At 43.3% G+C, this 144,179-nt stretch overlaps 2 protein-coding genes across 6 annotated transcripts; both read right to left on the reverse strand.

The window, feature by feature from the left end:
* Window positions 1-20,781: 20,781 nt before the first annotated feature.
* On the reverse strand, window positions 20,782-59,187 carry IL10RB (interleukin 10 receptor subunit beta). Of its 3 annotated transcripts, none has more exons than XM_077819214.1 (7): window positions 58,821-59,187; window positions 53,219-53,342; window positions 51,686-51,843; window positions 47,701-47,867; window positions 45,365-45,515; window positions 43,535-43,692; window positions 20,782-20,864 (listed from the first exon to the last, which is right to left on the reverse strand). In XM_077819214.1, the coding sequence occupies exons 1-7, from the start codon at window positions 58,867-58,869 to the stop codon at window positions 20,856-20,858; spliced, it is 816 nt and encodes a 271-aa protein (XP_077675340.1). In that variant the 5' UTR covers window positions 58,870-59,187; the 3' UTR covers window positions 20,782-20,855. The 3 variants fall into 3 exon arrangements, with proteins under 3 accessions (XP_077675340.1, XP_077675334.1, XP_077675325.1); XM_077819208.1 differs by lacking the exon at window positions 20,782-20,864 and adding an exon at window positions 32,734-34,391 and having other exon boundaries at window positions 51,686-51,840; XM_077819199.1 differs by lacking the exon at window positions 20,782-20,864 and adding an exon at window positions 32,734-34,391.
* A 10,920-nt stretch (window positions 59,188-70,107) lies between these two features.
* On the reverse strand, window positions 70,108-107,879 carry IFNAR2 (interferon alpha and beta receptor subunit 2). Of its 3 annotated transcripts, none has more exons than XM_077819242.1 (9): window positions 107,736-107,879; window positions 96,207-96,298; window positions 87,943-87,984; window positions 87,481-87,610; window positions 85,443-85,615; window positions 82,351-82,511; window positions 79,678-79,843; window positions 79,220-79,341; window positions 70,108-73,682 (listed from the first exon to the last, which is right to left on the reverse strand). In XM_077819242.1, the coding sequence occupies exons 2-9, from the start codon at window positions 96,244-96,246 to the stop codon at window positions 73,026-73,028; spliced, it is 1,491 nt and encodes a 496-aa protein (XP_077675368.1). In that variant the 5' UTR covers window positions 96,247-96,298; window positions 107,736-107,879; the 3' UTR covers window positions 70,108-73,025. The 3 variants fall into 3 exon arrangements, with proteins under 3 accessions (XP_077675368.1, XP_077675351.1, XP_077675360.1); XM_077819225.1 differs by having other exon boundaries at window positions 85,443-85,618; XM_077819234.1 differs by lacking the exon at window positions 107,736-107,879 and adding an exon at window positions 100,009-100,056 and having other exon boundaries at window positions 85,443-85,618.
* Window positions 107,880-144,179: the final 36,300 nt, after the last annotated feature.

A 144,179-nucleotide genomic window follows, 5' to 3' on the forward strand; every position in this document is an offset into this window, starting at 1 on the left:
AGAGACTCTCAGGTTTTTCTGCAGTTTCATAATTGAGCTCTGAGCAGTCATACTGCTCCCTTACATACAGTGCAACTCCCCCACCTTTTCTGCCCTGCCTGTCCTTCCTGAACAGTTTATATCCATCCATGACAGTACTCCAGTCATGTGAGTTATCCCACCAAGTCTCTGTTATTCCAATCACATCATAATTCCTTGACTGTGCCAGGACTTCCAGTTCTTCTTGCTTGTTTCCCAGGCTTCTTGCATTTGTGTATAGGCACTTGAGATAACTCGCTGATTGTCCCTCTTTCTCAGTATGAGGCAGGAGCCCTCCTCTCTCATGTGCTCCTGCTCGTGCTTCCTCCCGGTATCCCACTTCCCCACTTACCTCAGGGCTTTGGTCTCCTTCCCCCGGTGAACCTAGTTTAAAGCCCTACTCACTAGGTTAGCCAGCCTGCTTGCGAAGATGCTCTTCCCTCTCTCCGTTAGGTGGAGCCCATCTCTGCCTAGTACTCCTCCTTCTTGGAACACCATCCCATGGTCAAAGAATCCAAAGCCTTCTCTCTGACACCACCTGCGTAGCCATTCATTGACTTCCACGATTCGATGGTCTCTACCCAGGCCTTTTCCTTCCACACGGAGGATGGATGAGAAGACCACTTGCGCCTCAAACTCCTTTATCCTTCTTCCCAGAGCCACGTAGTCTGCAGTGATCTGCTCAAGGTCATTCTTGGCAGTATCATTGGTGCCCACGTGGAGAAGCAGGAAGGGGTAGCGATCAGAGGGCTTGATGAGTCTCGGCAGTCTCTCCGTCACATCGTGAATCCTAGCTCCTGGCAAGCCGCAGATTTCTCGGTTTTCCCGGTTGGGGCGGCAGATAGATGACTCAATCCTCCTGAGTAGAGAGTCCCCGACCACCGCCACCCGCCTCCATAAATTCTGCTGACATAAGCTATTATGTAGACATAGCTTCAGTCAATGACAAAAAAGCCTGTTGACAGGATAGCTTGTTTAAAATTGTTATTTGTAAGACTTTGTAGTTGTTTGAAAGTTTGTTCTATTTACCTCTTACTTCTGTTTAACTTTCTTCCCACGTCTAAAGAAAACTCTAAACCAAGGTTTGAAAGAGATGAAACTCCAGTTTATATATAACAAAAGTCAGTCTCAATTCAGAGGGAATCATCAAGAAGTTTCTACCAAAATCAGACCTATACAGTCCAAATTCACTTTCTTTGGGACCCAACAACCAGTTAAAAAAAATCAATTTAGCCCAATGACTATTACTGGTATGTCTACACTACAAAATTAGGTTGATATTATAGAAGTCGATTTTTAGAAACCAATATTATACAGTCGATTGCGTATGTCCACACTAAGCGCATTAAGTCGGCGGAGTGTGTCCTCACTACTGTGGTTAGCATCGACTTACGGAGCGGTGAACGGTGAGTAGCTATCCCACAGTTCCCGCAGTCTCCACTGCCCATTGGAATTCTGGGTTAAGCGCCCACTGCCTGATGGGGCAAAAACATTGTTGCGGGTGGTTTTGGGTACATGTCATCAGTCAGTTGCCCCTCCCTCCGTGAAAGCAATGGCAGACAATCGTTTCGCGCCTTTTTTCCACGCAGAGACCATACCATGGCAAGCGTGCAGCCCGCTCAGCTCAGCCGCTGTTGTGTCCTGGGTGCTGCTGGCAGCACATGGTGCAGTAGGCCTGCTAACCATCGTCATTCACTGCTTCTGCTGCAACTCTGCTCTTCTGTAGCTCAGGGGATCTGTTCTGGTCCTCCTGGGTGCTGCTAACCATTGTCCTCCACCGCTTCTGCTTCAACTCTGCTCTCCTGCTCTCATGAATCCACCTCGCAGGTCCTCTTGTCTTTTTCTATAAATATCTATTCTTGTGGCATCTGTCTTTAGCCACTGCTTCCGCTGCAACTCTGCTCTCCTGCAACTCTGCTCTCCTGCAGAAGCCATACCACTGCAAGCATAGAGCCCGCTCAGATCACCAGGACACTTATGAGCATTGTAAACACCTCTTGCATTATCCTTCAGTATGTGCAGAACCAGAACCTGCAAAAGCAGGCGACGGCAGCGCAGTGACGAGAGTGATATGGACATGGACACAGACTTCTCTCAAAGTACGGGCCCCGGCAATTTGGCCATCCTGGTGGCAACGTGGCAGGCTCATGCCGTGGAACACGGATTCTAGGCCCAGGAAACAAGCACAGACTGGTGGGACTGCATATTGTTGCAGGACTGGGATGATTCCCAGTGGCTGTGAAACTTTTGCATGCATAAGGGCACTTTCATGGAACTTTGTGACTTGCTTTCCCCTGTCCTGAGGTGAAAGAATACCAAGATGAGAGCAGCCCTCATGATTTACAAGCGAGTGGCGATAGCCCTCTGGAAGCTTGCAACGCCAAACAGCTACCAGTCAGTTGGGAATCAATTTGGAGTGGGCAAATTTACTGTGGGGCTGCTGTGATCCAAGTAGCCAACACAATCATTGAGCTGCTGCTATCAAGGGTAGTGACTCTGGGAAATGTGCAGGTCATAGTGCATGGCTTTGCTGCAATGGGATTCCCTAACTTTGGTGGGGCGATAGACGGAACCCATATCCCTATCCTGGCACCGGAGCACTAAGGCAGCGAGTACGTAAACTGCGGGGGGTACTTTTCAATGGTGCTGCAAGCACTGGTGGATCGCAAGGGACGTTTCACCGACATCAATGTGGGATGGCCAGGAAAGGTACATGACGCTCGCATCTTCAGGAACGCTGGTCTGTTTCAACAGCTGCAGGAAGGGACTTACTTCCCAGACCAGAAAATAACTGTTGTGGATGTTGAAATGCCTGTAGTTATCCTTGGGAACCCAGCCTACCCCTTAATGCCATGGCTTATGAAGCCATACACAGGCACCCTGGACAGTAGTCAGGAGCTGTTCAACTATAGGCTGAGCAAGTGCAGAATGGCAGTAGAATGTGCATTTGGATGTTTGAAAGCGCACTGGCGCAGTTTACTGTCTCGGTTAGACCTAAGCAAAACCAATATTCCCATTGTTATTGCTGCTTCATGTGTGCTCCACAATATCTGTGAGAGTAAGGGGGAGATATTTATGGTGGGATGGGAGGTTGAGGCAAATCGCCTGACCGCTGATTACGCGCAGCCAGACACCGGGGCAGTTAGAAGAGTACAGGAGGGCGCGGTGCGCATCAGAGAAGCTTTGAAAACCGGTTTCATGACTGGCCAGGCTACGATATGACAGTTCTGTTTGTTTCTGCTTGATGAAAACCCGCCCCCTTGGTTCACTCTACTTCACTGTAAGCCAACCGCCCTCCCCCCTTCGATCACCACTTACAGAGGCAATAAAGTCATTGTTGTTTCAAAATCATGCATTCTTTAATTCGTCACACAAATAGGGGGATAACTGCCAAGGTAGCCCGGGAGGGTTGGTGGAGGAGGGAAGCACCGTGTGGGGTGGTGGAGGAGGGGAGGAGGGAAGGAAAAGGCCACACTGCACTTCAAAACTTATTGAATACCAGCCTTCTGTTGCTTGGGCAGTCCTCGGGGTGGAGTGGTTGGGTGCCCGGAGCCCCACCTCCCTGCGTTCTTGGGCGTCTGGGTGAGGAGGCTATGGAATTTGGAGAGGAGGGCGGGCGGTTACACAGGGGCTGCAACGGTGGTCTGTGCTCCTGCTGCCTTTCCTGCAGCTCCACCAGATGCTGGAGCATATCAGTTTGATCCCCCAGTAGCCTCAGGATTGCATCCTGCCTCCTCTCATCATGCTGCCACCACCTCTCCTCTTGCTCCCGCAACCTCTGATGTTGCTCGTCCCTCCTGTCCTCGCATTCATTTTCTGCGTTCCTGGACTCTGCCATTGTTTCCCTCCACACATTATGCTGAGCTCTTTCAGTGCGGGAGGACTGCATGAGCTCAGAAAACATTTCATTGCATTTTTTTCGCCTTCTTGTCTGCGCTAGCCTCTGGAACGGAGTTGATGGGGGAGCTATCATAAATATAAAGGGAAGGGTAAACACCTTTAAATCCCTCCTGGCCAGAGGAAAAACCGTTTCACCTGTAAAGGGTTAAGAAGCTAAAATAACGTCGCCGGCACCTGACCAAAATGATCAATGAGGAGACAAGATACTTTCAAAGGTGGAGGGGGTGGGGAAACAAAGGGCTCTCTCTGTCTGTATGATGCTTTTGCTGGGACCAGAACAGGAATGCAGGTCAGAACTATAAAAAGTCAGTAAGCAATCTAGTTAGATATGCATTAGATTCTGTTTTGTTTAAATGGCTGATAAAATAAGTTGTGCTGAATGGAATGTATATTCCTGTTTTTGTGTCTTTTTGTAACTTAAGGTTTTGCCTAGAGGGATTCTCCATGTTTTGAATCTGATTACCCTGTAAAGTATTTACCATCCTGATTTTACAGAGGTGATTCTTTTACTTTTTCTTTAATTAAAATTCTTCTTTTAAGAACCTGATTGCTTTTCATTGTTCTTAAGATCCAAGGGTTTGGGTCTGTGTTCACCTATGCAAATTGGTGAGGATTTTTATCAAGCCTTCCCCAGGAAAGGGGATGTAGGGCTTGGGGGGATTTTGGGGGGGGGACGGGACATTTCCAAGTGGGCACTTCCCCTGTTATTATTGTTAGACGCTTTGGTGGTGGCAGCGTTTAACCTAAGCTGGTAAGAATAAGCTTAGGGGGTCTTTCATGCAGGTCCCCACATCTGTACCCTAGAGTTCAGAGTGGGGAAGGAACCTTGACAGGAGCATTGAAACATTTGCAGCTGCAGGAGGAAAAAAAGGGAGAGTAGTATTTAAAAAGACACATTTTATAGAACAATGGGTAGACTCTTTCACGGTGAACCGAGCTGTTAACATTACATAGCACATGTGCTCTTGGAACAAGGTCGCATTTTGCCTCTTATATTGAGGGCCTGCCAGTTTGGTGTGAGACATCACACATGCAGGGCTGGGCAACAGAATTCGGCTTGCAGGCAGCCATGGTAAGCCACAGTCTTTCGGCTTCTTCAACCTTCATAATATGTGGGAATGGTCCTTTCCCATACCAAGCACCCGTTGGGTTGGCCATTTAAAAGGAGGGGCTGCGGTGTTCAGGTTAACGTGCAGCACAAACCCAACTAAACCCCTGTGGCTCCCAACTCTCTGGGATGATTGCTTCACCCCTCCTTCCACCACATGACTAGTATCAGGGAAGACCCCTGCCAGCCAAATGCAAAAACAGCTCAGCGTGAACAGGCCCCCTCCCCACCACGTGGCTAAAAGGGGGGATGATTTCTTTTCAGCCACAGGAAAACAGCCCAGCAGGAACAGCCACCTCTGAATGTCCCCTTAATAATGTCCCTGGAGGATTTCTGCTCCAGACATGTTAACAGATTTTTCCAGTAGCTGTACTGGCCACGAATGCATCCCAAGTCTTCAGGGAAAATTAATCATTAAACATGCTTGCTTTTAAACCATGTATTATATTTACAAAGGTACACTCACCAGAGGTGCCTTCTCCGGCTTCATGGTCCGGGAACCCACCTTGGGAGGGTTGGGAGGGTATTGGCTCCAGGGTAATAAACAGTTCCTGGCTGTCAGGGAGAACCGTTTCTCTGCTTGCCTGTTGTGCACTATCCTCCTCCTCTTCATCATCATCATCATCTTCCTCATCCCCAAAATCCTCATCCCTGTTGCATGAGACTCTCCCCTTGCAGGTGTCCACCGACAGGGGTGGGGTAGTGGTAGGGGTGTACAGGGAGACTTTGGCAAACCAGTAAAGTGCCTGAAACCACTCGCTTATTGCTAAAAGCAGCCAAATCAGTAGGCTGTAAATTAGCCAAGTCAGCAGGCTTAGCTTAACCAAGACAGGAGGGGAAGGGGGTTTTTGGGTGCCACAGAAAGGGCAGCTTGACCTTGCGTTCTTCCTGATAAGAATTGTGTTGAAGTTGCTGATACATGCATCCTAGAAGAGCAGGATGTGCCCCAGGAATGTCTCTTGGGGCCTCAAGGCTGCAAACTCTGGAAAAACCCACACCTGGTTAATCGATAATCAGAAGGAACCTCTCGCTTGACCATTGAAACTGCTTACTTAACAAGTTTGCTTTAAGGGACATGTCATTCTATTACTAATGGATAAATAAGGGGAAAAAGTTTGAGGTAGCGGAACTCTTCAGGACTGGACTCTCTCTCTCTGGATGCATCTTGTGTTTCCCAGTGGCAGACGGGCTGCCACTGTGCCACTCGAGAGCCACACTCAGCTTTGGTAATTATAAAGGGTTGAGTGTGTTTTACTAACCTCTTGCGGATGTGTGTATAAGTGCTTGAGACTAAGTAAAGTTTAGCTTTAAGTGAAAGCACTCTTGTGTTGTCCTGTTTGTGCCAGCCATCTAACGTCGGACGTCTGTGTCTCCCCTGATTTATTTCCTGACTCCACCTTGCACAGAGTAAAAATTACCAAGAGTTTTGGGTTGAAAGAACCCCGGGTAACAGGGGCAACCCTTAGAATTGCATGCAGCTCATCATAAAAGCTGCATGTCTAGGGCTCTGACCCAGAGTGGCTGTTTGCCTCTTTGGTTTTTTCAAATATTTTGGCATTTTGTCATTTAGAACGGAGTTTTGATAGCACGGATTCGTCTCCCCATACAGCGATCAGACCCAGGACCTCCCGTTCGGTCCTTGCTGGAGCTCTTTTGTGATTCTGGGTCTGCATGGTCACCTGAGCCGATGAGCTCGCCACCCTGGCCAAACAAGAAATGAAATTCAAAAGTTCCCAGTGCTTTTCCTGTGTACCTGGCTAGTGCATCTGAGTTGAAAGTGCTGTCCATAGCGGTCACAATGGAGTACTCTGGGATAGTGCATTCAAATTGTGTCCACACTACCCCAAATTCGCCCCGGTGATGTCGATTTCAGTGCTAAGCCCCTCGTTGGGGAGGAGTACAGAAATCGATTTTAAGAGTCCTTTAAGTTGACAAAAATGTCTTCGTTGTGTGGACGGGTGCAGGGTTAAATCGATCTAATGCTGCTAAATTCGACCTAAACTCGTAGTGTAGACCTGGGCTAAGTCACTCTTTAGGCTATGTGGAGAAATGAAACAGTTTCTAGTAAGAGTCAAGGTTTGACCCTAAGCCCCTTTTTGTTCACATTGGTGATTCATGCACTTAAACATCCACAGAGTGGTATTCTAGAACATGCTTTCTGCAGGTGATTTAGTGCTGGGAGGAGGGCAGGGAGACAGCAAAGAAAAAGTGAAAGAAGATTGAAAGAGATGGAGACACATACTTGAAAAAAATGGCATGAAAACCAGGCAAAATAAAACAGAGTATATGGTCTCTAGAGTCAGTAAATTGCAGGAAGATAACAAAATATAAGTCTGGGGGATGAGCCACTACCAAAGATACAGAAGTTCAAGTACCTAGGTTTGATAATTTGAGAGAATGGTGAACTCGATGAACCTTTTAGCAGAACAGGAAAGGCATGGACTAAATGGAGATAAGTGGGTGGAGTAATCTGCATTAGGAGAATGTCTTATCAAATTGAAAAGTAAGATCTTCAAGACATTAATTAGGCCTGCACTTTTGTATGGCTCTGAATGCTGGGCACTGAGGAAAAGATCTTGAATATAGTGGAAATGAAAATGTTAAGACGGGTGCTTGGCATTATAAGGATGGACCATGTTTGGAATGAACAAATTAGGGGGAATGTGAAGGTGGTACAAATCATAGAAAAGCTGAGGGGATCCAAGCTTCGGTGGTTGTGGCATGTAAAAAGAATATCGGAAGAATATATAGAAAACGGGGTGTTAAATTTAGGCCTGGTCTACTTTACAAAGTTAGGTTGACATAAGTCCCCTTGAGTTGACCTATTTGTGCATGTGTCTATTCTCAAATGCCTCCAGCTGACATAGGTGCCCTGTTATGGCAACACAGTAAAACCACCACCTCAGTGTGGAGCCATGGTCAACCTACTGGGGCAGGTAGACACTGCGTGACCTGTGCTGACCCTAACAGTCCTCCTGCAGCTGTCCCACAATGCTTGACAGCGACTGCTCTGGGCACAACTATGAACTCCACTGCCCAGGGGTCATGGCGACTGGAAGCCACACCCCTGGCTAAAGTCCTGCCCCCTCCCCCCCATGCATTTTTGAAATGCCTTTTCCTGATTTCCCACCTTGGGGAACACACCTAGCAGCACTCCTTTGGTGTGTGCAACTTCCAACTGACCATGCTGGCTCCATGCACTAGGTGTGATACAGTCTGGAATAGACAGGAGGTATTAGATCTCCTTCACTTGTGAGGAGAAGAGGCTGCGGAAGCACAGCTATGGACCAGCCACAGAAATGTGGACACCTATGAACAGATTGCATGGGGGATTCAGGCAAAGGAGTGTGACAGAGATCTGCAGCAGTGCGATGTGAAAGTGAAGGAATTGCACCAGGCACACCGCAAGACCCAGGAACACAACAATCGATCTGGTGCTGAGGCGCAGACCTGCTGCTTTTGCAAGTTGCATGCCATACTTGGCAGAGACCCCACCAGCACTCTGCAGACAATTGTGGACTGGATACCTCAAAGAAGCCCAAGACAGAGACCCCTGCTGTACCACAAGCGGTACCCCAAGCCAGGACCTGTTCAAGACTACACTACAGTCTAGCCAGTCCTGTCAGCCAAGCATGGATGAGCCCTGTCAAGGGGAAGGGACCCTGGGTATGTGTGTACATGTGTTTTTCATTCCAATGATTAAATTTAAAGATGTTGCCTGGCCCGTCCCCAAGCTACCAAGACATAGGTATTGACTTTTCATTGTTTTATTCATATGAGGAGTGGTAGTGGTACAACAAACAGAGGTAGAGATTGCATCTGCTTTTCATTCCCCTGTTGGATTAGGCGGCGGGTAAGGAGGTGAAGGGGAGCATGAGGAGCACTTTGTTTATGCTCATGGGGATGGTTCTTGTATCCTTCTGAGAAATTTGTATAAAACTTTCACGGAAATACTGTGCAATCCTCTCCCAAAGGTTTCTAGGATTGGCTGTCTTTTCTTCCTTCGCAGTAGGACACTTTCCCACACCACTACGGGATGAATTTGGCTGGCACGATTGCAGTAAACAGGCTGGCAGCATTTGGGCATGAGCAGTTTTAGGATGCCAGTAGCAGCTATGCTCTCTTTGGCTTTGTTACCCTCAGGAATGAGATATCAGCTAAAATCACAACCAGTGGGGGAAAATAGTGCCAATATTCAGTGCATTGCCGAATATTCATACCCATAGTTTAGGGACTGAAATTTTTTTATTTTGTGCGGTTGAAATGTCAATAAATATGTCTTATTAAAAGTTTTTATGGGAGTAAGGGAAGGGAGTTTTGAAACATATCTTTCCCTTTCTGTTGTGACTGTAAATCCAGTGATTCATCTGTCTGTTTTTATCAGCAACTGTTGCTATTGAGGCCTAGAGGGGAGCACCCTCCACATCCACAGAATGCCTGACACTGATGCGGAGAAAGAAGAGGACATGTTCAGTGAGATCCTGCAAGCCAGTGCTGCATTGGACTGTGAACAATGGTCCTGGAGGGCAAATATGACTGACAGCATGCAGAAAGACAGGTGAAGGGCCCAGACATTCCACCAAGAAAAGGAGAGGGAGATGCACAAGAACATAATGGGTCTTCTTGGGAAGCAAACATAGATGCTGCAGATCCCCGTTGACCCACAGGACCACCCTTTTCAGTTCTCGCTAATAACTCCCCAATATAACGTGTAGTATCACAAGATACATCCTTACCCCCACAATTTCACTCTAGGGGACAGCAAAGAAAACCACAGCTTCACAAACATTGACCTTTGAGAACCACGGTTGTTGCCTATGTGTCACAACAGACTACATTTGTGGACTGAAATGGACAGAAATGTTTGCAGTCATTCCAATTTTAACATCCCATTCCATTCATTTATGTTAAAAGTTTGTTGTTTTTTGCACAGGTTTTGCCACTCAATAAATTTGTTTTTGGAGAATAATATTATCTTTATTCATTCACAGCATATTATTGCAGAATGCTTAGTGGTATTAAAAGCACACAATGTCAAGAAGCAGGGTCTGCAGCACAGCCCATCTCTAGGCAATGCAACATGCACAGCTGACCTGTAATAGGCTGCCAGTTTGGCTACACCACCTCATTGGTTGGAAGCGGCAGCAGACCCGCTCTTAAGCACAGCTGCAGCAGCAGTTCAGTGGCTGCTCAAAATATTTGCCCACAGCTGTGAGAATTTCTGCGCCTGCTTGTTCCTATGCTTGCTGCCCATCTTGTTCCTGTCTTGCTCCTGCATTGGCCCCAGTCCTGCTCCTGCCTTGCCTCTCTTCAGGTAACCTGGTTCTGACTCTTGGCTCCAATTTCTGACCTCTGACATTGGCTCTGACTCTTGGCTCTAGTATCTGGTCTCTGACTCTGGGCACCAACTCCTGGCTCTGACCTGTGGCTTTGGCATCTGGCCTTTGACTCTGGCTCTCACCCTAGGCTCCAACTTTTGCTCTGACCATTAGGCATGATTCCTGCTCTAACCACTTGGTGTGGCCATCCACCTCCCTGTCTCTGACATACAGTACTTGTAAATGTACAGGGGACACCACATGACTCATGTCCAGGAATGCATATACAGTCATATTTATAAATGTACAGTAAGCACTACACAATTCCTACCTGCACCCAAGCTCCAGGCCCAGAGAACAGTCCAGCACAGAGCACTCTGTGGCTAAGCGTTAGGGTGCTCTTTCAAAGCCTCTGTCAACTGCACAGCTCCATGTTGTAATAGCCCTTGTGTCTGGCTGTTCAAAGTCAGCAGCCACCTCTGCCCTCTACCCTGGCAGCAGCTTTCCCCCCTTTACCTTACAGATATTATTAAGGACACAACAGGCAGCTATAACCATTGGGATGTTTTTCTCACTGAGATCCAATCCTGTGAGTAAACACCATCAGTATTCCTTTAGTCTACCAATTGCAGATTCAGCAGTCATTCTGCACCTGCTGAGCTGGTAGTTGAATCTTTCCTTGGTGCTGTCGATGTGGCCAGTGTATGGGTTCATGAGGCAGGGGACCACGACATAGGATGGGTGCTGTAGAATGACTATTCGCATTTCCATATCACCAGTGGTAATCTGCTAGTTGGGAAAGAATGTCCCTGCTTGTAGCTTTCTGAACAGTTCTGTGTTCTCAAAGATGCAAGAGTCACGCACCTTTCCTGACCAGCCCACACTGATATTGGTGAAGAACCCTCGGTAATCCACCAGCTCTTGCATAACCAGAGAAAAGTAGCCGTTTCCGTTGATGTACTCTCTGACAAGGGGGACTGGTGCCCAAATAGGGATATGTATGTGAGACCCAAGAACCTCTTAATGCCAACTGGCAAGAGAGTGCAAGGGGTTACAGGGATCTCGTGAGTCTGGCATGCATATTCTACTTCACCAAAAAGTGTCATGTAAGGTTTCAGATAAAAGCCAGTGACAGATTGGTTACCAATATAATTGCAATATGCATGCATTGACGTTGTGTGAGGAATTATGTATATATCCTTACAATTATGTTCTTAAGGGTCTGTGTCTAGGGACTAGTCATGAGAAAAGGTGAAAAATAGGTTTTCTGTCAGATACAAATGTTTATCTAGCTGTAAGCTTATTTTGCTTACATCTAAAGTATGGTGTAGTTCACAATGGTCTCCTCTCACCAGTTTGAATATTAATGAAAGAGTGCAAAAACTTCAAAAGGAGAAAAATAACAGGAAGAAACAAACAGCAGGCTGGGGACCCTATCTTGGGGTGCAAATCAAAGTCTTGCTCTACTATACTTGGGGGACAAATAATACACCTTGTCATCCTTCACCTAGGAAGTAAATGGGCAGAGAGTTTACTTAATGAAAGAGGAGTCAAAAGCAGGCATAGCTGAAAATGCTGAAGAGAACCTTAGATGAGATGAATGTCTTTGGACAAGAGAGTAACTAGGTAGTTAAGTTTAGTCTCTAGAAAGCGTGCTATGATTTTGTTTTATACATAACCATTTGTTTTTGATATTCTTACTCATTACCACTTGAATCTCTGTTCTTTAATAACAAACTTATCCTTGTTTTCCCTATAATTGTACCCAACTACTGGGGAGGGAAGCAAAGTGGTGATCTTGAGTTGAATCTTACAAGCTGGTGTGTACTGTTCCTTCGGGAACAGCAGGCCTGGTAATGTTGTGAGTGTTCCGTGAATAAGGGGCTGGACACTGCTGGGAACGCTCTGAGGATTCAGGGTTTGGTGTGTGGCTATCACTACCTATTCAGAGAGAGCAAGGCCTGGAAGGCACTGCTTGTGCTGCCAGAGGCTGGTGGTTTCAGGGAGCTGATGCACAGCAGGCACAGACAGGACTTCCTCAGGCTAAAGGCCGGTAGGTGGTGGTCAGATACCCGTGGAGAGAGTCACAGCTTGTTGTCTATTGCCTCACCACAAATCCATCCACTATGTCTTGCACATTGCTGAGAGTCACAGACCTGCATAGCAGGAGATGATTAATGGCCCTGCACGCTTGCAAACCCACAGGAAGTGCTGCAGTTATGCATCCTGTATCAGCAACGTCATGAGAACAGTGCAGAGCTCAGTGTGCTCCATGCTTCTCTAAGAGATGACAGACACCGAAAGGTGCTGAATGGGTTTGTGGGATTTAAAAATAAAAAAAATAATAAAACACACAAATTATGGGACAGTGATGGCATTATGGGATGGAGAAAATTGCATGCTGGGAACTTGACTCCTAGCTCCCAGAGATCCCTGTGCAAGTCATTTCCATCTCACAATACATTGTGAAAAGTCCCTGAAAAACATCATGCCAGATGGCAGTGCGTGTATCTCTGGGTACCTACCTCCGGTGCTCTGCAGACACATGCATTCTTGTTGAGTACCTGCAGAGTTAATGCAAGCAGTGGTACACAGACTTTGGTGGATGTATGCCAATGTAACTGGCATCAACCAAAGATTGTAGTGTAGAGACGGCTTTAGAAGCGGAGGGTAAGAGAAGGGTTCGAAGACCCAAAACTAGAAGGATGGATGTCAGATACCAAAGAATTTTATTAGCTGTAGAGCTTGAGGAGCTGCTGAAATGGAGAAGGAGGAGTCAAAGAGCTGATCCCATATAGATGGGATTAAGGCTAGAAGAAGAATACATCTGTCTTTATAACTTGCTTCATTCTTAGGTCTAGTCTTGAACAAACTCCAGTTGCAACCACTTCTAATTGGCGAGGCTCTTTTGGAGCTCTCCAGCCAGAGTATTCCATACCATAAATGTACAGTAACCATTATTATTAGTAATACATTTTTCTATTGTGGTAGCAGCCAAAGGCCCCAGTCAGGATGGGAGCTTTGTTATGCTGGGTGTTGTATAAACACAGAAAAGAGACAATTCTTGCCCTGAAAGCCTTGCAATTTCATGACACTAAGGGTTTATCTACATGTAAAAGATGTGCCACTTCAACTATACCAGTATAGTGGGTGCAATTATACCTGTATAAAAGGTTTATACCAATTTATCTTATTCTTATACGGGAAGGAGAATAACTATACCAGCATAAGGTACCTTGATCCATCTGCATGTACACTAGGGCTTTTACTGATACAACAATTTTGGTAAAAATTTGCAGTCCTAACTAAAATGTTATACCAGTAAAACTTTTAAGGGTAGTCCAGGCAAAACAGATGAAGAACAGGTGAATGGAGATATTGCAGCATACAAGCAAATGGAATTGGCACACTTTTGTTAGTTACAGAGTTTTAAATTAATTAATTTTATTGGCCATACAAGTACAGAGGAAGGGAGTAGGAAGGGTAGAAAGGGGAAGAGAAATAGTCACATCTTAGCTCTGTCTACCCATGGTCAGGAAGCCAGGGATTGTAGATACAATGGCAGAAGTGAGACTTGAGGGATTTGAGGGAAGATAAGGTAGTGGGTGATTGGATTTTATCAGGGCATCCTCCCCACGTGCAATGGGCAGCGTGGGAGAAAGCACAGAAGTTTTTAAGGGAAAAGCTAACCAATAGGTGGTAAAGGCTGGGAATTCTGGTGGAGTGGAGGTCGAGGTTGGGGGGTGGGGGTTAGTGTCATGATACAGGCTGTATACTGGATACAGGCCTAATTTGGGGCTGCTTTCCAGTCTCTTCATGCTACTTGGGTGGCCTAAAGGGGACAAAATCCTGGCAGATTCCTCTGGCAGCAAAGGGCTAGCACCGTGCCCTTCTGCTTCCCTTTCTTGCACCCCTGGTGTAGGAGCTTGTCAAGAGCAGGAAGATGTGTGGCCAGAACACCTTGCACTTTGGCTAATCTGGGATGCTTGATAGCGCCATACAAAATTATTGACAGCTGCTGTAAATTAAAAAACCAGTAGGGGCCAATCTAGCTCCTAGCTACCTCTAGAATTCTAGAGGCATTAGTTTGATACCCTCTTTTCCTTAGATTGTGGCACACCAGAGACATGGCTCAGAATCAGAACCACAGTGCTTGATAGTTCCGTGCGTCTGTCATAAATATAAAGGGAAGGGTGACCACCTTTCTGTGTACAGTGCTATAAAATCCTTCCTGGCCAGAGGCAACATCCTGTTTCCTGTAAAGGGTTAAGAAGCTCAGCTAACCTGACTGGCACCTGACCCAAAGGACCAATAAGGGAACAAGATACTTTCAAATCTTGGGGGGGCGGCGGTGGGGGGCAGGCTTTTGTTTATGCTCTTTGTTTACGTGGTTGTTCTCTCTTGGGACTGAGAGAGGCCAGACAGAAATCCATCTTCTCCAACCCATCCTAATCCAAGTCTCCAATATTGCAATCAGTATAGGTAAGCCAGGCAAGGCGGATTAGTTTATCTTTTGTTTTATGTGAATTTTCCTTGTGTTAAGAGGGAGGTTTATTCCTGTTTTCTGTAACTTTAAGGTTTTGCCCAGAGGGGGATCCTCTGTGTTTTGAACCTGAATACCCTGTAAAGTATTTTCCATCCTGATTTTACAGAGATGATTTTTACCTTCCTTTTATTTTCTTTTTTTTTAAATAAAATCCTTCTTTTAAGAACCTGACTGATTCTTCCATTGTTCCAAGATCCAGGGGTTTGGGTCTTTGATGATTTTGTAACAAATTGGTTAGGATATTATTCTCAAGCCTCCCCAGGAAAGGGGGTGTGTAGGGCTTCGGGGAATATTTTGTGGGAAGACGTCTCCCAGTGGTCTCTTTCCTGGTTCTTTGTTTAAAACGCTTGGTGGTGGCAGCATACTATTTAAGGACAAGGCAAAGTTTGTACCTTGGGGAAGTTTTTAACCTAAGCTGGTAAGAATAAGCTTAGGGGTTTTTTTCATGCAGGTCCCCACATCTGTACCCTAGAGTTCAGAGTGGGGAAGGAACCTTGACCGCATCTCATGGATTATGTGCGCATCATGGTGTCATAGATTAGCTAATTTCCAGTCCTATGCAGTAAGCATGCCTCCTGAGAGAGGTGGCTTTTGGTACAAAAGAAAAAATAAAGATTCTGAGATTGCATTAGGTACCTTAGATATCTTACCAACTCAGGGCATGTCTACACTTACCTCTGGAGCGATCGATCTAGTGGGGGTCGATTTATTGCATCTAGTGAAGACGCAATAAATCAACAGCCGAGTGCTCTCCCGTCGACTCTGGTACTCCACCGGAGTGAGAAGTGTATGCGAAGTTGGTGGGGGAGCATCAGCAATTGACCTACTGCAGTGAAGACACCACGGTAAATAGCTCTAAGTACATCAGCTTCAGCTACTCTATTTTCGTAGCCAAAGTTGCGTAACTTAGACCGACTTTGCTCGTCCTCCCTCGCAGTGTAGACCAGGCCCCACACTCTGGCCTGGTCTACACTACGAGTTTAGGTTGAATTTAGCAGCATTATCTCGATTTAACCCTGCAACCATCCACACGATGAAGCCCTTTTTTTCAACTTAAAGGGCTCTTAAAATCGATTTCTATACTCCTCCCTGATGAGAGGATTAGCGCTGAAATCGGCCTTGCCGGGTTGAATTTGGGGTACTGTGGATGCAATTCTACGGTATTAGCCTCCGGGAACTATCCCAGAGTGCTCAGTTGTAACCGCTCTGGACAGTGCTCTCAACTCAGATGCACTGGCCAGGTATATAGGAAAAGGCCCATGAACTTTTGAATCTCATTTCCTGTTTGGTCAGCATGGCGAGCTCATCTGCACAGGTCACCATGCAGAGCTCATCAGCAGAGGTGACCATGATGGAGTCCCAGAATCGCCAAAGAGCTCCAGCATGGACCGAATGGGAGGTACGGGATCTGATCGCTGTACGGGGAGACAAAGCCGTGCTGGTAGACACTTTACCACGCCAGGCCAGTAGCACAAAGTTGGGAATCATTTCAGAACAAAGCATTGCAGCGTATGGTCCCGGTGTTTGCTGGCATTCAAACGACATCTGTTCTTTATCTCTCTGTGTTAACCTCAGGAGAGTGATATCATTCATGGTCACCTGGTTGAAATAGGGTGGTTTTAGTTAGCGAACATTCAGAGATGTCCGTTCCTGCTGGGCTGTTTGCCTGTGGCTGAAGAGAAATCTTCCCCACTGTTAGCCATGCGGTTGCGGGAGGGGTGAAGCCATCATCCCAGAGAATTGGGGTGTGTGTGTGTGGGGGGGGGGTGGGGGGGTTAGTTGGGTTTCTGCTGCACGTGAACCCGGAAACAGCAGCCCCTCCTTTTAAATTGCCAACCCATTTTTAATGGCCAACCCAACGGCTACTTTGTATGGGAAATGAGGGCGCTGCTATTTGAAGCTATTCCCAGATGTTATGAAGGTTAAAGAAGCCAAAAGACTGTGGCTTACCATGGCTGCCTGCAAGCCCTGCGTGAGTGATCTCTCACACCAAACCTGCATACCCTCAATAAGAGGCAAAATGCGACCTTGTAATGAAAGCACATGTACTATGTAATGTTAACAGCAAGGTTTGCTGTGAAAGAGTGTACCCATCGTTCTGTAAAATGTGTCTTTTTAACTACCACTCTCCCTTTTTTTTTCCTCCACCAGCTGCATGTTTCTCCTTCCCAGACGCTAGCAAAGATTAGAAGGCGAAAAAAACACACTCGTGATGAAATGTTCTCTGACCTCATGCTGTCCTCCCACACTGACAGCACAGCAAAATACGTGGAGGCAGACAATCTCAGAGTGCAGGAAAACACAATATGACTGCGAGGAGAGGTGGCAGGCTGAAGATGGTAGGTGGCATCAGCCTGCTGAAAGAAGGCAGGAGTCAATGCTCAGGCTGCCAGAGGATCAAACTCATATGCTCCAGCATATGGTTGAGCTGCAGGAAAGGCAGCAGGAGCACAGACCACCGCTACAGCCCCTGTGAAACCAACGGCCCTCCTCCCCAAGTTCCATAACCTCTTCCCCCAGACGCCCAAGAACGCAGTGGGGAGGCCTCCGGCCACCCAGCCGCTCCACCCCAGAGGATTGCCCTAGCAACAGAAGGCTGGCATTCAATAAGTTTTAAAGTGCTGTGTGGCCTTGTCCTTCCCTCCTCCACCACCCCACCTGGTGCTTCCCTCCTCCACCACCCCTCCCCGGCTACCTTGGCAGTTATCCCCCTATTTGTGTGATGAATGAATAAAGAATGCATGAATGTGAAGCAACAATGACTTTATTGCCTCTGCAAGCGGTGATCGAAGGGGGGAGGGGAGGGTGGTTAGCTTACAGGGAAGTAGAGTGAACCAAGGAGGGGAGGGGGTTTCAGCAAGGAGAAACAAACAGAAGTGTCACACCATAGCCTGGCCAGTCATGAAACTTGTTTTCAAAGCTTCTCTGATGCGCAGCGCTCCCTCCTGTGCTCTTCTAACTGCCCTGGTGTCTGGCTGCGCGTAACCAGCAGCCAGGCGATTTGCCTCAACCTCCCACCCCACCATAAACGTCTCCTCCTTACTTTCACAGATATTGTGGAGCGCACAGCAAGCAGTAATAACAATGAGGTCGGCTAAAAGAGCACCCTGGAGTACGGCAACAATGGCTACCAGTCGTACTGCACTGCCTGCTGCCAAAGGCAATGAGCTGCTGCTGTGTAACAATGCAGTACCGCGTCTGCCAGCACCCAGGAGACATACGGTGACGGTGAGCTGAGCGGGCTCCATGCTTGCCGTGGTATGGCGTCTGCACAGGTAACCCAGGAAAAAAGGTGCAAAACGATTGTCCGCTGTTGCTTTCACGGAGGGAGAGAAGGAAGGGGGGGCCTGACAATATGTACCCAGAACCACCTGCGACAATGTTATTGCCCCATCAGGCATTGGGATTTCTACCCAGAATTCAAATGGGTGGCGGAGAACTGTGGGATAGCTACCCACAGTGCAACGCTCCAGAAGTCGATGGCTGCCTCGGTACTGTGGATGCACTCCGCTGACTAAATGCCGACTAAATGCACTTAGAGCATTTGTGTGGGGACACACACAATCGACTGTATAAAAATGCTTTCTATAAAACCGACTTCTATAAATTTGACCTAATTTTTTGGTATAGACATAGCCTCTGTTTGTTTCAAAAGAGAGTTAACAGTCTTTTTTTCTTAACTCTCATGTTTTATCCCAGATGAAACTCAAATTTCTGCCAACAAATTCCCTGAAGTATGGCCCTTTATAAACCCTAGTCTACAGAACACTGAAGCTGATAAATTGTTGGTAAACAATCGTGAAGACAACACATGGGAGAGAACTTGGGTAGGGAGCCAGAGTCTATGCTTGCATAATACCAAATTTCAATAACTGAAAAAAAATATTTTAAAAGTCAGCTATTTCTCAAGAGAAAAACAAAACAAAATGCAAAGAAAAAAATAGAGCTTTGTGATTAAACTACAAAACAAGAACATAACACGTCTGGGGTTTATTGCCAGCTTTCCCACAACTTCCTCTGTAACCTTGGGTAATTCAGCTAATCTTTCTGTACAGAGAGACCAAGTGGGTGAGATAATATCTTTTATTGGACCAACATTTATTGGTGAGAAACACAAGCTTAAGCTGGTCCAATAAAGGATAGTACCTTACCCACCTTGTCTCTCCAATATCTTGAGACTGAGACAGCTCCAATAACAACATTTCTATACATTAGTTTTTCTTTATGTAAAATAGAAATAAGATTTAACTATTGCATAAGGGGGTTAAAAGGCTCAATATGTTAATGTTGATAAAGTGCCTTGTAATCCTTCAAAAATGATGCTATACGAGTATAAAATATTATCATTAAAGGTAACTGTGGCTTCACTCAGACCAGTAAGGGGTTGTGTTGCTGCCCGCCCTGTAACCCTGGGTGCTTCTGTGCTGTGCGGCTTTGGCCCAGAGCCCTGACAGCAGCATGCAGCTCACAGCACAATCGCCTCACCCTGGCTTCCACCAGTCTGGTTACACCTTGCAGAATGACACCATCAGCCCCTCTTACTGGACCCTCACAGAACTTATTACATTTACTGCCTCCAAGGGGACAGAGTATACACACCAGCCTGATAGATTGGCTTAAGGCCCATACTTCAGTTTAATACACAGCTTTGAGAAGATTTTGTAATAAAATAAAAATAAATTGATGAACAAGGAACATAGGTTTCAGTGATTACACGTAGGAGTGAAAGAGAGAGGAAAGGTTACAGATAAAACAAACATGCTTTCTAATGGCTAAAACTTGATTCTAGCAAGTTACAATCTTTCCCTGAGTAGTTTCCTTGCTTACCTCAAGTTATCCCCCTCCAGACTAGCAGACCCAAATTTCATAGGCTCAAAGCGTCCTGTATCCAATCATCCCTTCAATGATGGATGACAAAAATGGCTTTTTGCCTCTGTTTATATCATCCCAAAGTTCATTAACCCTGTTTCAAGAGGCAGGAAGGCTTCCTGAGGGGTGCAATCTCCATCGCCTGTTAAGATGGCGAAGGGGTCATCTTCCCTCATTTGCTTGCCTGATGGCTTTGTTTACCTTGCATGCAAATATGCTTTTTATTGTCTTAGCTCACACCTTGCTTAATTTACATTGGACACACAGTCAAGTCTGTGAAACAGCGTTTGTCTAGGACAGGTGAGGCTTAGGCACCGTCTGCCAAACACATTTTAAGAACAAATTTCTAGCACAGATCTGTTTTTTAATACACCACCCATACATACATCACACAGTAATATTAATTACCAGCCTGTTACCGATTTGCACATGACACCTTACACATCTACCTTCTGGATAGAGCTTATGACAACAGTAGTTGGTGCAATGAGTGTGTCAGGCATGATCTGAGTTATGGTTTGGTGGCCCCTCTGCCAGTTGGTATTGAGGGGCTCCCTGGGTCACAGCAACCAACAACAGATTGTAGCAACAAAATAGCATAGTCATAGATCTCTGCAGATAGCCTTTCAGCATTAAGTGCCCATAATAAAATTTCCCAGTGCCCTACGCAGCTGCATACTTTGTGTACGGGCAAGGATGCCCCTGGTGCTAAGTAACCTTCTTTCAGGCTCAGTGAAAGGAGTAATTAAGCCCTTCTGTGTAGTGAGATAGCTGGAAACTATAGAAACCATTGCCCAAGGCAAAGGGCTACACGGCAAGGCCTGATCTGAAGCTAAACCATGTGGTTTCAGGGATTCCCTTACTGCAAACTCAGGGACTAGGGTATCGGTTGAAGCTGTGTGTGTGTGTGTTTGGGGAAAAAGCATGCAGACAGAAGGAGAAGCAGTTGTTCCACTGGAACTCTGCCTGTGGTTTGTTGAACCTGATAGGTTTCTGTGAAACATTTCAGGTTCAGTGATTTGGCATTTTCCATCCTCTGTTTCACTGGTAAATTCACAGCCAACTCTCCTCCCACTTCCTCATAGGTGCTCCATCCTCAGGGACCCTTCAGGGGAGACAAAATTGAAGAAGAATCTTAAACTTGGCAACTGAATTCTCTGCCGCAGACTGAGACCCCCTGAGAAGTGATCTCTTCTTTTCCATGAAGAGATCCTGAAGACAAATACTGCAGGAGACTTTCTTTCCTCCAGCACAAAGTTTGTGTGGGAGTAAATAAACCAGTGATATCTTCTTTATTTGAGATGAGCCGTCAGTCTGTTAGGCAGTTTTGAATCTAGCAGACATATGTGGGTTATGTAGCTGTGGGGAGGTGGCACACCTCAGCAAACCTTGGTGAGTTTCAGTTCTGTCATGAAATGTGAAATCAGTTGAGTTCTGCCTACTTACAGGGAATTTGCTATGAAGTTTTCACACAGGTCTTTGCCCTACAGCTATTGGAGATTTTCCTTTAACTAAACTAGCAAGAGCCTGGCTTTTTGTAGGAGAAATTCCTGCATTGCAATTTTGCTGATTACTGTGATAATCTGTTCAGGCACACTTTGCAGAACTGCTGTTTAGTTCTCTTGGTACCTCACTGACACCATGCTCTTGCATGGCAACATCTGCGAGTAACACTTTCTAACATCTCTGGTTGGCTAGGAGACTCTGTCCCCTCCTGGCAGATAGTGACCTTGCCTGAGTTATCCATTCCTTTGTCATCTCTCATCATTGCTATAGTACAGATGAGAGATGACAAAGGAATATAAGTCTACTGTGAGCACATCAAATGTGTCCTTCGCTCTCTAGTCTCACTTCCCTTAGAATACTGAGTCTAGTTCAAGGTTTTGGTCCTTATCTTCAAGGCGCTCAATCGCCTGGGCCCAGCATATCTAATAGATCTTGTAAAGCTCCGAGATGAAGAGCATTTTTTACAGCTCTGCTTCTTGGGTACAATAGAACTTTCTACTGTAAGAGTAAATCTCACCTGTGTAGGAAACAGGGCTTTCTCAGGGGCCTGTCCGAAACCATGCAATGAACTCCCACAAGAACTAAGAACCATCATAAACTTTCCACTCCAAGGGCAAAGTGTTCTTTTTCCACCTTGCATTCTCTAATATAAACACATACATATCAAGGAATTCCAAACAAATAAAATAAATATCCAACCAAAGAAAACACTCCACTTTACACACAATTCTCTTCCTGGGGAGACAATGAAAGGGAAAAAAACAAATCACACATGCTCTGATGTTAGTCATGTTACATAATTCACTAGTGGAAGGTACTCATATACCATGGTGATGAGGGTGGTATAAGACCCTATGTGCAATAGTACAGAATAGAAATCATTATCTTAAAGTCCTTGCAACCTTGGAAGCATTATAGGTAAGGATTTCCATTCCACACTGCAAGAGTGGATGTGGGATTATTACTGAGGCCACTATAGTGTGACCTAGGCTGGGTGATAGAGAGATATGCCTTGCTACAGATTAGGTATCTAGTAACAAGTTGCTTTGGAGGATGTATTATTACAGGACAGTTTCTCATCTCAAGCTGAACTTGTTGGTTGTAGGCTTTATTTTTGTCTGGCCTCAGAATCTTGCATTCAAACGCATGCAATCAAGATTGTAACATGAATTATTTCTCAATGTGCCTACTCAGGGCAGCTCAAAGATGCTGTATTAACAACATTCATATTCCAATAAATTGAACAATATTTCCTCTCTGGAGCAATACCAAAGAGGAAGAGGAAGTTTACAAGAAAAAGTTACATTCTTTTTTTTAAAGATAAGTGCTGTTATTTGACCTGTAGCACTGGAGCAACTAACTGAATGTAGAAAACACATGTGCTCCTGCATGCCCAGTTCTTGTTCCTATTGTTAAGAGCAAAACTTCTGTGAACTTCAATGAGAGCAGGAGCAGGATCACCCTTATGTGAAGAAGAAAAATAAAAAATGCATCTCTGTTGAATTTATTTCAATATGGCTGACAAATGTATGGGAAACAAATTTGTTTGTTTCTCAGATCAACTATTTTGAGCAAAATAAGAGAGATAAAAATAGTGGCTCATCCTGTTTATAAGGTTTTGTATTGTTACATTATCTTATGCTCCTTCTCTGCATTTGTCTTTTGATGTCCCACTGCACCAGTTCCGGGGGAAATGGCTATTTCTGATCTATTCCTAGTACATGCAGTTTTGAAAGCTGGATAATCGTTAGGGCCAACATTTCCAGTGAGGGTACAGTGGGTGTGCCCACAAAAATACCTGCATCTCCACCAAGACTGGAAAAACCCTGCATTTGCACATGAAGGCCCCATTTCTACATTTGGTAGTGTGTGGGTAGACTGCTGTGCTCAGAGAGGGCGCAAGTGATTTCACAAATGGGCACTTCTATCCTTGCACAGGAAGTGGCATGGCATTGAGTCAAGTTGTAGTTCAGACATAAATCTAATCAACTAGGAGTTCTTAACTTACTGGGTTTGATCCTTAAGACATGTCAGGTATTCTTAGCGTTTGGAGGATGTGCCCTTTCTCTGCAAGGAGCACTTCAGAAGTCATTGTGCTGGTTCACTTTGGAAGAGCCCTGAGAGCTGTCACAAAGGATCCTGGAATACCACTGAGTAATGGTTTGAAGGCGGGGGGGGGGATGGTCATGAGTGGTGAAAGGCTGAAAACACCTGTCAAAAGCACCTTGAAAAGAAATCAGGCCTAGGTCCTCTGAGATATTTGGACAGCTAACTCCAATGAAGTCAATGGGAGTTAGGTGCCTAAATACCATTGAGGAGCTGGGCATTGCTGCATCATGGCTGGTGCTGGCTTCTGAAAGGAACTTTGCTCCCAGTGTCGCAGAAGGCAGCTACAAAATGGGGGCTTGTTTCTTCTTTCACTTAGAACTATTATTTTCTACACACTGTACTACGTTTCGACGGGACACTGTCAGTGTTAGAAGCCTGTATTGCCGACAAACACCTATGTCACTAAAACCTTACAGCATAGCTAAACAAAAAGATCTTTTAAAAATCCAATTTACTTTTCACACTTTATGCTGTTTCATATTTTGCATTATCTCCACTTGGACAATGAAAATCACTGAAGTCAGTTTCCCCTTCAGATTCTAAATCCTGCAATGTTTGCGTTACAGACACTGCAGCCAGAGTGCTTATTTGTTTTACAATCAGTTTCCATTGATATTAAAATATACCAATAATGCAAATGTTTATATTTGGGTTTGCATTTAATCAGAATCTGATCCAGAGGTTGTCACTTCTCCAAAGCCATAGAGTCAGATGCCCAACTCCGAGCTCTGTTCTCTAGCCAAGGGGCGGCCAACCTGAGCCTGAGAAGGATCCAAAATTTACCAGTATACAATGCCAAAGAGCCACAGTAACACATCAGCAGCCCCCCATCAGCGAACCCTCGCCCCCGCTCCCAGTGCTTCCCGCCCTCCGGCAGCCCCACCAATCAGCACCTCCCCCTCTCTCTCCGCACCTCCCCATCAGCTGTTTTGTGGCGTGCAAGAGGCTCGGAGGGGGTGGGGGAGGAGTGAGGGCATAGAAGGCTCAGGGGAGGGGGCGGGCAGGGGTGGAGTGGGGGCACATTGGAAAGTTGGCACCTGTAGCTCCAGACCCAGAGTCGGTGCCTATACAAGGAGCTGCATATTAACTTCTGAAGAGCAGCATGTGTCTCCAGAGCCACAGGTTGGCCACCCCGCCCTAGCCTCTAGAACATACTGTCTTTAAAAGTTATGAAATATATGTCTGTGAAAGATGAAGGGTACATAGTGTCAATTTGTGTTGCATTTTCTTCCATAGGATATGTCTATACTGTACTCGAAGGTGTGATTGAAGCCTGGGTAGGCATAGCCACACTAGCTTTAATCTAGTTCGCATGCTGAAAATACCAATGTAGATGTAGCAAAGCAGGCTTCAGCACAGGTTAGGAATGTGAGTGTGTATCCAGGGGAACCAGGTGGGCTTGGACAGCCTGCGCTGATGCCATGGTCTTCATTACTGTTTTTATCCATATTAGCTAGATTAAAGCTAGTATGGGTATGCCTTCCCAAGCTGCAATCACACCTCTGATTGCAGTGTAGCCGTACCCATAAACAACAGCAAATAGCAAGCCAATACGATACAGCTTTAACTGCAAACAACCATAGGAATTGAGGATGCACAGAATATTAGAGTAGCTTGACTATCATACAGGGGCAGTTGGATGATTGAGACGATTTTTCCATCTTTAATGAGAGTCAGGTTTACAGTACTGTATTCTCACTGCAGGTGCAGAGACACCCATATCTTTTTAAAGATCCTGAGGCTTTTCTGGTCAATTGCAATGAAAACTTGCCACAGAGAACAATTATTACAAAACCAGTGGTATCCCTTCCCCTTTCACTAGATGGCCATACATATGTGTTGCAGGGTTGTACCACAGGTGGTATGGCACATCTTTAGTCTTCACTTTACCTGCCTTTCATTTGCTGTGTGAACTGTGTTTATCAGTCTGCAGAAGTGAGAGGGGAGAACTGAGCAAGCTCAGTGCAGCAGAAGCCAGGTCTATGCTTTTAGTATCCATTTCAGCATTAGGGATGATGGAGGCAGTGGGAGGGCCTCATATTTCCTGCACCAGCATTGCACTGTGACACTTTGCCATTGACTTCAGTGGGGCCAGGATATCACCCATTGTTTCTAAATTGTCTTTTTGATATTACTATTAGTAATTATTTGTTTTACCGTAATACCTAGATGCCCAAGTCAAGGACTAGAACCCCATTGTGATAGGAGCTGTACAAACATGGAGAAAAGCCGGTCCCTGCCCCAAAAATCATACAATCTAAGTATGGCACAGCATTTTCATTTCATACAGACATTCCTCTGCCTTAATCTCTTCTGAGTAAACCAAATAATTTTAAAATGTCCTCTTTTCAACAACAAAATAAGAGGTCATTTTATTAGGAAGTGTAACTAAGAAACTTCCAGTGTAGTCTGTGGGTTATCAGCTGAGCTGGCAGGATACTTACAGTAGTTTTTAATGGGAAATTTGCTAAATTTCAACTTCCTTCTGTCTGCTAAAGAGCAGAAGTAAGGAAGTAAGTCTTGACTTGCATATGCATTTCATATCATTCAGTTGACATAAGCCATGACTAACGGCAAATTAAATTTTTGCAAGTAGGCATGATTTTGTACAAGTTGCATAAGGAAAGCATGAGGAATCTAACAGCTCAGATTCAGTTCTCAATACATGACATTTCTTGTCTCCAGTCTAATGAAATACCTTCAGCTTTGGGGATATTCTTTTATAAGGCGGGGCTTTAGCCTTACAGCTGCTCAATGCTAATGATACTTGGGCTACTAAATCTCTAGGCATAAAATTGAGACTTTTTAATTTATTTTCAGTGACCACAAAAGAGCTTTGTCATTTAGCTCTCCACATTTACTGTGAAGTATTATCTCAGACTTAAATGAGAGCTACATAAGGGGCTCCGAGATGCAAGTTCCTGTTGTTTTTTTAGTCCAAGGCTACATTCTGTGGTCAAAAGGGGCTGGGTTTCATATTTGGCAAAGGAAGAGGGGATCATTCCACATAGGGAAATTTCTTGTCCAAATGAACAAGTTCAATGCATTCTCCTCTCTACCAGCAGCCATTAAAACAGAGTCCTTTCCCTCTGCCCTGCATAAATAGAACTGCCTGAGGTTAGCTGAGCTCTAAGGGCTTGTCTTCACAGCGCAGTCAGCTCAACTTAGTACACTCAAGTTACTGCGCTCCAGCTAGCCTGGCTTCAGCGGAAGCAGCCACACTTCAGAACAACACTGAAGTTATGCTGAGACATTTGGTGAATGGCATACAGTGACTAGACTCGCTGCTGCTGAGTAGTTGGAAGTCATGCCGTTGTTACGTCCCCACGGCATTACTGGCTGGAGCATCAGAATCATGGGAGCTTCAAACCCTCCCCCATCCCCACTACAAGGGGCTATCCTGCATTTAAAGCACCACCTCAATTGAGCTACAGATTTTTGTGTGTGAATAGGGGTCAAGTTAGGGATAACAGTTGAGTTATAACTTGAGCTCACTGTGCTGTGAAGATACACCCTAATTTAGCATACACACTAGCCTTAGGCCTCCCCACCTTCTCAATACATGCCATCTATCTATAGTACATATAATGTTCCTCTTTACCATAATATCTGAGCTCCTCACAGACTTGTCCTCACAGCACCCCTGTGAGGCAGTGCAGTGCTATTATCGATATTTTACAGATGGAAACTGAGCCCCGGAGTAGCCAAGTGATTTGGTCCCAAGGCTGTGTTGGAGCATTAGTCATTCATCCCCCAAATCGGAAATCACTATTTAATGCTGCTCTGGAATTACCTTTTAAACAATAACAGAAATAATGCTTTGTTCAAGTGCACTGACACAAGTGTGAATAAACAGATAGTAGAGAGTCAAAGGAAGAAATCCCTTTTATGTTAAAAGGACACTCTCAGCTCAAATGTGGCCCAAAATGCAACAACTGATCAGATTCTTAGGAGCATGAGGAGAGATCCACCTTTAGATTCCTCAGTTAATTTACAAGGGGCCAGATCCTGGACCCTGGTGTAGACTATTTGAGGATTCCTTTGATTTATAGCAATCGCCTTTCATTTATAGCTGGCTCTGTGTCATCCTCTTTTGGCCACCCCACCTTAGGGGGTGTATTGTGTCCAAGGTGCTGCTGTTCTCTGGCAATCTGCAGCATCCGGAAAAGACCTTTGGAAGATGTTGCAGCTGGGCTTAATTTAGCATAACCCTGAAGGTGCCCTAACTTGCATTGTCGATTGAACCATCTTTGCCCCCTCCTCACCTTCCTGGTCCTGCTTGGCCAGACCCAAGGATTGGGAGCTAGATCTTCTCCCAGTCTAACACATTACACTGGGAATTATGCACTCACTTAATTATGGGAGCAAATCATGTTATTGCTTGGAAGTGGAAATGTCTGTCATCCTAACAAACAGGTGAAGCATTTAGGACACTGTAGTTTTAGGAAAATGGATAGAGAGTGCCAAAGACTGATTTACAGTTTGTTATGCCATTTGGCATCCTTTCTTTGAAGTAATAGAAGAGGGGTTTGTTATATATGATCTCCTTTAACTTTGAATATTTATGAAATGCTTAGGGTGAGAGTGGTATGTCAAAAAGAAGAATAGCATATCTATAAGGACCTGCAGTTGTACTTGTGAGCAAAATAAGGAGGAACAACAAGTTCAGGTATTTAGTTTTATATTTTTGGTATAGTAACTAAACATCTACGCTGAGTAAGTTGGTAGGGTTATAAAATATACTTGAAGGGAAGAGCTGAGATCTGTGACTGTGGGCTGGGAACATGGCAGTTTCTTGGAGACAGAAAGTTTACTTCATATTTCTGCAGTTTTGGAATGAAAGATGATTTTGGAAATTCTGACAACAGCCCAAGTGTCTCTGCAGGACTGAATAATCGACTGGTAAAATCTTCAGTACCTCTTCTGAAAACAAAGCCTAGGAAATGAATAGAACATTTGGTGTTCTCTCTTGAGCTAAATGCCAATAAGAATACTTGTACATATGGCAATATCTATTGCTGTAGATAACGGTCTGTTTCTTTTATTGTATGTACAAGAAAATAGCAATTATATGCTATTTGCCCCAAATTGAGGCTAGGTAAAAATAAGCATTTACAAAATGTAATAAGATTGATAGAGAATTTCTTATGCATCTTTATATGTCATTGGAAAGGTTTAAACAAACATTCCCCCTCATTATTTGCAAATTAAACATTGTATCATCGTGCTAGAAAAATGTTTTGACTGGTGTGTTATGTCCCCTGGGGTGGGTGTGTCTGAGGGTGGGGAAATCACAACAGGCTATGAGGGGGATAACCAGGTGCTGAATATTTCATTACAATCGAAACAAAGAAACTCTTACTTCCCCCATTCCCTGCACAATTTAACTCTTCAAGGTCAAGTTTCTCTGTCAAACTCTTGAAACACACACACAAATTAATTATGCAGATTTAGCATAATCACTGATGCTTATACAGTTAGTGTAAGGAGGTTGCAACAATTTTGACTTCAAATCATAGAATCATAGAATCATAGAATATCAGGGTTGGAAGGGACCCCTGAAGGTCATCTAGTCCAACCCCCTGCTCAAAGCAGGACCAATTCCCAGTTAAATCATCCCAGCCAGGGCTTTGTCAAGCCTGACCTTAAAAACCTCTAAGGAAGGAGATTCTACCACCTCCCTAGGTAACGCATTCCAGTGTTTCACCACCCTCTTAGTGAAAAAGTTTTTCCTAATATCCAATCTAAACCTCCCCCACTGCAACTTGAGACCATTACTCCTCGTTCTGTCATCTGCTACCATTAACCAAATAAGGGGTTGCCAACCTGAAAAAGTTGGAGAAACATTGTGGTAGAATGCAATGCCCTAGCTATCAAATATCTGTTCCACAGATGGGTATTGTACTTCCATTAGTACAAAACATGTGCTCATAACATGTGCCTTTTAAAAAAATGTGGTAATCTATGTTGAATTGAAATTGTTATAGTCTTAACAGCCTAACCTGGGTTAGTAACTCTTTAGGATGGCTCTCTTTAAAGAGTATCATCCATAGGCAAATTGCTGTAGACTTGAGGCTTTTAATGAACGTTGCTTTGCTGAGGATGAAGCCAGGTGGAGGATACAGTACACAGGTTTTGCTGTGGCCAAATAACATGGAAGGTTTTGACCAGTGCTCATTTTTGGAATTAGAGTTAAACCCTTTCTAGACACAATTCTGCACAGCTGTGCATTTTCAATGTTGCTAGATGAGTGTCCAGCAGAATACAAACATCCGCTGAATAAACTTCAGAGTACAACCCTGTAAACTTATATTCTAGAAGTGAGAATTATTAAATAGTTTATATATGACATGGGAACCATCACTGCTTCTTTGGGTTATCTCCTTCTCCATCATATACCTGATAATATAACTATTGGCCTTTAGGTAAAGAAGTAGAATTATGACTAGCTTGGAGAATCTGTAAGGTTGATAAAAATAGGGGACCTGCAGCTTGTCTTTGTTTTTTCTATTTTGACAGTTAAACAAATGTTGTGGTTGCATGTCTGTGGGCTTCTGGAAATTTGTCAAACAAGATAAACAGTTTCCTAGTATAATCCTTCTGCATGCAATGTCCTTGACTTAAATTACTGTATAATTATTCGCAAAAAGAAAAGGAGTACTTTTGGCACCTTAGAGACTAACCAATTTATTTGAGTGTGAGCTTTCGTGAGCTACAGCTCACTTCATCGTAGCTCACGAAAGCTCACACTCAAATAAATTGGTTAGTCTCTAAGGTGCCACAAGTACTCCTTTTCTTTTTGCGAATACAGACTAAAACGGCTGTTACTCTGAAACCTGTATAATTATTAGCTTGGCTACTGCATGTGAGAAGTGAAATGGAGCATTTGACAGGCAATTCTTCTCTCTCTAAGCACCAGTTTATGTAAAGGATGAGGAAGTCCTGAGATTACTCTGACAACACCAGCAATAGTATATTCCAAACAATCTGAAAGCTTAACATTTTTCAGAGGGTTGGAATTAAACTGGAGGGGTATGCCAAGATCTGTTAGTATTCGGTAGGGTTCTCCAATCTTATTTCCCACCTGAGTGGTGTGGTGATCTGGCAAGATGACTCATTCATTTCTATCTCATGCTGGCTATGCCACGCTGCAATAGGCATCTTTGCACCACGTTATATTGTGCTGCTTCTTTGCCTTTTAATTTCGGAGCACGGTATGTACTTGGTAACTGACTTTTGGTAGCTTGAATGGTCTCAATATATATAGTTTAATATGTATATAGTTTATGTATACTCAATATTGTTTAAAAGAAAATCTTTATATGTCTTTAAAAATAGAGATGTCTTAAGCCAAGAAAAGATTATGGCAGTACAGTAATCTCCACAAATGGAGCAACAGACAACACATTTCTCTAAAGTAGTTGAAAAAGTAGCGTCCAGAGACCTCACTTCCTCTTTCTCTCAAGTGATACTGCTGCAGTTGAAATCAACTGGGATGGGAAAGCTAAAACCTCATACTTCTTCCAAGTATTGAAGAAAAGCTGACTGGTCTGTATTTCCCTGGGTAGTCCTTATTCCCTTTTAATAGATTGGCACTATATTTACCCTTTTTCAGTCCTCTGGAATCTCTCCTGTCTTTCATGACTTTTTGAAGATAATCACTAATGGCTCAGATATCTCCTCAGTCAGCTTCTTGAAAATTCTAGAAGGCTCAGCTGACTTGAAGACATCTAACTTGCCCAAGTAATTTTTAACTTGTTCTTTCCCTATTTTATCCTCTGATCCTAATTCACTTTTACGGGCATTGACTATGTTAGATGTCCAATCGTTACTAACTTTTTTGGTGAAAACTGAAACAAAGAAGTCATTTAGCACTTTTGCCATTTTTACATCTTTTGTTATAGTTTTCTCTCTCATTGAGCAACGAGCCTATCCTGTCTGTGGTCTTCCTATTGCTTCTAATGTATTTGTAGAATGTTTTCTTGTTACCCTTTATGTCTTTAGCTAGTTCAATCTCATTTTGTGCCCTGGCCTTTCTAATTTTGTCCCTACATGCTTATGTTGTTTATATTCATCCTCTGTAATTTGACCTAGTTTTCACTTTTTGGGGACTCTTTTGAGTTTCAGATCATTGAAGATCTCCTGGTGAAGACAGCATGATCTCTTGCCATACTTCCTATCTTTCCTAAGCAGTAGGATAGTCAGGAACTTTCCTATGCAGTGGGATAATCAGGAACTCCTCTCCTTAATCAGCCCCCTTGCCCAGCATAATTGATTAAACAGTGACCAGAACGCTGGTTCTGTTGCTTCCCAGCACTTTGTCACAGTCCTCCACCACTGTTCCCCCTAAGCTGTGCGTGCGCACACAGATCCTAAACCCCACTCACACGGCGAAACACCACACGCACAAAAATTTGCACAGAAATTTTTTGCGCACACGGCATGTCAAAAATTAGAGGGAACATTGTCCTCCACTATACAATTTACTGCTTGGTGCGGTCTAAAGTAGAGGTTATCAACCTTTTTCTTTCTGCGTCCCCCCCCCCAAATATGCTATAAAAACTCCATGGCCCACCTGTTTCATAACAACTGGTTTTCTGCATACAAAAACAAGGGCTGCCACTAAGGGATAGTAAGATGGGCAATTGCCTGGGGCCTCATGCCACAGGGGCCTCTGCAAAGCTACATTTGCTCAGGCTTCAGCCCTGAGTGGTGGGGCTCAGGGCTGTGGGCTTCAGTCCCACGCAGTGGGGCTTCAGCTTTCTACTCTGGGCCCCAGCAAGTCTAATGCTAGCCTTGCTTGGCAGCCCCCTTGAAACCTGTTCACTGTTCCCCAGGAGGCCCCAGACTCCTGGTTGAGAAGCACTGGTCTAAAGAATGGCTGTGGATTTCTTATCCTTCAGGGATTGTTGCAAGATCTATTTTTCTGGGCCTTTCCTGGCTGGGCTGCAAGCATGGTGTTCAAAGAATTATTATTTTTTAATAAATATTGCACAGCTCCTACAAGTAGGCTCCTATTTTCACTATTTACTTTTCAATATATAAAAAGATCTCTTCCTTTTAAATTACTGCTGCAAGTAGGCACCTGTCAACAGAACTAAAAACCTGCTGCCATTGATAGACATAGCTTGTTGGAGACAACGTCAAACAAATCATCTCCCTCCAACTTCCTGAAATCGGTTTAGCTGAAGGTGTAGTGTGGAAGCAGGGAAAAGGGAGAGGGGGTACAACAGTGTGTAATAGTTATGTGTGACTTTCTTCCTTGCTAGCTGTAGAAGGTAGACTCTTTCATAATGAGTACAGTGAATATTGCATGAATCAGACACTTTTGTAACTATAGATTTTATTTACATCACTATCTTTACAAAATAAATCTATAAAATATATCATTTACATCTATCATAATGTGAATCAGTATTTTACAAAATATTGTTGTTCTTCTGCACATTTAGATTACAACAAATACATACAAGAGAAGTAGCTGAGGGTAACTGATGCAAAAATGTCCCTGCAACAACATGCCTTTCTTTTCTGAAAATGCCTCTCTTACCCTTCCTCCATTTCCTCAATATTTTGTCCTTTAATATTTTTAAAAAGAGACAAAGAATTTTTTTCCCAATAATAAATACATTTGTATATTAAGCATACTATCATGTGATATGTTGGAGAAATATCAATTTTCTTTATTTTTTGTGTATTCTTTCTGAATTAGTTCTCTAAAAGATACAAATTTATCCTATCCCTATAATAAAAACAAAAATTAGGGCAATGAATTTTGCCACCCACATAACTAATTATGTTTTTCCATAATATACTCATTGCAATCCACTTTTGTGAGGAAAAATTTGACTTTTTGCAGACATATAATACAGCATGTTCAGATAATTTTGCAGCAATTGAAGGATTTGTTTCTATTAAACTAAGACCAAGCTGTATGCCCAATATTATTTTTCTTTGCCCATACAGCAACTATCCTCCTTTTATGCACACAGCAATATAGCCTAGCTGCTGGCCATTTCTGAACTGAGTATTAATTAAGTTATATGGTCTAGCAGATTCATGAAGGTGTGTATAATATTAAACCCCATTTCCTGGAAAGTCTTTCCATTGACTCCAGTGATTTTGGATTAGGCTCAATCCAAATTTGCTATAAGAACTAGAGGCAGATCCTTAAAGGGTGTAAACTGTCATAGCTTCATTGCCCCACTGTAAGCCAATGACGAAGTATGGCCCATAACTAAATTTCTCACATTTAAAACATACTGAAATTGTTTGCTACTATTTTATTAAGGTGGTACCCATCAAGAATAACTTCATAATTTTAGTGTCATGTATAAATCAAATGTAAAATATTATTCTACTTACTACTAGTCAGATTTTAAACCAACCACTGAAACAAAAATACAAAGATTTTCATATTAAAATCAGTTAAATCTAAAGTTTTCTTGGAAAGGAAAAGTTTCCTTTGAAAACTATGCTGTGCTGTTCATAATTCTGATGAACTTTAATATTCAATAAATTATTTTTTTCTAATTATATATTTAATACTTGCTTTACAAGAAGTACCATATTATGGTGCAATATAATTAGTGCCACAGGTTATAAATAAACCATTAAAAATTGCATCCCACTTCAAGACTCCTTTATAATAATGTTTCTCAGAGTTGAAAAATAAATATGATTGATAAAATTCTCTTTACACGTTTTAAACCTGGAATTTTACCAAGTGCTTGCTGCTGCATTCTCAATATAAAGTCATATTTAATTGTCTATTTGGGTATTTGTTTTCAGCCTAAATCTGGTACAAGACTGAACTTGGTCCCTTTTCAAAAGCTGAAACTTTTTCTGCAATAGAAATCTCTTCTTGGGAGTCCTGAAGCTGCTCCTTTGTGTTGCTTGTCTCATTGCTACAGTTTTCAGATTCTTCTGAAATGACAGTTAACTTGTCAAAGGAGTGATCCTCTTCTGATAAGTGTGGCGAAAGAAACTGTGAACTGTAGGAAGGCTTGCTCAAAAACTGGAGGAAATAAGAGCGGAAATAAGAATCAGACTGTGGCTGTTCCTCTTTTCCAGCATCAGCAGCAGTTTTCTCAGCAGTCTTTAAAGACCTTGCACTGGTAACTCACTGTCTTAGGCCTCATCTACACTAGAAAAAGGTCTAGCTATGCTGGCAAACCCTCCTAGACACAGCTTATACTGGTAAAAGAGTGCTTTTGTCTATATGGCTTATACCAGTTCCCTGAATGAAATATGCTATACCAGCAAAAGGCCAGCATCACTGCATCTATGCTAGGGCTTTAGATGGTATAACTTTGGTGGCTGGGCAAATAATCGCACCTCTGACCATAATAGCTACGCCACCAAAAATTTTAAGTGTAGACTACTTTAAAGTGTATCTGTTAATTTGTACTCTCTATTCAAAGTGCAACGAACCACCTCTCATTCAACGTGACCTAATCAGATTCTCTTTCTCTATTGATACACCACAATGCTCATCCAAGAAGCAATGGGTACGCCAATGCACTGAAAAAATTCTCTCTGGAGTAACACCACAGTAACAAAATATAGAAAGGATTGTTACCACTTTTAATAGATCCTTGTCAAAAATTCTGATGGAATCTATTTCAAAGCAAATCACATTAATCCTGACTTATTACTCACATGAGGGTTAAATGCAGTGCAGAGCCATACCAACATTTTTCCTTTAATTCATTTTTTAACATTTGTAAGAACTGTACAATGATAACAAAAGAAAAGTGTTGTCTGTTCTGTTAACCCCTCTGGAGTTTCAAGCACAATTTTATTTGACTGTTAAAACATGGGCATAGCTGGGGGTGGAGGGTGCTGCCCCCCAAAACTGCAAGCCTCAGGCAGGTGTGGAATTTGCCCCCCTACCCCATGCGTGGCCCCATTGGCCTGACTGGAGCTACCCCCCTGAATATATACATCCATTTTAAATTCACATAATCTAGGCAACTACTATTTTGCTGATCTCTCAAACTGTTGCTCAGTTTGCAAAAACAAATACCATCTACAGAAATGTGGTTGATTAGAATAAAATAATTAAGACAAAAAGAACTATTTACTGCCTGTATTAGGCTACTGTGACAGAATGTACCTGTGTTCACACCCTACACACTATTGTAATAATCTTTGTACAAACTATGCCTTGTGAGGTATAATTTAAAAACTCATAATTTGCTGATCAATAATATCACAGCAAAATGCATGTGGCAGCACTATGCCTCTCACAGAGGTGGAGTTATTAAGTCAGTGTAGTGGGTGAGTTACATGGGTGGGAGCTACATTTTAGTGTAGACACTTACAAAGTTAGGTCGAAATTAGCTGCCTTACGTTAACCTAACTCTGTAGTGAAGACCAGGCCTCATTCAAACAGCTCTCTGCTCAACAGAAGCCTGGTCATATTCCCTGACAAAAATGAGTAACATTCATTACTCTGTTTATGTGAAGGTTTCAGATACCTCTGAAACTCTTGGCTTAAATTGAGTTGCACTATAACTTCTCTCTCACCTGAAACAGGATTCTCTCATTCATACAGTACAACTCAGTTTAAGCCAAGAGTTTCAGAGATATCTGACACCCTCACATAATCAACGGATTAGTGAATGTTACTCATTTTTGTCAGGGAACATGACCAGCCTTCTGTTAAGCAGACAGCAGTTTGAATGAGTTACACTGTATCAGAATCTGCATGAAGAAACTGGAGGTTACGCAGAATATTACGGACGTTAAGCAAATCATCTTACATTATTGCTGCACTGTTCTTGTGTCCTTCATTTTGGTTTATTTAATCCTCAACTGAAGTTCTAAAATGAGACATTGGAGGTAGTTCTCAATGGTTCCCTTCTCCCCCACCCAAATTAAAATAAAATAAAGTTACATGTGACCCCTCTCAAACGGAATTTTAGGATGCATCAGGGTGGATAAACATCAATGACTTAAAAAAAAAAAAAAAAAAAATTGGATTTTTTTAAATTTAAAATCAGATTTTTTTGATAAAATGCTTTGAGGAAAAAACCTATCTAAAGATAATTTTAATTAAGATACATTACAGCTCAAAGATATCTCGTCACGGAATAGGAATTATAAATTCTAATTCTATAGTAGGAGACAATATATTCATGTAATGTTTAAGAAAAGTTTTGTAAATGATTTCTAATAGTTCATGGACTAGGCACCCAATCTTACGGGGTTCCGGGGGTTTCTGTAGAGATTATTTAGGTTAATCTTTCTATCTACCCAATGGGACTCAGTGCTCAGTCTAGAAGATGCCATCAGAGATGATTAGTTTTGCGGTTCTCAAACTGTGGATTTGCGTCTCCAGAGATAACATGCTTGTTAACAGAAAAAAATTGTTTTAAATAAAATAAAGGTATGAAATAACAGACATCAACCCTATCGTCACTCTGCAAATGTGTACACAGAGTCAACCCCTTACTTCTCTCCAAAAGTGCACAGTTTCAAAAAGTTCAATGAATAGAAGATTGTTGCGGGCGGACTAGATCTGGACAAGGAAAAGAAGTCTGGAGATAAATGTGAGAGGGGAGGGACAGGCAGTAGAAACAAAAGTGAAACTGTTTGAGCAGCTTATTCCAGAAGTCTTAAGGTCTTTGAGTGTAGCCTTCATTGATTTGAGTTCTACCATACCATTCTCTCACTAGAAGGGAAAACCTATAATGGCAGCAGGCAGGGCTGGCTCTAGGCATGAGCTAAGCAAGCTGGTGCCTGGGGCGGCGCTGCTGAAGGGACAGCACTTCAGCTGTTTGTGGGGTGGCACTCCAGCAGCAGCCTGGCAGCAATTCAGCGGCATCTCTTCTGCCTCGGGTCTCGCCGTCGGCGGTAATTCGGCGGCAACTCCCTCCGATGTTCCTGTTCTCTCTGGCGGCGTCATATTCGACAGGTTTTTTTTTCCCCCCTGCTTGGGGTGGCAAAAAACAGAGCCGGCCCTGGCAGCAGGCTGTAAGAGTTTGGGAATATTTTATTGAAGTTCCTCTACCTGTGAGTAAGACAGGCATGCGTGCAAAATGCAAACAGTGCAACAAAGAAATGCAAGGCCTGGTTATCCAAACGAAACAGTGCACAAAGGAACAAGTGTTCCTTCTCAGGAGGAAGCTGCATTGAAGATGATGAAAGGAACATGCAGGATCTTCAGGTTGATAAACTTTTTTATTTCATACTTCTTTCTTAAGGACTGCCCGTCTTCCTTCTGGACTATTCTTGAATTCTCATGTTTGAGCAAAAAATATAGTTATTACTCGACGGTACTATCATTTTAGATGCAGTTGTGATAAAAAATAAATCGCTGAAATAGGCAGATCTTCCTTTTACAATTTCACCTTTAAAGTGGTACTGAGTGTCAGTGAATGCAATGAGGAATACTAAAGGAGTAGTAATGGTAATAATAATTAAATAACTGCCTTGACTTATTTTGTTTAGAAGAATCCATCCTCAACATACAGGATTCTGAAGACTATCCATCTTTAAGATCACCATCATTTTCTATAGTTTCAGAGTTATCTGCCAATGATAGTGTTTCAGTCACATCATGATTGTCACATAGCCACAGTATATCACCTGTAGCAAAAAGAAAAAAAAATCTCCATCATCCAGAAATAACCACAGAAAAATTTGTGAAAAGAACCAGCAGATTACAAAAAGGTAATTGATAAAAAAAATTGCCCGGTTTGTTTATGCAACAAACTCTCCTTTCCGTATGATTGAGAACCCACACTTCATTAACATGGTTCAGTCATTAAGACAAGGATACAGTCCACGCAACAGAGCAGATGTCGCAGGTAAATTGCAGGATAAAGTGTATGAAAGAGAAATTGAGCAGTGTGAAAAAGGTCTAGAGGGTAAAATTGTTAACCTGAGTCTTGATGGGTGGAGCAATGTCCACAATGATCCTGTTGTATGTGCTTGTGTGACAAGAGAAGAAGGGAATGTCTTCCTTACAGAAACAATTGATACATCAGGAAATGCACACACAGCAGAATACTTACAAGTAGCAGCGGTAAAAGCTATAAGAAACTGAAAAAAAAAAATTCAAATGTCTAGTACGCAGCTTGGTCACAGACAATGCTGCAAATGTATCCAAGATGAGAATAAATTATTTAGAAGAGAGTCCCAAGCTAATAACATAGGGTTGAAGTGCTCATTTGATGCACCTCCTATGCAAAGACTTCATTGTTCCAGAAATGAAGGCTAATGTTATTGAAATTGCAAAATACTTCTGTAACAACCACTTTGCAGAAGCTGCTTGAAAAAAGTGGGAGGAACCAAATTAACTTTCCCACAAGATGTGTGATGGAACTCAGTAGTGGACTGTTTTGAGCACTATATCAAGAACTGGTCTAATTTGATGACAGTTTGTGAATAAAATTGTGAAAAAATAGATGGCACTGTCACAGCCGAAGTTCTCAACGTTGGGCTTAAGAGAAATGTTGAACACATGCTGCGTAACCTGAAGCCTATTTCTGTAGCCTTGAAAAAAAAATGCAGGGAAATAGCGGTTTTATTGCTGACGCTATTGAAATTTGGAAGGAACTGAGTGAGATCTTAAAAAGAGAAATATGCAATGACAGAGTTAAATTACAAGCATTAAAAAAAATGAATGGGACAAACACTATCGCCAACTCATTTTCTTGCAAATATTCTCAATACTCGGTACCAGGGTCAAACTTTAACTCCTGAAGAAGAGGAGTTGGCTAGGACATGGACATCCAGCAATCACCCCTCCATAATGCCAACTATAATAAACTCCAGAGCTAAGGGTGAACCATTCAAGAACTATATGTTTGCTGATGATGTTTTAAAGAAAGTCACACCAGTGAACTGATGGAAGTCACTTAAGCACTTGGTTCAGAGTCTGTTGAAGTGATAATTTCACTTTTAACAGCAGTAGCTTCTTCTGCAGGTGTAGAAAGAATATTTTCTTCCTTTGGACTAATTCATTCCAAATTGAAAAATCATTTGTGTCATAAGTATAAAGGGAAGGGTAACCACCTTTCTGTATACAGTGCTATAAAATCCCTCCTGGCCAGAGGCAATGTCCTGTTACCTGTAAAGGGTTGAGAAGCTCAGCTAACCTGGCTGGCACCTGACCCAAAGGACCAATAAGGGAACAAGATACTTTCAAATCTTGAGGGGGGGTGGAAGGCTTTTGTTTGTGTTCTTTGTTTACATGGTTGTTCTCTCTTGGGACTCAGAGAGGCCAGACAGAAATCCATTTTCTCCAACACATCCTAATCCAAGTCTCCAATATTGCAACCAGTACAGGTAAGCCAGGCAAGGCAGATTAGTTTATCTTTTGTTTTATGTGAATTTTCCCTGTGTTAAGAGGGAGGTTTATTCCTGTTTTCTGTAACTTTAAGGTTTTGCCCAGAGGGGGATCCTCTGTGTTTTGAATCTGAATACCCTGTATTTTCCATCCTGATTTTACAGAGGTGATTCTTTTACCTTTTCTCTAATTAAAATTATTCTTTTAAGAACCAGATTGATTTTTCATTGTTCTTAAGATCCAAGGGTTTGGGTCTGTGTTCACCTGTACAAATTTGTGAGGATTATTCATAAGCATTCCCCAGGAAAGGGGGTAGAGGGCTTGGGGGGATATTTTGGGGGAAGACGTCTCCAAGTGGGCTCTTTCCCTGTTCTTTGTTTTAAACGCTTGGTGGTGGCAGCATACTGTTCAAGGACAAGGCAAAGTTTGTACCTTGGGGAAGTTTTTAACCTAAGCTGGTAAGAATAAGCTTAGGGGGGTCTTTCATGCGGGTCCCCACATCTGTACCCTAGAGTTCAGAGTGGGGAAGGAAACCTGACAGTTTGGGACCTGAAAAAGCAGGAAAGCTTGTTTTTCTTTTCCAAATTATGAACAAACAGGAAAACGAAAGTGAAGACGACTGAGTTAGCTGCAGAAGCCAATATTTTAAGTTTCTCATGTTGACCTGGCTGACATAGTAGATTCAAATTTTTTTTTTAAATATTTCATTCAACTATTTTAGTTAAACAGTTTTAACAAAAACAAACCTGATTTTAAAAAACTTAAATGTTTAACTAAATTCAAAAATTCATATGCTTGTTTTGTTATAAAATTATATGTTTGCTGTTGAAGAAAAAAAAAATCCAGAATACATAATGTTAAATTGTTTTAGTTAACTAAAACAACAAATGTCTGTCTGGTGATATTCTCCTCCTAATACAGCATGGCAAGAAAATCCTCTAAATATTAATGATTAAGCTGTTGAATTGGAGATAGTTCACCTCCCAATAACTTCATAAATATCTTCAACTGCCTTTGGTAAATGAAATAACCAAACAATCATTCATTTTTTGATATAGTTGTAAAACTAATCTGAAAAGTTTTCAAAATAAATCACTTTAAAAATGTAGAGTGTGTACCTTCTAAAACTGAAACCTACATCTATCTCTGAGTTGTGAAGAAAATGTATTAAGGTTGTAACAACCAACAAGAATGCACTTTTATGTAGAAATCCATGATTAAATTGAGTCTTCCTGACTAGTGATTTAAATCAATTCCACCCTGGGATGCATATTGTTATATTTTCCTACAAATGTCTAACACAATAAAAATTTTAAGGGTCTTCTCTTCACAAAATACATATCTAACCTCCTTTAACTTTAAGGGGCATTGTGTGTATACTGAGGGGAGAAAAGATCACCTAAACTGGAATTATGTATTTCTTCTAAATATTCACAGATTTCTTACACATACTTGCACTGCACTGAACATGGGTAATTCCAACTCACAAAGGGACAAGGCCCTCCTCCACACTGGGAAACATTTCATATTAACTTATTTTTAAAGATGAAGTGACCAGGGAGCAGATGAGGCAAAATGTGATTACAAACCTCTTAGAAACATAAAGCACTACTTAAACATATGTTTCCTCCCTTCATTCTGGACAGTCTAAATCAGGGTTTTCAACCTGTGGTCTGTGGACCTCAGGGGTTCTGCAGATTAAGGTTAAGGGGACTGCAAAAGGTGACTACAAAAATAAAGTTTCAGATCCCAGAAAAGGCATTCTATTTTTCTGATAAATCAAAATTATCTGAATATCCCCACCTGCAGTCAAAACCTGGAAGTGTTGTTGTTACCACCGAAGCCCAGTTTAGTGCCCTTTCTCACACTGTGTCAAATGCTGTGCCAAACACATGCAACATTTATAGTTGAATTCTGTACAGTCAGTTTTCAGTCTAAGACTAGTATGGTAGGGGTCTACAGACCACAGATTGAATTTCCAAACGGATCTGCACCTTAATTCAAATTTTTTTTAGGGGTCCGCATATGAAAAAAGGTTGAAAACCACTGATCTAAATGGTCCTTGGCTGTAATATTAAACCAACCACAAGAGGCCAGCCTTAGGCTAAAATTTAGAACAAATCCACATGGCTTCCGTTTTGCATTCTTAACAGTCTTGCATAGAATTTATTTACTTATTTATTGAATTTAGGAATGGGCGGGGAGGGGGGAGAAGGGGAGAAAACATGCAAAACAAAAATATTCAGATTCTAAAGCACCCACATAATTTGTAAAACAAGGTTTTAAAATCACCACCATATGGGTAAATGACTAAAAAGAAGGAAAAAACAAAACAAAACAAAAACACTACAAAAGATGAGCCTGGGAGCTTAAATTAATTACTTTGCTAGACACTAAAAATCAGGGACTGAGTAGAGAGACAGGATTTATGGTTTATTAAAATATACAACCCACTAACAACCCCTCCACCTGCCCTTCTCTGCCTCTTTCTTTCCTCATTGCTGGAGGTGGGTTAATGGGCCACTTCACCTTGAATAGTCCCTTGAAATGTGTGTCAACTACTTATGCTACACAATCTGTTCTACCTTGTATTTAGCTGTGACACCGAGTACATTCGCCAGACCTCAAGAAGAGCTCTGTGAACCTCGAAAGCTCGTCTCTCTCACCAACAGAAGATGGTCGAATAAAAGGTATTACCTCCCCCCTCGTGTCTCAGTGATGTGGCTGAGCTTTTGAATGCTTCCTTTAAAGCATTCTGTTAGAACATATCAGATGGGTAAGATTTCATCATTTACTAAAGAGTGACACCACTCTTACTCATTCTGAGTAGCGCCACAGAAATCAACAGAAACAGACGATGGAGTAAGGTACTAGGTTATGTCTGTGCTAACTAGGGTGACCAGATGAAACGAAGAAAATATTGGGTCACATGGGGGAAGCAAAAAACATACAAACAAATAAAAAACCAAATGCCGGAGCGGCCAAAGCCGCAATATCAGGACAAACGGCGTCCCGACCGTGCATCGGTCAGGATGCGGGACAAAGACCTAAAAATCGGGACGTCTGGTCATCCTAATGCTAACAGAGTATACGCTGGCATAGCCCCCTAGATGCAGCGTACACTGACAGAAGGAGCTCTACCTGTATAAGGAAACCACATCCCCAAACAAGGTTAGTTATGCTGTTAGAAGCCCTGTTCTATTAGCAGAGTTGCATTTACATAGGGGGAGGATTGTCAGCATAGTTATGTCACTATGGGGTGTGGTTTTGTCACACCCCTGACTTACTTAGCTATGTCAGTAATAATTTAAAGTGTGGCCCAGTCCCTGTGCAGTGTGGGAGAAGGTTGTGGAATGAAGCCAACTGAATGCTGAATTAGTTCAAGTCGCATTACGTCACTATTTACACTCACTTGAATTACTGCTCAGTTTGGTCCAAAGTCTTTGGTAGCAGATTAATCAACTTTTGCAGTTCATTGAGGGTTTGAAATGATAGTCATCCACACAAGCAGTTTATCACAAGTGAACTAAAGTAACCAAAGATGACATAGCTTAAATAGATCATACCATATAGCTGCTAAGACTCATATCTATTATTTTGCAACATATACACTGCACCTGGGTTCTTTTAGCTTGCGCGCCTAATAACCAGCATTACCCCATATATTCACTTCAGGCAAAACCTGTGTAACACTAACACAGCCGGTTAACTATCCAGGTGCATGGGTAAGAATGAGGAACTGCTGTCAGAAGGTTCACATGCATTAATCAGAAGAGTTGCAAGCTTTTTGGGGGTCTTTGATAGACAAAAGGCTCTTCTGGAAGGCTTAATTATTTTATGTAGAATACAAATATACAAACCTCCTTCAGATGTTGTGGGAAAGAATACTTAGGGCAGAAGACATATCTGGTCTGTCGATATATATAGGAAGAGGTAAAGAAACAGGCAGGAACTGATACTAGAACAACCAACATTGATACTAGAAGAACAGTGACAGTTATCCACACTGGAGTTACACCTGCAAGAGACAACAAGAAGAATTCTTCTTAATCTGATTATTCTTTATTATTATTATTATGAATAAAGAATTTTCAGAATTTAATTCTCATAAGCGAATAAAATATTTTTTCCTCCACTTTTTCATATTAACAGCTATTTTGGTGAATGAACATTCTTCCTTTTAGTAACAAAAAATACGTACCAACTTTGTTTTTACTTCAACCACTCAAGACATTCTTACTAGATAAGTTTAACCTACAGCCATGATATGTAAACATTTACAGAAAGAAAAAAATTTTAAGTAAATGCGGGGAGGGGGAAAGGAGGGTAACAACATGTAAACTCGCAGTATACTTATTCCTGGATGCTTCAAACCAGGGCACTGAATCCTGTTTCTCTCTAAAGGAAAAATGAAATAATGGTAACAAAAATGACAACTAATTTGGAGGTGGTGGGTAGTCCAAAATTCCTTAACTTCCAAAATATTGTGTCTTCTAAAGCTTGGTTTCATGCACGGGGTTGTCACAGCATGTGATATGAATAAACATTGATCAAGGTATCACTGTAAAGCTGTCTGTTAAGCAGCTGCTTACTAATTAATCTGGGACTGCACTTTTCCTTTTAAATGGAAACACAAAAGCTCTCTTCTAAAAGGAGGCCACCTGACTGATGGTGGCTATGGCCACCATAAATAGCTATTCCATAGATAGCTATTGAGGTGGAGTGGTTGGAAATTGGAGCGTTCAGCTAGTTTCCACTGTGAAGTTAGTACTATAAAAAAAATTAAAGACTGGAATCTTGATTAGATTCCATTGCAGAGTTTACATTGGAGAATTTTTTTATGATTGGTACTTACTGGTATAGTTGCATAAAAATAAAATATTTAAACAAAGAAACTAGTTGTTTATATTGAGAGTCGATAATAATGGTAGCTTTGGATTGCACTCAGAGGAAAACATCTTTGGTACAATCTTAGTTCCACTGGAGACAATGGCAAAACTTCCCTTGACTTCAGTGGAACCAGGAATTCACTCCTTTGAAAGATGTATCTTGACTAATAAATTGCATGCTTTTTGTAACCATGAAGAAAACTGATTCTCTGGCATGCTTGCCTAAAGATTTTAAACACAAGAACAGAAAAAGAAAGCATGACTGAGCTCTATCCATTTAAAAAAAAATTCAACAATGTAATTGTTACAAAATGTAAACAGAATCAGACTTTGTAATATAGGGCCAAATTCTACTCTCAGCTATACCTGTGGAAGCCAAAGGGTTCACAAATAAACGTAAATTGGCTTATGGGTAGATGAAGTTTACGCCTGTGCAGAGGGGCCAGCACAAGGCCTATGCACCACTTAAATTGCACTTAAATCTTGCTCTGAAGAGCTTTAGGGGTCCATGTGCCTCATATGGGTCCTCTGCACTGGAGTAAATTTCATCTGTTGTGTATCTTACTATTTGTAGTTATAAGAGACTGAATTAAAGCTCTCCTTTTTTTCTGGCATGAACGTTTCAAATTTTTTGCAAATTACAGATATGCTTGGATATCACAATGAACAATACAGAAGTAACAAAACATTTCTGAAGGTTTAAATGCATGTTTTTGTTTCTTTTATGTCAATCAATGAGTGCCTTACAATGTTTCATAATTAATCAGGATGTTTATAATGTACTGGTGTGTTAGCTATTACCATTATCAGTTGTCCTATCACAGAACTCCTCACTCAGTTCTCCTGTTTTGTTCCATTCAGGAATAACTGCTTGAACTTGAAGGCAATATATTGTCCAAGGGTCCAAACCAGATAATATTTCGGAGTTATATTTAGTATCTGTGGTTACAACCTATATCAAAGAAGAATACAGAAAATTCAAAGAAGAATACAGAAAATTCAAAGGCAAATTCAAGTTCCAATAAATGAACAAACTACAGCTTCTAGTTACAACTCCATTTAGTAGTCTTTGCATTTGTAGCTGCACTATGAATTGGATTTACACAGTATCTAGTTCCTGAAAAAGTGAAAGTTTAAAATATCTGCTGTTAAAACAGTTTTGTAGTTGTCTGTATTACTTACTAGACAAGAATCAAAGAAAAGTTTCCTTTTAAGAATTACTTAAAAAGGACACTGCAAATATTAAAATTAATCAGCTGACTTCAAATTCCTTTCTATTTTAGAACATCCCATTGATGGTGAAAATAATCACCTTCCAAAACAAAAGCTGTAACAGCATTGAAATCCTAGCTCCTAAGCTGGTTGACCAACAGGAAGTGGGCTCTAAGTTTCTTGTGATCAGACTCACAGGTAGTCTCCTTCCACTATACCATAAAAGAATTTTCCAAGAGAAACACTGTAACAAAAAGAGGGACTCTACAGCTATTATATAAATGTGCACAGAATTTTAAATAGCAGTATTTTAAAAAAAAAATCATGCAACTAACAAAACCAAACAAGTATTCATGCAACACACTCTATTTAGGGTTATATATGAAGACCACTCATACTTTAGCTAGAATGTGACACACTGCCTGCTTAAAACAGCTGATCAATGTATGTACTTTGTGTGCAATTGTTCACAGCACTGACTTTTTATCTTCTTCTGGGTGTGTTTAATGGTATTGGTCTTAAGAGTATAAATCCTTATATGGTTAAGGAGGTGCTACCAAGAGATTGCCTCTCTCCCTGTGCAACATCACACTAGGTGACACTAGCTAAAAGTGCGGTTATTTATAGACATGGCTTACAGTAAACTAGGACACATTTTTTTTGTAGGTGAATCTTAAGAGACTTGGTTGCTGTGAGGGAATAAATATACTTGAACAAACTATCCAAGTACTAACTTTAAAAAAAAAAAAAAAAGCTAATGAAATCCCATTGTCCGGCACTTCTTGGAAGCCTCTTTAATCACTGAGGGAATCTCCCAGGTTTGCACTCTAGTACTGGAACCAGACTATTCTCAGTGAAATCTCCTTTTGGGTAACTTGCTTCCTTTGGCAGTTTGCCGAAGGTTGCTTGACCAGGTATGGACTCACTGACTTTCCCTACAGAACAAACACTCTTTTCCCCCTCTTCCTCAATTATTCGTGAGCTGGGGCTAATAAGGTGTTTGGGATGAGAAGATTCCTTTATTTCTGGAACTGCATATTAAGTACTAGACTGGGAATTGTGAAGGATACCTAATATGAATCAGAAGTGCAGCTGCACCAAAGTCTTCATGTATAAAAATTTCCTGTGTTGTACAGAGATCTAGTTATTCCCATTGATATTGATAGAAATTTCTGTCTTTCTTGGATCAAAAGTAAGATTCTATGACACTATAATTAACCTATTATTTATTTTAAAAAAATGTCCATGCATATAGTGTGGTGGAGTCTGTGGGGCTGTGGAGCATGCCCACCTCTGGGACAGAATGTCTCTCTGGCTTAGAGGAGGGTGACCATAGTGGAAGTGAGTAAATAGATTATGTCTGATGACAGGGAAGATGGTAGCAGGAGAGAGACTGACCCTATGGCAGCAGCCATGTTAAGCATCCAAAAATCAGTCTTTTTTCAAACCAGTATTGTACAATAGATCATTCTAGCAAAACTGCTTGAATCACATATGATTTGGTTGCAGAATAGCTATTCATCATATCCCTAGATATTACCTATGTAGGCACTTCTAAGTTACATTTGTTTTTTTGTGCAGTGTGCATTGGTACTGCTGTGATGATTGCAGTATATACCACTGAAAAAAAATAAAAACATTGATGCATAAAGGGAATAAACCCTCATAATTTATTAACTATTTCTAACTATGGAAGGATAATTTATGCCTATTTAGTAGGTGGTTACTCATTTCTCTGCCAGCTTGCAGAATGCAGGTTGTGACAATTACAAGTTCCTGATAACATTGTAAATTTCAGAGATCTTGTTTTTGCTTCAGCAATGTTAAGTCTCAGAACATTATCAATATCGTATTATAACTAGAAATGCCTGTTCAAAGCTGCAGCTGTAAAACAGTTACACAATAGTCAGTTGAGCAAAAGTTACCTCTTCACTATTGCTTTTTTTCCAGTATAGCACCCTGTAAGCCCAAGAGCCATAATATTTCTTTAAAGGCCACTTGTCCGACCCTTGTACAACAACAGGGCCTGTGAAATCTACATGCAAAGATCCGGATTCAGATTTCACTTTTACGTCAGGTGGTCCAATGATTGCTAAATGAGAAGAGAGGAGGAAAAAAAAAGATCACAAAAATATGATTTCTCACGCTGTTCTCAGACTGATATTTTTATATGGTATACAGCACTACACCTAATTACTATCATAATCTTATTTACTTGAAGAAAACTCTTTCACCTCAAAGAATCAAGGATAAATAAACTCTTCATTCACAGATGTGTCAAAGTGACTTTGTCTTTACACTTTAATAGACTATCTTCCATTGTTGTATACAGTATAATTGTAGCTGTATTGGTCCCAACCACAGAAGTTGGTCCAAGATAGATATTACCTCACCCACTTGTCTCATTTAAATAGAAGACATTTTTGCTGTCTGTGCCTCCTCCACTCACTAAGCCACCCTCAGTTCTGTTCTGCCAGCTGCTTTCACTAATGGAAGAGGTAAGAATACTAAGGAACCTGCTCCCAGGGCATCTTATTGCCTGCATGTCCCCATGGAGCTGCAGCTCAGAGACGTCAGACTTCGCTGAGGAAACTTTCTGGTGAAGCGTTTTTATTGCTCTCCTCATTGCAACTCATTTGAGAAACTGCAACTCTTGAATTGCTTCTGAATTTATTATTAATTTTTTTACATCAAAGGTTATATTTTTATATTTTGAAACTGGCTACTTTACTATATTTTTGTTCCCCCAAATATCTTAGTTTAGTGAGTACTTTAGTCCTCAGTTAGGTTGTGTCTACAATGAACTCTTTCATAAACTCTCCCAATGTTCCACCTGAACCACTGTATGGGTGCTTCTCATCTAAACCTGTACTCAGGTGGTAAAAATGCCGATGGTCAGTTTACACTAGCACTCCAACCATTGCTACCAACAGTGAAGTTACACCAGGGCTACAGCATCAGTGGAAGATTTTAAGACGCAGCTCAATGTAGACAAGGCTTTGCATTTTTCCAGAAATTCAAACCAGTTATAAAAACATCTCTGGCTGTGGCAGCCTTGGTTACACGGTAATTCCAACTGGTTAAACCAGTTTAAAGTTATGGAAAAATTTCCCAGTTGGTGACTCTGATGTTCCGAGGCTGCACCCATACATTAGGGTCTGTAATTTCCCAACAACTACAACTCTGTTGGTGGTAATGTTGGTGGAAACTGCAGATACACATATAATACACCTGGTTAGGTGCTCTGAGCAGTGTTAAACAATATGGTGGTAAAAATGACAGTGATTAAGAGTCCTATCTACATTGCAGATTTTACCAGTGCTGCTCCCTCAATTAGTTTTATACATAGACTCTTTAGTCCAATTATAAATTGGCTTTTGAAGGACAGTGTTGCTTAGAAGTTAACTCTTTCCTTGAAATGTGAATCAAAATCCTCTTTTCAATGCAATTCTTCATAAAATTCTGACTTAATAGTTTTGTTCTCTGATATGGGGGTTCATCTTAAGTACTACTCTTTCTGTCCCCAAACTCTCATAGTATTTGTTAAATACTTCAATTTTCTATGTTGTAGTTCAGCTTTTCTGGTCAGACAGTTTTAATTCTCTCCAAGTTAAGCTTTGGAAAAAACAAACCCCCAAAACATGCTCTCATTTTCCAAATTTCTTTTTCTTCCTTAAGTATTACATTTGCACTAATGTATGCAACTAACCTTCCCCTTGTAAGCATTTTCAGATTTCCTATAGAGTAACTGGTCATATGTTTTTTGTCCTACTGTGAGAAATTTTTCTCAATTAATACTTTAAACTGATCAATGCTTCAAAGTCTTTTTTTAAAAGTCCTTCAAGAGTTAGTGCATGGATATGGGAGTCAGTTTACAGAGAGATGTCTAAGTGAAGAGATCAAAGAGCAATGGCCATCACATCTTATGAATTTGGAATTTAATATGGAAAAATTATGTCAAACACTGTCCTGATATAAACAATTGCACTGGGAAAGTGAGACTGGAAACAAACTCTGAAAACCAAGGACTAGAAAGGTTAAGCTTTAAGTAAATTCAAACCAAGCCAGAGAAGAAGGGAAAACTAAGAATTGTTTCTAGAGGTAGAGAAACCAAAGAGGCCTCTTGCATACCTTCCCATTGACATCTGTGCAGTGGAGAAATAGAAGTTTTGGATAGTCTGACAAAATTAGTGCTTGCTGATGGATGAAATAATTTTGAGAATGGATTGTGGGGAACAGGATCTTTGTCAAACTCAGACAACAGCATGCTGTCCAAGATCTCTGCTATAAGAAAGTGATGAAGTGCCAAGTTTGACCACCTTTCACACAAGACAGCAAACATGGTAGCTTCAAAATGATTTTTTTTTTAATTGAAGAGTAAACTTTTTTCCCCTTGAACATGTCCAAATATAGGATGGAGGTGGAGTGGGGAGGAGGGAGGAGAGTTAATTTTTTTCCCCCGGCTTAGTAACAAGAAAGTAGCTGAATTGATTTAAATATGTAGGAAGTTAGAATCCTTGGAGGTAAAGCACTCCTGCTCTAAATATTTGTATGCAATATTTTTTTTAGGGGGAAAATATATGTGTGTATGTGTGTGTGTGTGTGTTAAAATCCCTCAAAAGATGTCTCAGAATGGAAGAATAGTCAATGATGACCTACATATACTTTTGATTTTACTACATTTTCTGTACTCCTGGGGGAATTCTGCACCACTTCACTTGTGCATAATTAATGAGCCATTAATATTTTTAATTTTTTTGCACAGAAAAAAGCTTCTGCCAGGAAGTTGCTGCACTTCTGCCTTTTGCCTACTGGAGGGCATTGTGGCAATAGAACAGAGCAGCAGCTCCTAGCCAATTAGGGAAGAGAAAGAGCCTGCCTTCTTCACAGTGCCTGTCAGGCCAGGTCAGGAGACAGGAGATATGGGAAGACAGACAGCATGGGGCTGCTGGGTGGTCAGACGGGGGCTCACAAGGGCTAGTGGGGGAAGACAGACTGGGGCATGGGCTGAATGGGAGTGGAGGCTCAGGGCCACATTGGGACAGGAGGGTGGCTGGGTGGGGGAACAGAAACACATGGTGACAGCAAGGTGGGCCCAGGGCTGCATGGGGATGGGGGGAGTGAGTGTCTACATGGGGATGGAGGGACACATGGACGGGGGTGCAACACATGGGGGTGCAGGGAAACATGGGGCCAGGGCCAGGTGTGCCTGACTGAATGGGAGAGGCTAGGGATCAGCCAGGGTCTACCTGCAGGAAGCTCCTTAACAATCCCTCCCTGCCTCCCACAAAAACCTGTTCCATACTTTTCCCCACCCATACCCAACAGCCCTCCATGTTCACACCCAGGCTTCTTCTCAGCAATTACTTCCCTCTCCTTCAGCTCCTCCATTACCCCTGACTCCCCCAAGCCTTTGCACTGCTACTGAGGGGTGCAGGAAATACCTTTCTGTATTGTAGTTTAAATGAATTATTACTCACAGTTCTGTATTAATATGCCTAGTAAGGAATCTATTTGTCAAAAAACATTTCCTGAGTCTTTTTTGTTGTCTGTATTGTTACAGACATACTTGCTGACAGGTATTTTGAAATAAGTGACTAAAAATAATTGAAACTTGTGTTATTTTGACAAATAAAATATGCAGAATTTTGCAGAATTTGAAAATACTGTAAGCAGAATGTTTAATTTTTTGGTGCAGAATTCCCCCAGAAGTATTTGTGAGAGCAACTCTTCTCTTCCCAAAAAGTATACCAAATAGGACTCGGATATTTCATACTTTACTTAAAATAATTTGCAAATTTAAAACAATCTGTATTTTAATCTCTCTACTTATTCAGATTAATTGCAATTTTATTTAATTAACAGTTCGCTATTAGTGGGCAAAAGTTTCCCGTGTAGGGGAAGCCTTACTGTCATCGAGTGGCTTAAAGATGGTGTTCACCCAGTCTGACTCTTCGTTCTCTGATTCAGCTCTGACTCGCAAGGTGTAGTTTCCATATACAGACAGAGAAGAGAAGTCACACTCCGTGATGACAATGTTCTTACACAAATTCCTGTTATAAAGACTGCTGAAGAGGAGGCAAAAGAATTGCATCGAAGTCATATATTAGGAACAAGAAAATATCTTTCATTTCAGTGAAGCAGGTAAGTGGCAGTACTCACTCACCATGTATTAACATTGCTAATTATCACTCAGGCAAAAATCATTAGCTGAAAAAAAAAAAAAAGAACATGGATATATCTATATCTATCACATACTTATATATAGGTATTAGACACTCGTAATATCTATTAGGATAGTCTATTATTACTTTATGATAAAGGTAGAGATTAAGGTGACCATTCAGCAAAAAGTACACTTTTGCTCTGACTTGGCACCTGCAAATCCTGATTGAGCAGACAGAAAATGCCTGATACCAAAGCCAAGTTCAACTATGCCTGCATTTTCAGTCTAATTCTCACCCTTCTACAAATGGTCCTTTGGATAGGCCTTACACTATCCTAATCTTTCATTATATGCCCAGGTCTTGAATGGGTACTAGTTAACATGTGGAATGTTACTTCTGTTTTGTATGTAGAGCCCACCCTGGAATAGGAGCTTGCTACCCTGGCAGTTTGGGGGTCCCACACATCCCTCATACCTTCCCCCTGCTGACTGACATAGCAGACATGCTTGCTTTGTGTTCTACATCTTTTTAGAGGCCCTTGCTCAGCAGGCACCCGACTGTCTGACATTCCCCCACCCTAAGGTTCTGCTCTTTCTTTGCCGAGAAATGAACCTTTTGACTCATTGGGGTAATTTGCTGTCTGGGCTTTGTTCAGCTACTGAAGCAGCCAGGGATCTAATACTAGACTAGAGGAGTCCTCAGCCTTCTTTAGAGTGCTCCCCACAAAATTCTTCCCCTCCCAATCAAAGACCAATCTGGAGTGAAAACATGGGAAAAATTCCTGACAAAAAGGGGCCTCAGAGTAAGCTGCTGAGAACCTCTGCTTTTGAGCACAGAGGCAGCAGACTGGGGAACATTCTTGCTGAACTTCACGAGCCGTGTCTGTAGAGGCCCTGACAAACAGATTGCTCTGGGGAAAAAAGTGGAACCTGTTGCCTGCATTAGAAATTGGAAAACGTGGGAGAATGCATCAGTACTAAGCCTGTTGAAGTAGTAGTTTCCTAGGACAGAGGATGTAAATTTACATGTAGCTGACCGATTACGGTTAAGATTACACGGTGTTTCCCACTCCAGATGAATATGTGACAAACTAATGAATATTAAAAACTATAAAGCTTGCCCTCTAATATGTATCTAGCTCAGGAGAAGGTGTCTTATGTGCATAAGCCAAAAGAAAGGAACAGTCCATGTCTGGAAAAAAAGTCACAAGAACACAATACTATAAACTGTAAGTTTATCTAAGACAAAGGTAAATACACAAAGCTCCTAGACCTACCTTATAGACTCGACTGTATAAGTAATATTTTCTTTGTGAAAAGTAGGTGGATCCCACTGTAGAGTGCTATTCAAGTTAAATGAATTAATTCTTACATTTTTTGGTTCTGGCACAATTCCAAATGCTGAAAAACAAACAAACCAGTGTAATATATGTTCTTCCAATGACTGAAGTAACAAATAACCCTTTTTGAAAGCTGGAAAAGAGACTAGAAGTATTGCTGGAATATACACATACTGTACTGCTAACTAGTAGTTTCCGTGACTACTGAGTTATGATCATCATTTTGATTCTTTACAGATGAGTTAGAAATTATACCAGCCAAGCCAGTTACAAAGCACAGCTCTTAGTGTTGTGCTTCAGAGCCGATTTCATTTTAAATCACAGGAGAGAAACCAAATAATGTGCATGCTCTTTAAGAAAAAAAAACCTAATTAGCAACTTTATGTGCATATTGTAGATGTAATAATGCATGAAACTAATGTGTGAGAAGTACACTCCATGCACCTGCACAAGACAGAAACTAAATTTTAACACAGGAACTCCATTTCAAGTACAGAGTTTACTTCCTCAAATGTGACCTCTTCCTGTACCCATAAAATTTCAGTCAGAACGTCCATTAAATTAGAAGAGAATGTCACTTATGTACATAATTTGGATCTAGAATTTTTGATTTAAAGAAATTCTGGCATTTCACTTTTCTCCTTGCCAAATGAGCTTGTGGGGTGAAATTCTGGCCTAATTAAAGTCAATGGAAGAAGTCCCATAGACATCAGTGAGAACCAGATTTCATCTATGGCCATCAAGATATTTCCTGATCTGCTACATACTGAGGATATGTTTATGCTATGGAGACTATACCAGCATTGCTATACTGGCATAGACCCATACTGCAGATGCAGTCCACACCAACAGAAGGAGTTTTTCTGTCAGGGTAGAAACACCACCTCCTTGGAAGACATTAGCTGCGTAGATGGAAGCAATCTGTATTGGGGGGTTTGTTAGCTATGTTGGTCAGGGGGGTGGATTTTCACACCCCTGAACAATGTAGCTATGCCAACATAACTTTTCAATGTAGACCAAGATGAAACTACTGTAAATGGACCAAGTTCAAAACTCTGTCTCTCTGTCACAGATTATCAGTGCTGTAGAGGTGTTATGCTCAACTATGGGAAATAGGGAGGTATAGACTTCCATACACTCTACAACACCCTCTGTGGCCAACTCAAGAGCCACTGACTGGCTCCAAAGGAAGTCAAATCCAGTCCTCTATGGGGCCATCTATACTAGGGCCTTATTGGAACTAGAACATTGGCACTATTTTTCACCAATGGCGCAGCTGCCCCAGTGCTTCCAAAGGGCATAAGGTCCAGTATGGACAGTTATTTTTCATCCCATGTCATTTTCAGAGCTCTACACCATTGCTGAAAAACTGGAAAGAAATGTCCAATTTTCTAGTGTAGAAAATAAACCGTTGCAGACAACATGAGGTAACACTGTTTTGGCAAAGCAGCCTTCTGGCTGCATCACGAAGCTTCCATTGTATCTCATTTTCTCCAAAGAGGCTACACAACTCTCTACACTCACGATTTCAACACAATATAAATAAAAGTGACCTGGAAAGGGAAGTGGATTTGTGCCCCTTTATACATCATAAACAAATGAAAAGAGGTGTGAAAGATTTTTGTTAAAAAAAAAGTTCTGCTTGGTGCTTTCCCCACCTCTCCCAAAAACCACATCTTGTCTGTCTGACTGGAGAACTAATTAGGAAACAACATCAGAGGAGGCAAGAGTCTCAGCTCTCTGCAATTCAGAAGAGCAGGGATTTTAGACTATATGAAGTTTTAATTTTTATCATCTATTTGACTCCACTACCTAATGAATCCTTCGTTAAAATTTCACCACCCCACCTTCAACTACAATGGGAGAGCTCACAAAAAGCATCTTCACAAAAGTCCTCCAGCAAAACCATAAAAGGCAAAACTTGACATGCTTGTTATTTGCAACGTGGAAACACTTATTTTTATTTGTAAAATAAAATGGCCCTCCCAAACTATCCCTAATGTTTCAGGCTCAGATCCATTTAAGAAGAAATTCCTTTTCAGATCACTTTTAAGACTTGATAAGATAGTCTCTATAAGCACAGGGCCAGCTTTTCAGCTGTTGTAAATTGCGGTAGCTCTATCTGGCCATAGCATAAATGTCATTTTAAAGTGTTTATTGTTCAAATTTCATTTAAAAATATAAATATCAGCTTCAGTACTTTTGCTTCACTGCTATTTTCTTCAGTTGCTGCATGGAATCTGGGGTGTTTCAGTTATACAGACACATTCCCCCTACGCAAGTCACATGGTCTTTGGCTGATTGATGCCCTTAGTTGTGGAGCACGGGTGGGCAAAGCAACAGCGTCCAGCCCATCAGACCTTTAAATTTGGCCCTTGAGCTCCCACTAGGGAGTGGGGTCAGGGGCTTGCCCCGTTTCGCGCATGCTGTGGCTCTGCACAGCTCCCAGAAGCAGTGGCATGTCCCCACTCCAGCTCCTATGCGTAGGGGCAGCCAGGGGGCTCCGAAAGCTGCCCCAGCCCCAAGCACCGGCTCTGCAGTTCCCGTTGGCCAGGAACTGCGGCCAATGGGAGCTGCAGGTGTGGTGCCTGTGGATGGGACAGTGCACAAAGCTGCCTGGCTGGCGCCTCTGCATCGGAGCTGGAGGGAGGGACATGCTGCTGCTTCCGGAAGCTGCTTCTGGTAAGCAGCGCCTGGAGCCTGCACCCCTGACATTCTTCCACGTCCCAACCCCCTGTCCCAGCCCTGATCCCACTCCTACCCTTTGAACCCCTCGGTTCCAGCCCAGAGCACCCTCTTGCATCCCAAACGCCTCATCCCCAGCCCCACCCCAGAGCCTGCACCCTCAGCCAGAGCCCTCATGCCCCCCTCCCCACACCACAATCCCCTGTCTGGAGCCCCCTCCCACACACCGAACCCCTCAGCCCCAGCCTGGAGCCCCCTCCCCCGCATCCTGAATCCCTAATTTCTGGCCTCATCCTGGAACCCGCACCCCCAGCCCAGAGCCCCTCCCACACTGCCCCAGCCTAGAGCCCCCTCCCATACTCTGAACCCCTCTGCTCCACCCCCAGCCTGCAGTCCCCTCGGCACTCCAAACCCCTCACCCCTGGCCCCACTCCAGAGCCCACACCGCCAGCCGGAGCCCTCACCCTCTCCCACACCCCAACCCCCAATTCTGTGAGCATTCATGGCCTGCCATACAATTTCCATACCCAGATGTGGCCCGCAGGCCAAAAAGTTTGCCCACCCCTGATCGGGAGGGTCAAATTCTCCTTGTTCATAGTCTTTTGATTTCAATAGAATTAGACCAGTGCAACTGAGAGGAAAATCTGACTCTTAATATTTAATTAATACCAAAGATCAGCCGAAGACCATTCTATTTCCCTAATCATAAATCTCATAAACAAGATATTAGAGTGCAGCAATATTTAAACTCTAGAGTAAATGTACACTAGACTGATATTTTGAAAATGAAAAGGTTCTGAATTGGCCAAGTGGCCCCAGCAAAAGGGTTTTAAAGATAGGGATTTCTCAGATCTGGGCCTTTGGGAAGTCCTGAGAATCAAGCAACTCAGCAGAGTACTGGGGAGGTCAGGAATGAAAACCACCATACACTTAATTGCAAGGATCAGTCAACTCCTGATCCCACTGCAACAGCCATTGCATACAACATAGGCATGATTTTTTTTTCTGAGCATTGGCTGCTTTTTTTTCCCGATTGGTAGCACTGAGCAGAGGACCAGGGGTATGGCAGGAGTAAGAAAGACATGATAAGTATTTCTTCCACTCTATTGAGTGCTGATAAGGCCTCAGCTGGAATAACGGGTTCAGTTCTGGGCGCCACATTTCAGGGAAGTGGACAAACTGGATAAAGTCCAAAGGAGAGCAACAAAAATGATTAAAAAAAATCTAAAAAACATGACCTATGAGGAAACATTGAAAAAACTGGGTTTAGTCTGGAAAAGAGAAGACTGGGGAAGGGGCAACCTGATATCCATTCTCAAGTACATAAAAGGTTGTTAAAAAGAGGAGGCAGGCCAGGGGCCCATGGCCCTGTCACTTTTAAAAGCGGTAGGCTATGCCCTTCCCCTTTTTACTGGCCAAAAGGGCAAATGATTGGGGTGGGGGTGGGGGAAGAGGTGGAGAGGAACAAGCAGGGGGTAGGGTCTTGGGAGGAAGAGGTGGTGCATGTGTAGAGCCATGGTTCAGGCACGGGTGGCTCCCCACTTTTAGCGAGCTTCTGCCACTCCTGGGAGGAGGGTAAACAACAGTTCTCCTTAACCTCTGAGGATAGGAGAAGCAGCAACAGGCTTAAATTGCAGCAGGGCGAGGCATAAGGGATAGCTCAGTGGTTTGAGCATTGGCCTGCTAAACCCAGGGTTGTGAGCTCAATCCTTGAGGGGGCCCTTTAGGGATCTGGGGCAAAAATTGGGGATTGGTCCTGCTTTGAGCAGGGGGTTGGACTAGATGACCTCCTCAGGTCCCTTCTTCCAACCCTGATATTCTAAGGGCAGTTTAGGTTGGACATTAGGAAAAACTTCCTGTCAGGGTGGTTAAGCACTGGAATAAACTGCCTAGGGAGGCTGTGGAATCTCCATCATTAGGAGTTTAAGAGTAGGTTAGACAAACACCTGTTAGGAATGGTCTAGTTATTACTTAGCCTCAAGTGTAGGGGACTGGACTAGATGACCTGTTGAGATCCCTTCCAGTCCTATGCTTCTATGGTTCTATAATCAGTCCCCTTGGAGAACTACCCAACCAACCCCTCTCAACTCCCATAGTGCCAGGAGGCAAACTGGGGACATCACTCACTGTCCTGTGCCACAGATGTGTTTCACCACCACGTTCTTTGTTGGGAGCTATGGGGAGGGGAAGAAAACATGCCTGCCTCAAGTGGCTTGAGTCTGCAACCAAGCCAACTGAGCTGGAGGGAAAGTCAGGCTTGGCCCAGGGCTATGGAGAGGGGAAAGCCCGAGATGGTGTTGGCCAAACATCTGAGTTTAAGGGCAAAATCCCGGCCCCCTCGAAGTCGATGGGAGTTTTGTCATCCAGGTCTGGGGGAGAGGGCCAGGACTGCACCAAGTCCTCCCGCATCTAAAACTACTTAATTATCCTCCCTCAAACCCCTCCTCCCAACTCTCTTTGTGGGGCTGCCTACAGACCAGCTGACAAGCGTTTGGCTGCTGGCGCACAGTCTCGCCTGGGGGCCTCCCAGCCCGCCCTGGGGCTCAGCAGCCCACCTTCTCCCTAGCCCCACTCTGGAGCTGGAAGCTCTCTGGGGCAGGGCCCGGCCCGGCCCTGCTCTACGTGTGCCCGGCGCCCAGGCCTCCTGCGCCACGGCTAGTTCCCCTGCCGAGCCACTGGGGGGAGGCGCCGCCGCCTGCGCACTGGGGGCTCCCTTGGGAAAGGAGCGCTGGCGGGGAAAGTGCCGGAGCCCCGCTGTGGCACACGTGGTCCAGGACCCGCGGGGAAGTAGCCAAGCGACCCCCCGCTTCCTGCCTCCCTACCGCCACCCGACAGGAGCCGCCGCGGCACTCACCCGACGAGAGAAGGCAGCCGGCCACCAGCGCCAGGAAACGCCGGGCCATGGCAAGGGCTGGCGGTCCCCCTGGCTGCCCGCGGGGTGCGGCCGGAGCGCCCGCCTGGCTGCTACCCAGCGGAGGCCCCCAGCTCGAGTGCTTTCCTAGCCCGGCACCTGGTCCCGCCTCCGCACTGGGCGAGCTCGCCAGGCCCGGCCCAGCCCGGCCCTCCTTCCTGCAGGTGAACTCTGTCCCCTGTGCGGCGCGCCAGGAGGAAACGCGCTGCCCGCTGCGCTCGCAAACGCCCCCGCAGCGCCGGGCCCTGCGCGTTGCAGAGCAGGAGCAGCTGGGCTCAAACTGGGGCAAGGTGAAAGCTCCGGGAGGCGTTTGCTGCCAGCTCCCTGTATCCCGCTGGGGACCGAGAGGGCCAAACCAATCCCCCGCCATCTCCAGGCGGACCGAGCGCCGAGCCCCCGGGAGGGAGAAACCCATCGCCGAGATCATTGGAGTCACCGCATTGGGTGTAAAGGAGGATGACCAGAGGTCCTGTTTTTATAGGGACACTCCCAATTAGGGTGACCAGACAGCAAGTGTGAAAAATCGGGATGGGGAGGCAATAGGCGCCCTATACAAGACAAAGCCCCAAATATTGGGACTTCCCTATAAAATCTGGACATCGGTCATCCTAGTCCCGGTATTCGGGACTTTTTCTTACATAGATGCCTATTACGCCCCACCCCCGTCCCGATGTTTCACACTTGCTATCTGGTCACCCTAGTGTAAATCTATATTTTCGGCTCTCCCCTCATTATCCACCCACCAGCTCTTTCTCCTGTGTGTGCTGGTGGGGATTTCTTGTGCTACCTTCTTGTAGTATTGTAGCAAAGGTGGTGGGCGGGAGTTAACAGTTTTTTCTTGTACAATACTCCAGTTTTGTAACTCTTACTGTACCACTTTGTAACTATCAAAGAGAAATGATACCTTCTTCCATTTATCCACCCCTGGAAGAAATCATGATGGGGCAAAAGCTGTTGGTTGCTAATAAAAGGGGAAATATAATTCTCTTTATGAATATGTTATATTTTTTCTGGGACCATCTGTCCTGCTCTTTGGGATTTTTATATATATTTACTATAATGACAATCTTACCTACTGCACATACATATAAAAATATCTCTTAACAATCATACATTTGTAGCTATTCCCAATGGGTCAGACCCTGTTTAGGTACAGAGCATCTTTAGCTGCCATTGGAATCAATAGCAGAGTTAACAGTGCTCAGCACATACACCAGTATACATCTAGATCAGTGATTCTCAAGCAGGAGTATGTGTACCCGTGGGGGTACGCAGAGGTCTTCTAAGGGCTACATCAACTCATCTAGATAATTTGTCTCATTTTACAACAAGCTACATAAAAAGCACTAGCAAAGCTGGTACAAACTAAAATTTCATACAGACAATGACTTGTTTACACTGCTCTCTATACTAAGTACAATATTTATATTTCAATTGATTTATTTTATAATTATATGGTAAAAATGAGAACATAAGTAATTTTTCAGTAATAGTGGCTGTGACACTTTTTTGTATTTTTATGCCTGATTTTGTAAGCAAGTAGTTTTAAAGTGAGGTGAAACTTGGGGGTACGCAAGACAAATCAGACTCCTGAAAGGGCACAGTAGTCTGGAAAGGTTGAGAACCACTGATTTAGATATTCCCCATCACTATAGTACCTGAGTGACTTGCAAACTTTAGTGCATCTTCATAGATCTAGAGAAATATTATCCCCACTTGACAGAGGAGGAACAGAAGTACAGGGACATTAAGGGTCTGATTACATGTAAGTCGTCCCATGACTTCAGTCTTCTCAGGCCAGGTCTACCCAGTATACATTTACTTTGGTATAACTACATCACTCTGAGATATGAAACCTATGTCAGCTGGAGAGATTCTTACAGTAGGACAGTAGAACAAATTGCCTCAGGAAGTTGTGGAAGCTCCTTTGCTGGAGGTTTTCAAGAGGAGGCTGGATCTGTCATAGAATCATAGAAGATTAGGGTTGGAAGAAACCTCAGGAGGTCATCTAGTACAACCCCCTGCTCAAAGCCAGGACCAACACCAACTAAATCATCCCAGTCAGGGCTTTGTCAAGCTGGGCCTTAAAAACCTCTAAGGATGGAGATTCCACCACCTCCCTAGGTAACCCATTCCAGTGCTTCACCACCCTCCTAGTGAAATAGTGTTTCCTAATATCCAATCTAAACCTCCCCCACTGCAACTTGAGCCCATTGCTTCTTGTTCTGTCATCTGCCACCACTGAGAACAGCCAAGCTCTGTCCTCTTTGGAACCCCGCTTCAGGTAGTTGAAGTCTGCTATCAAATATCCCCCCTCACTCTTCTCTTCTGCAAACTAAACAAGCCAGGTTCCCTCAGCCTCTCCTTATAAGTCATGTGCCCCACCCCCCTGATCATTTTCGTTGCCCTCTGCTGGACACTTTCCAATTTGTCCACATCCTTTCTGTAATGGGGGACCCAAAACTTGATGCAATACTCCAGATGTGGCCTCACCAGTTCCGAACAGAGGGGAATAATCACTTCCCTCGATCTGCTGGCAATGCTCCTACTAATGCAGCCCAATATGCTGTTAGCCTTCTTGGCAACAAGGGCACACTGCTGACTCATATCCAGCTTCTCATCCACTGTAATCCCCAGGTCCTTTTCTGCAGAACTGCTGCTTAGCCAGTCGGTTCCCAGCCTGTAGCGGTGCATGGGATTCTTCCTTCCTAAGTGCAGGACTCTGCACTTGTCCTTGTTGAACCTCATCAGATTTCTTTTGGCCTGATCTATCTTGGCTGGTTTAGACACAACAAATTCTGCATCTTGGCAGGGGGATAGACGACATACATGACTCTTGCGGTCCCTTCTCACCCTATGATTCTATAAAGGGGGAAGGTTGGGAGAGATTCATGAAATCTCCATGCCTGGTGTCAGTACACAGGAGACAGAAAGCTAAATTAAGATAAAACAGGAGACAATGGAACACCACTAGGTAACACTATGGAGAGCAAGGAGTAACAAAATACAAATATTGATTGGCATAGCAGGCAGGTAGGTGTTACACTTAGGGTATGTCTACACTGCATGCTTCTTTTGGCAGCGTGTAGAGTACCTACTTGGGTAGCCTCCCCCCACTCAGCACAAGTATAAACAGGAGTGTAGAGAGTTAGGCATGGCATAGGAGAGTAAAGTCATGCCTGAAGGGTGTGGATATGTACCTGAATACATGCCCTATATGGCTCTCTCCTCTCCCAAGCCATGCCTCCCGTGGACACTGCTATTTGTAGTAGTGTGGTGTCCTGCTGCTGGAGCCTTTTCTCTCCTCAGGAAAAGACTCCAGCTGAGGGGAAAGGTTCTCGAAGAGGCAAGGCAGCAGAGAAAGGTTCCACCAGCTCCTCTGTTGCTGAAGTCTTTCCCTGATACAGGGAAAGACTGGCAGTGGGGAAAAGCTCTGGAAGGTGCGAGGCAGTGGGGAAAGGCTTAGCTTCCTTTGCCGTCTCCTCCCTTCCAAAGTCTTTCCTTGCCACAGTGAAAGGCTCCAGTAGCAGGGAGCTGCTGAAGCTTTTCTCTGCGGACTCCCTCTGCCTGAGCCTTTCACTGACACACGTAGTTGTGCCCCGCAGTATGCCTTTCAATGTGGCATGTAACTACATGCACGCTACACGTCATCGCCAGTGGTGTGTAAACGTAACCTTAGTAAAAGGTCTTCATCCAGTCTGGCTAGAAAACTGGGTGAAATGCAAGAAAAACAAATGAAATGCTTGTAGTGGATGCAAAGGGTCTGGACAATAAAATGGAGGCACTGGAACTACTGGTGCAGGAGTTCAAACCAGATATAGGGATAACAGAAACATTGTGGATTAGCTCTCATGACAGCAATACAGGTATTGGAGGGAGGGTATTTGCTGTTTAGGAGAGAGAGGAATAACAGTAAAGGTGGTGGGGTAGAGTTGTATATCAATGAAGCAGCAAGCTGCAAAGAAATACAAAGTGATGCTATGGACAAGAGAGAATCTGTCTGAGTCAAAATAACTTCATGGAAGGATTGTAAAAGAGGTTCTGTTGGGATAATGTTAGGGGTCTACTGTAGACCCCCAGCGTCAGTCTTGGATATGGATAGTGATCTCTTTAGTATTATTAGAAAAATAAATCCTGCCAGGAATTGTGTCATAATATGGAGACTAGCTTCCTGGATTATGGATTGCAGAATAAATGCTACTAATGCTGGTAGGCCCCCTTATTCCTGGATGTGACAGATGACCGTTTTCTTCCTCAAATTGTTACTGAACCAACAAGAAGTGATGCAATTTTAGATTTGGCTTCTGTAAGCAGTGCAGACATCCTAGAAGAGCTGGTCATAGGAAATAACCTTGAATTGAGCCATCATCAGATGATTCAGTTTAAATTAAATGGGAGGATTATCAAAACCAGGTCATCAACTATGGTTTTTTATTTCAGATGGGCAGATTTGGGGAAATTAAGGGAACTAGTTAAAGAAAGGTTTCAGAATAACAGCCGTGTTAGTCTGTATTCGCAAAAAGAAAAGGAGTACTTGTGGCACCTTAGAGACTAACCAATTTATTTGAGCATACTAACCACTTCAAAAAGATTATTACGAGTAAGCAGAGAGCCTATAGGGACTGGAAAAAGGGGTTGATTAGCAAAGAAAGCTACACTGTGGAGGTTAGAAAGTGTAGAAATAAAGTGAGAATTGCTAAAGGTGAAGCTGAATTAGCTCTTGCCAACGAAATTAAAATAAACAATGAGAGTTTTTTGAGTTATATAAAAAGAGAATAAGGAAGGATGAGGTTGGGCTGTTAGGCTATGTGTATGAGGAGGAGTTTAAAGATAATCCATGTATGGCCCAAAAAGTAAATGAATACTTTGTCTTGGTTTTCAGTAAGGATGATTATATCGACCGTGTGCATGAAGGCAGTATGGCTGATGGAAATGAGTGTCTAGAAATGGAAATTACCACATCTGAGGTGGAAGAAAATGTTAAAGATCTTAATGGGCTGAAATCAGGGGGATTGGATAAATTCCATCCCAGAATACTGATAGAACTGGCACACGAGATTGCTAGTTTGATAGCAATGATTTTTAATAAATCTATCTATTTATAGGGGTAGTACCATATGACTGGAGAATAGCTTATGTCATATCTATATTTTAAAAAGGAAAAAAATGATCCAGGTAATTACAAACCTGTTAGTCTGACCTTAGTAGTCTTTAAGGCTTTAGAAAAAATTATAAAGGAAAAAATAATTAAATTTATGGAGGTAAATGATAAAAGGGATGTAATGTAACATGGATTTACCAAAAAATAACTGATTTTATAGATAAGGGAAGTGCAGTAGATCTAATATACTTGGACTTCAAGAAAGTGTTTGAGATGGTAGTATATAGGTAATTATTAGTTAAATTAGGGAAGATGGAGAATCAGTACAAAAACTGTAAGGTAAATAAGGAATGGGCTAATGGGGAATAGACAATGGGTTGTGCAGAAGCACGAATAAAGGACTGAAGGGAAGTTACTTGTGGAGTTGCTCACGGATGGGTCTTGGGACCAATCTCATTTGATATTTTTATTAATGACCTTGGCACAAAAAGCAGCAGAGGGCTAATGAAATGTGCTGATGATACAAAGTTGGGAGGCATTGTCAGTAGAGAGGAGGATCGGAATATTACACAGGAAGATCTGGATGACCTTGAAGACTGGGGAGTGACAGAAATCGGATGAAATTCAATAGTAAAAAGTGCAAAGTCATCCATTTAGGGTCTAATAATCAGTAGTAATAATACTGCTACAAGCTGGGGGTTCATCACCTGAGAGTGACAGAGGAGGAGAGAGACCTGGGTATGTGGGTCCATCACAGGAAGATTATGAGCCACCAATGTGATGTGTCTGTGAAAAAGGCAAATGTAATTCCAGGATGTATCAAGCGAAGCATTTCTAGTAGAGAGAGGTATTAATGCCCATTGGTCAAGGCACTGGTAAGACCTCATTTGGAATAGTATGCACAATTCTGATCATCCCGGTTAAAGAATGATTAATTTAAACTGGAACAGGTGCAGAGAAGAGCTACTGAGATGTTCAGGGGAATAGAGGACCTCTCTTATGAGAGTAAACTGGAAGAGCTTGCCTTGTTTAGTCTCGAAAAAGGAAGGCTGGGAGGGGATATGATTGCTCTCTTTAAATACCAGGGAGCATGAAGAGCTATTTAAGCTAAAGGACAATGTTGGTACAAGAATCAATGGATATAAACTGGCTAGGAACAAATTCAGGCTGGAAATTTATTTCTAACCATCAAAGGGGTGAGGTTTTGGGACAGCCTCCCAATAGGAATTGTGGGAGCAAACAACTCAATTAATTATGAGAGAGAGCTGGATAAATTTATGACTGGAGTTGAATGACAGGGTTGCTTGTGATGGTGGGGGGCAGGGCTCAGCCGCTCTGGGGCTCACTTCCGGTTTGTCTCATATTTTGAAAAGCTCATGCTTCATGGTTTCATCTGGCCACTTGCTGGGGTCTGGAAGGATCCCCCCCCAATGTATTCTGTTTTGTTTTTTAAATCTCCTTCCTCTGAAGCATCAGGCATGGCCCTAGTCGAGATGGGACATTGGATAGGGAGGGTCCAGGCTCTGAGGTGCCACTGACCATTCTCTCTCTCAGGTGGTTGGCTGTCTGGTTCTTACTCATATGCTCAGGGTCTAACTGATCACCCAGCATATGTGGGGCCAGGAAGGAATTTCCCCCCAAGACAAATTGGCAATGAACCTGGGCGGGGGGGGGGAGTTACGTTCTTCTGCAGCGTGTGGGTGCAGGTCACTTGCCAGGATTATCTGGCTATATCTCACTTAATCATTTCCTTGCCATTGCAGGGCCTTGGGCACTGGTGCACCTCGGTACCTCCTATTCTGTGCCCGTGGCACATAATAGTCTAGTTTCCCGAGGCAGGGTTGTAATTCTTTGTTCTAATGTTGGTTGTTGGGTTTAGTGAGCAGGTGCCCAGTGACGTTGGTGGCCTGTGATATACAGGAGGTCTGACGAGATGATCTGGTGGTCTCTTCTGGCCTTAAACTCATCTATGACTCTAATTATTGGTATTTTATATAAATGATGACAAAAATTCATTATGTAACTGTAGGCATGGAGATTAGTGTACTAATGGAATAATTGCATGAATTGAAATAGACAAACACAGGACAAGTCACATAGTTCATATTCAGCCCCTTCTTAACCAAAACTCTCAGGGAAAGCAGTGGGAGTTTTACCTGAAAAAGGGCCTAAGTAAAAGTTATGGACTTCAGGATATGGTCCACAATGAATAGAATAAAGAATCCAGCACCATTAGTATGATGATTTTGCATTCGTACTATCATAATAAATGCTCATTTTAGCGAAAAGACATTTGTCAATTGGGAATACCAGTCCTTTATCAGAGGTGGATCAGTATATTCTTTCTGGCTTGTGCATCATCTTCAGTAATAAAAGATTCTGCCGGCCAAATTCTGCCTTCAGTTACATCTGTATAGTCTTATTGTCCTCAGTTATGGACTGGATTGCACAGGAGTAGGGTTGTACAGGTGTAAGTAAAGGCATAATTTGAACACATCATTGAACAGGGGGCCTTATCAATGGAGTTAGCATAAGAATGGCCATACTGGGTCAGACCAGTGGTTTGTCTAGCCCAGGATCCTGTCTTCTGACAGTGGCCAATGCCAGGTGTTTCACAGGGAATGAACAGACCAGGGCAATTATTAATCCATCCCCTCTTGTCCAGTCCCAACATTTGCCAGTCAGAGGTTTTGGGACATCCAGAGCATGGGGTTGCATTCCTGACCATCTTGGCTCATAGCTGTTAGTGGACCTATCCTCCATAAGCTTATCTAGTTCTTTTTTGAACCCAGTTATAGTTTTGGCCTTCACAACATCCCCTGGCAATGAGTTCCACAGGTTGACTGTGTGTTGTGTGAAGAAGTACTTCCTTTTGTTTGTTTTAAACCTGCTGCCTCTTAATTTCATCGGGTGACCCCTGGTTCTTGTGTTATCTGAATAGGTAAGTAACACGTCCTTATTCACTTTCGCCACGCCATTTGTAATTTTATAGACCTCTAGCCTACCTCTCCTTAGTCATCTCTTTTCCAAGCTGAACAGTCCCAATCTTTTTAATCTCTCCTCAGACGGAAGCGGTTTCATACCCTAAATCATTTTTGTTGCCCTTCTCTCTACTTTCTTCATTTCTAATATATCTTCTTTGAGATGGGGCAACCAGAGCTGCACACAGTATTGAAGGTGGGTATATTCTGGATTTATATAGTAGTATTATGATATTTACTGTTTTTTTATCTATCCCGTTCCTAATGGTTCCTAAATTCTCTTATGTAGTTGTTTTGACTGCCACTGCACGTTGAGCAGATTCTTTCAGAGAACTATCCACGATAACTCCAAGATCACTTTCTGGAGTGGTAACAGCTGATTTATACCCTCTCATTTTGTATGTATTTTTTCCAATGTGCATTTCTTTGCATTTATCAACATTGAATTTCATCTCCCATTTTGTTGTCCAATCACCCTGTTTTGTACAATCCCTTTGTAGCTCTTTGCAGTCTGCTTTGGACTTAACTATCTTGAGTAATTTTGTATCATCTGCAAATTTTGCCACCTCACTGTTTACCCCCTTTTCCAGATCATTTATGAATATGTTGAACAGCACTGGTCCCAGTACAGATCCTGGGGGAACACTGTTATTTACCACTCTCCATTCTGAAAACTGACCATCCATTCCTACCCTTTGTTTTGTAGCCTGATCCTTTTTAATGGTTAATAATTGTATTGGTTGCCGATAGATACTAATATAATGAGCTGGGGGTAATAAGGTTCTCATCCCAGAATTAAAACTAACAAACTCAATATCTTGTAGGGAACCCTGGGGTGTATGGCAAAGATATTCACATCGAGGGCAAAGCCAAGCCTCAGCCACTTTTATTTAAATAATAAGTAAAGACAATAAAGCTGTGAACCACATAAACAAATACCCCTAATACTGTATTACTGCTGTCTTTGGTGTCATTCCCTGCAGATGCTCATCTATTTATATACTCCTACCCTTCCTTGGAGACCTGGTGGTGACAAAGGACCAGCCCTGCCCCTGGCATGCCAAATGAATCCAATGGTCCAGAACCCCAGTGACCAAAGGTCGGTGGTAGATAACAACGAAGAGCTGAAGGGTCAATGATAGAAAGCTAGCTTCTGCTACACGGTGGCTCAGGGCCTGGGTACAATCATGAATATTTGTTCAGATGCCCACCCTTCCATGTCCAGTTCTAACTTCCTTGCCCTCATAATATTGAGGTATGCTTATCCTATAGGTTAACATATTAATGCAGGGGTGGGCAAACTTTTTGGGCCCAGGGCCACATTGGGGAATAGAAATTGTATGGAGGGCCATGAATGCTCACAAAATTGGGGCTGGGGTGTGGGAGGGGGTGCGGGTGCTGGGGTGGGGCTGAGGAGTTTGGGGTGTAGGAGGGTGCTCTGGGCTGAGACTGAGGGGTTTGGAGGGCAAGAGGGGGATCAGGGCTGGGGCAGGGGTGCGGAAAGAGGTTCGGGTTCTGGCTGGGGGTGTGGGTTCTGGGATGGGACTAGGGATGAGAGGTTTGGGGTGCAGGAGAGTGCTCCGGGCTGGGATCGAGGGGTTTAGAGAGCGGGAGGGGGATCAGAGCTGGGCAGGGGGTTGGGAAGAAGCCCAGGGGTGTGGCCCTTGACCCAGCACCCCCTGGAGCGGGGCCGAGCTGTGTGGTGTGGCCCCGACCCTGTGCCCTAGCCGGAGTGGGGCCAAGCCGCGTGGTGCGGCCCCAGACCCAGCACCCTGGTCAGAGCAGGGCCGCACCACGTGGCTCGGCCCCCGACCCAGTGCCCCAGCCAGAGCAGGGCCGAGCTGTGGTGTGGCCCTGACCCTGCACCTTGGCCGGATCGGGGCCGAGCTGTGGTGTGGCCCTGACCCTGCACCTTGGCCGGATCGGGGCTGCACCATGCGGCTTGGTCCCCGACCCAGCGCCCCGGCCAGAGCGGGGCCAAGCTGCTTGGTGCGGCTCAGGGGCCGGCTTAAAACAGCTCGTGGGCTGTAGTTTGCCCAACCCCGTATTAAAGCCTTTTAGCTCTATCACAGCGGTTCACAAACTTTAGCAACCTGACAACCCCCACCTTGATTTAATTTTTTTCATGGACCCCAAGTCCCCCTGCTCAGCCCCAGGCCCTGCCTCCACTCCACCCATTCCTGCAAGGCCCCACCCCACCTCTTCCCGCCCCTGCTCCACCTCTGCCCCTCCTCTTCCCTGCCTCTTTCTACCCCCTCCCCCAAGTGCCCCCTGTCCCTGCTCCCCTTGCTTCCTCCTAGTGCCTCATGCATGCTGAGGAACAGCTGTTCCCCAGCGAGCAAGAGGCGCTGGGAAGGAGAGGTAGGAGTTGAGGGAGGGAGGGGGAGATTATTAGCGGGGCTGGCTGACCCCCTGGGGTACCTCGCAGACCACCAGGGGTCCGTGGACCACAGTTTGAGAAACGCTGCTCTATCATATACATCACCTATTGCTAAAGCACGTATGTGGTTAAACATCTGCCTGCAATTCTATCCTGAAATAGCCAAACCCAGTACCAGTTCAGTGTTCTTGCAGTTGCTTGGTATTGTTCTGGACCAACTCTTTCTCTTGACCAAGCTATTCCCAGTTTCCCAAAGTCTAGGGTAACTGTCAGGCCATTTTATCTATGCTAAAGGTCATAGGCCTACTTTACTTATGCTAACTTGCTTAAGCCAATGTTTTACAGGATACAGGCCTGTATTCCTTGCATTACATAAAAGGCTAAGCTAGCTCTATGAGCTATAGTTTACTGTCTTTTAACCAGTTACTGATCCATGAGAGGACCTTCCCTCTCATTCCAAGACTGGCTGGCAATGGTTGCCAAGGGACAATAGTCATAGCTGGAGCACAGTGCACATGGCCATGGGACCTCCTTGTCCCCTATGCCAGAGTCAGATTGGAACAGGAGCTGGGTATGTCAGCTCTACATCAGCTAAAAGCTTCCCTATGCTGAGGAAATTCTCATCTGCTAAGAGCTGGTGGCTTTCCAGTGGCACAAAGGGGCCAGAATGAAACACAGAATCTGACTCAGTTTATCTTCATTCTTAAATCTATCCACAAGATTAGATGGAGCACATACGTAGGATTACTAAATATTCCAGAGCAATAGTTAGACATTTTCAAAAACTTTTATTGATTTTAAAAAGGCATTTACTACACCTCAAAAATACAATGTGGTAGCTGATCATTTTAAAAAAAATGTAAAAAAATATATAAAAGGTAATAAGGTAATTAAAATAAAAAACAAACAAACACAAAGACATCCACTTCCATTACCAGTTAGGAATGACCTGTTGAATTATTTTAGCAGCTTGAACTCTGCTCCTAAAATATTGTGTGTTTCCTGGTTTACATACTTTCTGGCACATACACAGTTCCTGGTTATGTCATTACAAAAAGGAATATTTCCATGCAGCATCATACATTGCATTAGAAGTTCACACTTTAACTTCTGATAAAGATTTTATATCTATGGTACAAGTCTCAATATGTTCTGTAGTATTTCTTAATACCTTATACTATTTTAAACTGCTTTAATTATCAAGTGAAATCCTGGCCCCAAAGAAACATATGACAAAAGTCCCATTGACAAAGGCCATATGTACATTACAAATTTAAATCAACCTAACTTACTTCGGCATACAGCTGTTGCAATAATTACACTGCTTGTGCATGTCCACACTTTGCTCCTTGTGTCGGTAGTGCGCATCCTCACCAGGAACATTTTTATGGATTGTACTGTCAGTGTGGGGCATTTTAGAATGGCTCCTGAAACCCAGTAATAGTCAACATACGCAATGCAGTGTCTACACGGACTCTGTGTTAACCTAACTACATCAATCTAGACTCTATGCCACTCGTGGAGGTGGAGTTATGAAGTCGGCATAGCAGTGCAGTTAATGTCGGTGGGAGAGAAATGTAAGTCTAGACACTTCCATAGCTAGGTCAATGTCAGCTGCCTTGTGTCAACATAACTCTGTTGTGTAGACCAGACCTTAAATGGGACCAAGATTTCACCTTCAGTGTTTTGCAATGAAATATGCTTTGTGGAAAAATAATAATGTCTTATTTTATACTGAAGACTTTTAAAAGAGAGTGCTCTTTCTGGGTCTGAACCCACCAAATGTGCTATGACCATCTACTAGTTTTAGATTGAGGTAAATGCTGAATCTGTTTAAATGTTATCAATATAGGAGATACAGTTCAGAAACAATGGCAGTTTTCATTCTTTTCCCATGGTTTTCACTTAATCAGCTTTCTCTGCATAAACAGCTTCTGTGTAGGATTAATTCATTTATAGGAATGCAGCATTACTCTATTGTTTGCAATGGTTAAAACATATTTAAAAGTAACCACCAATATAGAGCAGACCTTCCAGAGACTGCTTGTGGAGATTACTTTGTGGTGAAACCACCCATATGCTAACATCATTATTTCTGTTTCTCACGGTGAATTTTTGGTAAAGGTTTACTACTTATTAAACACTTAAAGTGGACTTGTCTGTGGACCACAATGTGTGAGAATTCACGAAGTTTAATAACTGCAATATACTGTTGCTACATATACTTACCTTCAGATCTGTACTTCGCTTTTGTGTGTGAAATAAAGCTAGTATTGTACACTAAAAGCTTGTCTGAACAACGGGTTTAGTTTGTTCCAGCTGATGCATATCAGTTGGTGCACAATATAGAAGTTGCTCTAACAGCATGTATACGGGACAGCTGTGCCTTCTTTCAATTCGCATCATTTCGTATACATGGTGGAGGCTTTGAGCGTACTAAGCATGTGGCATTTTGGGTGAGTATCCGATGGTCCTTTGCTTTGCTGTTGAACTGTGTGCATTCTGGGATTTGTCTTGTTGCACACTGTGAAATGCATTGCAGAAACCAGAGGAATTCTGGGACTTAAGGTAAAATTCAGAATTCCATGTTTTGCTCCATCTACCCTGATTCGATTCCTCTCTATCTGGGAAGGCTAGCATCGTTTTCGAACTGCTGTTGGCCAGCATGGAGGCAACAATGCTCCACACCACGATTCTGGCAACTATGATTATACGCAGAGGCTGTCTGGACTTTATTTGAGCTCTCAGTGCTGGGTGGCTTTGGCCTCCAATCACCTACCAGCAACAGTAGCAGAGGAATGAGCAGGACATCGAGCAACTACTATTCTACTCTTCCTGGAGCAGTTTCACTTGGTGCTGTGCCATTTCTGGGCTCAGGAAAGCAGCATTGATTGGTGGGAGAGGATTGTTCTGCAGATCCGGGATGACCAGCCGTGGCAACAGAATTTCAGGACAGTGAAGGCAATCTTTTCCGAGATCTGTGCTGAACTAGCTGCAGTGGCACCATATCAACATGTAAAGTCCCATAACCCACTGAGAAGCTGGCCACCCCAACTGTTACTGGTCCATAGCCAACCAATTTGATGTGGGGCAATCGACTGTTGGAGGCATTGTCACGCAGGTGTGTGCTGCCACGCAGAAGGTACTGTTGCACCAGGTTATAAATCTTGGTAATGCTCAGGAGATTATTGATGGCTCTGCATGCAAGGGTTTCCTGATTGTATTGGGCAACTGATGGTGCCCACATACCTATCATTTGACCCCACAAAGCAGTGTCGGACAGATGTTGGAGGAGTGCTAAAGTACCATGTAGCAACATTGTGCAGATATGAGTGATAGTCTGCACTAACTCAATTTTCACTGAACTTAGTACACTTTGAAGGAGGACTCCAGAATTTGCACCAAGGGTTAGGGTTTGCCTCATGTGTACACAGGTATTTTCAATCTGCACTAACTCGAGTTAGACTGGACTAAACCCCTAGTGTAGAGAAGCCCTAAGCTACCAAAACACTGTTAATTAATATATGAGTCCCGCATGCTTTTATAATGTACAGGTATATATTTAGAATTTAAAATATGCAGAGTTCATCAGAAGCTGAATTGTACGTTCAAACCAGAAAGAGAAACTCTGAAACATGACCAGTTGTTTATTCATGTTTTATAAAGTGGTTCTAGCTTTCGCCAATTCATCTCCTTATGTATTCAGAATCTGATACATCACTTTCATCCGAGATACTAGGTTTTTGCAATTCATGTGAGATGTTATGACAATCTGGCTTCTTAACATCTACTGTGTTAGTAAAAAATTTTGATTCAAGTGCATCAGAAGCACTAGAATCTTGAAAGTCAACTGCATCCTTTTGCTGGGAGATTAATGTTGCAGAATCATCCCAGGTCTTGTCAGGGTCTCTCAGCATCACAGTATTTAAGTTTATGTTAAAGCAAGCACTGTTACTTAACCCAGAAGTTGACGAACTGTTTACTTCAGATGAAGGATGAAAGAACACTCTACTTGTGCTTTCATTTTCGCTAATGACAGATTGATGCTCTTCAGAATTTTCTGCCTCAGAACCCAGAAGTTCAATTGCTTCACTGCTACTCTCTGCAGATGGATAGTCTATAGTCTGGTGCACGAAGGTGTTTGATTTGGCATGGGAACTTGGAACTCTGCCCAAGATGTCATGTCTAGTATAGTCACCAGAATTTTCACTATCACTTTCGCTATCATCATCATAACTGTATTCCCACTCTTTTTTTTTCATCTCTTTATACATGACTTGCACGGAGCACATTTTTTCAGGATCAGGTTCATGCACTGAGCAATGTAAGTTATTTGTGGTTTCCTAAAAAGACAAAACAAAAACAAAAAAAAAATCACACACAAAAATTACACACAAATAAGAGAGTAAGAAAGTAATCTTGTTATTTACTTTAACAACTGCCTCACCACTTTGCACTTATACTAGTACACAGGCAAAAGTGTTCAGAAGTCAACGGATCACCCCAATATACATGTTTTGGCATTATCTTCAAAGCTTTGAGAACCCAGAAGTCTTCCCTCTCCTGCACTCAAAAAAGAATGGCATTGTGCTCCAAAATGCAAACACAGAGAACTAGATAGGCTCATGCAATTGCATATTGGTTCCAAATAAGATCAGAAATGACCCTATGCTTTTTGCCAAAGAAAACCCCAGATGGAGGACACCGTGTTTTCAAGATGTATTTTTTGTGGGATTGTCTCTGTTGAAGACTATCAAATATATTTTGTGGCAAGGTTTTGAAAAACAAGGAAAAGGAGAGGGGAAAAAAAAAGTTTCCAGCTCTCTTTGCGGAGAACTTAGGTTCAGAGGGTAGTCCTAAAACTCTTCAGTACACTGCTTAACTTCATGCATCTGGTGAAGTGAGCTGTAGCTCACGAAAGCTTATGCTCAAATAAATTTGTTAGTCTCTAAGGTGCCACAAGTACTCCTTTTCTTTTTGCTTAACTAATGTTTTCTATTTCCTTCCTGGAAGCTAAGGATCAATTTTTAAAGCCCTTTTAATATTTGCCACCTGTACAAAATCCTATATGTATGTATAATATCCCAGCTGTATGAATTCCCTAAAAGACATTCTCTCACATAACAAGCCTGAGAAAGATTGTTTTAGTCAAAATATGTGAGGCAATGTACAATGTATTTCACCAATTAAATTTCCTTTTTTCTACTAGTTTCACCATTAATCCTCAATCATGGATTTTGTCTTCATCTGTACAGTGACTGGAGACAGTTACTTTAAAGTCTATGCAGGGGATGTTGGCCCTGCCTACCAGGCCAACCACTAGAAGAGTTCTTCTAAACCTGTGTTTTCCAGCTTTGACACTTGGTAGTTAATGATAGATTTGGTCATACACTTGTAGTTGGCTACGAGAAATACAGCCATTTGAGAGTACTCACATGCTAATTTCCTTCTAGTAAAATTACCATTCCATTCTCTAGCATAAGCTCTCCCCTAATCCTCATTGATATAAGAATACACTAATAAATTACGAAAGAGAGACTGAGGGGGTAAGAGAGAAATCCTGAATCCAGTGGCATATCTATTTTGGAACCACTATTTAGAGCACACTCATGACAAAGGAGGCATCTTGGGATGATTGCAGATCCAGTTTATAACATTTGGTATACAAGGAAACTGAAGGCCAGACTTTTTCTATGTATATCTATTTCAGCAAAGATGTTCTTTGCTTGGGAGACTGCTGTTGACATTGTAGAGCAAGTTCAGGTTTCCTCAGGAATGACATACCCTGAAGACTTGTATGCTTCCTCAAAGCAGCATCTTATCCACCTGGCCAAAGAAGCCCTTCATGACTTATCTTCTTCACACCCTGGGTGTAATGACATAAGTAAGATACTGGGCTCTTATTCAGTGTGTGATAGATCAATTGTAAGAGCTCTTTTCCACATTTCATCCAGAGTTTTGTTTTTTCTTATGAAGGTGCTGAATTTTTAGTGCCTCTTGGTCTCCTGTCCTCTTGTGGACAATAAAAAAAAATATGAAGAACAGCTCTGGGAATTTTTCTGGTGTTGGCCCTCCAGAATGACAAGGGAAGAGATTTCCTGCATAATTAGCATGTGTCTTTCCTGACTTCTGAACTTTGGGGACTGGGACATCATAGGTTGATATGAAATTCTAGGGCATATCCATACTGTACTAGAGAGGCACCATTCTCTAATGGGTAGGGCATTGGACTGGGACTTAGAAAAGCTGTGTTCTATTTTTTTACTTCCCCTCTCTGTGTCTGTTTTTCCTCCACATCTTTGTGTACATTGCCTATTTAGAGTGTAAGATCTTCAGGGTGTCCATAGCTTTAAATTGTGACATCATGCCACAAAGGCTCTAGCCAAACCAGCAGAAAATAGAGCCACTTTCAGGGTGGGCTTTTTCCTTGTGAGCTTTTTGTCAAAAAATAAAACATTTTAATTTGGAATTGCTACTGTAGTGGCTGATGAGAAATGTTGTTTGGGTATTTCACATCCCCATTCTCCTCTACAGGCTGGCTCCCTGGTTAGACTACATCCCCCTGGGGGGGGGTTACATCATGGGAGTCCGTGGCCATGGTGAGATCTAGTGAGATATCATCTGGGCTGAAAGCCCAGCTCAACCCAGAGAGAATGGGGACATGAGGAAACCAAACTACAACTTGCATGAGGTACCATGGAAAGATATCTATACACAAATATTTCAGTTTTTGAGTTTGGGATATTGAAAAAAAAATACAGTTATTAGTGAAACGCAGACAATTTTGCTAAAAAATATGTTTAGTTGAAATCTCAATTTTTCTATCCAAAAAACAGTTTTGATGGAAAGTTTTCAACCATCGCTATTCATAACTTCAATAGTTATACTATGGAAACCATAATTTTATAATACACAAAAACATATACGTCATGCTTATGTTCTCAAACCTGTATGGTCATTTTCATATTTGAAGGAGTACTTGTGGCACCTTAGAGACTAACCAATTTATTTGAGCATGAGCTTTCGTGAGCTACAGCTCACTTCATCGGATGCATACCGTGGAAACTGCAGCAGACTTTATATATACATAGAGAATATGAAACAATACCTCCTCCCACCCCACTGTCCTGCTGGTAATAGCTTATCTAAAGCGATCATCAGGTTAGGCCATTTCCAGCACAAATCCAGGTTTTCTCACCCTCCACCCCCCCCCACAAATTCACTCTCCTGCTGGTGATAGCCCATCCAAAGTGACCACTCTCCAAGTTTAAATCCAAGTTAAACCAGAACATCTGCGGGGTGGGGGTAGGAAAAAACAAGGGGAAATAGGCTACTATTATTAATTAATGCGTTATTATTATTAAGGATCTACAACCTATCCTAAAGGATGACCCAACACTCTCACAAATCTTGGGAGACAGGCCAGTCCTTGCCTACAGACAGCCCCACAACCTGAAGCAAATACTCACCAACAACCACATACCACACAACAGAACCACTAACCCAGGAACTTATCCTTGCAACAAAGCCCGTTGCCAATTGTGCCCACATATCTATTCAGGGGACACCATCACAGGGTCTAATAACATCAGCCACACTATCAGAGGCTCGTTCACCTGCACATCCACCAATGTGATATATGCCATCATGTGCCAGCAATGCCCCTCTGCCATGTACATTGGTCAAACTGGACAGTCTCTACGTAAAAGAATAAATGGACACAAATCAGATGTCAAGAATTATAACATTCATAAACCAGTCGGAGAACACTTCAATCTCTCTGGTCACGCAATCACAGACATGAAGGTCGTTATCTTAAAACAAAAAAACTTCAAATCCAGACTCCAGCGAGAAACTGCTGAATTGGAATTCATTTGCAAATTGGATACTATTAATTTAGGCTTAAATAGAGACTGGGAGTGGCTAAGTCATTATGCAAGGTAGCCTATTTCCTCTTGTTTTTTCCTACCCCCACCCCGCAGATGTTCTGGTTTAACTTGGATTTAAACTTGGAGAGTGGTCAGTTTGGATGAGCTATTACCAGCAGGAGAGTGAGTTTGTGTGTGTATGGGGGTGGGTTTTTGGAGGGGGGTGAGGGAGTGAGAGAACCTGGATTTGTGCAGGAAATGGCCCAACTTGATTATCATGCACATTGTGTAAAGAGTTGTCACTTTGGATGGGCTATCACCAGCAGGAGAGTGAATTTGTGTGGGGGGGTGGAGGGTGAGAAAACCTGGATTTGTGCTGGAAATGGCCTAACCTGATGATCACTTTAGATAAGCTATTATCAGCAGGACAGTGGGGTGGGAGGAGGTATTGTTTCATATTCTCTATGTATATATAAAGTCTGCTGCAGTTTCCATGGTATGCATCCGATGAAGTGAGCTGTAGCTCACAAAAGCTCATGCTCAAATAAATTAGTTAGTCTCTAAGGTGCCACAAGTACTCCTTTTCTTTTTGCGAATAAAGACTAACACGGCTGTTACTCTGAAACCTTTCATATTTGAGATATTCCAAAACTCTGTGTAAATCAACAATTTATTGGAGAAGCCTTGTCTCTGCAGGTAAACTTGGCAGTAATTATATATTCAGCACTAGCTTACCAGCAGCTTTGGACATTAAACCAATGTTGGCTAGGGTGCCAGGAATATCTAGTAATCATAGCGTAAAGTTACAAGTGATCTTTTGCCCTACAACAGGACAAAAACCTCAGAAATGAGCAGAAGACCTTGATTTTAACTTTTAATCCATACCTTTATCAATCAACTATGTTAGTCCGTTTCAAATCACCTGTGTTGTAGCAGAACTAGCAAAGAACTGTTTTGATAAAAATACAGCATTTAAGCAATTTAAGCTACAACATTTAGTAACCTACAGATAAGTATTTTTGTCCCCCCACCCCCGTCCTCCAAGCTAAGCTGCGAATTGAATAATGAACATTCTTCCCACATTAGCAATATGTCCTAAACTTCCCAGGCTAAGGATGGCAGGTGACACATCATTAGTTAAATTCTCACTTTCTGCCCTTCAGTTTCCACAAATGTCCAGGCTTCTTGTGGTGCTCTGGCATTCACCATGCTGATGACACCACAACACCTTCTGAAAACTTCCTAGAGCAGTGGTTCTCAAACTTTTGTACTGGTGACCCCTTTCACATAGCAAGCCTCTGAGTGTGACCCCCCTCATAAATTAAAAACACTTTTTATATATTTAACACCATTATAAATGCTGGAGGCAAAGTGGGGTTTAGGGTGGAGGCTGAGAGCTCGTAACGCCCCATGTAATAACCTTGTGACCCCCAGAGGGGTCCTGAACCCGAGTTTGAGAACTCCTGTTCTAGAGAACAGAACTTGCCCATAAGGTGGCCAGAGGGCTAAGATGCCTATTTGTGTTTTTTTTTAAATAAAAATCCCTTAAGATGGAAAATATTTAAGAAAACACAAAAATAAAAAATACGTTATTTCCCCAGATATATCTTCCCTTTCTGTAGCTGCTCCTTTGGTCCAGTGAAGTTCCATGACATTTATCACATTTTATTCTACATAGGATCTCCAGTATGATGCTCAGAGAACTGACATTTAATTGGGAGCCAATTTCAGAAATCATAGGAGTAGAAAAGGAAAAATAAAAATGTACAAAAATGAACGTTCAGGTCATTTACAGACCACCCCCCACCGCCTTGCAGGCATCTAGCAGTCTACATCTAAAGTGGATGGAATTTCTAGTTGCTTTGCAATTCACTTTTAAGGGAACTCTTCAATGCAAAATATTTGTTTCTTAACTTTTATCTAATGAACAATATATCTTGCTACTTGCTGTATAAACATTATGAGGCCTTCCCTCTCCCCCACCAGGTAAATTAAATACAAAAAAGATGTACCAAGACTTTTGGCCATGGTTTACTTTTCAAGCAAATGAAACCTCCTTTATACAGTCCTAGCAGGAAGATGCCTATTACCAATGAAACAAGTCCACCACTTAGGATTGGAATTATACCATAACCTGCAAATGGAAAAAAAACATACTGAGTAAAACCCAATAGATGTAGGAGAGATTTCCAATTTTTCTTATATTACACACTTATTTAAGATTGAAAAGAACAACTCTGGATCACTGAAAACAATTAAAGAGCTATTTGTACAGCCAGCAGGATTAGCCAAAGCTATCCGGTACCTCATATGTCATTCATAGGTCCAACCAAATGTCTATCAAAAGATGCTTTCTCTCTTACTGGGATATTTACCAGTTACCCTTTTCTGAAAATACTATTAAAAACTAAAAAACAACCAGACTGACAACCTGACCCCCTCCCCCACCAAACTTTAAAATATTTGATACCTGGTTGAGTGTTGGACGGGGTGATTATACATTTCAAGGCCGAAGGGATGGAATAATGGTTTATTGATGCAGCCACAGCAACAGACACACAATAATTTGTATATGAATGCAAGCTTCCAACAACATAGCTAAAGCTTTCTTCAGAGGTTTCATTCTTAATAGGAATCTGCCATGAAAACAATATCTTATTGAAACCTGTTTGTCTAAAAGGAGTTGTTAAACACGGATTAAAAAAACCCTTGCATTTAATAGCTATTTTAATATCCCCATTGTGAAGCTGTACAGTGGCAAGTACAACTGAGTTGTATAGTTGGTGGTGGGGGTAGAACGGGGAGGAAGCATAGCACTTTTCCAGTTTTCGAGAGAAGGAAAGTAGTTACTAGAGCTCAAGGACTGACCCTACACTTCTGTCCACTGGATTCAATTTATTAAAAGGCTCAGTCTTACAAGTTCTACATTAGCAAGAAGTTGGTGCACCATAAAATGGCACTTTTGCTGTTCAGTAGAAAAGTTAGCAGTCTTGTATCTACATTCCTTTTCTCTTTCTTCAAATGTATCTGTCTTCAGAGTGGTTTATTAAAGACTTTTAGAAAAACCCCCTTTGATGGTTTTGATTATAATTGTTCATTACATCTGATCTCACAAGCGTAGCTGAATTGGGCTGGGTCAGTTCTTAGATAGGGGACCTAGATGCTGCAGAAAACAGTGTAATTGAATCGCTCATATTTTGGTGATCAGACACCATTGTGACAGGCACTGTGTAAATACTTCCTCTGGGCAGTCTTGCACCTCTCTAGGAGTCAGTAATGAACCCAGCCCACATTTTCATCTGGTGACAATTCTTATTCAATGTCTGTCCCAATCTGTTGTCATGTAATATTGAACAACCATGTGACCAAATGCCCCCTATATTCACACCCTACACGCTGTTGTAATAATCTTTGTACAAAATATGCCTTGTGAGATATCACTTGAAAACTAATAACTGGCTTGTCAATAATATCAAGGTGAAATGTGAATAACAACATTATATGTAAAGTTATAAAAATAAGCAGAAATTAGATCTGAAATGTGTTTACCAGAAAAGTCTGGGTAAACCAGTTTCTGAAAGACAAAGGACAAGCTAACGCCTCTAGCCAGGAGGCAAAGTTCATGGGCAATCACCTACCAAGTGGCCATTCTTTGGCAAGGAAGGGAGGCATGAACTAACAAATCTGCATCTTAGCAAACAGCATGGACCCTCTTCACCACCAGACTCCTTGCCTCTGTCCTCAAAATGAGGATGAACGTTATCTAGGGCTAACCTTCAGGAAAATGCATTTCAGAAGGCGATTGAACTATAAAAGTTAGGAACAAAAACACTAAGTTCTCTCTCCCTATCCGTCTCTCTCTTTCACCTAAGCGGACAAAAGAAACAACCTTTGGACTCTGGGAGAAGATCCTGGTCTGAGAATTTGGTCAGCAATGTTACTGGAAACATGTGATAAGGGACTTCACCAAATCAAGTTTCTTAAGTTTTAGTACTAGGAAGCATTTTATCTTTATTTCTCTTGTAACCATTTGTGACTTTAATGCCTTATACTTGTACTCACTTAAACCTCATTTCCTTGCAGTTAAATAAACTTGTTTTATTCTTTAATCAAAAATAATCCATTGTTGTGAACTGTGTGTGTAGCTCCATTTAGGGTAGCAGACTGCTGTATACTTATCCCCTTAGAGGGGCAATGGGCCTAATATATCTGGACTGTCCAGGAGAGGGCCAGATAGTACAGAACACAGGTTTTGTGGGAAAATCCAGGACTGGGAGTGTGTTGGAGTCACCCTGCAAGTGGTCACCAAGGCTGGTGGAAGCGAGTGTGAGACTGATGTGTGACTGGCAGGCTACAGCTAGACACAGATACTCAGAGTGTTACCCACATGCTGCAAGGCTGTTTCTGAACAGCCCAAGTGGAAGATACAGCAGCAAAGCATTGTGAGGCACCCAGGATTGCAGGGCAAGGGTGACACTGCCCCACACTGGTCTGGATTACACCCTAGAATGTCATAAATTGTCAAGATTCATATTAGAGACAACTTCATTTTAATAGAGGCGGGAGAAGTGATCTCCTTATACAGTTCATTCTGGGATCCTTCAGCATGAAAGTGACAATGTAAATGTGTTATTTACTTTTCAAGTGAGTTGAAGGAAAGGTCCACTATAATTTAAAATTGGGATGGGGAGCTCATAGAGGGGAAAAAGGCACTTTTGATATACTCTAGCACGGAGTTTATTTTTCTGATCAATACTATGTGATACCATAAGAACTGACATACTGGAACAAACCAGTGGTCAACCTAATCAGCTTTTTTGTCTCTAGAAGTAGCCAATGTCAGGCGCTTCGAAGGAATGAAGAGAATCTCCTACACTGCACCTACTGGGGAATACTGTATCACCGGGGGGTGGAATGAAGGGCAGAAGGATTTTCTCTGGTACCCAAATCATCAGCTCATGCCTCAAGAAGGCTCACATTTATCCTGTGTTGTGTAAACCACTGACAATAGTCTTATTCATATAAAGATCTAGGATAAGATACGACAGAGCTCATCTTCAGCAAGCTTCCTTACTGCTCAAGCCAATTTATTTTTTACGCTTTGTACATTTTTCTTTAAATCTTAAAACGACAAGTTACTTACCTTTTCCTTTCTATCAAATGATTCCACTATTGTCATATAATCAAGTTCTTGATATACATCAATTAAAGATTTTTCTTTTAAATACGCGGCTGGAAGTTTTACTATCACATTTATGCAGGTTGTACAAGCAGTAAGATTAACTTCTGGTGGACCCAAGTATGCTGTTTAAAGAAAAAGAAAACAAACCCCAAAATATAACTACATTTATACATTTAACATCAGTTAGACAATCGGTAAAAATCAAGTCAATTCCCACGTGTCAGATGATTGACTAATTAGTTGCCCAACAGGGTTTGAAATTATCAAAGATTCAGGGGAAAATTGTTCCTCCAGTTTTTTTAGCAGAGGGAATAAAAATAGAGAAAAACCTAAAACAATCCAAAAACTACCATGGGAGAAAAGGTGATTGGGGAGGGGGGTGGGGAGAGAGGGGAGTTGAGCCAAAACAGCAGCATCCCTTGTTTCTCCAGCCCCACAGAAGCCCTTCTGTGTAAATTCTGTGCAACTGAGGTTCTTTTTGTTTGGCTTGGAGGCGATAGGGAAGGGGTGAACATTGTTTTCTGAGGCAGCATCTTCTAGTAAAACACTTGAAATACCCATACGAATTAATCCCTGTGGGTGGCCCCTCCACACACAAATACCCCTTGGAACGTAGACAAAGGGACTAACTGTTGGCCGGGAACCACTGGCCGCAGAGCTCCAAAGGGAGATGCTCTCTCACAGGTGACTGTCAGGCAGGACCTGAGGAATATCATCCTGAGCCTGGCTTCTGTGTGGATGCTTTTGCCCTCAAAACAATGCCTGGAGATCCTGTTTCTCAGAATGCCCAGGAGTCTGGAGAGCCATAAGCCCTGACAATTCCCTGGCTTTCAAAACTATACAGACATTTTCTCCACTGCACAGCATGGCAGAATCTCCAAAGCCTGAAGGTCAAAAGTTTTGCACTTCACTGATCCTTCTGCAAGTGCTGTGTTTTGATCTAATTAGTTATTGTCTACACAGTGCTTTGAAAAATCTAAAACATGCTATGTAAGTGCTAACTACTTGTCTAGTTCATTATTATAATCATATAGGTAAAATAATTAAACATTTTAAAGAGGTGGAGTTCTGACCTTGCTCCAAACAGGAGAATGCACACACTTAATACCGGCCAAATCTTACTCCACACCCCTTCCTGTGGTTTTCCTGTTGTTTAATTTATACAAAAACAACAATAAACCTCAGCCTAAGCTTTCACCTGAACGTGGTTGTTCCCATGGTTTTGGACTACAAGAGTCATCTGTCTCTGCCTCAGATCCTTCTGCCAAGGAGGGAGAGGCTCCAACCCTTCCTATTTTATGGGTAGAAGTAAATCAGATGCTTTAGGGTAATGAATCAGAATAGCCCTGCATTTCTACTCAGGGTCATCTTGGTTTAAATATGCACCAGGAAAAGAAAAAGAAAAGTTGCCCTTGTTAAAACATTTACCATTTGAGCCTGGCTCTTCAGTCAACTGATAATACTTTTCTGCAACTTTACAAAACAGCAAACATAGAGGTGGCATGGGAAAGATGCTAGTGCACCCTCATCCATGCAAATATATCCATAAATGTGAAACAGCTGGAGAACACTGTTACAGAGTAATATTTTTATTTTTCTGATACATATCTATGAAAAATAGGTGTTTGGAACAATGAAGTCTGAATACAAGGTACAATTTACCATTTCCAATTTTTTAGAAGAATCTTATTGTAAGGCACTATGTTGATGAATCAGTTGAGGAAAAGTGTTACATTATTTTCAAGTTTAGGGTTCTCTGCTTCCCCAGATAAATGGGCATTGATGTTTGGACAAAAGAGGACAGGAACAAGGGTGTACATGGGGGAAGCTATGTAAGTCAACTCAAGTTGCAATAAGGGCTACACTATTCCCGGAAGGCCTGCAAATTTGAGATGCAAAATAGCTCAACCACTATATTTAAAATTAATGGAGAAATGTCCATTCATGAAAATGTTACCCTGGCTTGTTAGCATTACAATTAAAGTATTTCAAAGTCTTTGAGCTGAGTGGATACTATTTCTGTACCTTGTACCTAACATTAGATAGTCTCCGTATTCAGTTTATCCACTTGATCCCCAATATAAATGGTCCTTATTTCAGGAGAGGAAAAAAAGAAATTAATGTGGCGATATTGTAAATAGGACTCCAGGGAGAAGCAGCCTCTAGCAGTATTAGACCATCATTGCTAATGAGCATCTGGTGTTTATGTGACATACCAAAGGGGATGGGGAGAAATCAAGGTGACAGCTAAAATGGAAGCAGATATTCCTCCACCCCTCACCTTTTGTTTTTGCCTGTTCAACAGTTAACCAATTAACTGACATAAAAAAAATAGATTATGCAATTTATAAATGTAGTAATTTTTTTTTTAAATTTCTACTCTCAAATCCCCAAAATGATGCTACCACCTTTATAAAAGTCTGAAATAAATACACATAAAAGAAATTGATTCTTATATATGCACAATGGAAGGAAATCTATCCCAACATTTGCTTTTTCCTTCAAAACCATTGCTTGTTTCTATTCATAAGAACTATTCAAGCCATGTATTTTGTATAGATAGCTTTCCACTACACTAGATGATATGTTAGTTCACAACATCTTACATAAATTAGTATATCACCAACTAAATTACTTTGGAGTTACTTATAGCAGTGGTTCTCAAAGCTGGTCCGCCGCTTGTTCAGGGAAAGCCTCTAGCAGGCCAGGCCAGTTTGTTTACCTGCCATGTCCACAGGTTTGGCCAATCGCGAATGGGGGCTGCGGGAAGGGCAGCCAGCACATCCCTTGGCCTGCGCTGCTTCCCGCAGCCCCCATTGGCCTGGAGCGGCGAACCGCGGCCAGTGGGAGCCGCGATCGACCGAACCTGCGGACGCGGCAGGTAAACAAACTGGCCCAGTCTGCCAGGGGCTTTCCCTAAACAAACGGCGGACCGGCTCCGAGAACCAATGACTTATAGTACCATTATTAAAACACTGGTTATGTATAGCTGAGAATAAAAACAAGAAAATGAACAAATGCAGATAAAAATAGAATAGTAAGAGAGAACTTACTGGACCTATATGGACTGAATTCAGATACAGATGAATTTAATACTCCATGTTCTGTGAAGCTCTGAACCATTGCTATGTAGGTATCAGTATAGTCTTCATACTCCTTTGTCAAGTTACAGGACAGGTGTGTGATATTTGAACAGTCTTTAGCAATTTTCCATCCCTTTTCCGATCTACTTTAAGTTGAAGAAAAAAAAAAATCAGTGTTGTTCAAAAGGATCTTCTGATTTGTGACTGTACCTCTGGAGAGTAACATGAAAACTCAGAGATGCACTGGATGAAGTGATCTCTGCTCTCACTTTAAACAGTGTCAAAAATAATCAAAACCACAGACTAGTAAAATCCACATGGTTTATTTAAAGTGTACCTACATGGGGAGTGGAAGAGAGGGACATGTTTGACAAGGAAAATTGAAAAACAAAATCTCAGACCACAACAAACCAGAATGATTAAGGGATAAAAACAAAAATGATATACAAGAAGTGTAAGTCATAAGCTTTACACAGGATCTCCCACTCATCTTGGCAACATAAAATAAACTTCCTGAAGAGGGACCACACTTGCTTCTCTTGTCCAAAGGCTACCCCAATCCACTTATTCTTGTAGGGTTAATCTCCTTTAGGGTCATATTGGCTCCTTTCCTGGTCCATATAGGTTATGTACATATATATACACACTCATTTCTTCTCAACAAAACCCTACCCAAAACCGAAACACCACCACAACAAAATCTGAAAATTAACTTAATGTTTGCAGCCTCTCACATTTTTCACTCTGCTTGTATGTCATACTCTGCTTCTCCTGAACCCTTCATCTTCTCTATGTAAAATGTTAACTCACTGGGGCAAGGACTCTCTTATTATGTGTTTTCACACTGCATTGCACAATAGGGCTGCAATCTGAGATGCGTCCGTACATGCTACTGTATTACAAATAATAAATAAAATGGGGGAGAATCCTCTTTACCTAAATATGACCTGCAAAGGATTATTTAAAAAAAATAGTTTAACCCTGAAAGTTGTTTGCATGTCTCAAGACAGCCTGAGACAGAACAGCATTTGACGTATAACATTGAGCACCCAAATGGGATCCCATTTCAGGTTCCTCCTCCCATGTCTCCAGTTCTGTGATGATGACACAGATCATATTGCTGTTATGACAAAAATATTAGGAAGGCACACTGCATTATGGAACATCAAAAGTAAACAGTATTTAAAACATGACATGGTATGTTCTTGAAAAGTTTAATTTATTTTATATTCTTAAGGTTATAAAATTGTTTTTTAAAAAAAATGTGGATTTTTTTTTTAAAACCATTTAGGTAACCTCTTATTGGCAGTGTTTGTTGGTGTGCCAAATTTCCTGGTATCTGTGATGGCACAGAATGAGACATTCTGGAGTGGGGTGGGAGAACAAGAACTGGACAGTGTTATACTGGGGAAAGGTAGAGTTTGGAGTGAAATCCAAAAAGGAAAACAAAAAAAGTTAGTTTAAAATGTGTAAATTTTTATTTATAGTTATCTAACCCTTGTTCGGTGTTGTTATATGCCCTGTATCCCAGATTATGTGGGGCACTCAGCATATATGTTATCACCAGTTTGAAAAATATTTGCTTTAAAGCTCAGTTTGCTCTGCACACATGCACTATCAAATATAGTATGGCTCAGCACCAGTCAGCCTGCCAATCCATCACACTTCCAAAGAGCTTGTGGCCCAATCTCTCAGTTAGGGTACAGTACTTTGCACTGATGGAAGAATAAGAACAGAAAGTAACAGAAATCATCAACAAAAGCTGAAGTTATCATGTCTTTGATAAATACAGGTTTCTTCCATGTACAAATTTGCTCTAGGAATTAATGTGTACTTGTTTAAAATTGTTCAAATAGCTACTCATATCCTAAAACCTAATTCTTACCCTTGTATCTGATGAATGGCAGATTTCAGAAAATCTATTTGAAAAACAAAATAGTCAATCGAATATTTTGACTAGTAAGTAAGAAAAAGTACAAATTCATGTACAGTATGAATGGAAACAAACCTGACACCTATGTACATCACATGATAGTATGCTGGCATAGTTGTATTACTTCCTGGTTCCCATGATAAAATGTGCTGGAAATTCTGAGAGTTCATTGTTAACTTCTGAGGTGGATTTATCACAGATGCTTCTAGATTAAAAGAAAAAGTTGCTAAGATTAAGAAGTATTTGAAAAGGACAACAAATGCAATACCATTATACATGGTAATTCTACTCACCAATTAGTTAAATATCAGCCCCCAAAAAGATAAGAAAACTACAAGACTGAAGATGAAGTCATTTTAAATTGCACATCCATTGCATTGGAGGCACAAATGCATGGGACTGTCCTGATGGATATTATCCACATAGCTTTCTTACATGGAAATGCATAGTGAAGTCAAAAGGATGCTGGATGGAAGTACACACACATCTTTTGAGCTATTTCAGGGATTTTGCTTAAAATATAATGAAAATTCTTACCTGGCAAGCTGAACAAAGTAGCGGTCAAAATGCCGAGGTACACTGGAAATGAAAACGTGTATATATATTTATTCATTAAAGAAATTGTACGTGTGTTCTACAATATTTGTCAATGATAAATTAGAGTTCTTATTCATTTACTATTCGTGATACTAATCTTGTTCTCCATCTCTCTCATCGTTTGCCTTTCAGATTATACCATTTTTTCTTGATGAAACTGCACTTGAATTATTTCCTTTCTGTATCAAATGCTTTTCTGTTACTGTCCTTAAGAAGGTGATCAGTGATAGCTCAGGTGTTTCTAAATAGCATATCATTGTGATATTTAAGCACTATATAATAATTAAAGACAGCCTGCAGTGGGGCAGCTGCCCCACTCCCTGAGAAAAAGGGCTATAACAGGCCAGGGAGGCTGTGCAGACCAGCAGCCAATCAGCAAGGGCCTGTGGAGAGCCAATCAGGGCAAAAGGAGAGGCAGCCAATCAGGGCCAGGCTGGGTCCTATATAAAGGCTGCCTAGCAGCAGTGAGGGTAGTTTCTTCCTGGCTAGCAAGGGAGGAGGATTGGCTCCTGAGGTGAAGGAGGGAGCACCTTGGACAGAGCAGTGCTGGGCAGGCTTGGGGGAGCAGAGAAGAGCTCCAGCCCAGTTACCTGCCAGGCTGTGGCCCCTGCTACAAAGGGTCAAGAAGGTGCATGGGGCCAAAAGGGAAGTGGCCTAGGGAAGATAGGTGGACAAGAGGGCAGAGAGAGGTTGCTGCTAGAGGGTCCCTGGGTTGGGACTCAGAGTAGTGGGTGGGCCTGGGTCCCCCACTTCCCCTTCCCCTGGCCACAGAGGAGCGTGGCCGAGACAGACTACAACTTGCCCCTGAAGTGAGGCGCTAGACTTTTGGGTTGTGGTTGGCCGCTGAGGCAGGTGCTAGCTGAAGGACTGTTATCTTCTGGCTCCCCTCCCCGGAAGGGGGTGAGATTGGAGTAGTGGGCAGTGTCCTGAAGAGGATGCCACTGTGCAGAGTAGCACTGTGGGTCCCAAACCAGCAGAGCAGACAATGGGTGAGACACCATGCACAGAGGGTGCCCTGCAGCTGGCAAGAGCTAATTCCCAGAGCAACCAGCAGGAGGTGCCAGCAGTGTTGAGTCCTGAACCCATCACACAGCCCCAGTAAATGGAAATTTTCACACAGCCTCCCTTGTCCCCAATATGTATGTGTGGGTGCTTTTTTTCTTACTCTTCCCCTTCTTGCCATCTCCTTTCTCTCCTCCAATCTTCCAGAATGTGGGATGGCATTTTCCTGGCTCATTCAGATCCATGTACCTTGTCACTCAGGCTCACTTTGATCTCCCCTGCTAAGGTATTACTTAGCCACGTTCCTGCTGCTGAAAATACGCTGCTCCATAGACCCAACAGTCTTAGCTTGGGTCAGCCTAGTTGAAAAGTTCTTTTAGAGCATGGTCATGGAGGGTTGTGACTGGATAATTGGTTTTTGAGGTAGCTCAGACCCCAACCTATTAAGTACCTGGCAAGTTAGTGCCCAGGCCTTAAATTCAATCTGGAAAGGGATACAGAGCCAGTAGTACTTGAGGAATATTGGTGTGATATGTTCACATGTGCCTTGGTGGCTACATGTCAGGAGTGTGGATTTCTGAAATATTGTAGTTTGTTAGCAGTTGCAACATATAATTCACTGCTTTCATTTACCTCAAGCCCTATCGCCTTCTTTCCAAACTAAAATCTCAGCTGTCTCTCTCTGGCATCTCCTTGTGAATGTTTAGTTGTTAGCAGAGCCCTGCGCGGATACAAATTTACATCTGTGGATGCGGATAGCATGGATGTGGAACTGCAGGGCTCTCCCGGGAACTGCAGTGGCGAAAGGAGCAGAATGTGGGGCCTCCACTCCCAGGAACCAGTACCCACGCCGGCAACTCCTCCAGCATAGCTGTACTACTCGCAGCCCCGTTCCTAGCCCTGCCCCCATCTGCATCTCCTGTCTGGGGGTGTGCGCGCTGCTTGAACACAAGAGCGTGACTAGGGACAACTGCCTGTGAGCCTAGTGCCTGCTCCAGTAGGAAGGGCTGGAGGGTACTACAGCTGCACTGGAGGAGCTGCCAGTATGGGGCGCTGGCTTCTGGGAGCAGTGACCCCACGTTCTGCTCCTTTTGCTGCTGCGGGTTCCAGGGAGAGCTGTCTGGTTCTGTGGATACAGATTTATCCCCACGGGTATCCGCATCCATGGACCTAAATTTGTATGCGTGCAGGGCTCTAGCTGTTAGCTGAAGCTCAACATGGCTGAAACGGAGCTCTGAATCTTTCCACAAAAGCCATCCAGGCTCCCTCCTTTCTCAATCACTGTGGACAGCACCAGCATCTTGCCTGTCAGTCAGGCCTATTACCTGGGCATCTTCAATTCAGACCTCTCTAGGTCCCCATGTCCCAGCTATATCTAAATTTTGCAGATCCTTTCTGCAAAACATCTCTAAAATACAGTCTTTCCTTTCATCCACACAACTAAAACCCTCATCTAGACTCATCATCTAGCGTCTCAACTGCTGCAACATCCTTTACTCTGGCTTTGACAAAACACAATCTTACCCCACTCATATCCACTCAGAATGCTGCGGCAAATATCATTCCACTAGCCCATTGCTTTGACCATGTTACCCCTCTCTTTGCATCCTGTTTCTGACTCCCTCTTCTTTATTGCATCAAATGTAAGTTGCCTGTCACTTTCAAAGACCTTCACGGTCTATCCCCACCCTCCCTACCATCTCTCATTTACTATTCAGGTGTCAACCCCCACCTCCAACTGGCCAATACTGCCAACCTCCATTGCCCACTTGTTAAATTTTCATACAAGCACCTTTGTACTTTCTTCCATCCTGACCCTCACACTTTGGGGATGTTTATGGGGAGCTCTTGCCAAGTTATCTCATTGTCCTTCAAATCTTTCCTTAAAACTCTCATTTACCATGATGCCTCCAAAAAATCAATGAGTAGGCCACTGTTGCACTGGTACCACTGCCTACCAAGCTGACCAACATTGGCTTTTTTTTTTTTTTTTTTTAAATACTCCTGCCTGTTGGTATCCACCTATTATACTTCCTATCTTATACTTAATTTGTAAGATCTTTGGGGCTTGGACAACCTTTTTATTTTGTTTGTACAGCACCTAGCACAATGGGCTAAGGCTCCTAGGTGCTACAATAAATATAACAATTTTAAGCTTTTTAACAAAAGTCACAGCATAGAAGATTTTGAAAGGAGTCTTAAAATACATGAACACTGAATGGAGGACTGCAAATTAAAGGCAAACCCACCTTAATTCAAAGTGGGTTCAAGATTGTAGTGGGACATCATCCCAGGTTAAGAAGGAGGTTAATAAGCTTGAACACATTGGAAGGAGTTATCCAGCATTGATACAAGCTAGTAACATTTTTGTATTTATTGTCTGAATGTTCTATTAGGGAAAGTCATTCTTGTTTTAATTTAAAAGTTTCAGTCAATGAGCAGAGTGATATACAACTTAGCAGTGAAATAAACTACATGATCACAATGCAGACAAATGAGATACAAAATAAAGTGAAATGTCCCCAGAGGTCTAAATGTGCTGAAATAGCAAATTTCTTGCTACAATTGAAAAGACAAGCTTTTAACTCAGTCATGCATGCTTATAATGCTAAATGTAATACAGTATAACATTTGATTGTACATGGGGAAAGACTTTCCAGTCTAATATTGGAACACTGATACAAGAATTATTTCCTGGAAATACCCCCAATTGCTCTTATTATAGTGTAAATGAAGTGTCCTAATTACTGAAATTAAACAATAAGATACCAATGTAGAATCCTCGAAACTGCAGACAAATTTAGAGACATTTCTGCGATGTTCCTCACTATTGTAACTAAATGCCTCTCACATAATTTTATCCTCCCAGTATCCTTGGGAACCAACTCTCACACAGATTAAGCAATTTGCTCAAAACCACGCAGTAAATCTGTGGTGGCACCTAACAGAAACCTTTTCTCTTGAGTTTCAGTCTGTGACTTAACCACAAGACATCCTTCCTGTCATAGCCCTTCCTCCTCCCTATGACTGCACAACAAAAATCTATTAGAACTGTCGTCAAAAAGAGCAGAAAAATCAAGAGAACTAGAACAATTTATTTCCTGCATTAGATTATCAACTATTTTAGAAAAGTGTGGTCAAGTGGGATGAATAGTAAAACATTGCTTTAAAAATAAATATATTCTATAACTTTTATAATATGTAGAGTAACATAAGTTAAGATTTTAAGCTTTTGGGGGCAGGAACTCTCTCTCTTCCCATACATGTAGCAGCTAGTACCTTTTGGGTGCTTCCACTACACAAATAAGATATTACTTCTGCTTTGTTATGATACTGATCCAGCTCCCAATGAAATAAACAGAAAGTTTTCAAGTGATGTCAGTGGGAGTTGGATCAGGCCCTACCACTTCTGTAAGAAACACACTACTGCTACTACTTTTTTTTTAAATTTAAAAAAAAGTTGTAACTGAAACTACAGCTATAAAACAACTTTGTAGAAGGTTTAGTCTCTGTCCTCAACAGTTAATAATTTTTAAAAATTATTAACTTCTTTGGCAAGCACAATGGGTGAAATTCCTACTCTGGAGCATTCACATCACCCTCAACAACCAAGTTTCCTTACATCAACAAACTTGGTGAGCCTTAACATTAAATCACATTTGTCAGCAATATAATAAGATTCCAGGAATGTCACTCTGTCACTATGAAACCTAAAATGTCTGCTGAACCAATATGAAGCAATGGAAGCAGCCACAAGAATGGTTGAAGACTCTTTGTTCAGAATATCACCAGGCTAAACCATCACAGGGTTTTGCAGTCTTTTACCAGCCAATTAAGTTCTCAGCTATTCTGACTTTACAAATTATACAGTGTGGTGTACAGATACTGTAAATTAAACTTGTGTGGTGTACCTGTATTCTACAGCTAATTTGCATGCAGCAATTTCATTAGTTCTATGATGGAGACTGCACCATTGGTGGAGTAGTTGGCCCACCCACCATACCTGTGCGCCAACTGCCATCCACACAAGTCAATACAAATCTCCCAGCACAGTTTTCTAGATGCCAATCAACACAATTACTGTGTGATGGAGTATACCAGATCCTCTGAAGCCCCCTGCTGGAGACCTCATGGAACTGCCATACCTCACCCCAAAAAAGGGGCAGTGGAGTGGGTCCTCCAAGCTGTCTAGAGTGGCTGTGTGGGACACAGCCAATCAGGGCCCAGCAGCCTAGTATAAAAAGAGCTTCAAGGCCATAAGAAGTACAGTTCCTTGCAGGAGCTGAAGGTGTATGGCTGGCTGACAGAGCTACAGGACCTTGGATGAGGTAGTGCTGCCAGAAGGCAGAGAGAGCAAGAAGAAGCCCTGAGCTGGTTGTGGGGCCTCCATCAGGACAAGGCCCTGAGGTAAGGGTGATGATGGCACAGAGCTGCAGGGAAGTGGGTCAGGGAATTAGAGGAGCAGCATGACTTAGATAAGAGGACACAGCGACAGCTGCTCTCTACAGCGTCCCTGGGCTGGGACCTGGAGTAGTGAGCAGACCTGGGTGTGTCCTGTGTTCTTCCAGTGGCTAAAGGGTGGGGGGGCAGAAGGAGGGAGGGGACACGTGGCCTGGACAGTGAGGCACCCCAGAGCGGGGAACTGAACTATAGTGGCCCAGCTGGAGAGTTGTAGCCAGGAAGCCCCAAGAGGGTGAAGACGTTTCCAGAGGAGGGACAATCAGAGTGAGTGTGCAGGCATACACGCAGCCAAGAGGGTGCTCGCAAGAGGTGAGTGCACCCTGTTACACACCCATATAACAAGGATGCACAATAATGCCAAACACAGAGACCCCCTCACAACAGCATGTGCCCCTCATTCACCACATGAACAAATAGCCCAGCACAACACACAATGACTAATGTCACTCTGAAGCTTAGAACATCAGTTGCGTTAGTGTGAAGTGATCAAAACAGCTACAAGCATGGAAAAGAGCTCTTTCCGATTAGGCCATCACCAGGTTTTGTCATTACTATTGCTGACCAACAACAGCCATTTTTTACTTTTTTTTTTTTTAAACACAGCTCTACAAATTACATCTGGGCAACAGTGCCAGCTTTCAGCTACTACTTTCCTTATAGAGTGCTCTTTCTTCAATATGATTGAGGTCCTGAATAGGTACAAAAGTTGTATCACTTCAACTATACTTGCACAGTTGAAGTGGTACAACCTGCTAATGTGGATGCAGTTTTACTGGTATAAAAGTGTCTTCTACCACAATAGCTTATTCCTCTTCCACTATGTGAATCAGCACTCTTATACCAGCATAACTGCATTCACACAGGGGATTGTACCAGCAAAGCTATTTCAAGATTTTTTTTTTAATATCACACCCTTATCCAAAATAGTGATATTGGTACACAATTTGTGTACAGTTCTGGCCTCAGATAGCAAGAGGAAACAAACTGGAAGAAGCTGTATCTTGGTTTAGATTAGAGGAGGAATGAGAATGCAAAGGGATATGATTTGCAAGTTAAACGGGGAATCTTCAGGGCAAATAAATTCACTGCTTATTCTGTTTCTTTTTCTAGAGAGTTAAATGAATCTCGCCAAAGCAGTTTCCTGTTAAAATGGCAGATGAGCCAGATTTTTTAGTTGTATAATGTTGTAGGAGCAGGATTTTATACTTGTACTATAAGTATTAATGTAGGATTTGATTTCATCCTGCTAGCCACCCTTTCATAGTCCCAGAGGGTCATTCCTTTCTGCTATTCAGAAAGTCTGTTTTCCCATATGCATTACAAATTGGGCCCTCTTTAGTTCTTTGTTTTAAGGTTTAGTTAGTAAGACAGTATTCTGTACTGTCTGTTAAGTAGATTAGAGGAACATTGGAGGCCTGGGTCTCAATGTAAACTGTCTTGGTTATAAAACTTAACAAGGTTTAATTTCAGGTTTCAGAGTAACAGCCGTGTTAGTCTGTATTCGCAAAAAGAAAAGGAGTACTTGTGGCACCTTAGAGACTAACCAATTTATTTGAGCATGAGCTTTCGTGAGCTACAGCTCACTTCATCGGATGTGCATCCGATGAAGTGAGCTGTAGCTCACGAAAGCTCATGCTCAAATAAATTGGTTAGTCTCTAAGGTGCCACAAGTACTCCTTTTCTTTAAGGTTTAATTTGTAATGCCTTTCTTGCTTGATTATAAAATACTGTTTGTATTCTCAAAGTCTCTGTAAAAGACTGTTTGGTCTCTGTAAGACTTTGTGTGAATGAGGAATGAATGCATGAATCAGGAAAAGATAAGGTGTGAAGGCCATTGTTGACCAGATGGTCAAGAAAGGAGGAGCGAAGACACTTATTGAAATTTGTTGATGCTAAAGAACCATCAACGTGCACCCATGATTGAGGAAGGGCAGATTTGATGACCCTGAGTTGGAGGCTAGCACCCCTAAAGACAGGACAATTGATTAAATTGAAGCCAAGACAGGATAGCTCATGCTCAAATAAATTGGTTAGTCTCTAAGGTGCCACAAGTACTCCTTTACCTTTCATAGGTGTTTTTGGAATGTTAACACCAATCAAGGAGTAACCAGTCAGAAACTGACACGGCAAAATCTATAGACTTCAACAGAGGAAAAAGGACTATAAGAACAGGGTGCTTGGCCATGGGACTTCGGGTTCATCTTGCCACACTTCAGGAGCATCTGATCACGACAGACAGAGCCCTGCTCCCCTCTGCGACCAATCTGGCTGGCCACTAGATTGATCCAGGCTCTGGACTGGTAACTCTACACCAACGCGTGTGTGTGTGTGTGTGTGTGTGAGAGATCCCATGTGCTTCTTATAAGTATAACAATGTTAGGGTATTAACCCTGCTAAATTCCAATGATTTAAAATCCTACAGGAATAGCATACAAAAGTTTAGGACAGGAAATGAAAAATCCTCTCCCCATCTGAAAGTACAGGGGAATTTAGGGATGTAGAATGCAACACGTTGTTCCAGAGCACCCCATTATTAAAAAATGCCATGGAATCTTTACGGACCACTAGCAGTCTGGACCTTGATTGTGTGTCTTAGTCAAAAGGCAGCACTTCTAACAGTACAGTTCTCTCTAATAGCATGATGGTACATTAGGTCAGTAATTACTCAGAAGGAAGAGTGTAATCAATGAATGATCAGCACTGTTAATGTTCTATCCAGTACAAAGAAATAAGTAACTTACCAAGTTGACAAAAACACAGTGGTACAATCACTACTGCCATAATGATTTAGAAGCACATCTTATTGATTGAAGCACTCATTTTACTTCTGGATCTGCAATTATACCAAGCAAAACTTCAACTTCAGCATAATTACTGGATGATTGATACTACAGAAGCCCTGTTGTGCTTTTAGAAGAGCTGATATCACACCTTTAATGTCCTATGAGAACTGGGATGAAACAGTCTCTCTAACATGAGAGATGCAGGGTTTGTAGTGTTTCAGATAATTTATTCTTTAAACAAATGTTTGCCTATGTGTATTTTCATTAACTGTTTATATGAAAACAGTGTGACAGACTGACAATATCCTGAATGACCTTTATCAAATTAAGTTGAACATCTTTGGGGTCCACTGTATTAAACACAATTCTGTCTGTGTTGTGGGCCTGTATGTATGTACCCTCTCTTGGAGACTGACCAATCTCTGGAAGCTTTTATGAAATTCAAAGGACTTTTTGGAACAATATCTGTGAACTGGATATCCTAGGAAGTACCTGAGGAATGCAAATGACCCACTTCCAATTTTTTTTCTCTGAACTATACCATGGGGAAGAAACCCAGTGTCTACTAATTCCAAAAATTGCCATTAATGAGGTTGTGGAAGTAGTCACTCCACAGAGATTGAAGCCATGCTTATTGTATCACAATTACTCTGGGCTGGATGGACATCACCAGGATGCCAAAGTAGTTGCAGTATGGAAACTGAAGTTGGGCAACCGCCTGCAAAGTGACCAGAAGAAATGTTTCAAGGATACACTAGAGCATAACTTGCAACAATGCAACATTAATGCTGAGACACATCAGAAACAGATCACTCTGGCAAGCAGTGGTCAATGATGGGGTTACCCAGTTCGAGATCAACTGCTGTAGGGATCTTGAGGCACAGAGGCTGAGCTGCAAACAGTGGCAGACTCGGGAGACACAGATTGTAATCCCTTCCTCAATATTACACTATGTATGCACTTCATACAGAAAGGACTGCCATTCTTTCCTTGGCTTTTTTAGCCACAATCGTACTTGGAAGACATAAAATAGCTGCTGGAGTCATCTTCGGTCATGAAGGACAACAACAGGAGTTAACTCTAAGCTAATTAGCGTGTGTGGGTTCTTGTTTTAAATGTATACTCAAGGTAATAAACATTAGAGAAAAAAGTAGGCCATAGCAATTACCCTGTTAACGGTATCTGAAGAGAAAGCAAGCAGGTTCTGTTTGGGCAGCCTGCCTCTGAGGATAACGCAATGTAGGCAGGAAATGATGCACCCTGGAAATACCCCAGTTAGATGGGAGAGGAACATGTTTCCATCCAAATGGGGGAACTGCTGTGGAACTGGGAGCCTAGAGTGGGTGCCCTTGCTGGAACACTGAGGAGAAATGCAGGTGCTCTGAACTGTGACAGTTGGGAGCACTATGCCACTAGATCCAACATAAAAAATGGTTTGACTGTATGTGAAAGGCTACTAAAATATGTGGCTTTAACAATGAATCTTTTTGGAAAGATGTGGAACATGAGGGGAAATTCAAGATGCACAAAATAGACTTCATAATTATATTACTCTTGGCCATAATTATTCTATCATCTTAATATTGGTAAAATATTTTCAGGATGTAGCTGTAAATTCCAAACAGTGCACTAAGTTCCATTTTTGCAACCTGATTGCTTTCAATGAACAGATATAAATGAGGGCATAATTTGTCCTGAAGAAATCTTGTTTCTGGCTCAAGCGTTCTCACCAGAAATAAGTTTTGACTCTTATGTCTCGGGGAAATTTTACAAGTTAGACAGTTAAGAAAAAAAACCACTTTCTAATTTTTAGAAATGTAGGGCTGGAAGGGACCTGGAGAGGCTATCAAATCCATACCCCCTGCTGAGGCAGGATTAAGTATACCTAGACCATTCCTTACAGGTATTCAGATATTTATCTACCCTGTTCTTATAAACCTCTAAGAATGGGGATTACACAACTTCCCCATGTATCCTGTTCCAAGAAATTAACAGTAAGGGTGGTTAAGTGTGGTTTTTTCTTTTCCTAATATCTAACCTAAATCTCCCTTACTACAGATAAAGCCAATTACTACTTGTCCTACCTTTGCTAAACAAACAGAACTGATCAATCAAACTGAACAACTTATAACAACCTTTCCAATATTTAAAGAAATATTTTTGCTTCCATCCTGGGCCTTATTTGGATTAAGCATATCCAATACATTCAACCTTTCCTCATAGATCATGGTTTTTCTAAACCTCCTTATTTGTGTTGCTATCCTCCGACTCTAATTTGTTCATGACTTAAAGTTGTTCATGACCCAGAACTGGGCACAGTACTCTCTGAGGCGTTGCCTGTGCCAAGCAGCTCAGGCCAACTACTTCCTGGGTCTTACAGATGGTATTCCTGTTAATACATCCTAGAATATTTGCCTTTTTTGCCACAGCATCACACTGCTGACTCATTCAATTTGTGCTCCATTATAACTCTCAGATCCTTTTTCTGCCATACTGCTGCCTAGCCAGTTATTTCTTTCTTCCTAAATATAGTACTATGCACTTGTCTTTACTAATTTCAGACCAATTAATCAAGATAATTTTTAGTTCTAATCTTGTCCTCCCAAGTGCTTGCAACCCTCCCAGGTTGGTGTCCTCTGCAAATTTTATAATCTACTCCATTATCCCAGTCATTAATGAAAATATTTAACAGCAATGAGCAAACTTCATTCAGATGCCACTGAAAGACAATAAATGGAACCTCACAATGCCCTTTTTACAGTCACTTTAAAGAGCAGAAGTACACTTTAGTAGCGTGTCACCTTTGAAGGATTGGATCCTTAAAATATCCATCTATTCAAAATGGGCTTCCAAGACCCTGATCCTGCAAACATTTTATGCACATGTTTATCTGGACATACGAGTAGTCCACTGAAGTCGGTGAAAATAATCATGTGCAAAGTCAAGCATAAATGTAAACATTTTCAGAACCAGCCCCTAAACCCGCAATGGAATGTGTTTTTGAAAAGTGATGGAATGCTCTTCAACAGAAAGCTTAGACATGATCAGCTATTGAATGAAACCATTGTTCAAGTTTGCACATCTGCATTACTGTGTCAATTTCCAAAACAAGAATATTTCTTAATCCTTACAATAAATCACAAGATAAATGCAAAGTACTGAATATCTAGTGCTATGCAAGGTAGATGTATTAGTTACTTTGGTTATTCAGCAGAATATTTAGAACAGAGTCCTAAAGGTAACAGGCATGTCCATACAGTCATGCATCTGATACAATGAATAACTTTCATTTAAAATGATACTGATTTGAAATCAAGTAACATGCTAACAAGATTCAGTATTTTGTGGTTAAGCAGTACAGCTTGTTGGAAAACTTAGTTAAATTTTCCCATCAGAACTAGCATATTCATCAAATCTAAGTGTTCTGTGAAGATGTCTTGAATAAATTCTGACAGAAACCAGGCAGATTTCCTACCAGCCTGCCCACCTACTGGGTTGCTAGGACTCTGGGTAGGTTGGGGAGAATCAGAAACATTTTGAAAAGGTCAAAACAATGCCTTTTCAATGTTTCTAAAACTCTTTTTGGATCTACATTTTTGTGGAGAACTTTGAAATTTTGGTTTTGTTCTATGTCAGAATGAAACCAGATTTTGAAATTTCAAAATCCTCCTTAACTGAATTTCTGTTCTCAGCATGGCTGCTTAATACTGCTGTTAGAGGTGTATCGAAACTTTTTAATCCAGGGAACTAAATTACTTACACACACTTCTGTAGCTGAAAGGTCTAAATACACATGCAAACAACCCTGCAGGAAAGGAAGAAAAGAGAATGGAAAAAGAAGCCTTTAGCAGACAGAAGAAACACTACAAGAAACGCATTACATGACCCTTTATAAATGAAAGGGATTAAACATTAAATAAATTACACTAATACAGAGGTAAATCAGTACAATGCCACATACCTGACATCACCCAAATGTACATCACTGTAAATGCTATATTCTACAGTGATACACTACACTCCAACAGGTTAGTATTGTACAAAGAGGAGATAAATGCAAGTGTTAAAGTAAATTCTTACTTTCTAGAGTCCCTCCCTGATATTGAAAGGTCATCTTAAAAACAAACAGGCATGCCCCAAGCATTGACAGAAGGTAGTTTCACCATCCCTATAACACGTGTATTTCCAAGTATTAATGAAACAGTAACAACCTAAGAAAAGGAAACTAAATTGTTTCAGTTGTTTGGATGTAGTGTCTCTTATAAACAGTCAGCACTTAGCAGCAGCAGAAAACACTGTTTATGGAATTATAGTGCATAATTAATTCTAATCTGTGATTTAGCATAAGGGATTACATATGGCTAAATCTGTCATCCTGAAGTTATACATCAACCTGGAAATCTTACTTACTTAAAAGGAATTTTATCTGGCCTTTTGTAAAATGGGAGACAGTCAAATCTAAAGACTAGTTACAGCATTTAATGCTCACCTACTTCACAGTTAATGAACTCAAATGGTCATCTTTTCAACATTTTCTCTAGTGCTTTCTAAATATTTTTGTTACAGGGAAAAAAAACTCAGAAGTACAAGAGCAATCCCTCTGACAATATAAATTTACCAAAAAAAAAAAAAAAAGCTGAGGCAAAGGCTTGCAGGCACATAAATGTTCTTACAATGCATATACTTTTTTAAATGTTATAATTTTAAAAAAAAAAGCCCACCACCACCAAATACTAGAAACTTTTAAAATTGCATCTGTTGAGATACATTCAAATAACAATTCTGCCCCACTAGAGTTGCAACCACATTATATTCTCTGAATGGAGCCAAAGTATTGCAGTGTTAGCTTTTTATAATTAAGCTTAAGGAAGTATTTGTTGATTTGGATCTTTCAGGGAGAGAAATAAATTGAAAGAGGGAAAACTGCAATTTGTCACAGATGACTTCATTTATGGATCAGTTTTACAGTTCTCCATCTAAAACATCTGTCAGTGACTTGTGTGTGTTAAAACAAGCTGAAAAGAAGTCGAGGCCATTGCTGTGGACATCCATAAATCTAAAAATATAATGGGAAGTGGCAAAATACCCGATACTCTATTGGTTTCTTCAAGTCTGATTTAGCCACACGTTATGGGCATAAAACTTCTTGTTTAAGAAATTGCTATCAAAATGCAAGTTGACTTTGAAATTAAGCTTTGGTTAACTTTAATACAATTTGTAGTTTTTGGGATAAGGAATTTGTCAATTACCAATCCTTAATTTCCCTTTCAACTTCTAATACTTGGAAAAAACAGCATGTGTCCCTCTTGAAAAGGGTTTTCCCTACATCCACAATGACAGAATGCAAACTTGGTGATTTGGATCTGTATATGGACACTGAAACTCCAATGGAAAGAATGGTGGAAATAAGTTTTTTTCCACAGCCTCACTTCTACAATAGCACTGCAGTCACACTTGCTGATGACTATTCTGGACATAACTGTCAGTATTCCATTACACAGAACTGTGAAACTTTGCCTCAGGCTATGTTTACACTCGGAACATGACACAGCTGCAGCTATGTTGCTGCAGAACATCACTACAACAACAGGAGCGATTCTCTGTTGCTATAGTCAATCCACCTCCTTGAGAGGCAGTAGCTAGGTCAGCGAAAGAATTCTAGCACTGTGTACACCGGGGTTAGCTCAGCTTAAAACTACATCTCTCAGGGGGGTGGATTTGACACTTTTGAGTGATGTAGATGGGTCGACATAACTTTTTAGTGAAAATGAGGCCTCAGGCTTCACTAGGAAAGAACTAGCACTCAGACAAGCCATCCCCTTAATCAGTGTCCTACTTGAGAATTCAAACTCAACTCTGAATTCGCAGGTTTCTAATATTGGCTGTTTAACTTTATTACCATTCAAGGTTGTTATACTATATAATGCAGGGGGGGGGACAAGGGGAAAGGATAGCTCAGTGGTTTGAGCATTGGCCTGCTAAACCCAGGGTTGTGAGTTCAATCCTTGAGGGGGCCATTTAGGGATCGGGGCAAAAACTGGGGATTGGTCCTGCTTTGAGCAGGGGGTTGGACTAGATGACCTCCTGAGGTCCCTTCCAACCATGATGATCTATAAAAACACTGATATGTGTCTGCAATATTTCAGGCCAAACTCTCATGAACAGCAGTCTGATAGCTGGACTGTAAATGAAGTGAACAATACCACCATCATCCTTTTAACTGACTAATCTTGCTTAAAGATATCCAGGGGAACAAAGATTTGCCTGCTGCAGATCTACTGAAAAGTCCCATTCCTCTAAACCTTGCAGGCCCTCAGTATCAGTACATAAATAGGAAGGGGGTTCCTCTCCAATTGGCCTCCTAATGTCTACAGGACTGGGGCTCTCTTGCAGAAATGGGAAGTTGGGTGGGACTATGCCTGGCAAGAAGCTTGGAGGATCAGCAGAATCAGGGGAAAAGTCTCTGTCCACATTCTGCTGCCCATCTCCCAAGAAGAGACTCTTGAACCCTTGTCACATTCCATCAGGCTACCTTGTGTTGCTCCTTAGTCCCCATAAAAGGAGTTCCAGCAAGTGAACATTCCCTTACCTTGCATCCAATGCAGTGAGCTGTACCTCACAAAAGCTTATGCTCAAATAAATTTGCTAGTCTCTAAGGTGCCACAAGTATTCCTTTTCTTATTCCCTTACCTGTTGCCTCTGACTCCCCTAAAACTTAAGCTAAGTCTACACTATAGCCTATGTTGGCATAACTTATGTCACTCAGAGGTGTGAATAAATCACCTCCTGAGCGCCATAACTTACACCAACATAATCGCTTATGTGTCCAGCCCTATGTTGGTGGGAGAACTTCTCCTGCTGACATAGCTTCTGCCATTCACTGATGTGATTTTATTATGCAAAGGGGGAGCTCTCGCCCATCGGCATAACATGTCTTTGCTAGATGCGTGCAGCTACATTCGTACAGCTGTACTGCTACAGTGCAATACGTTTAGACATGGCCTTAGTAAGCTCTCCAGCCCCCTGACAACCTCCTTATCTCTGTGAACCTCATGAGACCTGGTCCACCTTGGGCCCTTAAGAGGCTCATCATTTCCTCAACTCCCATGAGCCTTAGGTTGCTTAGCTACTCCTCCCCACAACAGGTCATTACTTTTAGTGACCCACAAACTCTCTTGGCTCATCAGCCCCTTGGCAAACAGCCAAAGATTAAACAAACTTATTAAGGCCCATGGGCCACTTGGGGTGGCCTCCATGAGCCTAAAGGCTGGGCTACATGAGAAATTTAGATTAATCCAACTATGTTGCTCAGGGCAGGGGTATGAAAAATCCACACGCTTCAGTGATCTAGTTAAACTGACCTAAGTGTCCATGTAGACAGTGCTAGATTGATGGAAGAATTCTTTCCTCAACCTAGCACTAACTACTGCTGCTTAGGCAGCTGGATTAACTAGAGAAAGGGCAGAACTCCTCCCATCTGCATAAGTCCTGCCTACACTTGAACTACAACAGTGCAGGGACATGGGGGTGGGTGGGTGGGAACAGAGTATCCTCAGTATTTCTCCAAATGTTCACAGGGGCTTCTCTTCCAGTGTGGTAGACCTCAGGAGGGCAAGCAAGGAGTGGAGGTAAAATAACCTACTTGCTTCCACTCTTCAATCCCTCCTGCTTGTAACAGCTCTGTCCTCTGGAAGAGCTGCAGTCTGCAGCAGAGCAGAAGAAAATCCCAGACATCTCTGCTACCCCCCCCCCCCCACACACACACACCTTGAACTTGAGTAGGCTTGGTGCCAGTGTTTTCACCAGGAATTCAAATTAGGTGGGGGTGTTCAAAATATGGGAGGGGGGTGGTGAGGACCAATGAGGGGTGAGATCGTTAGGGCAAAGGTGGGCTGTATTGCACTGTAGTAAAAACTGAAATGTTTCATGACCACTTTATTAGATTTAACTCCTGTTTTTAAATATCACACAAATTTAAAATTGGCTACAGAAGCCTACTATGAAGCACTATATCTACATCCTTCTTGGTTTCTTGTTGTAATTTTGCACAAGTCTGTTAGTTAACTTCTCAAATGCAGTGCATTCATTTTTGGTGGCTTCTTATGTGCCCGGTACTTCCAGTCCTTCAAGATATGCTCATGATCCCGCAGAAAGCGACTTCTTTCAGAACACAAAATTCTATTCAATAAGGAAAAAATGCTCAACTGTAGCTGTTGTGACTGGGACTAGAAAGAGATTAATTCTTACTACTTTCATCCCAGGAAACATAGCCTAAAAATTGGGTCAAACCACTAGCGATGATGAAATTGAAGTCAACTCTTCATTGGTTCATCATATGATATTCCACTTTGTGTTCAAACTCTCTATTCTGTCATGATCACAGGGCAGTCCCATTGCAGGTAGTACCTCATTCCACTCAACTGTCAGTGTTCTATAAGACAGGCATCTGTAAAAGCTATGTAGAGGTTGATAGAATGAAGAAGTTGCTGTTGTAAAGATGTAAGAATCAAGTCTGAGTATTTTATATTTTTTTCAGGTGGTTTAACACACACTTCTTGTCCTCTTCATTTAAAGAGTCAATAGAAGTGCCCTAAATAGTCAACTTCTGAACTTAAGTCTTTGCTTCTTCCAGTATGTTTTCAATGGATATCTGATTGATCCAAGCATAGCTTCCACTGTTGGACAGAGATCTACTACTGATGTAGCAGATGCCTGGTTGGCATTGTTTAATGCCCCAAGCGGTTTCAACAGTAGACTTACAAGAGAGAAGGACAATTGTCTTCTCTGAATTTAGTAGCAAAAGCCGTCCACCAGCCTCACTACTTAGATTTGTCCCGTCTTGGTAGATACTTTCCAAAGTCAATAATAATGGCTGCAGGAATTTTAAGACAACAGCCTAGGATCGCTCATGAGAGAGCCAGCAGGTTTTCCCAGATTGGACTAATTTGACTTCAGTCCCAGTGTATCTTCTATATTTTGGACTCTTGCTGAAAAAAGTATAATGAAGACATTAAGTTTATAGCTTTTCAAATGCCTTTTGAAGATTCTGAAGCTCCTACTAGTGCTAGTTGGAGTAGATGGCCTCTGCATTGTGTTTTGGAGAGATTAGGGTTACACTTTTGTCTGATCAAAGCTTGTACTCCACTATGTCTTTCGGAGAAGTTTGCAGCTCCATCAAATGCATAAACAGCCATCTCTTTGGAATTCAATTTACAAGCATTTAACTCTAAGACATGGATTGTCAGAGATACAGCCTACCACTGACCTCAAGATAACGTATGCAGTGACTTAATATTTGACACCCATTTGCACTGGTTCATCCATCTGCCATGTATGCACATTTTCTGAATGCGGTGAGGGAGTTCATGTTTTCAGCGGCTGAGTCTTTCACTGTTGCACTGCATGCTTCTAACCAGTCAGCTGAGTTTCTTGCAGAACAATAGTGAGCATTTGCTGGTCTTGTTCAGAAACAGTGTCCAACTTCAGAATTAACAAATGTTAATCAATGGCTATTATCCAGCGTGGGCAGGGATGCAATACCATGCTGAGAGCCTCTGCTTGCCAGAAACTGGGAATGGATGACAGGGGATGGATCACTCAATTGCCCTGTTCTGTTAATGCCCTTTGAAGCACCTGGCATTGGCCACTGTTGGAAGACGAGGTACTGGGCTAGATGGACCATTGGTCTGATCCAATGTGGCCATTCTTATGTAGAAATTAATTATGTTTAGTACAGAAACTCCCCAAGATAATGACCTCTCAAGATAACAACCCTGGCAAATGTGTTTTTTGTTTTAAAAATTTTGGCCTACTAGGAAATGTATATTTATATAAGTCTAGCATTCTAGAACCATCACTAAAACATAGTACAACAAATGTTCCTTTAACGTGCCCCTTCCTTCTCCCTCTACCACACCCCACCCATAGTTCTTGTCCTTGGTCAGTGAAGACCCAGAGTTCAAAGGTGCTTTCTCATGAGTTCACTTCCCACCCTGGGAGGTGTGGAGGAGAAGGCACCTTGCTCATTCCTCCAGGTGCTTGCCACTTGCTCTGGCTGCTGTTGTGTATCATGCCACCATTCACTCCATTGCTTATGGCCCTGCGCCATCACCTTCTGCTGCCACTGTCACCTCTGTGAATCAGTCTCTTGAGGTTACACCCAGCGTGGGAACCTCATAGCCTAGCCTGCACTTACTGTCTCTTCCACAGAAATACTGTCCTACAGCAAGTCTAAGCACTTAGATCTGATTATTAGTGATTTCAGCTCTAGTGGTCACTTAACAAAAGACACTCTCTGGCACCTAATAAGCTTTATCTTTAAATAAGGGAGAGATGCAAGTCAAATAGTACCTGTGACTCTTAAGCACAGCCCTCACCACCAAAGAAAATCCCTGCCTATGTCTCCCCTCACTTCCCCCAGCTCCACTGGGATCTGCCATCCAAACCCCTTGCTTATCATCAAGTGCAGTTCAGTTGAGGGTAACCAGTACTTCATCTGTAATGAAAGAGGTGCTGGAGCTCAAGCAAGCTCTTTACTTGCATAACTGATGGGGCAAGCCCAGAGGGCCTGGGGCTATAAACTGTCAAGCCTCAAGGGGCTGGGGCTCAGCCCTGGCAAAAATTAAGCATTGAGGGTGAACCCCTCAATCAGGACAGACTACGTACAGTTCTGCTGCCCTTTAATCATACAATAAGGATAACATTTCATGACCCCCACATTCAGTACTAAAGTGATTTGTAACCCCCCACCAACCCAAATTGACCACTTGGGTAACACAGCTCTGTCTGCTGGATACCTAGGCAGAGTAGGTGAGTTCATGTAAATACAGTCTGGTCCTGAAGCCTTCCCTCCCCCCCCCCAATCACTAGCGGTCGGGCAGAACTCAGTCAGACCCTGCTTACAAATCAGAATTTGAAATTATAAGGTTGATCAGCATTGTGGAAATGAACATGCTGACAGTGTCAGAAAAACCAACAGCTGTATGAGGAAGCTGGTCTTTGTTCATACTTTTCAAACCTAGTATACTTTTCCAGGTACAAGTATTTTATCAAACACTGCATGGGCTTTGAAGCATTAAAATACACACTTTAAATTTCAATTCAAATGTCTAACCACTGACTACATTGGCAACACTGCGCTGTAACTAGCTGACCACATGAGGGGGTGTTGGGAAATCCCTGGAAGGGCCCCCCCCAATCCCTCCCAGCCAGCCGCTCTCCCGCACCACGTCTCTGACTGGAAACAGGCTCCCTGCCCCAGCGACAGCCCCGCGCCGTTCCAGGGCCCGGCGCTACCCCCAGGGCGGCCGCACCCCGGGGCAGCAAGCGGGGCGCTCGGGGGCCGCAGCTGCAGCCTCCGGCCCAAGGCCCCAGCCGAGCGCGGCAGGGGCGGCAGCACAGGCCCGGGGCTGGGAGGCGAGGGGGCCGGCCCCTGCCCTGCTCCCTGCCGGGCAATCCGCTCGCCTGCTTCCCCAGCGCCCCCTGTACCTGGCAGCGGCGCGGCCCCCCCAGGAGCCGGGGCGCCCCGCGGCTTCTCATGGCGACCCGGGCCGGGCTTAGGGCTAAAGCGAAAGCGCCTGGGCGGGATCTGCATCGCGGGGCGGGAACGAGGGTGGTGCGTGAGCTCCGGGCATCTGCACATCCTGGGCCCCGCTGGCCGGGCTCCCTTAAATGCTACTGCGGAGCCGCTTGCTTCCCCGAGAAGAGCGAGGACCGTGACCAGTGCGTGAGCCTGCGGCGGGAGCCAGCCCCGCATACGCCACAGCCTCCCCCGCCCCCCACTACCCCTTACAGCTCCCCACCAATCCACCACTACCCCCCAACACTCCCCTAGACACCCTCTGACCACAAACCACAACCCCCCTACAGCCCCCGATCATAAACCACCCCCCAGCAGTCCCTACAAATCCCCTAATCAGACACTACAACCTGCCCAATGACCCCATACAGCCCCATACACCTCTCGCTCCCCCAAAACGCTTGCCACTCAGCTAGTAGCACCCTCCAACCCCCTGCACACCCACCACAACTAGCCCCCCTGTGCACCCTCCAACCCCCTTCACCACACACCCCACCTCACTCAGCACCCCCTCACACACAGAGCCCCACCTCAAATCTTCCATACTGCTGCACTTAGAATCCTATAAGATTAGGGTTGGAAGAGACCTCAGGAGGTCATCTAGTCCAACCCTCTGCTCAAAGCAGGACCAACCTCCAACTAAATCATCCCAGCCAGGGCTCTGTCAAGCTGGGCCTTAAAAACCTCTAAGGATGGAGTTTCCACCACCGCCTCCCTAGGTAACCCATTCCAGTGCTTCTTCACCACCGTCCTAGTGAAATAGTGTTTCCTAAGATCCAACCTATACCTCCCCCACTCCAACTTGAGACCATTACTCCTTGTCCTGTCATCTGCCACCACTGAGAACAGCCAAGCTCCGTCCTCTTTGGAATGCCCCTTCAGGTAGTTGAAGGCTGCTATCAAATCCCCTCTCACTCTTTTTTTCTGCAGACCTAATAACGCCAGTTCCCTCAGCTTCTCCTCATAAGTCATGTGCCCCAGCCCCCTAACCATTTTCATTGCCCTCCGCTGGACTCTCTCTAATTTGTCCACATCCCTTCTGTAATGCGGGGACCAAAACTGGATGCAATGCTCCAGGTGTGGCCTCACCAGTGCTGGATAGAGGGAAATAATCACTTCCCTCGATCTGCTGGCAATGCTCCTACTAATACAGCCCAATATGCCGTTGGCCTTCTTGGCAACAAGGGCACACTGCTGACTCATATCCAGCTTCTCGTCCACTGTAATCCCTGGGTCATTTTCTGCAGAACTGCTGCTTAGCCAGTCCATAGTGGTGCATGGGATTCTTCCTTTCTAAGTGCAGGACTCTGCTCTTGTCCTTGTTGAACCTCATCACTTCACTTTGCTTCCCTGTTATATAGCCAGACTCTCAGCTGCACTATTAATACTCAAAAAGAAAAGGAGTACTAGTGGCACCTTAGAGACTAACCAATTTATTTGAGCATAAGCTATAGTGAGCTCAAATAAATGAATTGGTTAGTCTCTAAGGTGCCACTAGTACTCCTTTTCTTTTTGCGAATACAGACTAACACGGCTGCTACTCTGAAACCTGTTAATACTCAGTGTATTTCTCAGAAACACAGTATAACTATTTAGTATAACAGGAATTCTCAGGGCATGCAACATAACTTGGCTTAGCTAAAGATGTTGCATCTTTCTTTATGATGAGGAAGTACTGTTCTGTTTGATCCCTAGTCCCTCACCTCTCTTTTCAACTCATACATGCCTAAAACAAGAGATCTGTCTCAGACTAAGGCCTGGTCTACACCCAGTTTTTTTTACCGGTATAACTGTTGGTTAGGAGCATGATTTTGACTGAAATAATTATATAACTCCCACTTTGGATGCAGTTATATTGATATAAAGGGACCTTTCCATAGGGTATAGCTGTACTTGTATAAGTACCTTTATACTGATAAAATTGAATCAATTACTGGAAGGTAGGAGGTTGTGTCACTTTAACTACACTGGTACACTTAAAACAGTACAGCTTTTGTGTTTAGACAGGCCAGTAGGGGGTGAGGGAGGTGGATTTTTATGGGAGCTCTTTGCCAAAATATCAGGAGCTCATAATTCTCTGTTTTTAATGGTGGAAGGAATACTGTGGTAAAGGGAGCTATGTTTGGGGGGCTTTTGGAAGGGCTTTTGATTGTGCTGGAAGGGTCTGAGGTCTCTCTCTCTCTTTTTCTTTTTTTTTTGGAGGGAAGGAAGCTGTTGGTTTATCTTTCCAGATATTATTGTACGAAACCAGTATAAGAGCCACAATCTGGAACTTTGTCATTAACATAGGACCCATTCCAGTAGTATTGTTTTACCTATAAGTAAATTTGGTGCTTGTGATTATAATGTTTGAGTGCCTCATGAGCATTAATAAATTAAGCCTCACAGTACCCCTGTGGGGTAAGAAAATATTCTACCTTTTTTACGGTTCATATGGTGAACCTGAGGTATGGAGCATTTAAGAGAAATCTCAAGAATTTTCTGATTCCTAGTCCTGTGTCCTAATCACAAGACTGACATGTTTTAACTAACATGACAGTCAATACTACTTTTCCCTTAGTGGCGAAAAGGCTATGGTTAAAAACATGTTGACTGGTTGTGGTAACCCTAAGGTACCCCTTAAATCAGGCATCAGTGTAGGAGGAGATCCTAAGTTTAACCGTGACTAGTTAACATTTTTAAACATGACTATCCTTCCCCACACTAATGTTTAACATCAGGTTAGTTAAAATAGATACCACTTCGGAACAGGGGGAGAATATCTGGAGGAAGGCCAACATCTCATGTATTTGTGTAGCCATTAATGAAAATTATTACGAAGTATATTAGTCAATGGTAACTCACTCTATTTAAGCTCAGGAAAATATATAAAAAAGGGAGTCATAAATACTGGAGAGGATGTGGAAAAACTGGGACCTTTCTGCAGAAAACACCCTCAAGAACTAAGGACCATTTCATACCTCAATGTTTTCCACTCCAAGTCAGATTTGTTTGACTTTGCCTTCTCTAACAAACACACTGTAATAGCTACATTTATACTGAAACAAACATCCCCCCCCACACTTCCTACCAAAACAAGATACTTAACTGCACATGCTTCTGCTTTTTGGCAGAGGATGAGAGAACTAACACCACATGACAGATGTGTAGTCATGTTGCTTAATTCACTACTGGAAGATGTGCAGATTCTATGGTGATGAGCATAGGGTAAGAACCTATGTAGAATAGAATATGGTGGGAATGCCCCAATAGTATTATGCAGAAAAATAACAAGTTAAAGTTAGGTTACTCTCAGAAGTGGTTCTAATAGGTTACAGTCCAAATGAGGTGATTAACCCCAGGAAGGACCCTCAGATAACAGTCATAATTACTACCAGCAGCCAGCTGTATGATAGCTCATATTTTGTGTGTGTGTGTGTGTGTGTGTTAAGTGATAGATCCTCGAACATTAGTGACATGGAGAAATAAAGTATGAAAAATACTTTCAGTGGAAAAAAAACCCAAAAGACTTATCAGAATCAAGTAGATTTTTATAATACATGGTTATTTTTGGAATTTGAACAAAATAAATGCACAGATAAGAGTTTGACCAAACACAAACTAGTCTTTAAAGTTAATACAACGTACAAATAAGATTTCTTAATGTTTGTATGGAAAGTTAATGTATGTTTACAATAAAATAGTTAGTTAGCTGGTGTGTTTTCTAACATGATGTATTTCCCCAGTAAGACCTCAAGCTCTAACTGCTGACATGCACAAGGTTTATCAATACCACTCTGATGCAACTTTTTCAGCTTTTCCAACATCCAGTTACAGTTTAATCTGTTCTCAGGCTACTTGAAGTGGCAGAGAATAGTTCTCTGGTGGTTACATAGGCAGATCAAATGCTTACAAAGAATGTGAGCATAAACTGAAAGCACTAATTTCAAATGACAGTTTTAGTTTTGAGAGTCACCATACTGTTCTGTGTTGGTGTCACTGGCTCCTGGTGTGGTCTTTTGAGGGGTCTCTGCTGCTCCTTACTGGCCCTCCTAAGTTTGTCCTCTATCAGGGCAGTTCTTGGACCCTTATCTCTAATTAGGTCTAGCAGTCTGCCTTAGTTTGTTGGCGGTGTTTGTAGAGGCATTCTGATTTAAGGGTATTACCACTTTGCTGTCCTAGGCCTTTCTGCTTCCTCTTCTGTATGTGCTCTCTCCTTTATAGTGGGCCTTGGTTGTAGGCTTCACAAGGAACAACCAGGTTTCTGCTACTGTTATTTATAAATCCTGTGTATAACAGTCACTTCCTACATTTGACTGGCTAAGTAGCTAGTGCATGCTTCTTTTGTTGCAGTTATATGTTAGTAACATAACCACACTTTCACAGTATCAGTCATGCTTCACAACATGGTTTGTGGCTTCATTGTTACGTGAGATCAAGTTAATATATCAAACTGTAAGATCTGAAAATTAGATAAAAAGCAGTTTAATTTTTTTCTGAACAGATGTGTACTTTACTGCAGGGGTGGGAAAAGTTTTTGGCCTGAGGGCCACATCTGGGAATAGAAATTGTATGGTGGGCCATGAATGTTCACAGAATTGGGGTTGGAGTGTGGGAGGGGATGAAGGCTCTGGGGTGGGGCTGTGGATGAGGAGTTTAGGGTGTAGGAGGGGGCTCTGGGCTGGGACCAAGGGGTCTGGAGGGCGGGAGGAGGATCAGGGCTGAGGCACGGGGTTGGGGTGTGGGGAGAGGCTCAGGGGTGCAGGCTCTAAGCGGTGCTTACCTCAAGTGGCTCCCGAAAGCAGTGGCATGTCCCTTCTCCGGCTCCTACGTGAAGGCACGGCCAGGCAGCTCTGCATGCTGCCCCATCCACAGGCACTGCCCTTGCAGCTCCCATTGGAGTGCCAGAGGGGACCATTGGAGTGCATAAGATCCAGAGCGGGGTCATGCTGTGGCTTCCGGGAGCCGAATGGAGAGGCCCCTGACCCTGCGCCCCGGCTAGAGCGCTGGAGCGGGGCCATGCCATGTGGTGCGGCCCCTGCTGGAGAGCTAGAGTAGGGCAAAGCCTGACCCCCGCACCCTAGTGGGAGCTCACAGTCAGCTTAAAATGGCTTGCAGGCCGGCTGCGGCTCCCGGGGCGTAGTTTGCCCACCCCTGGTTTACTGTCTGTATATTAGATACTGGAGATATGTTCATATAATATATATGGATATTTTCCTAATTTCTACATCTTCCTGTCTCATGGCCTAATAAAAGGTACATTTACTTGAGACTCTGGTGAGTTTTTCTGTGTTTAATTTTTTGTAAAAGCCTAATTAGGGCTTATGAAAGGTGTACAATGACAGTATCTGAGACTGAAATCTTCTGTTTATTCGGGGTCTAATCCAAGGTTGATCATGGTCAATGGCAGTTTTTCCAGTGACTTCAAGAAACAATGATGATAAGTGTGGTGTTCAGTGATCACTCAGAGCTAGGGAGTCTGACACAGATCAGCTTCATTCAGTGTTTGAGGGTATGTCTGCACTGCAATTATAAACCCATGGCTGGCCCGTGCCAGCTGACTCAGGCTCACGGGGTTCAGGCAAAGGGTCTGTTCAATTGTGGTGTAGACATTCAGGAGCTCACAGTGTCTTAGAGCCCAGGTTCCAGCTCAAGTCTGAATGTCTACATCACAAGTAAACACCCCTTATCTTGAGCTTTGTGAGCCTGAGTCAACTAGCCTGGGCTAGCCATGGGTTTTTAATTGCCGTGTATTAGATGTACTTTGAGTTCTAAATTGTTGTGCATAACAATAACAAGAGCTTCACAGCACCCTGCCCAGACTCTTTATCTAGGAAACTCCGCCCATGAAGGCAAAGACTCCAATATCACAGCAAGGGCATGAGCACTTTAAGCTTGCACACACCACCAATGTGATGTTAGGTCTACACTACTAAGCCTATGGCGACCTTGCCTCCTGGAGCAGATGCAACGTACACCAACGGAAGGAGGAGTTCTGCTTTTATGGAAACCCCTCCTCCCTAAATGACGTTAGTTATTCTGACAGAGGCCCCCCCTGTCGGCATAGCTGTGTCTACGCTGGGGGTTTTGTGGACATACCTATGTCTCTAGGGGTGTGGTTTTGTCACAACCCTGACCGACCTAGCCATGCCAGCATAAGTTTTAAGAGTACACCAGGCCTGAGTCAGCTTTGAGCTGAAGGGATCCTCCTCTAGGTGCAAGAGGATAGTTCAGTCTCCACAATCGCACAATACTTTGTCATCTTGATGACATAACCAAAAGTCACCAGTTGTGATGTGGACAACTGTTTTGTTAAGAAGTGAACTGAGACCACTAACTCACTTTACATAGGCCACTGAGCAACTTTCGGAAGACAATGAATTTTGGTCACTACTGACCAGTAATGTAGAACAGAGTGGGTTATGTGGCCTATTTCATGAGCCAAGTCAGATTTTCTGAAATTACATTGGCACTGCACTTGTATTAGGTTATGTCTACACTAGAAATGATATGCAGCAGCACAGCTGCAGTGCTGTGCTGCTGTAGTGTAGACACTTACTACAGCAACAGAAGGGGTTCTTCTGTCGCTGTAGTAAATCCACCTCTCTTAGAGCTGGTAGCTAATGGCATGTCTACACTACACAATTATGTCAACCTAAGTTACATCGGCATACAGCCACTGCAGTAATTAAATCACTTTTGTGTGTCCACACTACACTCCTTGTGCTGGCGGTGTGCATTCTCACCAGGAGTGCTTGTACCAACTGTACTGTCAGCGCAGGGCCCCGATGCAGCTGCACTGCTGTAGCACCTCTGATGAAGATGCTCTAAGCTGACGGGAGAGAGCTCTCCTGTCGGCTTAACTCCACCTCTGTGAGAGTCCGTAGCTATGTCGGCAGGACATGGGTGGCAAGTATAATAGTCCAGGAGAGGCTAAGCCTCCCCTGGTGCAGCTGCTGCCGACCCGCCACCGGACACCTGGGCTGTGGTGGCCTTGCCTCTTCCGGTCCCTGCTCTGTCCCTTCCCTGAGGCTCCCTGGCCTGCTGCTGCTGCCAGGTGAGTCTTCCTCCTCTCCTCCACTCCACCCCCACCTCTCCAGAGGCCCCCGTCGTTTGCCGTGTCCCTCCTCACCCCCTCTCCCCTGTGGAGGTGGGAGAGTGAGGTGGGAAGTGGTGAGCCAGTGGTGGGTGGGAGGGAGTCTGGCAGGGAGTGAGGAAGCAAGTGGCGGGCAGGGGAATGAGGAGGGGGGTCTCGTGGCAGGCAGGGGGTCTGGTGGGAGAGTGAGGAGGGACACAGCGAGCAGCTGGGGGGGAGTCTTGTGACGGGCGGGGAGGTGAGGAGGTATGTGGCTAGTGGCAGGTGTGGGGGGTGAGAAAGGATGCGGTGAGCAGCAGGAGGGAGGCTAAGTGGGGAGGGGGCAGAATTTGGGGTGGAGCGAGGGTAGAGTGTGGGCGGGGCCGAGGGTGGAAGAGGTAGGACAGGGAGCTAGCCTCCCCTAGGGGAAGTTTCACCCGCCACCCATGTGGCAGGAGAAGCTATTCCACTGACAGTCTACCCAGTGGGGTTAAGGTTGGTATAACTATGTCGATTGGGGGTGTGGATTTTTCATATCTCTGAACAACGTAGCTACGTCAGCCTAAGTTTTCTGTGTAGACCAGGCCTTGGAGACATTCCACACCATCTGTTAGGGAGACAAAGGAGTTAAGTAACATCTTGCCCCTCTTTCCCCTAAATTTGAATGGGCTGTGAATGTATTTACAATTATAAGAGTATAAACAGAAGAAACGGAATCTCAAAGCATGTGTTCCAATTATGAATTACAGCAGGATGACTCTCCTTGTTTTATTTTTTTTATTTTTCCTAACTGTTTAGGGCTTGATCATGTATTCCTTGTACATCCACTGAAGTCAGAGGGAGTTTTGATTGTGCAAGGAATACAGGTTCACAACCCAGAATAAGAGCATGGCTAGGGGGGAGGGATAGCTCAGTGGTTTGAGCTTTGGCCTGCTAAACCCAGGGTTGTGAGTTCAATCTTTGAGGGGGCCATTTAGGGATATGGGACAAAAATTGGGGATTGGTCCTGCTTTCAGCAGGGGGTTGGACTAGATGACCTCCTGACGTCCCTTCCAATCCTGATATTCTATGATTCTACACTTGCAGATGTAGAGTGCTGTGAGTTAAACCAGCCCTTGGAGAGCACAGTAGGGAAAGAGCTGTAGTGTGTTCACACTGTCAGTGGACTCACATTTACGGCACTTGCAGCAGCATTGGGAGTAGTGCATTATGGGCAGCTATCCCACAGAGCACCTCTTCCCATTCTGGCGCTGTGGCTTGTGGGAAGGGGATTGGAGGGTGTGGGGCATTCTGGGTCTTGTCCCAACGCCCTGTGATGCATCGTTTCGCATCCAAGCATTCCCTGTGCTTCTGTCCACGTATGTGCCATTTTTCAACGGTTTTTGTACTGCGTGCTCTGTCTTCCCTTTCAGTCTGTGGGAATGGAGCCCGAAGTGCTGAGGAATATACTGATGAGTCTCACCAGCACATCACATTTGGCAGTTGAGTTACTCCTTAAGCTACAAACTGACAGTGAGGAGTCCGACGATGGTGTCGACTCGCATAACACACACGACACAAGATTGCTTGTGGCATTCACGGGCATGCTCACCACAGTGGAACACCACTTTTGGGCTTGGGAAACAAGCACTGAGTGGTGGGATCACATCATCATGCAAGTCTGGGATGATGAGCAGTGGCTGCAGAACTTTCATATGAGAAAAGCCACATTAGAGCTGCCCTGCTGGTGGAGAAGCGGGTGGCTACTGCACTCTGGAAGCTGGCAACTCCGGACAGCTACTGATCGGTCGCTAACGAGTTTGGAGCGGGAAAGTCAACCATTGGAATCATGTTGATGCAAGTTTGTAGGGCCATTAATCGCATCCTGCTCAGAAGAACCGTGACTTGGGGTAACATGCATGACACTGTGGCTGGCTTTGCACAAATAGGTTTCCCTAACTGCGGAGGAGCGATAGATGGGATGCATATTCCAATTCTGGCACCATCCCACCTAGCCTCCAAGAATGTTAATCAGAAGGGGTATTTCTCTATGGTTCTCCAGGGGCTTGTGGATCACCATGGATGTTTCATTGATATTAACGCAGGCTGGTCCGGAAAGGTGCATGATGCACGCATCTTTCGGAACACAGGCCTGTTCAGGAAGCTGGAAGCTGGAACTGTCTTCCCAGACGAGAAGATCACCGTAGGGGAAGTTGAAATGCCCATTGTGATCGTTGGAGACCCCGCTTATCCTTTAATGCCGTGGCTCATGAAACCCTACACAGGGAGCCTTGACAGCAGCAAGGAGTGGTTCAACAACAGGCTGAGTCGGTGCAAAATGACTGTGGAGTGTGCTTTTGGCCATTTAAAGGGCTGCTGGTGCTGTTTGTATGGGAAGCTGGACCTGGCCGATGACAACATCCCCACGGTTATATCCGTATTCTGTACCCTCCATAACATTTGTGAAGGGAAGGGTGAAAGATTCACTCAGGCATGGACCTTGGAGATTCAACACCTGGAGGCTGAATGTGAACAGCTAGAGAGCAGGGATATGAGAGGGGCCCAGCATGGGGCTGCAAGGATTAGGGATGTCTTGAGGGAGCAATTTGAGGCTGAAAGCCACCACTAATGTTTGGTGCCCTGCATGGGAGTGAAGTGCAGTGGTTCCAATGTTAGCAGGAATCTGTGTTTGCTATGGATGATGCACTGACTTGCAGTGCCTGTTGCTTTCCTGGGCTAAGGTATCTTTTACTTACTGCAATAATAAAGAATGTTTTCAAAGCCAAAACATCCATTTATTGAAAAGAAACACAACTGCTTGGGAAACAGAAAGGGCAAGGGGGTGAAGTGGGGAATGGTACAATCACAGATTTGCGTATGTCCTGTTATCAGACTCAGGCTTCCTGTCTGGAGTGCTGTGCAATGAATGCTGCATGGTGATGGAGGCTGAGTGCACTGGGTAAGGGTCGTAGTTTGCAGGGCTGGGTGGTGAAGCTACAGGTGTTGGAGGCAGCTGGTGGTGATAAGAGCCCAGATGTGCGGGAAAGAGGGTTGGAGGTGATATGGGGGCACAAGGGAAAGTGTATTGGGACAAGGACTGCAGGGTGGGGCGGGCGTTGTAGTGCTCCACCTGCATTGCTATGAGCGCCTGGATTGAGTCCGCTTGGCGCTCCATAATGCTTAGCAGCCACTCCGTGCTTTGGTGCCGGTGATCTGCATTCTGCTGGCGGACCCTCCTTTCACTCTCCCGCCACTCCTGCACTTTTTGATTTTCATTAAGGGACTGCTGCATTACTTCATGCACCATGTCCTCTTTGCTTCTACGTGGCCTCTTCCGAATTCTTTGGAGTCTTTTGGCCGGTGATAACATGGATGGCTGAGATCTCAAGGTTGCATCTGTAAAGGCAAAATGCAACACTTAACAGAGGCAGCATTGTTCACATCAGACAGAGCAATGATTCGGCCATACTTAAAGTAGACAAGCAGAGTCTACACAATAGCAGAAATTGCAGGTCCCAAAGCGAGCGCACATAACGCACAGGAGCCCCAAAATGGTGAGTAAGCATGGGCAAGGGAGACTGATTGTTTCATGGCCGTACTGTCCTCTGGGTTTCTGTGCCTTAGGGAGAGCTAACAGCTGCAGGGGGCCCCTATACTGAATACTGTCCCCACATTTTCCACAGGAGTTCATCCTGGAAGATATCTCGCTGCGGAGGGTGACCTGGGAAGCAAGGGAGGGTCTTCTACTACAGTGCAGCTTCTGCCCTGGCCCATATGCAGCTTGCCTGTGTGCAGCAATGGTCCCCCGACCCCTCCCAGCACAGTAGCGCGGACATGTAAGCCTTACTGGGACAAGGAGCACAGTAGCTCTCCCAAGGAACCTGTGCAAGCGCACTGCACAGCTTCTGGATGAGGCCTTTTGAAGAGATCACTGAGGCTGATTACCACGATGTGAGAGAGTACATCAACACCCTATTCTGCATCTAGGCATGCATGCAGCCCTAACCCTCCTCGCCCCAAGAGCCCGCACTAAACAACTTCCTTCCCAAAATGAAAGCCGCTTACTGTGCACCTCCTCTGGTGTTTGTCCTTCCCCAAGCACCGGCTGCTGTGACTGGCTACCTTCCTTCTGTCTTGAAAACAGCTGCCAGCTGCATGCATATAGGGATGCTGGGCTGTCTCTCTCCTCCGCAGCACCCTCGCTCCCGCTTTCCTCCTCCTCCTGCCTTGTTGAACTGGTCTCTGAAGTGTCTATGGTGGTCCTCGGAGTGGAGGTGGGGTCGCCCCCAAGTATTGTGTCCAACTTTTTGTACAAATGGCAGGTCGCGGGGGCAGCACCGGAGCGGCGGTTTGCCTCGCGGGCTTTGTGGTAGGCCAGTCGGCGAAACGGGTGAAGCCGCCCCCCGGCAAGGAAGTGGTTGCTGGCGTCCCACTCGCTGGTCATTTCGAAGGCTTTTACAAGGACTCTGGTTTTATGGCTCATTACAACAAGTTCTAACACTCCACACTGCCTGCTACCCTTAATTGCCCACTTCAAGCCCTTTATGCATAACAATCTAACCCCCAGTTGCCCACTTCACTTGAAGGGACCACCTCCAACCTGAGTTACCTCCTCTGCTTAACAAGCTGTCCCAACTTGTATTGAGCAGAGCTCAGATACTCTGCTTCCTTCCCAGACCTGAAGAAGAGCTCTGTAACTTGAAAGTTTGTACCTTCCACCAACAGAAGTTGGTCCAATAAAAGACATTTACCCACTTACCTTGTCTCGCTGGGACCAACACAGCTACAACAATAAGGCAATGAGCAAAAGCATGAAATACATATAAACATAAACATATAAACAAACCAACTTACAATAAAATGGTTAATATGAAATTAATCTAATTATCAGGTAAATTAAACCATATCAAATAGACCAACAATTCCTTATAATATGTATCTAACAATTTGGAAGGCAGTAGTCTTGACTAGCTAAAAGCCCCAAAAGTAACAAGGCATTATCAACCTCAATGCTAATCAATATATTTATGGAGGGTGATAAATTGTTCTCCTTGTCCACTGAGGACAGGACAAGAGGTAATGGGTTTAAATTGTAGGTTGGACATTAGGAAAAACTTCTTAACTGTAAAGGTAGTTAAGCATGGGAACAAATTACCTGGGGAGATTGTGGAATCTCTGTCATTGGAGGTTTTTAAGAAGAGGTTAGAGTTAGACAAACACCTGTCAGGGATGATCTAGGTAAAACTTAGTCCTGCCTCAGTGTAGGGGATTGGATGACCTATTGAGGTCCCTTCTAGTCCTACATTTTTGATCCTATATTCCAGCCAAATAGCTGATACAGGGAGTGTTGAATCACTCCCAGGTTGAAACTAATGTTGAGATTACACCTCTGAGGCTAATTAAAGCAGCCTACCCAAATTATTGGTGGTTAGGTAAGAGCCAGTTCTCCCCACTCCACCAACATGAAACATTCCATTACAATTCAAGATGACACAGCTTGTTATATTTAATATTCAAATGACAAAATTAGGGTAAAACAACATGATTTCTCAGGATTAAGCATACAGTCCTAACCTATGAAAAGTGTGTGTTTGTGATCTTTTAGACAGCAAGGTTGGTTAACCTGACTCAAAAATCATTTAAAAAATGAAAAGTAGCAAAAAATTGGAACTAAAATAATAGGAAACCACTGATCATGCTGTGGTGCTGGCAGACCAGGTGCTCATGCTGACGCCAAGGCCCAAAGGCCTCGCTGAACACTGACAAATGCATAGCTGGAAACCAGTCTGGCTCAGCTATGTGTTAGTAAAAAGAAAAGGAGTACTAGTGGCACCTTAGAGACTAACCAATGTATTGGTTAGTCTCTAAGGTGCCACTAGTACTCCTGTTCTTTTTGCAAATACAGACTAACATGGCTGCTACTCTGAAACCAGCTATGTTCAAAATAGGTATTAGATTTCTAGGTATGTGTTTAGCATTTGGACTTTATGAAATGCTTGTGAGTTGCTGCATGTATTAATTTCACTTATACTATCTGTAACCCATGCTGGAAGGTAACATTTAAGTGTTTGCTTTGTAACCATAAAAGGGTTTCTATGAAACTGGAACCCCCCCACAGTCAGAATAGAAGCTTTACCAAGTGTGAAATACTAGTTTACCACAAAAGGTGTCATCTCCTGCCCAACAAAAGAAGGCCCATAGACACCAGATGAACCATTGTGGAACACCAGCGGAGAAAAGACTTTTTTGATTGCTCCCGCCACTCCCAGGAAGAGGGGACTTGCACAAACCATCGTCCCATCACAGTTTGAAGCCTGGGGGAAGGAAATAAAAATCCCTGACCAAAAGGATCTGTATCACTGTGCTACTTGGAATTTGGAGAGGGCAATATTTCTAAGCTTATGCAGGGGATGCCCAAGTTGCTTAGCTTGGATTAGCCCTTAAAGGACACACAGTGCTTGCATATTACAGCAGCTTCTGTTACCTTTTGAAACCTTAACTGATTTGTGTGTTTATGTTTAGCTGCTTTAACCTTGTAAATAACTTGCATTTCTTTTTCCTACTTGATAAACTAACTAAAGATGTATTACAGGATTGTCTTCAAGTGTTGTCTTTGGCGAGAGATCTAACCTATAACTGACCTGGGGTAAGTGACTGGTCCTTTGGGAGGGAGAGTATTGTTGTGATTTTTGATGTAAGGGACCATCGGTCAGAATGGCAGGCTTGCCTGTTAGGCAAGATAGACCAGAGCACCCAAAGGAACTGTCTGTGACTCTATGTTCAGGATGCTACAGTGCTTGAGGAGTTCACATACGATTGGTGGAATCTAATTGTAGGACAGCATCCATGTTTGTGAGTCACTCCAAGCAGCCTGACTCATGCATCCCCTCAGTCAGGCACAGAGGGACAATTCCTGTTCTGTAGTCAGCTGCTTATAACTTCTCCTTTTGTATTTTGGTACTCAGTGACTCAACTTTGAAGAGCATTTTTGATACACAAAGTCTAGGTGAAAGGTTAGATTTTAACTCTGTCAGAGTAAAAGTCTTTCCCTCCTAAACCCACAATTTTGAAGTTCATTTTTTATATGCAGTCTTATCTGACTCACAAGGGTGGAAGCAAAACAGTGTCAGCCTAAATCAGTTGAAATCAAGGCAGCCCCATTCTGCACTATCTGAAGATTCTGGAGGCTCTTCAGAGGTCACCCTTGTCCTCTGACATAGTCTCTGCAAAGTCTAGAAAAAAAAAAAGTATTGCAAGTGGGGGGCAGCCTTGTGGAGGCATCCATTGCTATAGTATCTAAAGGCCAGAGCTCCAAAGGGACTTAGATGTTGCAACAACTTAGGCACCTAGGGTCCCTATACAATGCACGGGGAGAATTAGGTGTCTAAGGGTGGGATCCAGAAAAGCCAGTAACTGAGTCACATAAACTAACCAGTAGGAAATGCTGAGAAGAGGTGTATGGCCTAAGCCAGGGGATGGCAAACTTTTTTGTCTGAGGGCCACATTTGGGTGGGGAAATTGCATGCAGGGCCATGAATGTAGGGCTGGGGCAGGGGTTGGGGTGTGGGAGGGATTGTGGCCCCTGGGAGAGGGGGAAGGTCAGAGGGCTCTGCGCGCTGCCCTCACTTGTGGGTACCTCCCCTGAAGCTCCCATTGGCCCCGGTTCCCTGTTCCCAGCCAATGGGAGCTGTGGGGGTGGGGTGGGGAAATGGTGCCTGCAGGTGAGGGCTGCCCCTGGAATCCTCTGCCCCTCCCCCCCCCCCACACACACACTCCCAGGGGCCACAGTGCCAGTCGCTTCCAGGAGCGGCGCAGGGCTGGCAATCCCATGGGCCGGATCCAAAGCCCTGAAGGGCCGGATCCAGCCCGTGGGCCATAGTTTACCCACCCCTAGCCTAATCTGTATCCCTCCGAAAGAATTCAGCACTTACTCCACATGAGATTTGTAGCTGCGGGGCCAGCCCTAAACCAGATGGAGCCCCAGGCGAGGAGCATCTTTAGTGCTCCCCTTCCATTTGATAAACTTTTGAATACCTTATTTTTATTGCATTTGTAGCCCATTTCATGACTTTGATGCATGGTTTGTGTTCATGATTTATCCCTGCCATATAAGTTGATAAATTGGCACACTAGGATCTGTAAATTTGTCTTATTCATGCCATATGTAAGCAAATAAGAAAAAGTTTCCTCTAGGCTTATAGAGACTCTTAAATTTTAAGAATAACTGAAATGTACTAACATCAATAAACTGATCTGTGCACCAACATTGGGTGGACCAGTATTAAATAGTGTTACAGTAGGTGACAGCCTTAGAATGTTAACCCTAGTCCGGTAGTTCACAATTACACAATAAAACAAGGTTCACAATATCACAGCTGGGCTCTCACTTCACTTCAGTTCATTCTTATATCTCACTGACTGACTGGCAGTGCCCTGCCCCTTATATACCCACAAGGGCATGGCTGGCAACATTCTAGGAGGTTCGAGGAAAATGTAGTTCTCAAAAAGTCTGGAAGGTTCCATGAGATTCTACAAAGGGCCAGAACATTCTAGGAGGTTAGTGAAAAATGAATCCACATACGGAATACCTGAAACATTTTACTTCAAACATTCTATTTTTCCTTTTGTCATTATCAACAAAAACAGCACCCCAAGCCTGGCACCCCAGGTGGTCGCTTGGGTCGCCTGCCCCTAAATCCGACCCTGCATGGTTGCGTACCCTCTCCTGGAATTAGGCGTTTAATTAGGTGCCTAAGGGTAGGATCCAGAAAAGCCAGTAACTGAGTCACATAAACTAACCAGTAGGAAATGCTGAGAAGAGGTGTATGGCCTAAGCCAGGGGATGGCAAACTTTTTTGTCTGAGGGCCACATTTGGGTGGGGAAATTGCATGCAGGGCCATGAATGTAGGGCTGGGGCAGGGGTTGGGGTGTGGGAGGGATTGCGGCCCCTGGGAGAGGGGGAAGGTCAGAGGGCTCCATGCGCTGCCCTCACTTGTGGGTACCTCCCCTGAAGCTCCATTGGCCACGGTTTCCTGTTCCCAGCCAATAGGAGCTGCGGGGGTGGGGTGGGGGGATGGTGCTTGCAGGTGGGGGCTGCCCCTGGAATCCTCTGCGCCCCCCCTCCCCCTCCACACACACACTCCCAGGGGCCACAGTGCCGGTCGCTTCCAGGAGCAACGCAGGGCTGGCAATCCCGTGGGCCGGATCTCACACAAAATACTGGATGAGGAGGATCCCTCACTTATAACTTTTAGCCCAGTGGTCAGAGAACTCACCCAGGATGTGTATACACAACTAAATATGCATTGGAGCGGGGATTGGAACCAAGTCTCCTTGGTTCCACTGGGCTGTCGAGTCATGCTTACTCTTTCTGCTCTGATTAATATTTAAATCTTTATACAAAGTGGAACAGTTTCAACAGGGGAGATTGAGGGAGCCTCACATGAGAATACCCCATTGTCTATTAATTAGGATACTCACCTGGGAGCAGGGGGACTCAAGTTCATGCTTTCTCCACTTCAGAGAGAGGGGAGAATTGAACCTAGGTTGCCCATATCTTGAATGAAAACACTAACCACCGGGTTAATGGTTTTAGGGCAGAGGTGGGCAAACTACTGCCGCACAAGCAGCACAGCGTGCGCCCTCCCAGGCTTTCAAATAAGCCTGTCCTGCCGCTGTAAGTGGCCTGGTAAGGGCGCCGGGGTGGGGGTTGGATGGGGGGCACTCAGGGGACAGGGGGCAGTTGGATGGGGTGGAGGTTCTGGGGGGGGGCGGTCAGGAGGCAGGGGTGGTTGGATAGGGGGTGAGGTCCTGGGGGGGCAGTTAGGGACAGGAATCCCGGGGGGGTTGAATAGACGTGGGAGTCGCGGGGGGCCTGTCAGGGGGTCGGGGTGTGGATTGGGGTCGGGGCAGTTAGGGGACAGGGAGCAGGGGGGGTTGGATAGGGTGTGGGGTCCTAGGGGGTCAGTTAGGGGCAGGGGGTCCTAGGAGGAGGCAGCCAGGGGAGAAGGGGCGGGGGTGGGGGGTGTAGCCAGACAGCCAGCCCCCCCCCTCAGACCAGCATTGCTGGAAACACAGGAGGAAGCCGGAACAGGGCACTTAACATATATTCCAGCACAGCCTTTGAAGCTGTGAAAGCACAGGTGTGCTGCTACAGTGTGCCTCTGGGAGCAGATACAACGATTAAGCTCACAGCAGGCAGAGGCCCTGTGACAGACATGGCTTTTAGCCCCTACTAACTAGCGTGATGCACACACACCAACATCCTAGTTGGGAAAATATTTACCCTGATAAAAGAAATGTCCAGGAGTCGACACTTATTGTTTCTCTCCCTTGCAAGTGTAAACTACTCTTGCGAAAGCTGGCGTCACCCAGACAGACCAGCCTCAATTTGGCATAAGAAAGGAGAAAGAGAATAAAGGAGTACAGAGGTATAAGTAGGGGACCTACAGCACCATGATTTTTGAGTGCTTTTCACTATCTATCTGCTGGTCAGATAAGTGACAGCCTCCCAAGGCTTCTGCAGCTAAGAGGGTCCCTACGCCTTGTCCCTTATTCGTCTTTCCGCGGAATTGAGTGACCGATCCTGGCTTGGCACCGCTGGAATCGAGAGATGCAAGGAGGGTAAGAAGCACCCACACCTGATCTCCTATCTTTAGTGTACACATATTTTGAAATAGAGCTCTATACTTTGTTTTCTTTCTTTGGGATTGTGGCTTCAGTTTTGTAACTTGTTTGTGTGTGTAACATCTCTACATTTAAATAAGTAGGCACTAGCAATTTTGTAACCACATGATTAGAATCTAGCTTAATAAATTTTGGTAACCATTTATGCATAAGCCTGACTTGTTTTTTCTCTGGTTTACTGTAAAGCAGCCAACACAATTAAAGAACCTCAGCCGTTTTGGCTCTAAAGCCTGGCCATTAGGTGAGAGTACTAAGAGCCTAGCGTTGAGTTGTGCCGCCTCCACGGGGCAAACTCTTGGGGCACCTGTCAGTCAATCCTGGCTGCCCGCTGCGAAGGAGCTCTGAGCTCTAGCAGTTAAAGTCACGGGTGTGGAGAGGCTCTTAGTGCTGCCATTGGGGCACCTGTCAGTCAGTATTGACTGCCCGCTGCGAAGGAGCTCTGAGCTCTAGCAGTTAAAGTCACGGGTGGTTAGGACCTTGGGGCATCCGTCAGCCTAGCCCGGGCTGCCCGCCGCGAAGGGACAGTGCGTCCTAGCGGTTAAAGTCATGGATGGTATAAACGGGCATAGCTGGCACCTCACCAAACATCCTTGGCCGTCGGCTAACAGAAATTGGCGTCACGAACAGGATTGTGATATAGGCTGCACTACAGTAACACAATGAAACCAGTCATGATAAACACCACAGAATTCCCTGAGCTAGAGAAAAGTTTGATCCAAGAGGGATGGGGAAATCCTCTGTGGAGCAAAGAACTGCTGGAGAAATATTGGGGAAAACCAGCAGAGATCTGGCAGCATTTCTGTAACTGGAGAACTGCCTGCAAGATGAAGAAAGGGAAAGGAAAAGGTGCTTGTATATGGCTGCTTACTAACATTTGGCAAGCTGCCTGTAAGGATTATCATAGTCTGGCAATAGAATTTAATAGGCTACAACAGGAAAGGGACACACTGCACAAGGAATGCCAGAATTTAGATACCAGAGTAAGAACACTGAATAGGGATATGGAACATCTTCAGAAAAGATTACTTCCCTTAATTGAGAAAGAAGGGATAGAACGAAGGGAAAAGCTGGAGACTAAAACACGCAGTATCAACCGGGCTAAAGTTGAGACTGCTCTCTGGCTAGACCCTGAGGAATGGGATGGAGACATTTGGGATTCAGCAGATGAGTCCCCCTCCTCTGAGGAGGAAGGTCCCTCTGTAAAATTAAGACCAGCTATCACACATCACAAATCAGAAGAACATGAGGAAAATTTGAGTGGGGCAGAGCTGGATGAAGAAGGGGATGACAATTATCCATCCACCTCTTCAAAAACAAAGAAGGGAGGTAAAAAGGGAAAAGGGAGTAAAGCTCCAACACACTTTACCAAAATTACCACCCGCCAATATACTCCCTTGGAGTTAAAAACAATCCAGGGAGATTTTGCTAAAAAGCCTGAGGAAGGTATAATAGAGTGGCTGGTCCGCCTCTGGGACACTGGGGGTGGATATATACGCCTGACAGCCCAAGAAACTGAGCGCCTTAACTTAGGTGCAGGAATATTCCTGGAACATTCAGAGGGGAACACCCCTAAAACACTTTGGTCTCTGGCTTGTCGATGGGCAAGAGGAATTTACCCAGCAGACCGAGATGAACCCACAGTAATGCACTGGACCAACATAGATGAGGTAAAAACAGCTCTATTAACTGTGGCTGTTATTAGCATGCTTGGCCAAAACCCTCAAGAGTTAGCCTATGAAAGCCCATGGGAGGGTCAGGTAGATGTAGATGATCTCAGACCCCTGCTTAAGGGAGTTCCAAGTAACCACAGGGCTATGGCACTGTCCCTTAGATCAGAAGCTGCAGCACATAACAGTACCTTTCGGGCACTGCTAAACCTTCTGGTGTCATACTTTAGAGAATTCGGAGACATCAGAGCACTGACAGGCAAAGCTAAGATACGTTCCCTTCAGGGAAACAAGGGGGCACCATCTAAAGGACATAAAAACAAGCGAGAGCCAACCCAAGAGGAAAAGGAGCTTAGAGCCAAGTTGTGGAGACAATGTCTGGCTTTAGGTTATCCCAGAGATGTGATAAATGGACTGCCCACAGAGCGGCTAAAATTATTCACCACCTTTAAAAGAGCTGACTGGGAGACAACTAATGCTACTCCCAGTGCACCTCTGCAGCTCTCTCCTCTTTCGCCACCTGCAGACACCCGGTATACTCCATTGCTGCAGCAACTGCAAGAGTTACCAGAGCAGGGAAACTAGCTTGCGGGGGTCAATCTCCTCTCCTAATAAACCAGCTTAAATCCAAAGAGGAGAAAACAACAGCAAAAGACCCCCGGATACATGTAACTGTAAATGACAAACACATTATTCCTTTCTTAATGGACACAGGGGCTCAAAGGTCCATGATTAAGCAAGAAAGTTTTCAGGGCTCGCCACCTACTGGCGGAAAGCAGGTACTTGTTACAGGAGTAAATGGCAGTACCATAACTTACCCATTAGTTAAGATAAAACTGGATATCCCCTTGCAACCCCACCATCAGCCCCGAAAATATGAGGTGATTTTGGGCAATGCCAACATACTGGGCATGGACGTTTTAAGAGGAAAGAAGGGAAGGATTAATGGGGAAAGATGGGCTTTTGGAGTCAGTTCTGTTCCTCATGCCACCCACCTGGAAGAGGAAAGCCTTCCCCACTATTCTGTAAACTTACTTAGCAGCGCGCCTGCTCTCCCGCCTTCAACAGTAACAAACATAAAGCAGTATAATGTTCCAGCTGAGGCCATAAGCCCTGTTACTGACCTGATCAAAGATTTGGAACAGCGAGGAATTTTAATTCGTACCCACTCTCGTTTTAATTCTCCTGTGTGGCCCATCAAGAAACCAAATGGCAAATGGAGACTCACTATAGACTATAGGAAGCTAAACAGTAACACTGGACCATTAACTGCAGCAGTCCCTAGCATAACAGATATTGTAAACACCATACAAACCTGGGATAAACCCTGGCTAGCAGTATTAGATGTAAAGGACATGTTCTTCATGGTCCCTTTGCAACCAGCTGACCAGGAAAGATTTGCTTTTACTTGGAAAGGTGTACAATACACTTTTACCCGAATGCCACAAGGGTTTAAACACTCACCCACTATTTGCCATGGGGCACTGGCAAAGGTCCTAGATGACCTTATATTGCCACCCAATGTACAAACTGTGCAATACATTGATGACATCTTAATAGGTGGGAAAACCTCAGAAGAGGTACAGGAGGCTATGAATCAAATCAAAGGAGCACTAGAAGCCCTTAATTTAGAGTTACCAGCTGAGAAATGCCAAGGTCCCTCCCAAGAGATAAAATTCTTAGGTACTGTATGGATGGGAGGTAGGAGGTCTGTGCCTAATGACACTGTGCAAGAGCTAAATCAGGCACCCTCCCCTGAAAGTAAAGATCAATTGAGACAGATTTTGGGAACCCTGGGGTTTTGGAGAAAACATGTACCTGGCTTTGCCATTATAGCCAGACCATTGTACAATTTGTTAAAGAAAAGTGCTGCCTGGGAATGGGCTCCTGCCCATGAGGAAGCCCTCAGGCAACTGATAGGGGAGATACACACCTATCAGGCTCTGGGTCCCATACATCCTGAAGCCCCATTCCATTTGTACCTAACTGTGGGAGCCACTGGAATGTCTTATGCTCTCTGGCAAGAAAGTGACACTGCTCCCAGACGACCAATTCAGTTTGGTTCCAAGTCATGGCAAGGGTCACAGGCTAACTACGCGCCTTATGAGAAGGTGCTTCTGGCAGCTTACACAGCCTTAAGAGAAACTGAGGAATTAACTCAGGATAAGGACATCACAATTCACACTCCTCTTCCAATCATTAAACCTATATTGGAAGGGAAAGAGTTACCACCTGGTGTAGCACAAAAGATGACTATCCAAAGATGGGCACTTTACATACACCACCGGGTAGGTAGTGCAGACACTGCACAAAACCCCACTATGATTCAGGAATCCCTGTGGAAAGTAGGAATGCCTGATGAATACCGCCTACCTCCACAGCAGTCTCCCATTAAGGATGCTGCCCCATTTGATCCTTCTAAGCCTGAGGGAGTATGGTTCACTGATGGCAGTGCCAGGCTGGTAAAAGGAAAATGGAAGGGAAAAGCTGCAGCAGTGCCTGCAGACACCTCTGCAGCACCCCTAACTGCTGGAATTGATGGGTCAGCACAACTTGCAGAATTGGCTGCAATTAAACTGGCCTGTGAAGCAGGAGCCACCGCAGTATATACGGACTCCTATGCGGTCTGGGCAGGTGCCACTCAGTGGATCGCTAACTGGAAAAATAACCACTGGGAAATAGGAGGTAAACCAGTCTGGGGACTGGAATACTGGAAGTGGTTATATCAGCATGCCCTGCAACAACCCCTGTCTATAGGACATGTCTCAGCTCATCAGAGGAATAATACCCCAGCTGCACAGTTAAACAATTTAGCCGATGCAGCTGCCCAGCTCTTTACCGCACAAGTAGAATGGGAACGCTTATATTCATGGTTACATGATAATTTAGGACACACAGGAAGTGATGAGTTAGTGCGGCAAGCACATATCAGGGGGTGGCCTATCACCCACAGACAGGCTAGAGACCTGGTGCAAGCCTGCACTATTTGTGCTGAGACTAGAAAACATATAGCAGAAGGACAACGGTTTGCCAGGCTAAGAGATGGAAAAACACTATGGGCAACCTGGCAGGTCGACTATGTTGGACCACTGCCCACTACAAGGCAGAGGTGGAAATACATCTTGACTGGGGTAGAAATTGTTTCAGGGATTGGTTTTGCATATCCAACCCGATTGGCAACAGGGTTGTCCACAGTTATGGGACCAAACCGCTTAACAGCAATTGTCCCAATGCCTCAAGAAATCCAATCAGATAATGGTTCGCATTTTAAGAATAAACTTGTAAGGGAATGGACCCTTAAACATGGAGTCCAATGGACCTTCCACCTTCCATATCGACCTCAATCTAATGGCATGGTCGAGCGCTGGAATGGGTTGCTAAAGAATCACTTGAAGCCTACTGATGGCACATGGGGAGACAGACTGGACGAAGTGGTGCAGAGATTAAACAACAGACAGACTCCTACAGGAAGTCCAATCAGCAGGGGATTCTTCCCTACAGGGAAAGCTATCTCCCCTGCCAGAACACCACTGCACAGTTCCAAGTATGCTCCCGGAGACACTGTTGTGATTAAACACCCAGCCCTGGGAACCTTTACCTGTGTTTTGCACGCCTATAAAGAGAAAGGTGTATGGAGTGCTTTAAATGCTGATAAAAGGCTAATAACCATTACAGAGGCTTGGATCGCATCCAAGACCGGCTGACCATGTGATTTATTGCAGGAATGGTCCCACGGTTCCGAGCAACCTGCCAGCTAACCTGTCAGCAAAATGGACCATGCAGCAGACCTGTTTGATCACTAGAGACTACTATGGACTGTTGATATATTTGCCATTACTTATAATAGCAGGTGTAATTTTTGCTTTTGGTTTTAAAATAAGTTTTTTTAGCTAGAACACGACCCACCAGAGATATGTTCCTGCAAGCCCTCATGATCCTTCTGTTGGCTCCAGTCACCTTGGCAATACCAGAACATCCTCTTCGGGGAGCAATCCAAACCATCGCCTCAGCTGCTGGTGCTGCAAATTGCTGGATGTGCACCTTGCTAGATTCAACCAATGGACTGGGAATTGAATTTGTACCACTACATGCAGTGGCTGAGAATGGACAAACCTCATGGATGCAATGGTTAGCTCAACACTTGGGATTTTCCCTCTCCCCGTTTTTACATTCGGTTGTGAATACTGTTTTAACCATTTTAATTATTGTAATTGTTTTTTGTGTAACTTTATGTATTATGAAGCGTTTGATTCAAACTGCTCTTTCCTCCACGCAAATCAGATACCTAGAGCTAAAAAGGGATCCTAACCAATTCCGCGAACCCTCATCCTCTAATTTGGTTGTTGGGTATTTCTAGATTTCCCCAAGGAGGGCAAGAGGTGCTGGCATCACCGCCACCTTGCAATCTGGGATGTAGTGTGGTGCATCAGGGGGTGGAATGTAGCCAGACAGCCAGCCCCCCCCCCCAGACCAGCATTGCTGGAAACACAGGAGGAAGCCGGAACAGGGCACTTAACATATATTCCAGCACAGCCTTTGAAGCTGTGAAAGCACAGGTGTGCTGCTACAGTGTGCCTCTGGGAGCAGATACAACGATTAAGCTCACAGCAGGCAGAGGCCCTGTGACAGACATGGCTTTTAGCCCCTACTAACTAGCGTGATGCACACACACCAACATCCTAGTTGGGAAAATATTTACCCTGATAAAAGAAATGTCCAGGAGTCGACACTTATTGTTTCTCTCCCTTGCAAGTGTAAACTACTCTTGCGAAAGCTGGCGTCACCCAGACAGACCAGCCTCAATTTGGCATAAGAAAGGAGAAAGAGAATAAAGGAGTACAGAGGTATAAGTAGGGGACCTACAGCACCATGATTTTTGAGTGCTTTTCACTATCTATCTGCTGGTCAGATAAGTGACAGCCTCCCAAGGCTTCTGCAGCTAAGAGGGTCCCTACGCCTTGTCCCTTATTCGTCTTTCCGCGGAATTGAGTGACCGATCCTGGCTTGGCACCGCTGGAATCGAGAGATGCAAGGAGGGTAAGAAGCACCCACACCTGATCTCCTATCTTTAGTGTACACATATTTTGAAATAGAGCTCTATACTTTGTTTTCTTTCTTTGGGATTGTGGCTTCAGTTTTGTAACTTGTTTGTGTGTGTAACATCTCTACATTTAAATAAGTAGGCACTAGCAATTTTGTAACCACATGATTAGAATCTAGCTTAATAAATTTTGGTAACCATTTATGCATAAGCCTGACTTGTTTTTTCTCTGGTTTACTGTAAAGCAGCCAACACAATTAAAGAACCTCAGCCGTTTTGGCTCTAAAGCCTGGCCATTAGGTGAGAGTACTAAGAGCCTAGCGTTGAGTTGTGCTGCCTCCACGGGGCAAACTCTTGGGGCACCTGTCAGTCAATCCTGGCTGCCCGCTGCGAAGGAGCTCTGAGCTCTAGCAGTTAAAGTCACGGGTGGTTAGGACCTTGGGGCATCCGTCAGCCTAGCCCGGGCTGCCCGCCGCGAAGGGACAGTGCGTCCTAGCGGTTAAAGTCACGGATGGTATAAACGGGCATAGCTGGCACCTCACCAAACATCCTTGGCCGTCGGCTAACAGGGGGTTGGATGGGTCAGGGTTCTGAGGGGGGCAGTCAGGGGCAGGAAGTGGGAGGGGGTGGATAGGGGGCGGGCACTATGCTGTTTGGGGAGGCACAGCCTTCCCCACCCGGCCTTCCATACGGTTTCACAACCCTGATGTGGCCCTTGGGCCAAAAAGTTTGCCCACCCCTGTTTTAGGGGAACAATTCACCATCCCTGCTTCCTCCTTTGGCTGTTTTATGCGGGGTTAGACATGCTCTAAAAATGCTTAGTGGATAGGGCCTTCTGGGGTGAGTTAGGTGAGGAGGGGAAGACTTAGTGTGAGGAGCCTACTGGGGCTTAAGCATGAGATTGATGCCAGGGTGTCTAGACTGAAAGGGCAATGAGCATGCTTACTGGCAGATTTTTAGGCACCTAGGTGACTTTCACAGTGGAAATATCGGCACCTACAGAATTAGGCAGCAGCTGAATGGGAGTTTTGAAGATCTCAGTAGCATCTAAATGTTGGATTCAGGCACCTAAAGGGGCTGTTAGGTAGTTAAGTCCTTTTGTGGCTCTAGCCCTAAGTTCTGAACTGATAAATTATATCTGTACGGCAGTGTCCAGACTGGGCTTCCTAGAGGATCCCGCCCTTAGGCCTTCCTACATTCTAGAAAAATCAGCTAGCTTAAAAAATAAAAGATATTCATTATGGTGTTTCTTTTTCTGGGAAATCCTCAGCAAGTCAGTGGGTTTGGCAGGGTGCCTAAAAGTGGTCAGCATTTGGCTTACTCTAATTTCTGCTAGTTGCTTGTTCCATAAACAAACTACTGATTTTTAGCTCTGGGTCTCTCATGGTTTAGCCAGGGTTTTTCACGTGTATTAGCACAGGGGAGTGCAACTTCTCGGTGAGTTAGGTGTTGCAAGGTGGTTCTTATGAAAGCTGAGTCCTTGTGCACTGGGGCCTTGAAAATCTGGACCATGCCATTGGAAGCGAAGAAGGAACCGGCAGCGGGCACAGATGATAGAAGTGTTGTGCTCTGACTAAGTCTTCATGCACTGAAAATGCATTATTTTACTCTTTCATATAAAGATCTAAAATATTCTACACTTCCTCCTATCCTTTGGTATCTCAGACCTTCTCCTTCCACTCTATGGCCATGCTTACACTAGGGAATTAATACAAAAATCACACTGATGATTAGAGTTGGAAGAAAACCTGATTATTATTATTATAATATAATCATAATTAATAATAATCAGTGTGGGTCGAACTGAAAAATACTGAAAATTTCAGCGAATCAACAAAGTCCATTTGGGGTTGAACAAAATGTTTTGCTAGACCCAACACATTGTGTTTCCAGGCATTTTAAAAGAATTACATTCACAAAATAAGGGGGCTGGGGAAGGAAGCAATGGCGAGGGAAGCAGTGAGAGGAGGAGGTGGAACCCCTTTCTCTAACTTTTAGCCCAGGGGTTAGAGCACTTACCTGGGATGTAGGGGTCCTGAATTCAGTTCCCACCTCTGCCTGATATGGAGAAGGAATGTGAATGTGTCTCTCCTACCTTCCAGAGGAATGCCACAACCACCAGGCTGTGGGGTACTGTGGGGGATGGGACTCTCAGTCTATCCTGTTGAAGCTATTCCACCTTGTATACTAATTGAGGCAGGGATGTGAACTTGGACTTCCCACCTCCTAAGTGCATGTCCAAACAGCCAGGCTACAGAGTCATTCTTAGTTTTTCTTTTTGATCTAATAACTATCAAAGTGTTCCATACAAAGTAGAACAGCTTCCACAGGAGAGGCTGAGAGCCACCTACCCTGAATAATCAACGGTCTAGTGGTTAGTGCACCCTGTTAGGAGGTAGAAAGCCCAAAGTCAAATGTCTATGCCACATCAAGCAGAGGGGAGAATTGACCCAAGGACTACCACATCCCAGGTGAGTGTACAAACCACTGGGCTAAAAGTTAGAGCCCCCTTTTCCCACCTTTGTTTTGTGAATGGCACAAAAGCCACCTTGTGACTCTAGCCCAGTGGTTCTTAACCTTTACTGCAGCCTGCACCCCTTTGGTTCTCAAAATATGTTCTCGCACCCCTTATCAAAAATCGTTGAAGTAGGTCAGTTCTTTAAACCTGTTTGTATATTACAGTTATTGTTAAAAAATGTACAATAATGATAAATACATAGATTTGATGAAACAAAGTAGTTGTACTTACATGCCTGTGCTTAATCTGTGTTTTCGATGATTTACCTTCTAAAAAAATCTGGCATGTCTCGAACCCCAGAAAGGGCATCTCGCACCCCAAGGGTGTGTGTGCACCCCAGGTTAAGAACCACTGGTCTAGCCCAACCATTTTTGGGGGCCAAAACTAATGGTGTGAAATTTGCAAGTTGTTTTGGGCTAACCAAAACTCAGTTTATTGGCAAATAAAATATTTGTCCAAAAATGTTGCCAAACTTTACCGGTGGTACCACTGGTTCATCAGAGCCTTAGTACACACAAGGCTTGGTAACTCTAGCATTTTTACTACTGAGTAAAACTACTGAAAAGTGTAGGAAGCTTTTTTAATTTACTCTAGGGCTCCTGCCAGCATCAACACTGATTCAGGTGAACTAGTAGTTTCATCAATGGGCAATTTTTTGTAAAATTCTCTGGTGTAGATACAGGCTTGTAACTTTTCCACTACCCCCTGAAGAAAAACTAAAGATTAAATAAAATTTCTCCCTTACAATACACTGACCCTCTTGTGTCTCTTTTAACTGTGAAAGTTGTTTTCATGCCCAATCATTCAAACCTTCCTGAGCATCATCATCACTATTGTCCCTAAACTCCAGCAATTCTTAGAGCCAGATCCTCTACTACTAGAAATTAGGATTGCTCTGATGAAGCCAGTTTTGATTTATAAAAGCTGAGGATCTCGCCCTGCTTCCTTAGGCGGTGGTGTCTTAGTGAGAAAACTAGCTACAGAACTGCTGTTTTATTTACGTCCATTGCTGGTTCTTTACTTGTCAAACAATACTTGTTTGCCTCATCTATTGACTCCAAATGATACAGAGAAATAAATAAATACTATGTTGGCAGCAGATATGCCATCTTGAAACCATTTTATTGTATTTATGTATGTATAAGCATCCCGATAATTCCCGTGATTTTTCCTAAAATACTCTGGATTTGCCCTGGTATACGAGTGAACAATACAGCACTACCTTAGAAAGTTATGACAATATAAATATATATATATACCAGCTTGTTTACTCTTTACACAAGTCTGTCTATATTACATTTCATCTCTATTTATGTTTTTCTGTTTGTATTCTCTTTTGAGCCCAATTCTATAGACCATACTTGTGGAATCATTCATATAAGTAAGGGCCAATGGATTAGGCCCATTTCTCATTCAGTTATGTAAAATCAAACAATATAAACAATTTTAAAACATTGTCTATGTTTTGTGATTGGGTCAGAGGTGAATAACAACATGCAGTGTTTGGGGAAGTAATTTCTAAATGCCTTCTATTAAGAGAAATTAGAATGTAATAAAAATATTTTTGTGGCCTGAAGGTGATGCTGTTGCTCTAGAAAAAAGATATCAGAGAAGAAACATTTACTGAGCATGCTTTGAAAGTCACAAAAAGTACTTGGACTATAAATGTGACACACATTTATACTGTTGGAGATAGTTCAATTTCTAATCCATGATCATTTTAGAGGACTGAGACTTTTCTTATCAAAGTTCAAAATGTACTATATTAAAACTTCCTACTTATTACACATTGACTGGAAAGATATGATTAGGACAAAATAAATCACTCTTTAAATTATTCAAGCAGAACTTTTACTTTCTCCTGCTGTTGCTGGATAGGTAGTCTGGCAGCCTAATCTCCATTCCTTGTCTCATATATCTTCTGGGGGTCACCAGCTGCCTTGCTCTCCACTTCTCGTAGTCTCCAGGGGCCCACCAGCTAGATTCTGTGCCCCAAATCCCAGGAAGGTTATGCTTAGTGACAGAAAACTTGCCCCCTCCCCCTCCTGCACTGGCAGTCCAGGAAAGGTCCCTACTGGCATTGGGGATGGGGCCTGGGATGCCCTAGATTTTTTGTGTAGTAACTAGGGAAACTGTTGGTCATCTGTGGAGCATGGGGGAATCTAGGCCCAAGGAGAAGTTAGGCCGAGTCAGTAAGATCTTTTACTCCCTTGTTGCTGCATAGGGTGATCAGATAGCAAGTGTGAAAAATCGGGATGGGGGCAGAGGGTAATATAGGCACCTATAAGACAAAGCCCCAAATATTGGCATTGTCCCTATAAAATCAGGCCATCTGGTCACCCTATGGCTGTGGGACGGGAAGAATGAGGTTGAATGAGCCTTGCTGGTGTCCGCACAGATTCACTTTGGAGGGTCAGGGTAACAAGCAACTCCTAAATTACAAGTGAACCAAAGAGGGCTGAAGCATCTCAGAGCCAGGACAGGCGCTTGTGGGCATTACCACAATACAAACAATAAAAACCCAACACATGTAAGATGGTGAAAGTCTCATTAACTAGGACTGGTGAGTTTCAAATAGCACAATGAAGGACTATAGCTACACTTTCAATGATCCATTAGGTCTTTTCCATCTCTAACATCTATGAGCATGTAGCATGAGGCAAGAGAGTTATGGGTCCCACCCATGTTTGTCTCTCTTGTCCTCCTATTGCATCCTGTCTGTCATTTAGATTATGAGTTCTTTGGGGCAAGGACTATTCTTCTTGGTTACAGGTGTGTACAGTGCCTAGCACAACAGAGCCCTGATCCCTGATAGGGATTCCTAGGTACTACTGCAATACAAATGATAATAATATTTCAACACTGCCTATGCTAGAGATCCTGATAACGCTTCTTTAAACATTGCTATCTTAAATAAACTCTGGCATGCTCTCAGGAGAAGTAGCAAGGGCCATACTCTGAATCTTTGAATGACACGATCTGCAAAATCTAATTCAGACCCCAAAGGGTGGAAGTGTGATGTAGAAAATCACAATTGGGAAGGGTGAAATTCTACTTTATCTCCTGGAGAGATACACGGGTGGGGTGCAGAGGGGCAGATGGAGCTCTAGCCCACTCCCTCAGACAGGCCAGTGAGTCAGAGAATGAAGCACCACCGAACTTGGGTGAGAGGTTTTTATTTGGGATGGGATGGGGGTTCAGGGCAGCACCTGAGTCAGAGTCTGAATTAATCCTTCAGTTAAGACATACCTATGTGGTCAGGTTTCCAAATGAGTTCAGCACATTGGATGTTGAGCTCTTGAGAAAATCTGGCTATAATTGTCACATTGGGAGCTGCTGGGTGCTGGACTCTTGAAAATCTGGCCTCAGTTGTGGATGTGGAATGCTGAAAATCTGACCCTGAGCTCATTTGAAAATCTGGCTAAAGGTTTATAATGCATCTGTAAACAGTAGCAAATATAAAATTACAAACACATAGTAAATATAGTTCTCTTCAGCATTTCACAACAATGTGACTGTCCAAGCGGAAATTATTATAGGTTCACTGCACACTTAGGGTCTGCTTCTGCAAGGATACACGTACTTAACTTTATGCATGGTGAGTAGTGAACACTATTTATGGTGATGAAGTTAAACCTATCCATAAGTTTTGGCAGGATTGGGGCTATAGGGAGATAGAAGCTTTTACTTTTGCCTGCTGCCTAATGACACACCACTTTATCACATGGTACTGGGGTTTCTGATAACTCACTCTCTGTATGTATATTGATTGAGTGAGTCCAGATTTGAAAATACTACACTTTTAATAAAAATATATTAATAGGCAAAGGCAATTTTTGTTCAAATAAGATAATTTGTGAAACCTTAGGACCCCATCCTGAGAGTTGTTCTGTGAAGGTGGGTCCCAGGACTCATGTGCAGTAGCTTGCAAGACTAGGACCCAAATCAGCACTTTGAATCCATTTTTAAAATGTTCACAACTTTAAGTTAAAATGACCCTCCCATTTGGTTAGTTAATCTAGTACAAGATACCCTTTCATGCCTTATTAATTAGATATTTTCTCCTGGGAGTGAGAGGTTTACTATACTAACACAGCGGTCACCATTTTAAAAAGATGGCCATGACTGTACTGTGATATTTACCTTAGCCATGACGGTGACAGAATTTCTTACATTTTTAAAGGGTAATATCATGAATGCTGCAATAAATTTAACATTATATGAAATTCATCTACATTTTTAGTCCTCAACATTACTGAATGTAAACAGAAACAAACCAAGCTGCATGGTGACTCCCAATAGAGCACCCATTTCTACCAGGTACTAGAAGGCAGGGAGAGAATTGCGGTAGTGCTTTAAATATGAATTATATTTGGTCAAACAGTCATTCCAACCATGTATTTTTTTCATATTAATCAGAAGCTATACTGATAATAAAATTAATTATGCTGACTAGTAAAACTTTGAAAACACCCTATGTGTTAGTAATAAGGCATAGTTGCCCATGATCCTGATGATGTAGCATATATGAGGTCAGATCCTCAGTTGGAGTAAATCGGAGCAGCTCTGTTGAGCTGGTTATCAGCTGGGAGCCTGGCCCATTGTTTTCTCTGACTGCAGTACACTGCACAAATAATAATATAGTTATGACACCTTGGTCCAAATTCTGCATGGATTCATGGAACCCCAATGAAGTCATACAGGGTGTAGATCAGGGAAGAATTTGGTTCCAGGTGTTTTGTGTTTATTAAAAATGACGGCATATTTTAGAGTATATAGCATAGATGAGGAATACTAACAAACTCCTTCTACAGCTTCTGAACTCTTGGAAACCACTCTGTCTTCCAAAACATATGCAGGTGACATCAACATTTGGGGGCTTTCTATTGAGTGACAGACAGATCAGCAGGGTTAGGAAGAAAAACAGCAGAAAGTGCAGTCTTGTCGAGTCTGATAACGTATTAGACCCAATGTGAGACCATTCATGTCACAGTTTTCTCAGATAAGTTTAAACATAGGAGCATCTCACAATAGGTGTTACTCACAGTGGTGTATGCCTCAGCTGGGATTTCACCGTCTGCAGTTTTTAAATTCAGTTGTGTCCCCAAGGGCTAATCAATATTGATGGCAATTATTCTTAGTGCCCAGACCAAGTGAAATGGGTGTTTTTCTTCTTTTTCTTGGGTAAAGTGAAATATAAAGTAAAAAATAAATCCCTTATGTACTACAGTACATAATATCCCTAATGTACTGCAGGATTACATAATAGCTACAGCTATTTTGCATCTAGTTTTCTTTGCCCATAGATAGAGTTTAGTCCAATAATGAGTCCATTGCTTTAGCCCTTAGCCAGGAATGATGTGTGCTATTTATATAGGAGTGCACTGCACAATGGAGAATTAAAAAAACCACAAGCTCATCATGAAGCAACTGTTTTGAGCGTTACATTAAGGCCATTACCACAGGTTTTATTTATATATTTCTGTTTCTAAGCTTTAACCTCTGGAGGACGAAGTTGTTTAGAGTGAACGTAGGGAGGTTTTCTCAATATACAATAGGTCTACGTGTAAGAGGAAATGCAAGCAAACAATTATATTTTTGCAGAGAAGAAATTGTGAAACTTGCAGATTATCAAGGCCGCAGTTTTACTTGTGCCAATAGTCTCATTGCATTCAATGAAATTACTCAGCTGAATACAGTTAAGCAGGTGCATAAGGATCAGTGCCTTAAAATGTTTTTTTTAAAGTGCTAAGTCTGTCATTGCCCAATAATGGATTTTTCCATGTAATCACTTTTTAACAATATTTTAGGGTTCTGACATCATATTTACATATATTTTTATTTACCAGTGACTAGCCCACTTCATGCATCTCTGGTGTTTTGCCTACTTTTGTGATTCAGCCTGTCTAAGCTTTGTGTCAAATTACTTATTACGTAAGTATCATAAGAGCATTATTGGCCGGGGGGAATTCCTCAGAACAAATGGCGGGTTAGCTAGTCGCAGTTTCATACCGGTGATAAAACAAAACTAAACTGAGACAGTTGAGAAGGGAGGGGAGAATGGGAATGGATACGTGCTGTGAGGGAATGGGTAAAGGGCCCATGTGATAAGAATGTTGTGGGTCCTGGGAGGTAGATTATGGGTATGTGTGTGTGTGACCCTGCACTAGCGAGCTTACAGCAGCACAGCTGTACTGATGCAGCTGCGCCGCTGTAAGACTGCTCGTGTGGCCACTCTGTGCCAATGGGAGAGAGCTCTCCCGTCCACATCGTCAAACCACCTCCACGAGCGCTGGTAGCTGTGTCGTTGGGAGATGCTCTCCTGCCGACATAGTGCTGTCCACACCGGCCCTTCTGTTGGTATGACTTATGTCGCTCGGCGGGGTGGTTTTTTCACACCCCTGAGAGACATAAATTATCCTGAGAAAAGTGGTAGGGTAAATGTAGCCATATGAGCGTCTTAATCTTGAGAGTGTGACTGCCATGGTCTCAAAGACTGAGCCTCACCGGTCTAATGCTTTCCCTCTAGCTTTGCTTTCCTTCTTGTGAATAATCGCTTAATGGTACGTCAGTGTCTAGAAAATCATTGCTAATATTATAATAATGTAATTTGCAGCTTAGCTGGCAATAGCTGATCATAGACCATGTTTCTACATGGAACGATAATTTTCAGCTCACCATGAGAAAGTATTTCTGTTAGCTCTGCAATGTGAAGCTAAAAGAAGAGTGGAGTTTAAATAGCAGCTCAGGGTAAAAGTTCATACTGAAAGTGTGCAAAGTGACACGTAAGTCATATGAAGGGGAAGAGGATAGTTAACAGCACAACTCAACGGTTTCTCCTGCTTACAGATGTAGTGCAAACTCAGTCTGCTGAACTCCAGTGAACCCAAATTCCCAATTAGTTGAAGTTTGGTTATGTTTCTTGGGGCTGTTCTGGCTTCAGTTCTGCTCCTGAGGAACCTTAAGTTTCAGTCCTGTGGAGCTCCTATACGCTGTAGGACTGAAGCTAAAAGCTCCCGCAAAGTCCCAAATCTCAAAAGGAGTTGAGTTCCTCTTCAGTTCTGCTCCTCTTTGGGGTCTTCCATGGGGCCAGGATTTCATGCTAGGGGTACTGCAGGATGGATGCTCCCTGCTGGCCCCTGATTATCTAAACCCTTGACTTTGCTAAGGTTTCAAGTGTCTCCCAAGACTTTTGTAAAATCTGATTTCTCCCATACCTCTCTAGAGGGACACGTGGGTCATCTCAGCAAGACTGACATGGCTTATTTTTTCCTGTATTAATTTTTGCTAGTGGGAGCTTTGCCTGAGTAAAGATTGATTAAGAACATTAGTGTTTGGCCACACATTTGTAATGAAAATGCTGACAGACCCTTTGTCCAGTGGCACTAGTGACCAGCACTAAAATAAACGTGGAGATACTGCAAAATCTAATTCATAATCTGTTCCAAATCATATTTATATATCCCAAATTATGGGCCTAGTTCTTCAGCCTTTGTGTAAGATGAGCAGCATTTGGTCCTATAGGTTTTCTTTGGCTTTGAGAAATAATGTGCCAGTTAATTGGGAAATGGGGTTTGGAAACATTTGTTATAAAGCTCCAATAATTTGTATTTTATTTTGTAGCAACTTCTAATAAAGGAACCTGATTATGGTGGGGATATGCAGTTAATTAGCATTAGACTTCTGCTTTTGATTAATGCTACTGATTAGTTTCTATCCTTGACTTTTTCCAATTAAGGCATAGATGCGTCGGTGCTAAACACCTGGGTAGATTACCTAATTAGATGAAAGAAACATGTACACTGGTTTGCAGGTAATTATTTTAACTTTCAATGCTTATTTTATATTAAACATGCTAGGTTCTTTTGAGGGACTGTAGAAGCAGTCTCAAAGTTTGAGCAGAAAGCAGAACCTTGCACAAAAGTCAGGGCAACTGGACGTATACCAATTTTTCTTTGGTTTTCATGGATCTGTGTGTACAGATGTAGCAGTAGGAGCAGTGGTCAGGTTCCAACTTCTGGCAGATATAGCAGGGCCTATGGAGAAACCTGCAAGAAGGGAGTAGAGCAGTGGCTCTCAACCTGCGGGCAGCTTGCGGCCCAATCAGCACACAGCTGCGGCCCATGTGACATCCTCAGAGGCATACAGGTAGCATATATACAGTGTGGATGCAACCCACATAACACATAGAGAGCTGTATATGCAGCCCACACTAGTAAATAGGTTGAGAACCGCTGGAGTAGAGGATTCACAAGACTGTATGACTGACTGGGAATGGAATTCATAACTAACTTTCCTCTGGGTGGGGGCACAGAGCCTAAGCTCCTAATGCTACTGATGCCTGGAACTCTCAGAGTGAAGGAAAAGCCTCTCTCCCGTTGTACCATACTACACACTCCTTCCTGAAAGGAGCTGTGCCATCACTCTCATTCTCTTCTCTGGCCCAATGACTGTTCCACAGGGAAGTGGGTGAAAGAGGAGGCACTCTGTAATCCAGTGGTTAGTGCACCCACCTACGAGGTAAGAGACCCCTGTTCAAATTCTTTCTCCCCTCCAGCAGAGGGGAGAATTGACCCTGGGTCTCCCATATCCCAGGCGAATGCGCTAAGCACTAATCTAAAAGGTATAAGGTGGCTGGTATCACCATCACCTCCAGATGGATTTTAATGGAACCAGAAGGCTCTGAGCATGCTGACCAGCTTGGGCCCCACATGTGACTTGGGTGTTGTCATGATGTCACAGTCTTGGTGCTCTGGAACCGCTCTGAATGAAATCAGACAGGAATTTAGTGCAGAGTGTCTCTCTTCAGGGCACATTCTCACCAGGGCAAGCCTTCTAGGCTTCTGTGCCTCCTGAGTCTGACCTCAGACCATTCAGCACTCCTGTTCACACTGTGAGCTCCCCACCCAGTGAGTCCACCTGACCAGGACATCTGGGGAAGCCTTACACACCTCCCAAAGGGGCCATGCACCCAACTTCACAGTCAGCAGTGACTCTCAGCCATCATTGTAAAACAGAAGGTTTATTAGTCAACAGGATCACAGGGTTTCTTGTTAGCACAGAAACCAGGGAGTTACAGCAAAGTCCATCTTGGGCCCCAAGTCCCAACCAGGAGGCTGACCAGCTTCTCACAGCCCAACCACAGTCACACCTTGCTGCCCTCCTCCTTCCTTTGTCTCTTTCCCAGGGAAACAGGTCACCTGGCCTCCACCTCTCGCTTTGTTCTCCAACACCTCTGGCTGATTCTGGCAGAGGATGGGCCCCGGCCATCAGTTGCCTAGATACCGTTTGTGCCCAGGCAGCCAGACATCAGTCACACCTGCCCTCTAGGAGCCTCTGCAATGATCACGCACCCTAGTTCCACCACCTAGCTACTTGAGTAACACATAGGGGAAACTGAGGCACAC

This window comes from Eretmochelys imbricata, chromosome 1, assembly GCF_965152235.1.
Source record: "Eretmochelys imbricata isolate rEreImb1 chromosome 1, rEreImb1.hap1, whole genome shotgun sequence".
In the NCBI taxonomy this organism is placed as follows: domain Eukaryota; kingdom Metazoa; phylum Chordata; order Testudines; family Cheloniidae; genus Eretmochelys; species Eretmochelys imbricata.

Coding starts and splice junctions, on each gene's coding strand:
- IFNAR2 (XM_077819225.1), bottom strand. CDS start 96,246: ATGGCAGTAGTGATTGTACCACTGTGTTTTTGTCAACTTG. Junction 87,611..87,942: donor TACTTTGTTCAGCTTGCCAG/GTAAGAATTTTC, acceptor CTTTTAATCTAG/AAGCATCTGTGATAAATCCA. Junction 73,683..79,219: donor AACCATGGCCAAAAGTCTTG/GTACATCTTTTT, acceptor TTGTCTTTTTAG/GAAACCACAAATAACTTACA.
- IL10RB (XM_077819199.1), bottom strand. CDS start 58,869: ATGGCCCGGCGTTTCCTGGCGCTGGTGGCCGGCTGCCTTCTCTCGTCG. Junction 45,516..47,700: donor AAAAAAGCAATAGTGAAGAG/GTAACTTTTGCT, acceptor TCTTTGATATAG/GTTGTAACCACAGATACTAA. Junction 34,392..43,534: donor TCCCACAACATCTGAAGGAG/GTTTGTATATTT, acceptor TATTTCCTCCAG/TTTTTGAGCAAGCCTTCCTA.